The sequence below is a fragment of the Lissotriton helveticus genome, chromosome 3_2 (assembly GCF_964261635.1).
Source record: "Lissotriton helveticus chromosome 3_2, aLisHel1.1, whole genome shotgun sequence".
In the NCBI taxonomy this organism is placed as follows: Eukaryota; Metazoa; Chordata; class Amphibia; order Caudata; family Salamandridae; genus Lissotriton; species Lissotriton helveticus.
The window spans coordinates 235744699-235888877 of record NC_136062.1 but is presented as its reverse complement, the minus strand read 5'-3'; the positions used below and the strand labels follow the sequence as shown (position 1 = coordinate 235888877).

Below are 144179 nucleotides of genomic sequence, written 5' to 3'. Positions count from 1 at the left end.
CTCCATACTTCCAAGAGACTTCTCCGTGTGGGTCGGACTCCTCCCATGCATTTCATTGGCCTTTGCGTGTGGCTTTCAAAAAGGAAAGCACGCAAATGGCCAAAGGTGGGGGTATGTCTAATTTTTTCTGTGAACGTTCACTCCCATGGCCTATGAGTCTCAGAAGTGAGCGAAGCGAGCAGCGGCGCATAGTGTGCCAGCTGCATTCCATTCTGGATCAGGTCACTAATTAACCCAGCGCAGTCGCTTTCACTTTCGTGACTGCGCTGATTTTCAGTTCCAGAAACAAGAGGGGGAAACAGCACAACTGTTCGTCTGCTTTTAACCTAGCTTCAAAAACAGTGTTTATTTTCATCATCGTTGTCACTTTACGGCAAACCTGTGATTAGATGTCAATGTCCAGCGATACAAAGGCTGTGGAAGACCAGGGTGGGCTTTGTGTGAATTGCAGACCCCTCCAGTACTGCCCAGGTTTACATTCCTGCTTCTGAAGTTTTGCCTCGGTGTCGCCCATCCCTTCTTTGACTGCATGTTCTAAAGTACCCTGCAGGCCTTAGAAGTGATGCTAAGACCTGGATGCAGCTGAGTTACTGTTCTGTTTAATACAATTTCTGCTCTTCGTAGTACCCCCCACCACACACACACCCTCCCTTGGCTATTGCCTGCATACAGCCTCCAGTCTTCGGGAGAAGGGCTACCTTTAGCTATTTCCTTGTCAGGAGGATGTCCGGTGCAGGGGTGTTCGTAGTGCTTTTCTTCTGAGGACATGTTCAATCTAGGGCTTGGTATTTATTTTTTTTACTTCTGGCCTTCAGACAGCTTTTAATGTTTTGCTACCCTCAAGGTTTTTTTCTAAAGAATAAAAAGTACCTAATATGCATACATCGAGACCCTTGTTGAAGCCATCCTCATCCGCCTGTCTGATCAGCTGCCATTCACAGTAGGCCTCCGCGCACCACATTATACAGTTATTCCTTGGGTCAGGACCCTCTGTCAGTTTTCTGTGATATGCATCAACACTAAAAAAACAACACTTAACCATCACTCCCGAGGGCCAGTGAAGACCTACTGGCTTTGTCAACAAGTAAGTGAGGTTTGTAAACTGCACCTGAGGGAGTCTGAACTTTCAGCGTGAGCTGGGAGCTGCCAGTAAATACCAGCCTGAGAGGCCTCCTGTGACCCGGCTCACCAGGCCGGTATGCGTGTCCAGACTCCAGGGACGTACTCTGTTTCTTTTTGGCGGTTTCCATTTGCAACGAGTGTTAAAGGCCTGTTGATCTGCCTGCCCGTGGCATCCTGTGGGTGCCAAGAACACTCAGTTCCCTCTGTCGACCTCTCTCTGTGGCTGCACTTGGCCCCGGCCTGTCCTTCGGTTGCGCAACATGCACCTTATATTTCTGCCCAGGCTCCAGTGTTTTAGAAAGACTGACCTCAAACATCTCAACCGGCCCTCCAGTTTGATATGAAAAGAAGCCCATTGTTGGGGTGAAATAAGCGCCCCCTACCTCTGAGCCCTCATCACTGCCCCTGTGAGGCAGGCCTAGTCAGTCCCGGCTGCCACCTCGCACTAGTGCAGGATCTCCCTTGTCATTGGATGGAGGGGCTTGACAGCCCGCCCCCCTGAGACCCACTGCCCAGTTACTGGTCATTAACACAGCCCAGTTGATTAATGCCCTTCTTTTAGCATGTATGTGACAGCTGCAGGACACTTGGAATAGCGTTCCCCCTCCTCGTTTTATCCTTCCAGTCTGGGGTGGATAAAAGGAGTTTGCAGAGTTTTAGGAGGAAGTGATATAGCTGGAATAAACGTTGTAATCCTACAGTCTCTGCTGTATGCACTGGGTGATATTGAGCTAGTTGCATTACTTTGTAGTGTTTGTTTGGTCACTTTAAAAATGGTTGTGTGCAGGCTGACAACCGCAGAGATCAGAAAGGTTCTCAGCACTACCTCCTCAGATGCATCATTTGGGTTATCTTCCTTCCCAATTGTAATCTGTTCATGTCATGAGCCACAGCTGGCACTCTGTGTGATCTTTGGCACGCATAGTGCTTAGAAGAGGATACCTTAGTAAATGAACATATGCACATACTCTACGTTATCAGGGAAGTAAACCATTCCGTTCTCCCGCTTGAAGGTCATCATTATTAGGAATCCAGAATCCTGCCCTTGTTTAATAGTTGTTCCCTCAACAGAGACATGCTCTTGACACAGTGCTGCGCTTGCGGATATTCATTCCCTCTCGCCTCCAAGAGAATGCACAATCTGTCTGTTGGGAAACATTTACTGGCCTCTCCAAGAACCTACAGCTCCTAGAGCCTGCCAAATAATCACCATTGGGTGGCTCTCCTGTCACTCTCACTTGCCTGTCAGTCTTGTGCTTCTCTCACCCATGGAGCACAGCTTCTTTACCATCTTTTGATTGGCTGTCTTCTAAGCTTCTATTACTTGCTTTACAAGAACATCTTTTTTCTTTTGGGTTAAGGACTCTACTTGAGTGCTTGTGTTTCCAGATCTCTTTCTCGTGTACTTCTCTCCCTTCCAATGTGTATTGCTCTGTCACCTTTGTGATTCGCCCTGTTCCCACCTGTGTTGCTCTCTGCCTTGTGTGCTCCCTCCGTTGCACTCTCCCACCTGCTCCACTTTGTTCTTTCTCTCTCTGTCATCTGCTTCCCCTTCCGGTGACCGTGTTGCTTCCTGCCCCGACTCCTTGTTGCCCTTCCCTCATTCTCTTAAAAAAAAAATCATTTGCATTTTATTCCAGTTTTAGGTATCTATCAAACATTAATTGGTAACTACAAAGAAAAGAAGCATCTGCAGCAGAGATGCTGTGTCAGCATGGCTGAAAACATTGACAAAGCAAATAAGTACCAAAGGTGAGACCTATTGGCTTTGCCAATGCTTGTTATAAATGGGGGCGATCTCTGCATTCTTTAACGAGGGAGGGATAGGGGTGCCTTTGAGGATTGAGCCCAATGGCCAGAACGCAAGCAGCAGGCCGGGGCCACGAGGACGGCTCCATAGCTGGTGTGGAGGTGCGACCGCCGCTCATGAGAGGACTAGGCTGGCCCCCCTGTACGCGCAGGAACTGATCGGTGGCGGAGGAGGAGGCAGTGCATCGATGACGGTTGGGGATGGCAGAAGAGACCCTGCCGGAGGGTGCGAGTGTCTGGCCTTGGGGAGCCTTGGGGGCTGAAGACTGCCATATTGCCCCTGGTGAGCGCTCGGCCTGCACAGTCTACTCAGGGCCATAGAGGGCCCCTGGAGTGGGAGCCTTTACATCTCTGGCTAGCGATGCAGCCCCCTCTGTACTCTGACCTGTCGCCCTGAGCCCCTTTTGCCCCCTGGAGCTGCCGCGGGGTGGGCGGAGAGACTGTGGGCCCCCTGAAGATTTGGCCACCATCTTGGGAACAGTACTTGGTAAGCTCGTGGACACGAGGCGGTGCTGTGGGTCTTGTGCGATAGGTCCCCCTGGGTAAAGTTTTAGGTCCCAAGACACTGCGATGATTACTTTGAGGCCCACTTGTCCCCGTGAATTTGGAGTGGGGCGAGTCCTGCGCCTGACTTGGACGCCATCCTGAGCTCCTGGGGACTGCACATATGCTTTTGCCGGAGCACCGTGGGCCTTGAGGGAGCACTGAGGGCCTGGCAGGAGGCACCGGGCACGGGCATTGCTACAATCTTTTGAATAGCCATGACTGCCTGCATGCTTGGGCCAGTTGATACGCAGGGCCGGACTGGGACCCGAAATCGGCCCTGGCAAAGTGCTCAGCCGGCCCCCCCTCTACCCTGGGGGTGAGACCGCACTCTTTGCCAGGGCCGGTTTTCGGCCGATTTTGTTACAGGGCCGTTTTTGCAGCTATGCTGCAAAAAACGGCCCTGTAACAAAACCGGCCCCCACCCATGCGGCCGACCGGGGGATTGCCCGGTGCCTGCAACGGCCAGTCCGGGCCTGTTGATACGAGGCCTGCAAACACACGAGTAGCCTGCTGCGTGGGGATGGTGCCCTCCTTCGGGTCCTGCTGTGAGTGTGCCTGCCACGTGGAGGCGCAGCGTGGGGTGGAATGGACCGAGATAGCCGCCGCTTTTGATTACTTCACTTGCCCCTACCCACTTGAACACTAAATCTGGGCCCTGTAGTCTTGCAAAGGTGGTGCGGTACGTGCTTGCTCTAGATAGTGTGGATCGCATCGCCGATAGGCACCACGAGCTAGTGGGGGAATCGTACGATTGGCATTCCAGCCGCTGCTGATTTCCCTGGAGGCCCCTGCATCTGCTGCGTAGCAAGTTTCCTTGAAAACCAGACACTCCTGTGAGTAATACTACGGACCCTCACTACCCTTAGCAACTGGCATTCTGCAGGATGCCTACGGATTCGCAATGACACGCTCCAAAGGGGGCAAGGATGCCTCGGTGGCGGCCCCCAGAGACAATCCTGTAGCAGCAATGTGGGGCAAGGCGGGCTCGTCTGCCCCCGCTGAGGTGGCTCCACCGGTCGAAGGGGACTCGCCACCGGTAACACAAGCGTTTATGGCCTCATTCATGTCCGAACTAAAAACTGAAATAGGCTCCCTGCGCACTGAGGTGCACTCTTGTATTCGGGAACTAAGGAAGGAGGTTACAGACTTGGGCGAACGAGGGGATGGGTTGGAGAAGACATTCGATGCCCGTTACGGAGGACCAGGAGCAACCCTGGCAATGCCTGTCCACCCTGGAAGAGCAACATATAGAACTGCAACTGAAGCAGGAAGACCTGGAGAACCGAGTCGCCGGAACAACGTCCGCATCCGGGGGGTTCCACTCGGAGCGGAAGGGAAAGACATTATGACTTACGTAGCATAGCTCCTCCACGAGGTCTGGGGGACGAAGACGCTTCCCCGGCCGCAGTAGACCGGGCCCATCGGGTCTCCGTGCCCGCGGGAGGACCAGGCGTCCTCCCTGACATTTTAACCAGGGTCCACTTCTTCACAGGAAAGGAGGCTATACTCAAGGCTAAACAGGACCTCACCTATGATGGGAAAAAGATCCAGATTTTTCAGGACCTAGCACCTAACACCTTAAAAAAGAGCGCACCTTTAAGTCTGTGACGGACAAGCTGCAAAGCATGGACATTTCACATGAGTGGGGCATCCATTGACCCTCATTTTCCAGTTGGAGTCCAAACGCAGAGTGATGCGGTCATACAGAGAAGCGGCTCAACTACTCCGGCTTCCCTCCTCACCACCTGCCAGTCCCATTCGTCTCCACCCCCCTGCACGGGTGCCTGCCAAACCGTCCTGGTCTACTGTGCGTAGTCGCCGACGCTCGCCACCCCTTGATGAGCAATCGTCATCGCAGGCCAAGCAGGACATCATCGAACACATAAGGTCCTTAGAGGGGGATAAATCAGAGGCAGGCTCGCGCTCACCAACCCCCTGATAGACAGCTCACACATCTGCGGTGGACCGCAAGACTTGCCTCTGGGAGCGTGACCTTTCCCTGCCGGGATTGATGCCTGCTCTAGCGAACTGGACAATACCCCAGCTCCCTGATTGCAGTTTAGATGGTGCCAGAGCACCTCCCTTGGACGAATCCGAGAGCGGCTGAAGACCTACCCCCATCTGTTCTTGAGAGAGTGACATCTCTGGGATCACCCAAACCTTGTGGTGAAGGCTGTCCCGCGACTGGAACAGAACAATGTGGCCCGGTTGGCCATTGTTGGTTATTTACTTTTCATTCCTGTACTTTCCTACTTATCTAACTCTTCTTCTCTTCTTTTTCTTGTATACTAGGTGTGGCAGGCAGGAGACCCCACAGCTGCGGTGCGCCCCTCTTCACAGGACAGGCATGCTCTTGCGCCTCCTTTCCCTTAGCCCGACCTACTTCCTATGGTGGCATGATGGACTAACTTGGGATCAAACACACTTATGGCTCTCCCTTGCCCTTTAAAGGTCATATCCCTTAATGTTAAAGGGCTTAATTATCCCAACAAGCGGCGGCAGACGTGGCGTTACCTTCTCCAACACAACCCAGACATTTTCCTTCTCTAAGAAACCTACCTTTTAAAGATAGACATCCCGTGCATAGCACACCCTGAATATCCCCTTCAATTCTGGGCCACGGCAACCACCAAAACGGCTGGAGTGGCAATTCTGTGCAGAAATGGCATCAGGCAGGGGGAGCTTAAGATCTTTCGCAGCCCAGATAGACGTTTCATTAGAGCAGGGGTGGAGATTGGGAAACGCCTATTCACGCAGTGTAATGTTTATGCACCTAACCAGATGCAGGACTCTTACCTCCGGACCCTTTTGCAGGATCACGTGCCACAGGGCGACCCCTCATTGATCCTGGGGGGAGATTTTAAGCTAGTATGGGACCCTAGGGTGGACCGTAGTGAAGCTTCTTCGAATGGGACGGGGGTCATGTTTTCCACTCTCCAGAGACATATAGCAGATCTTGGCTTGATGGATTCATGGCGGTACCACTCTCCTGAGGCAGGGTATTTCTCGTACTACTCACACGTTCACCGCTCGTACTCGCGTATCGATTACCTGTTTATCTCTCATGCCGTGATACGGGACATGCTGGCAACATCTATGTCTGCCATATCGCTTTCTGACCATGCCCATGTTGCGCTTCTCCTGCAGGACCCGGCCGCTTGCCCCACCAGCTCCCCGCGGTGGCGCCTGCCGCCGAATGTCATGCGGGATGCAGCTGATGTGGACTGCAATTGACTCTCACTTCGCGAGTAATGATATACCCGAAACGCCCTTCCCTGTGGTGTGGGATGCCTTCAAAACTACAATCCGCTGCCATATCACATCTCTATCGATTGCGCGGGCAAGCGAGGCCCGACTCCTGGAGGATAACTTCTCCAAGGACATTAAAAAAATAGAGAGACAAGACCAGGAACGCCCCTCGCTTGCGTGTCAGCCACGGCTTGCAAACCTCCAGGGACAACTCCGCACCCTGTGTACCAATAAAGCTGAGAGATCCCTGCTAGCCCTAAACAGCATTACTTCGAAGGGGGAGACAAAGTGGGCAAATTGCTGGCGAAACGTCTGACAGCGTGTGCAGTGAAGGCCCATATAGCTAACATACAACTGCCGGATGAAGCAAAGGTCATCACGGAGAGGGCCAAATGCAAGGCATTTAGGGCCTATTATGCTGCCCTTTACGCGGCAGAAGCACCGTCTCAGGACCTCATCAATGACGCCCTGAACCAGTGTTTCTGGATCCCGTTACATCCCCACCACGCCAAACAGCTAGAAGGTGCTCTCATTGCGGAGGAGCTGGCGGCAGCATTAAAAGACCTCCCTCTTGGAAAGACACCGGGCCCGGATGGCCTACCACTGGCCTTCTACTGCATGTTTCTGGTGCAACTCCAGCCTCACCTCTTGCGACTGTACAACTCCTTCCTCGACACGGACGGGCCGACTCCCTCCATGGGTATGGCCGAAATAGCCCTTATACCCAAGCCGGCGAAGGACCCCACGTTATGTGCCTCCAACTGCCCCATAACTTTGTTGAATACTGACCTTAAAATCTACACCGAAATGATTGCTAAACGCCTAGATCCACAAATGCCTGGTCTTGTGGAGCCAGATCAAGTTGGCTTCATACGCAACCGACAGTGGGCGGATAATGTGCGTAGAATCGCACACCTGGTGGGGAAAGCACACCACTAGAACATACTGGTCTGCCTTCTGTCGCTTGATGCGGAGAAAGCGTTCGACCGGGTAAACTGGACCTTCCTCCAGTCGGTGTTGCAGAAAGTTGGACTGGGCCGGAATATGATTTCTATGATCATGGCCCCATATCTTTCCCCACAGGCTAGGGTGCAGGTCAATGGGCAGCTTACAGAACCCTTTTCATCCATAAGAGTACACGGCAGGGTTGCCCCCCGTCTCCTCTGCTGTTTGTCCTTGTAGTAGAGCCTCTAGCGGAGATGATCAGGCAGACGGCGGACATACATGGCATCTCTCTTCGAGGTCAACAGAACAAGGTAGCACTCTTCGCAGACGATCTTATCCTCACATTATTGCGACCACAAATCCATCCCGACATTTCACTCCCTACTACAGACCTTTAAGCGGGCCTCAGGCCTTAAAATTAATCATGGCAAATCCTGGGCCCTGAATCTTACAATCCCTGTGGAGGAGATACCAGTCTTGAAAACGCTTGCTCCATATCAATGGGCCACTGATTACATCAGGTACCTAGGACTTCAACTGACTCCCTCCATGGACACGTGGACCCAAGTAAATTGGCGGGAATGCAGGCGGACGGTGTTAGATGACTTGAGAGGGTGGAAATCTCTGACACTGTTCTGGTTGGGCAGACTTAATGCCATTAAAATGTCGGTACTACCCAAAATTCTGTATTTATGCCAATGCCTTCCCACCCCTAACCCGCAGCACCAGATACAGAGCCTTCATATGGGGCGGGCATAGACCACGATTCTCCCACAAGATCCTCATGCTACCGCGAGACAGAGGAGGGCTAGCATGCCCCAACCTCCTGGAATACTATTGGGCCTCTCATCTTTGCTTTGTCTCGGAGTGGACAACCACTGAAAGAGAAAAGAACTAGCTCCATATGGACAGGATAGTCACTGGGCGTACCATCTGGGATCTTACGTGGCTCCACCGTTCTGCACACTCTCGGAGCGCCTATATTGCTATGCCCACAATAACAAGGGGGGGTGAAGAGTGATCAGTGATCTATACGAGGGGGGAAAATTTAAGACATTTGCTCAGTGCAGAGAGGAATTCAACCTTATACTGGGAGCAGGACTATAATATGCGCAGCTGCAACACTGGGGGGGAACAACCTTTACAACGAAACCCTAACAATGCGGTACCATTACAACGCAGGTTTTAGAATGAAAGTCGTTACAACGACTTTCTCTGGAGGGCGCGCTCTAGGATAGGGAATAGTTTAATTTACTATCCAACACCTTCCCTACTATCCACGGGGACTGGAGTAGGAATAGTAAATTAAACTATTCACTATCCAGTGCCCCCCAACGCAAGTCGTTGTAACGACTTGCATTGAAAAACCTGCGTTGTAACGGTACGCGTGGTAATACCGCGCGTTGTATCGTCATACATCCAACACTAGGTGTCCTCGCCGGAGATGCAGCAGGCGGCCATCCGCCCTTTCTCCCCTTTGAGCGGCTGGTCCGTTCCTTCGACGACTAGAAGGGCCTTATCTCTCGGACATACCAGATCCTGCAGCAGTCCCCAGTACTGCCTACCCATCCATATCAACGCCAATGGCAACTGGCGTCCCCCATGGAAATCACACCCGCGTAGTGGAATCGCCTATGGCATGACATTCCTAGGGTCTATTGTAGTGTTTCGCAGAGGGAAAATGCATAGAAAATTATGGCACAATGGTATCACACGCCCGCATGACTGCATAAAATGTTCTCTGCCACATCCCCTTTGTGCTGGAGGTGCTCGACTGCATCTGGAGATGTTATTCACATTTGGTGGGTGTGCCCACTCCTGACCCTGCTCTGGAAGGAAGTCCTTAGTCATATTAAAAAGGTATTGGGCTTCCCCCAGCCTGAGTCCAATTGGATTATAGCACTTCACATGCTTGGGGCAGCTAAGCAACTTATAGCATTAGATTGGAAGAAAGCGGAGACCCCCCAATTGCCACTTGCTTTGTGCACTTATGGCATGTAATAACCATGGAACTATTCACAGCGTGACTGCAATCACGTGACCCTCGCTTCACCGCTGTTTGGCAACCCTTAGGCAAGTACCTTTGCAAAATAGAGCATGCACGCTACCTGCCCTCCAAGCTTAGAGCTCAACGGCTCTTTGAAGATGCCATACTCCCGCCTGCTACCACTAGACTACTCCCGCAGTCAGATCAACTTTGCACGTAACTTCCTTTGACAGTATTAGGACTCTCAATAACATGCACCGCTAAACCCTTCCCCCCGTCCGCCCGCATGGCCTTTCCTTTTTCTACTCTCTATCTGTCTTTCCTACTACTCCTTCTTTTTCCGATACTTTTCTGTCCACTCCTCACTGCCTCCGGTCAAAAGTGCAGGTGCTGGTGCTAGTGTAAACAAGAGCGGGCTCCTGCGCTACAGGAGCCCGGGAGTTCCTTTCTGCGCCTTGGCGCATGTGGCATGACGCAGCACCTCCAGGCGCAATGGTCATTGGGGTTGGAGTCCCTCGCTGCCTCCGATCAAAAGTGCTGGTGCTAGTGCAAACAAAAGCGGGCTCTAAATCATTTCCGAATGTATGTTTGGGGATTTTAGGTATTATTGCATTCTGACCATAAGCCCCTTACAAAAAGACTATCTACTGCTGGGCTACAAAATGCTTCTCTGGGACTTAGTAGATGTCTGTGAAATTACTAGATTACACCTATGATGTGGAGTACTGTCTAGGAGTCAATAACAGAGTGGCTTGGTTACCATTACCCCGGGGGAAAGATAAGAAATTCTTACAGGATGATGATGAAAAAGTTGCTTTACTATTCAATGATGGTCTGGAAGGAATTACGCTTCCTGAGTGGAAGGATCATATTAATATATTATAATATATTAACAGAGTTTGTTACCAAAGGTTGGCCCAAAAAGAGCAAACTCCAAATGGAAGAAAGAATGTACTGGGAAGTCAGGATTGAGTTGTATGTTGATGATAACTAACTTTTTAGATTCGGTAAGATGATCACACCCGTCACCTTAAAGAAAAGGTTATTAAAAGAGTGCCATGAGGGCCCCCTTGGAATATCCAAACCCAAACAAAGGGCAAAAAATAATTACTGGAGGCCAGGTCTTGACAAGCAAATTAAATTGTTAGTGAGAGAGTGTGTTGCGTGCAATGATTCTGATAAGTGCCTTAAAACCTTTAAACCTCCACCTAGTCCCAATGAAAGCCCGAGTATGTCATGGGAGAAAATAGGAGTGGATATAGCCAGTCCTGTTGAAGGAACGGTTGGTGAGTGTAAGTACATTTAGTACTGGTTGGCCATTTTTCTAAATGGCCCGAAATTAAAATTGTTAGCAATACAGATTATGCAAGTATCATGTCATTTTTAGACAAAATCTTCATGAGAGAAGTCCTTCCTAAATGTGTCATAATGGATAATGGCACACAATTCATGTCATAATCGTTTAAGGAAATCTTGCAAATGGAATTGGTTTAAGCATAATATGTCTGTTTATCATCCTGAGGGGAATTGCCTAGTTGAGCACTTCAACAGAGTGTTCAAAGGAAGCATTCAGTTGTCTATGATGAGTACATTTAACTGGGAAGTGAGATTTGCAAATCAATTTGGGTTTACAGAATCACTCCTAGCTTAATTACGGGCAACAGTCCTTTCATTATGATGAGTGGAAGGCAAGCTTTGAGTAAGACTTGAGTTGGATGCCTGTTTCCAAAGAAGCTGAGTTGTCCTCAGAGTTAGTGAGGAAGAAGATTGCAAAGTCTGCTCGATACCAACTGTGCCTTCTTTGGGGGATTCGCCGCTTCTTCACGGACCATGCCCTTAAAACCCTGGTCCAATCGCTGGTTCTCTCCAGACTCTGGACTACTGCAACTCTCTTCTTACTGGCCTCCCCAAATCCAACCTGTCCGCCCTTAAATCTGTTCTCCATTCAGCAACTCGTTTCATATATGGGGCCAAAAGAAGCAACCACATCACACCCATTTTATCCACCCTCCGTTGGCTTCCCATCGAGGCAAGATCTAGCTACAAGACTGCCTGTATCACCCACAAAGCCTTGCACTCCTCTCCTCGATACCTGGTGAACAAACTGAAACTCTCTGGAGGCTCTAGGCCATCACGTAATGCGGAAAATCTATTGCTTGAACATCCCACTTTCAAGAAGGAAAGGTCGATGGCCCAATTCTTTTCAGGCAACACGGTTATAATCTGGAACTCACTTCCGCCTCAGCTCCAGACCACCACCTCTTCACAGGCCTTCAAAACTGACCTCAAAGCTCTCCTCCTTCAAAGACACTTCCAAATTTAGTTCACGCCCTCTCTATTATCTGAAGGAAGTCCTTCCATTATAGGAAATTCTGTTCTACATGACAATAGAAGTGCCTTCCCAATGTGTTCTTGTGGTTTGAGTCTGCCACTTATTGCAGTATTATACTTCTACTTGTATTGTGTACTCTTTGTAACATTCACTCGTCACTTTCCCTCTTGTAATGTATCATTTGCTACCTCTTATATTTTGTTTGCTTTTGATAGATGCACAATTGCCACCCTTGCCTCATGTATTGTAACGTTTGTCCTTGTGTTTTGAGTATCTGCCATTTAGTGCAGTATTATACCTCTATTTGTACTTTGTAAGCTTTTGTAACTTACACACATGTCACTTTTTTTTCCTCTTGTAACGTATCGTTTGCTACAGCTTGTATTTTGTTTGCTCTTGATACATGAACAATTGTAACTATTGAATTATGTAACGTAACATTTGCTTTTGCAACATGCTCACTTGTAATTTGTCATCATGTTTCACTACTGTTCCTATTGTGAAGCGCTCTGACACCTTTGGGTAAATTCCGCACTATATAAAAATGCATAAAATAAAATTAAAATAAAATAAAATGGTGTGAAACAGGTGTTGTTCAAATGTCGTGACTGGCTCACAGTTTGCATGGAGAACAAAATCAGAAAAGGCAAGAGCAGATTCACCCGTCCTTTGTGTATTCGTGAAATATTTTGCAACTCAAACTAAGCGATGGGAAGTTCTGGCACAAGAGCAAATTAGCCAAATATGTGTCCAATGGAAGGTCACGAGACAACAAACATAATAGTGCGGCTGAAGGTAACAATGGTATTTGGTTAAACTATGTAAAAAAAAAAAAGATGACACGTAATAATTCAGAGGAAGAATGCATTCTATAGTTGTCAGTTGCTGATCAGGTGCTTGATCAGATGTTCGCTGTCACCCTTTTTTTAGGTCTCGCCTGTCAATGCGCATGCGCATTGAGCAGAGCGAGACTATGGGGGCTTAAACAGAGCTTACCGAGATCAGGCGATTCCCAGGCGATTTCTTGCTGTGCATGTGAAAGCGCGTGCACAATGCCACCAGCCGCTTGCCTCGCATTACGACATCAAAGGCGGCCACGTCTCAGGCCCCTGCTGCTTCACACCCTCATGCCGCTCTCCCCGCTCCGCCCCCTCCCCTGCCCGCCGTGTCGTATTTCTCCTCCCCCCTCCCCACAGCAATGCATTCCGTGTCCTTTATTTTCTATTCGGAAAATAGCGTATCGCGGTTTTCTTAACGGTATTAACATTTCTAGTAATTTAACTTGCTTTGCATTGGTGGTACTGAAAGCTCAGACAGGATACACGCGTGCTGCCCAACCTCCCACGCCGTAGGCATCGATCCGCTCATGTGATCCATTCTCGCCATGGCTGCGTCCGGCAGCGGTGCCGCTGCGGCTCTCGCGCTACTTTTATTTGCGCTGTCAGCTTCGCAAAGGTAAACGCGCCGAGATGATCCGTTATTTGGTCTGCCCTTCTCACGTACGGCTTTTAATTTCAACGCTATCGGTTTTGTCTTGTGTTCCACCTCACCCCGTTACAAAATACAAATCTAAAATTACTAATTTGCCACGTGGCCGTCTTTGCTGTATTCCGTATGTTCTCTGTGACGGTTGCGCTCCGGAAATAACACAAAATAACTGAAATTGCTTTAAATTCTACCGCTCATGCTTCAGACGTACGAGGCAGGTTCCGCCCCTGCTGCTTCACACCCTCATGCCGCTCTCCCCGCTCCGCCCCTCCCCTGCCCGCCGTGTCGTATTTCTCCTCCCCCCTCCCCACAGCAATGCCCTCCGCCGCCCGTACTTTCAAGGCCGTCTAAGTGTGTAAATTCCGTGTCCTTTATTTTCTATTCGGGAAATAGCTTATCGCGGTTTTCTTAACGGTATTAACATTTCTAGTAATTTAACTTGCTTTGCATTGGTGGTACTAAAAGCTCAGACAGGATACACGCGTGCTGCCCAACCTCCCACGCCGCAGGCATCGATCCGCTCATGTGATCCATTCTCGCCATGGCTGCGTCAGGCAGTGGTGCCGCTGCGGCTCTCGCGCTACTTTTATTTGCGCTATGTTTGAAAAGTAACGATGCACCACATCCACCACACCCACCACCACCACATCCACCACACCCACCACCACTACATCCACCACCACATCCACCACCACATCCACCACCACCACATCCACCACCACCACATCCACCACCACATCCACATCCACCACCACATCCACCACCACCACATCCACCGCATCCACCACCACATCCACCATCACCACATCCATCACCACATCCACCACCACATCCACCACCACATTCACCACCACATTCACCACCACATCCACCACCACATTCACCACCACATCCACAGCATCCACCACCACCACATCCACCACCACATCCACCACCACACCCACCACCACCACATCCATCACACCCACCACCACAACATCCACCACCACCCCATCCACCACCACCACCGCATCCACCACCACCACCACATCCACCACCACCACCACATCCACCATCACCTACACATCCACCGCCGCATCCATCACCACATCCACCGCCGCATCCACCACCGAATCCACCACCACATCCACCAACACATCCACCACCACCAAATCCACCACCACATCCACCGCATCCACCACCACCACATCCACCGCATCCACCACCACCACATCCACCACCACATCCACCACCACATCCACCACCACATCCATCACCACATCCACCACCACACCCACCACCACATCCACCACCACACCCACCACCACCACATCCATCACACCCAGCACCATTACATCCACCACCACCACTACATCCACCACCACCAACACATCCACCACACCCACCACCACCACATCCACCATCACCTCCACATCCACCGCCGCATCCACCACCGCATCCACCACCGCATCCACCACCACATCCACCAACACATCCACCACACCCAGCACCACCATATCCACCACCACATCCACCGCATCCACCACCACCACCGCATCCACCACCACCACCACATCCACCACCACATCCATCACCACCACATCCACCACCACATCCACCACCACATGCACCATCACCACCACATCCACCACCACATCCACCACCACATCCACCATCACTGCCACATCCACCGCCACATCCACCACCACCACATCCACCACCACCACATCCACCGCATCCACCACCGCATCCACCACCACATCCACCACCACATCCACCAACACATCCACCACACCCACCACCACCACATCCACCATCACCTCCACATCCACCACCACATCCACCATCACCGCCACATCCACCACCGCCACATCATCCATCACCACATCCATCACCACATCCATCACCACATCCACCACCACATCCACCACCACATCCATCACATCCACCGCCACATCCACCGCCACATACACCGCCACATACACCACATCCACCACACCCACCACCACCACACCCACCACCACTACATCCACCACCGCATCCACCACCACCACTGCATTCACCATCACATCCACCATGACATCCACCGCCACATCCACCACATCCACCACCATCGCATCCACCACCACATCCACCACCACATCCACCTGACAAAGGTATTAATTTTGCTATTTTCAAAACCAACACAAAAAAAGTAAAACTTTCCTAATGCGAGACCTATTGCATTTTCAATGCTTGTTTTTTAAGCTGCTCCTGCAGACCAGTGCACAGCACTTGCATCACGCTCTCTCTGCCTGTCTTAGCGCTTTCTCCCTGCGTCTGACAGGTAAGGAAAAAAAGTCCATTTGCGTGCATTAGCGTCACAATGTCATGTCCTCTCGCGGTTCAATCAGCGAGAGGACATGACATCGTGACGCTAAACCGCATACAGGTGTTTCTGCTGCTAACTGCAAGGCAGGGCCGGTGTGGAAAAGAGGAAGAAAGACAAAAAAATCCCCGAGACCTACCGGAGTCGCTAAGAAATGCAGATATAAAGGCAGAAGAGCAACTTACGCAGTACCAAGATATTTAATGTTCTGATGAGAACGCCATGATTTTAAGTAGTGTGGAATATACGTACAGGAAAAGAGTATAACTACAGAATTAAGTTTGATGATTGCAATTACGATACAACTACATTCCTTACAGTGAAGCACCGTAGTTGAATTATATCCACGAAGAGGACCTAGAAAGTAATCCTGAGGGTCCTATACTTCATGAAAAATTGTGATTCACAAGCAATGAAAAAAGAAGACATCTGGTTTTAATAAAGTTCAGTCCTGAGGAAGGTGTTTATACGACTTAAACCCAAGCACCGAAAGGCATCGACAAAAGGACTTCATGTGATTTTAATTTTCAATCGAAATTATTGTTTAAACTGTATTAACTTTTCTGTTGTATGTCAAATTTGTGTAAAATACGCAACCAACGACTCATAGATCAAGGGTTGGAACATCACTGATCTGAGCCATTGAATGCATATTATTTTATTGTATATTGTATAATTTTAACCAAGACATTTGCCAATAATAAACTTGCGTAAAATGATGAACCTATAGAGTTTCTTGCACTAAATATTTTGTCATGTCATACATAAAATTGTTTGTGAATATCTGCTATGTGCCAAATGGTCATTAGTTAACTGAAGAACACAGAAAGGAACCCCCCTCTTTTTTGATTGTTCATACCCAGTCCTTTCTGGTTTATCTGGGAAACTCTCTTCTTTTAAAGGTATACAGCCCAAATACTGCACCATGAGCTGAGACAGAGGGGGGCAAATGCTTGCATCCAGGGAGTACATTTTCCAAGGACTCTTACTGATAACTGTTGGGCTTTCGTCAACTTACAGAAACAACGCCTTCATCTACCAACCTTTTTTACAATGTAATACAATGCAACAATGGACATGAAGATGTTTTTAATTTCGTCTGTATCAATTTACTGAACATACATTGAGTATTTCAGTGAATTCAGGTACTTTTATACAATCCTTCAATAACATGAATATTGTATTTAATACACGTTATAACACACTCCTTTCAAAACCAAATCGTGCCTAATCAATAAGAACTCAGAACAACTCAACCTGGATGCAGTTAATCTACACATAATCCTTTTAAATATGTTTCTTGCGTAGGTGTTATTAAGTGTCCAACAGCCCAATGTCAGGGGCTCAATCTCTTGTCATAATTACACCTAAACGCTTCAACACTATGCCAACATGTTTCGATCTCCCTTAGGGACTTAATTCAGTGACATCTTCATCTGGGCCATGCCTTTAAAATCATAACATGTATGGACAATCACAATATCCATTACTGGGTAGTTCTGTGTGAAAACTAAAAAATAAAATAACTGTTTTAGAAATTAAGACGATATCCTAAAAATGAACCCTTCATTTCACCCTTATAAGTGCACACTCAAACATACCTGATTAGGAGGAATAGCATTCCTCTCAAACATGTATTTTTGGAAGCAACAGTACAGAAAAAGGACACATGAAAAATGGAGAGGAGTTCATTATGTCAGGCACATTACATTCAAAGTTCACCATCTGTTAATCCCATCACTGTACCTCAAAGTATTTTCATGGTAATTTAAGGTCTATATCCATTAATCTTCAAGGTCTATTTCCATTATTCTTCTTTTCCCCCTAGAATTTGTAAAGTCGCATACAAGAAACCCTCTCTGAACCAGGAATCTCTCCCTTGATCCGGCATCCTCTTCAAAGTGACTGGTTCCTTGGACACGCGGTTGCCAGTGGAGTCTCACTTCAGTTTTGGTATCTTCCGTGACCGGGTGATTATTTCCTCATAGTATGTGAACCGCGCTTTCAATGATTCAATGCACACTCAGAAATTATGTTAACATTGGACGATCCTCACTGCAAGCATCGTGAGATATGTAGTTACAGTCATAAGGAGCTCTTAATTAATACAGTGTGCAGACTTTGATCTCATAATATGCTTAGTTGAAAAAATGTTCATGCCTTATTACTACAGCCTTAAATGTGTCTGTTTTAAGTCATATGACATTCAAATAACAGTGTTTATTGGCTGCAACATTCACATAACAGCGTTCAATGGATACAACAATTTGACAAATGTCGGAATCCTAGATCATTGGCGCATTTCCAATGGATATGGCTTACACCATAATGGACTTTGTCAGAATGATCAACCTATTAATTATTTTATTGGTGATCAAAACCAAATGACCCCATCATAGGCATAATTTGCATTACAACACTTTTTCAGATGTTCTAAACCTCAGAAATTCATTCGGACTCTTTCAACAGTTCGCAACTTCAAAATGAAGTGAGCCTCAGCCTGTGACAGTGCTATTTCCATGTTGCTATGCATAGGAACAACTTGTTTCAAAGCTCCCCATTTGATGCCATTCTCTGTATGCTCTTTATTTTGATGGAGATCTGTAGAGTTATTCTGAGATCCACTCAGCAGCTATGGTGGTGGGTCGCTTCATTTATGGACGGTAAACAGCGTTTACCACTAATCATTTTCCCCGCAGGGCATCACACCGCAGTCGTTACAACGACCGCGTTGTGATTCCGCATCCAACACCTTCCCTAGTGTCCGCACTGACTGGAGTTGGAATAGTAAATTATACTATTCCAACTTCCAGCACCCCCCCTCTGCAAGTCGTTGTTCCGACTTGCGGAGTGAAGGTATGCGGAATCACAACGCGGTCGTTGTAACGACCGCGTTGTGATGCCCTGCGGGGAAAATGAATGCGGGAAAGGAACATATATTCTTTATGGACAGCTCTGCAAGCACAACCACGGCAGTCCCACTGTGGCCATTTCACAGCACGCTGTGGTATGATGACTCTCTTTAGTTGTTTCAGCAAGGAGGCAAGTCTTTTCATGTTTGAATAATTTATTAAGCAGATACCATTATGATATTCAATTGGCTTTGCGCTCAAATGTCTCTTCGTATACAACGGGGTGATCTCTACTTCATAGTACATCAGATTACACCTTGACTTGCACTGGATTATCACAAGTCACTGCTTTTCAAAACCTGGTTCTATCTGCCTTTAGCATGGTCACTCCGTATGATGTTTGACATTAATTTGCGTAGTAGCGCTGTACCTCTGTTTTCAGCCTTTTCATTTGATTATCGTCCAACATTGTGTAGATTTTCAAAGATGCTTTCTTTATCCTCAAAAGCTTTACACAGGCTGGCGTTGCACTGAGACTCCACAGGTACCAGCATCGATTCTGCACTTCGACTGTGGCACACGTGGCACGCACAAGCAGTTTGCTCTTGGAGAGCACTGTTGATCTGCGGGTTATTTATCCCCTACTCGTCGCAGTTGTAGCATCCTACCCAGCCTGGGCACTCGCCAATGACTACACCACACATGGAGAGTAGTTATACACATCTTTATTCTTCAGTGTGTAAACAAAAACTCAATGTTCTAAACCTTTATTTACTTCATTCCCCTGTGACACTTACATCACAGGTCTATAGAATCCATCAGGAACCAAAAGAATTCTGCCGTTCTTTATTTACATTACACTAGACGTTCTGAGAGGGATGGAACAGCAGACCCAATTTTTGCAAATGTTTGGATAACAAAGGAGCCAGCAAGCAGCTCTACATAGTTAATGTGCATTGTGGGCTCCTTCTGAGGCCGTACGCTGCCATTTGAAAATTGTCCAAATATTGCACCCCTTTCTGACAAACTAGCATCAGATTCGAATAGTAAAGCTGGGGCAGAATTGAAGATTGACCTTTTATTCCATGCTTGCAGTTGGTCTAACCACAAATTGGCTTCTTCTTTTGTTACCTGATTTAAAGAATTAAGTCTAAATAACTCAAGCCGTTCCTCAAGTGGCAAATGTTTAGTCTTTGTAGAGCTCTATAATTGAGCAGGCCTAGAAAAACCACTTGAAATGATGAGGCTGATAGACCCACTATAAGAGCCAAATACATGAGTACTTGTAAAACAAAATGGTTGAACTACGGTGATTTATAACTGGTCTGAACTTCTTGTTTTCCTTTTTTACAAGAAAATATTGCATAAGAATTTTAAAGAATCTAAAGTCATATTTGGTATTTGTCCTTTATCTTTTAAAAACTCTATTTTCTGAGAAATAAGAATGGTATCTATGTGAGAAAAATTAATTCTGTGTGGGAACAAAGTCTGTACCAGAGCTTGATAAAGCTCTCATTTGATAACCTTAGATTATTTTTAGAACCCACTAATCTGTAATTAATTGATGCCATGTTGGGAAAAAATTTCCACTAATGTCTAATTAAAAGCACTTCTGATGGACCAGGAGCAGTGTTATTCCCCTAAGGATTGTTGCTCCTCAACTGGAACTGCCCAACTAATTTCTTTTTATACACTTTTTTTATTGGTTTTTCAAAACATACCAAAACTTACAGGGCGATTGCAAAGGCTACAGACATAAACATGAACACAAAAAGGAGCAGTATGATCCCGCAAGTACAGGCCATGTCATGGCCTACAAGACACCGAAATTAAGAAAACATTTAATTGCAAGTTACAATGTAGATAGTAAAGAACATTTGGCTTTACGATGTAAACGAGACAATAATTTAAAATCAAACCATGAAGGTTTATTAAAGGATGCAAAAAGCAAGTAAATGGTTACATGTCAATCAATTTTCATATAATAGCAGGATGTTCAGAAAAAAATGCATGAAATATGTAAGCAGAACCAATTTATCTCTTAGAAATAAATCATAGTTAAAAATAAAAGGGCAGACCGACGTGGTGTCGTCCTATATATCAAGAGACAGTGAGCCTACAACCCTCAAGAATGGGCGTCTTTTTTAATGCAAATTACAATAAAACCATACCTGAATACAACTGCATAAGGGCCCCATGTTTCTGAGCAATCAGGTTAAAGACAAAACACTACAGTTTCTGAAATCACATTATTCAGCACAATCCCCCGTATTCACGTAATGCAGTTCCCATCCCTAGTTCCCTCCAGTCAAGTCAATAGTTAGTACAAATAGAGCTACATAATATACAAGGACAAGTTCGCATGAAAATCCCACAGCAGGGCCCAGAGGCGAGGGCTTGAAACAATTCACTCTCAGTGAAACATTGTGTTATAGAGTCCTAAAAAAGAATCATCATTCTATGCCTGGTAAAGTAGCATTACATCTCAAACATTGTTTACAAAGTTGCCCATGTATAAATCATCTGTGTGCAAAGTGAGACAACATACTAAAAAGATGGCTGCAAGAAGCACCATTTTGAAATCGACGTCTACATTATCTAGTGTACAGTGTACAATCAGCTTCACATACATGTTACCTGTTATGGTATTAACACTATAAAAATCTTTCCCAGTGTAATGACTAATGGGACACCCTGTGTGTGCTTGCATTTGTAGTCACAGCACCAGGGAATGCTGGGAACGATAGTTTATTTTCTTTCATTCATTGTTTTTCTTATCTGGCTGCTATATTAAGAAATGCCAAGAAAGGAGGTAATAATAGCATACACTCCAACAGACCATATTTAGACAGGAGACTCCTGAGTTTTTTCAGCCAAACACATTTACTTTAGAAGTCTCCCACCTAATATCGCCTCTGCTTCAATGAACGTCTATGGGGAAAATACAGTCCCCTGATTCTATGTCAGGACCAATGGCTCAGATTATGCTGCACTTTTCTGTACTGTATAACGACAGCAGCCAATCAAAACAGTTAAACATATAAACTACATCCAACCAGGCCCAGTCAATCAGGACCAACCTGGTTCTTTATCTATCAGAGAGACCGAAATCCCTCCTATTTCGTTCCTGCTGCAGCCATCAGTTAAGTTGTAACTCTGTGGTCTGACCTTACTTCACAAGTGTACGCTTAAATAAGGTGTTATTTCAGCCACCCAGGTGGTATGTTTCACAGATTTATTTATGTCATGTGTTTCCCTCGTTTAGACCAGCGCGCAGGGAGAGATGTGCTCATATCTTGGCGACCGCACTCGCGATCCTCTTTCTATTTTTTTTCATCACAAGCGCAATGTTAGTGCTTGTGGTCATTTAAAAGTATCCCAGGGGGAGGTAGGAAGCACACTGGGCTCACGGCTGCATAGTACTTTTCCCCATGACCTCACTCAAAGGCTTTCGATAACGTGTCTAAGTCATTTATGGCAGATCATGGCTATAGTACACGCCACCTAGGGAATATCCTTCCAGAAGTTCATGGGACCAGGGTTGATGACGAGCCAGATACTTTGTTGGACCATTCTGACCTCTCTAATGATTCACAGGAGTTCTTGTTGCAGGTCCCAAGTCTTCGAATCTGTCCAGAGATCCTTCAGAGAATGCTACTGAATCTTAGGGACTGCAGTTCTTTGACCCAGATGAGGCTGTGTATCCCTGCTCTATGGAGTGGATGCCACTTGAGGCAGTGGCGGATTATATGCAGGCCCGTCTGCAAAAAAGTTATGACTAAGTTGTCTGCAACCGCTTGAGGGCGAAGTGTCCCTGACCTGCTGACACCCTAATGGGGGCCCAAAAAAGGTGACCTTCCTGAAAATATTCATGAAGAACAGGGTATTCACAGGTTTTGGTGCTCCTGCCATGACAAGATCTTGGATATGACAGGCCTGTTAGCAAAAATCCTTGAGATGTTCACGCTACGGAGTACGGTGAACCAGTCAACCTGATGTGCTGACCAGTTGGGCACAAAAAGCTGTCAGTCAGTTGGGGAATGCCAACTGCGCAGTTTCTACGCAAGTCTATTTGGATGCGGATTGACCCCAAACTGACAGAGCTGGCATCCCCAACGCCAATGGGCTGCTTTTCAGGAATCCTTGTGCGAAGAACCTCAGGAAATTTGTTAACACTTCCATGGTCCTAAAAAGGCCCAGGGCTGAATGATATAAGGGTCGATTGTCTCGCCGAACTTTCTTTCACAGCTTCTAGTGAAGAATGGGCAATAAAAGAGGGGGCTATAGTACTGCTCTGGCACAGGTACCTTTTTCTCCTCAAGTGTCAGATACGGAAGAGGTCATCTCAGCAAAGACGGCTGCCAAGCGGGAGCCCAGTACGGAACAAATATTTTGTTCCCAATTGGTGTAGCATAACATAAGCTTGGGTGGTGGAAGCAGCTCGGAGTTGCAAAATCTAGTTCAATGGGTTCTGGCCTGAAAAGTGTCTTTTTCCCTTCCAGAGATGAGTTTTATAGATTCAGAAATTCAGGAGCTGCTACGCAAAGCAGCAATTTGCCCTCCATTTCTTCATCCCAGGGTTTTTTGCAGCACCGTATTCCTTGTGAAAAAACGAGGGAGAGGTTGTAGGTTGGTACTGAATTTAAAGGAGTTCAATGGTTGGGTGCTTTACTGACAATTCAATACAGTGGGCATCCGTCTACTTCAAGACTTGTCGCAAGAAAATGATTGGATGGTTCGTCTGGATCTCAAAGATGTCTATCTACACATCAGAGAAGTGTGGCTCAATGGTTAGAGCGGCAGACCCTGGTGCAGAGCTCTAGCCCGGGACCAGTGTGCAGTTCCCGCCTCGGCGGGTCTTGGGCTCAATTTCCTCGGACCTGATAATTCTCGCCTTGGTGCCTATTCTAATCATGGGTCCCAATCTGGAACTCTGGGCAATAGCTTGCTTAATCTCCACTATGGCCCCCACAACGCTAGGATGCCTGGCTTCACCTTGGGGGTACCCAGGAGTGGGCACTTCACAAGGAAAAGCCTGGAAGTGTTCCACAGCGGTATTCGTACAAGCGTCGAGATACCCCAGCTGGGGTCGATTCGTGCGCTAAACAAGTACACTACATTTACATTTACATTTACATCCTAATTTATGCCTCTGGCAGGTGGTTCCTTCAATTCCAATGGAGAGATCACTGGTTTGAGTAAACACTGCTTCCTTTCGGTCTGTCTTCCGCCTCTTGGTGCTTCACCAAGCTAATGAAACCAGCCGTAGAGACCCTTGGGTCCAGGGGCGACCAAGTGATAGTTTATCTAGACAATTTGCTCCTGATGGCCCACGATAAGTGCTCTTGATGATCTATCTGAATTGGACAGTTCACTTCTTGGAAGAGTTGAGCTTTGTAGTGAATAAGAGCAAATCTGTATTGATTCCGTCTCAGAATATAGAATCTTTGGGTTCAGTGATGGCTCGATTATTGTTACCAGCCCAGAGGATGAGGTGTCATATGGCTTATACTTTCTCAGTATAAACTGTGCATTTATTGGACAACACAAACATCAGTTTCTTTAGTTGCAGTCTGAATCCTAAAGCCCTCTTTAGGATTATGCTTTTCCTCTATTCATGATGACCCCGGGTTAGTGGCCCAGGTGAGGAGACAGAAAGCAGATCTGATACTGATAACTCCTCTTTGGAGGACTCAACCGTGGTTCCCTTCTCTTCTGGATTTGTCGTGCAAGCCTCTGGTTCATATGCCACAGTTTCTGGAACTTTTGTCAGATGGGAAGGGGTCCCTACTTCCTCTGGGGTTAGTGGGCACTCTACAACTCATGGTTTTGAAAGTTTCAGAAGATGCTGGCAAGTGCCCGGCCTTTTGGAACAAGCTAGTTTTTTTTTCAGGCAGTCCTTGTCCACAGGCATCCATAAACGCTATTGTTCAGCCTGAAGGCGATGATTACGCTGTTGTGGTGACTCCACATAGAGCCTGTGGGGCAGATTTTCCCTATGTAGTGAATTTCGAATTTCCTATCATCCTTAGCAGTGGAGAGGTTGTCCTATAGATCATTCAACAATTTCCGCTCTGCCATTTCTGTGGGTTATTCCCATGTGGGCAGCAGACCAGTGGCAGGACACCCTTTTCTATGGAAACTCCTCAGGTGTATTCGTTTCTCCAGTCCCCTTCAACCCTGCTGATCCTGTCTTTGGAATATTGATGTCATGTTGCTTTTTTTGCAAAACTGGCCGGATAATCCTGATCTTTCCAGAAAGGAATTGTCTGTGAAGATTACTATGCTTTTATGTATGGTTTCCTGCTGGAGTGTCTCTAATGTGCGGGCTTTCGACAGGTAGAATGTTTTCTCCTGATGGGGTTTCGTTTCAATTTTCTAAGAGTACAAAGACCTTTTCTAGGGGTATTTCTTATACATGCTTTCCAAATAATCTCAAGTTGTGTGTAGTTTGGTATTTGAAGGTTTATGAGGACTACACCAGGGAACCTAGGAACTCTCCCTCAGGTCAACATTGGATTGCTTTGCAAAAGCCTTTTTTCACCCAGTCACATAAGCTACCCTGGGGCGATCAGTGAAATAGATTATGGCTGAGGTGGGCATTGATGTGACTAGATTTGGTGCACATTTGGTAAGGGCTGCCATGGTGTCAACAACTTTTGAGTTTGGTTCTCATCTGGAGGATAATATGAGGGCAGAATACTGGTCCTCTGATTCAATGTTTTAAACATAGTGTTACAAACCTATTTCTAATGTGGCGTCTGTCGTAGTAATCAGCTTTAAACAGGTATAATTTGAGCCTCCGGTCCTGACACAGAATAAAATGTTTTCTTCCTAACACGTCAAGAATTTTGAATTCTGTCAAGGACATGGAGGTGAGGAAGTTTTGAGCTTGCTCATGTGTAGCATTTTCATCATTTTAGCATGTCAATGTGTGACATTTCAGTGTGGCACTGTTAGAGATGCCTTTTCTGAAGTAGCACACAGCAGCAATGTCAATTGAATGTAATAAAGTAAACCAATAAGTAATTGTCGACAGATATTGTGTAGCTTGGACATGTCTGTGCCATAACTAAGGTGCAGGAAGGACACTGATATGCCTCCCACGCACAGTCCTGAAAAACTATATACAGCAAACATTCATGGCCAACACAAGCTCTTTGATAAACGTAGGGCCAGGCCCATTGTATGAGCAGTTGTTATTCTCAATGCTCTTCCCAACACTGATATCCTTTTGTATCAATTACAAGAGCCAAAGGTAAATACAAAAATGAAACTGGGACTTGATGTCCTGATGAAGGGCTGGAGAATGATCCTGCTACAAAGTTGTCATCATTTGTCATTTGTTGTTCTATACCAAACAAGTAACCTTATGCTGAGGTGGAGATGCTTTGAGGTAGGTGTTCATGGCGCAAATAGGGCCGCATCTGTGTGGGAGTTGTTGTTTTTTCTGCCTATTAAACGCATAGCAAATTGAGCTTATGCTAACCTAGATTGTGTTTACACTGTCCTTCTTGCACCGACGTCCCAACATATCTCGCAATGGCTCCTGCTGCCCTTTTGTTCTAAATAAAGCATTGCTAGGGTCCACATTAATAAACACAGAGTGTTCCCAGAGAATTTCTCTCACCGTACCTAACCTAGGATATTTCAAGCATCTCAGGCTATTGCTATACAATGTATCAATTGAATTGCTTGAATAGACTGGGAGAATGTTGGCAAACCCAATATATTACTACATGAGAGAATCTTCTAATGTATTTCGTTGTAAACTGTTTCTTCTTGCTTGTTCCCTATTGGTGCATATCCTGAGAATCATGTACTCATATAAGATGTATGAATGTCTTTGTCTAAAGTCCTATAAAAGGACATGCAGATTTCTATGTAGAAAATACCTATTTCCCCTCTTTTAGAAGGCACATCTATGCTGGATTTTCCTGACAAATGTACTGAATTCTCTGTACTTCTGATTTATATGCTCTGCTGCTCAATTTACTTAAGGGTTGTTATATGTAATCTGCCATTAGCTCTTATATAAAGCTTTGAAATGACACCCCTTGTCTGTCATTCTTACAAAAATGTTACAGTACCCAATTTGAACTGAAACTAATCGAAATGGTGACAGCTGCAGTTGGGAGCACCAAAGTCCATATCGGGACGACTCTGCACCCAGTCCTAGCCATTGGCGTGCCTCATGAGTGGATTTTAGGAGAAGTTTGCTTGCCAAAAGCGGTTTAAGCCTGGTAACAAACGCCGCACCAAAGTCAAAATGAAACCTTTTATCTTTAATTATTTTTACTGGGAAGTGTAGTACTTATAACTCTGTGGGAAATATTAACTTTGCAAATCGTGCTGTAAAACCAAACACCTCACTAGTTACCATAGCCTCAGCACACTGCTGCTAGTACTGGCGCAATGAGAACCAATGCAGGTTGCAGCAAGCTATGACACAGTGTGCACTCTCTCTGCCATATTATTTAAAATTGTACATCCACCGCAGCCCTGCCAAGTGAATTGCGTGACAAAAACACCCCTTGCGGGAATGCAGACAAAGTACTAAACAGCATTATTTTAACACAAGATCTGTGGCACTTGGCAGGGCTGGATGAACATTGTGGACTTGTTAGATAATGTTTGTCATGCTTGCGATTGTTTCTTCCTTGTAGCGTTCTCCCCAGCCCAGGAGCATGCAAATGAATATGCCACACATGGAGCTCTGTAACAGACATCTTTATCCCTCAGCATAGGAACACACACTACTCCCTCGTTATGTCATAACCGTTAATAACCACACCTTATCACCTCCCAGAAAGTTACATAATCTCCCTGCTGAGTACGCCCAGAACCACAAGCGTACTAGCACACAGTCTCATGACACTACATCTCCTCCTTTGTTAAATAAAAAGTACAAACAACAGTCACATTACATTTCCTCAATAAATCATCCAGGCGCTCTCACTAGTCGGTCAGATTGAGTGGTATGAGACGGTTGATATACACTCTCATTGTGCACCCATGGCACACGTTTTGGTGCTTGATCTGGACTATTAGGCAGGGTCACCTCATTCACAATTGCAGGAGCTGACAAACATTGAGGTAGGTGCTTAAAGTGTGACGAGTCCTGTGTGATGGATGTTTCAGAACGATGTGCAGTCACAATGTGTCCTTTGCACGTCGCAGCCCTCAGAGTATCGAACGCAAACAGAGTGTCTATTTCCCGCTTTTGTTTCTGCTTGACCAGGACCCAATCACCTTCATCAAAGACTGTTTCCTGAGCTCACCAACGCCAATCGGCATATGTTTCCATCTTGCATTTTTGAAAAGTGTCTGTGATACGAAAGTTTATCAACATTCAAGGATCTACTGTCCACTGTGGCAGTTTGGTTCTGATGGCTCTCCCGAATAGAAAGGTGGCAGGACTCTCACCAGTTGTGGAGTTGAACAATAAGTGTGCAGGGCTTGACCAGGGCCTGGTTTAACTTGATCCCCTCCATCAATGCTTGTTGCAATTACCCTTTTGAGGGTACCCATGAATCGTTCCACACCATTGGCTTGTGGTCACAGCAGTGTACTCTTTTGATGCTTGACATTTAGTTCGACTAGAAACTCCTTGAATTCTTTGCTATTGAAAGGTGGACCATTGTCAGATTTAAGAATGGTGGGGATACCCCACGCTATGTCATCCAGCCGCTCTATGACCTTGTCATGGGTTGCTGATGATAACTCCTCTACTAAAGGAAAGTGTGTATACTGATCAATGACTACCATTAGATGATATCTTTTTCCTAAGGGCCCGAAAACAATCAACTGCATCTCTTTCCCAAGCATGTGCAGGAAGGTCAGGCCGTGTCAATGGATGCTGTGTCCCTTTGGAGGAAAGGCAGTTGCAAAGATGGCACTCCTTTAGCTCCCGCTCCACCTGCTCATATATGCGCAGGAACCACATTAGGTCTCTTAGGGCTCTTTTGGTGGCTACCATGCTATGATGCCCTTCATGGGTTAGTGCAATGACTTGCTGTCTTAGGCTCTCAGGTAGGATGATTCTCAAGCCTCTTAATACAATACCTTCCCATGTAATGGACAGTTCATCCTGCACATTTTTGAATTTTTGAAATTCAACATTGTCTGCAAAAGGTTGAACATTCTTCCACGACTGAGTTGAAACTATGTCTTTGAGGACAAGCATGGGCTGATCGGCATTAGTAGCAGCAATAATCTGTTCAATGAATAGGGCATCTGGCATGCAGGACCTCATAATCAACTAAATGCACTCTTCAGCCATTCTGGATGTTGAACTGTGACGAAGTAGCGGTACCTGTGAAAAGTAATCAGCAGGGTTCTGATATTTATCCAGGTTGTGTACAATTGCATAGTCGTACTCTTGCAATCGCAATGCTCACCTCTTAATGTGAAGGTGCATCTTGGCTTTCAAGTTTCCAAAAATAGTGAACAGGGCTTGGTGGGCCATTTTCCATATAGAACAACATGAAAATGCTTGCAGGCACACACTACAGCCAGACTCTCCATCTCGGGCTGAGAATAGGCATGTTCTTTGTCAGGCAGGCTTCGAGGCCTTTCATGAGGTATGTCACCATGGGAACCCATCTATATTCAAACTTTTTATAGTCCGCCCTGAAGACTTCCATCGTAATTATTCTCCATAGTTGAGAGTGCCATGGTGCCAGCTCAGGCGACTCTTTCTTTTACTTTCTTTTACAGTTTGCCGCAGGAGCCTTTTTGGCTGCCCCCATACATGCCCACATGATTGCCTTATCTGCCCTGGTTTGGTGTTCTAGAGTGTGGTCCTAAGAGGGTCGCCTCTATGGGGTTCGGTAGGGGGTATCCCAGAAACTCTTTCATCTGTGCCAGAATCTCCTCTCAGAATGGTCTAATGGAGGGGCAATCACACCAGATGTCGCGGAAGTCTCCCAGTAAGCCACATCCCCTCCAGCACAGGTCCGTGGTGTGGTGAAAGATCTTTTTGAGTTTAGTGGGGTATAGATACCAATCAAATAATGTCTTATAATGAGCCTCCCATAGGTCTACAAAGTGATTGTGCTTAGCGATATCTGCCCACAAGTGTTTCCATTCCTCCTTTGTCACCTCTTTCCCCAGGGTCTGCTCCCAAAAGTGAGTGTATCGCGGACTTGGTGTAATCTTTGTGGAGACCAGGAGGCCATATAAATATGAAATAACCCCTCTAGGGGTGCCTGCCTTCCTCACAAAGTATTCTAGTGGGGTCCTCTCCTGGGTGGCTGTATCCCTTACTAGTGGATGGAGTGCCCAGTGTTTCAGCTGAAGGTAGTGGAAGAGTTCCGTTGGTAAGACATTAAAATCTCGCCGGCAATTTTCTAAAGTAAGAATGTCAAAATTGTGGAACAGGTCTGAAAGCATCAAGCACACCCCCTCCCTCCAAGCATCGAACAGGCCTGCCTTCAGCGATGGTGGGAACTCTGGGTAAAGTTTATGGGGGTGCACGGAGATGGGAAAGAGGTCCATCCCTGGCCACGAGACAGCTCGTCCCAGATCCTGAGTGGGGTTCTAGTGGGGGTACTTAAGTAGGCATTGAGGGGTCTGTCTTTTTTGGGCTTCCAGAGAACGTCCAAAATGTCCTACCAACTATTGCCCAATCCATATGGAGCCAGTGCTTGTCTGAGTCCCTCATGGACCATTCCGATATCACTCTCAGTTGCGCCGCCTTATAGTAAACCCCAAAGTCCGGTAGTGGCGCCAACCCCCACCCTCCCCCCCACAGCCCCCACCCCCCAGACCTTGGCTTCCTCAGTACTAGGAAGGGAAGACGGGCTCTCCCTCCCTGCCAAATATACTGTATGATAATGGAGAGCCCCCTTGGTAGAAAGTCTTTTTCCAATTCTATAGGGAGAGCTTGAAACAGGTATAGCAGTTTAGGAATTACGGTAATTTTGACTGCATTTATCCTCCCCAGCCATGAAATAAACAGCGGTTTCCACCTTTTCAGCTCCTGTTGTACCTGGGAAAGTAAAGGTGGAAAATTCGCCTTGAACAGGCCTTCTATGTGAGGGGTGATCTGGATCCCAAAATAAGTAAGTGTATGTTTGGCCCATGCAAATGGGGACTCACCCTGAACCAGTACCCTCTCCCCCTCTGTCAGAGTCAAATTTAGCATGGAATATTTGGTCAAGTTAACCCTGAAACCTGCGGCCACCTCGAATTTCTTCAGTTCCCCCTGGAGAGCTCGTAATGAGGATCTGGGGGATGTGAGCGTCAGGAGGACGTTGTCGGCGAACAGCAAGACTTTATGGTCATCTCCCCCAAAATGAATCCCCTGGATCTCCGCTGTTGCCCTGAGCCAAGCCACCACCAGCTCAATGCCCAGAGCAAACAGTAGTCGGGAAAGGGAGCAACCCTGGTGTGCGCCAAGGCCCAGTTTAAAGGGGCTTCAGCTCACCCCATTCGCCTGGACTCTAGAACACGCATTCTCTTAGTTGGCTCTGATCATTTTAATAAATCTTTCCCCAAATCAAAAACGTTCCAGCGTGAGATAGAGAAAATGCCAATCGACCCTGTCAAAGGCTTTCTCTGCATTAAGCCCTGTCGTGTGTTTGCCGCCCTTTCATAATCTGGATTGATCTGGGTGGATAATGTTAGGCATTAAGAGCCAGATGTAGGTGGCTAAATACCGGTCGGTAACGCTGAAATTCGGTAAATTTCAGCATTACCGACCGGTATTTAGCCATGTGCGATCTAGGTGACTCTAAACCTACATGCAAAATAAGGAATCGCTAAATAGCGATTCCTTATTTTGCTCTTGCATTTAAGGAATCGGAAATACTGATTCCTTAAATGCAATGTAGGTAGCACTAAAAACAGTGCACCACAGCCTTAAGGAATCGCTATTTACCACCAACTCCAAGTTTGTCTGTAAATAGCGATTTCCTTACAAAAAGCACTTTTTTGCTTTTTTTGATGTGCCATGTGGCCCACATCCATGCCCTGAGGGCATGTATGTGTGCCACATGGGCACACATGCACATTTCAGGGGTGCAACAGGGTGTCCTTTGGACACCCTGGCACCCTTGAAATACCTCCCGGTATTAACGATTCTGTAATACCGAATCGCTAATAGTGAATCTCTTCCCATTCATTCCTATGGGCCTCCTAGCCCATAGGAATGAATGGCTAGATATTTCTTAATAACGAATCGGAATTACCGATTCGTTATCAAGGAATGTTAAGGAATCACTAATATTTGGTATCACCATAATCAGTGCCTCCGCCAGAGACAGAGTCACTCCCTGTCTGTTTGCTATGTCATTAATTAAAGTCATAATGTGCGGGGTCAGTTCGGATGCGTATGTCTTATAGAAGTGAGTAGTTAGTCCATCAGTTCCTGGTGACTTATGGGGCTTTAAGGCCATGATGGCTTGTCTCACCTCCTCTTCCGTTTTTGGTTCATCTAGCCGTTCTCTCCAGGCAACCGAAATCTGGGGGAGAGCTAGAGGGGCCAAGTATTCTGACTGGGCTTTCATGTCTGGCAGGGTAGCTCTATATAGGTCTTGGTATAAGTCGCCAAAAACCTCTGCCTGAGTCTGATTGTCGTGTACTAACTCCCCGTCGCCCTTGTTGATGCCACCGATATATTCTCATTCCAGTTTTTCCTGGAGCTGTCGCACCAGGTGGGTGCCCACCTTGTTGCCCTGGGCAAATGCATTGAGCTGCAGAAGAGTGAATTCAGATCTGTTGGCCTATATTGCACCTTGCTTCCCTTTTAGAGCACTCAATTGGCGCTTCAAGACCCGTGTGGGAGTCTTTTTTAAATCTCTCTCCGTCTGGGTGAGGGATGCCTCTAGCTCTACCCTTTCCTTTGCCCTCTGCTTGTTCAGGGCAGACATCATTGCAATGCTTTTGCCCCTCAGGACTGCTTTGAAGGGGTCGTAATTGATTCGGGTAGAAGTCTCCTTGAGTCGTTTATCAAAAAATAGTCCTTGATTGCCACCCTGAGCTCGTCCCTGAGCATCCATCCCGTGTCAATGAAACTGGAAAGTACCATATCGGAGGGCCCTGGCATCACCCCCCCCCCCTCATTCCCCTCCTGTGTAGGCACACCGTGACAGTGCTTTGGTCTGACAGAGAAATGGGAAGAATGTTGGGTCCCCTGAGGGCATCCCGTAACGCCTCCCGGGCACAGGAAAATATAGTCCAACCGGGAGTAGGTCTGGTGGACGTGTGAGAAATATGTATAGTCTTTTTGTGGTCGGGTGAAGAGCTCTTCACGCGTCCTCGAATCCCAAGTCCTGGAATGTGTGCTTCAGAGTGTTAGGGAAACAACTGCCTGCCGCTCTATGGGGGTGGGTACTGTCATCTGCTGGGTGCCAGGTCAGGTTGAAGTCCCCCATCAAAATTAAGTGGCCCTCTGCGAAGCCCCCCACCATATCTAGTAGTGTACGTACAAATGCTGCTTGGCCAGGGTTTGGGACATAGGCCGAGATAAAGGTGGCCTTACTCCCTCTGAGTTTCCCTTTTACCATGACCACTCATCCCTCCCTGTCCGTCTTTATCCCCTCTGGTTGGTGCAGTTATGGGACATTAATGCCACCCCGTTGTGTTTTGTTTCGGTAGATGAACAATATACTATACCAGCGAGTAACTTTTATGCCTGATTCTCGTTTCTTCCGTCCATTTAATATTTGTCTCTTGAAGAGCCACAACCTCAAATTGGTAGTCTACTAAATATATCCAGATCTTCAGTCGTTCTTCAGAGAGTTCAGCCCTTTCCATGAGGCAATCGTAATCATAGCTGTGTGTTACCCCTTGCACCTGCCCGTTGTGTCCCCAGTCGAGCCCCTGTCTCCCGTTCTCCCTGCATGTGTTGATCGTAAGGCTTCCCCTGTCTCTTCTCACTCCTTATGGTGCAGCAAGGAATACTCTCCTGTAGTTTCCCAACCCCACTTCTACACCACCCCTCATAAAAAAACACCCCAATTTGAACAGATAACCAACAGTTTAGAAATGATTAAACCTGGAACGTGGGATCTCCAGGGACCCCGCTGTGACATCATTCCAGGCTTCGGGCGATCGGCTGTGGCCTCGGCCTTATCCCCTTGCCCCGCTGACATTATACAATGTATAACGTTGCTTTTCTTATATATAGATCAGTGGTAACTCAGCACATGCTGCGTGTCCGTGTCGAAGTGGATAGTCATCTCGCCTCCATCTCAGGTGGCCGTCACAGTTCTCACCTGCCGCTGGATGTCTCACACCTCTGAGCTCCCTTCAACTCAGGACCTTGACCTTAAGGCCACCTTGTGGCAGAAGTGTTCCCACTCCCCCCGTGGGTCAGGTCTTGGTTTGGTAGCCTCTGGAGACCTCCCTCCATGATGACCTTCTTGGTCGAGTCTCCCCATGTCAGAGCGAATATTCTTCCTCGGGATCTGGACGTGGAGATAAATGGACCCACCTCTCAATACCACCAACTCTGATTCAAAGTAACAGAGTATTGGAGTGATCAAGCGGGGGGAAGGGAAATTAGGAAGGGAACAGCTGGGAAGGAGATCTGAAAAGAAAGGAGGTTAAAACACCTGCAATAATACAGTACAAACAATAAAAGTTTTTACGCAGAACCTGGTGCGTAGCACTCAGATACTTCTTATTCACAGCTCAATTCTTTGACTTGACTTGCGAGTTAACTCCACTCACTTAGTTCAGTTATAAGTGATGTATTTCACTTCTGATCTTTAAACATATAAGTGGTCTATTGCTGTCTAGAATCTCGGGAGTTCTTATCACTCACCGCACACACATGACCACGATCCTTATGGTAGGATTAACCGTATTTTGAACAGATAATGCTCAATGCGCAATCTTTCAAATATTCAAAGATAAAATCATTTTCAGCAATATAAAATGTCACCTTTAACTTAAAATTGCACTTGAAGAAGCGCAATGTCCCAATCACCTTAATATATTCAAATTCTTAGGCTGTCTTGCGTTAAAGATACTAGCTTACCCCCCTCAGAGTACAACCTACTCTGAATATATGTTCAAGATCCTGTTTCTGAGGGATACTGCGGGAGCCGGCACCAAAATGTAGAATTCCTGCGGGAGGGGCCGCGACATTGTGTGGAAGAAGAAGCGGCTGCTGGAGGCTCGAGTATCCGATGGAACCCAACAATCAGGTTCCACGCATAACAATGATGGCCAAAGGAACTCACCTCAAACACCAGCAGTTATTCCCCGAAATGCGGAACCGGAAAAACCAGGTCCTTCTGTGCGAGCTGCCTAAGAATAGTGAGCACAGAGGGAAGGGTGTGGCAGCTGAAGAGGGCGCTGTCACGCACACCACGCATTCCCCAAGGAGCATGGGACTTGCAGTCCTAAACAAAGAACCAAATGCCCTTTAAAAAAATGCAAGTACATTGAGGCAATAGAAAGAGCTGCAAGAGCTTTTAACATATAAAAGAGGCATGTACAGAGCAAATGTTATATATAAAATAGGTGTGTACAGAGCATATGTTTATACACCATGATTGCATCTAGCCCACCACCGTGCCACAGAGGCAGATTCATGCGCCCTGCCACAGAGTACTTTAGCGCAGGACAACATAGGTATGCGCCGCTGGTGCGCCACAAAGGTGGAACCGGAATGGAGTGGGTCAGGCCCTAGACCGCGTACCGCCCTAGATCTGACAGTATTAAGACCTCACGAGATTCTAGACAGCAATAGTCCACTTATATGTTTAAAAATCAGAAGTGAAATACATCACTTACAACGGAACTAAGTGAGTGGAGTTAACTCGCATGTCAAGTGAAAGAATTGAGCTGTGAATAAGATATATCTGAGTGCTACGCATCAGGTTCTGCGTAAAACCTCTTTATTGTTTGTACTGTATTATTGCCGGTGTTTTAACCTTCTTTCTTTTCAGATTTTCTTCCCAGCTGTTCCCTTCCTAATTTCTCTTCCCCCCGCTTGATCACTCCAATACTCTGTTTCTTTGACTCAGAGTTGGTGGTATCGAGAGGTGGGTCCATCTATCTCCACGTCCAGATCCCGAGGAAGAACATTCGCTTTGACAGAATAGTGAGCCCACGGCTTTAATTTCCTCCCGGTCTGTACAAGTGGATACAATGGCCACCTTAGATGACCTCATGAAGGTTATAACCCAAATGCAAAGGGATTTAGCAGAAGCTAAACACGCTACTGCAGCGCTTTCTGATAAGGTCGACCAAAGGCAGCAACAGGGTGTTATCAGTTCTTTCCATTAAAACCACTACGCCTAAAACAGAGCCACATGCCTCCACCAACATTGCAGTGACTATTCCTACATAAATCCTGTTGGCTCCTCCAGAGCAGTTTTCTGGAGACCCTTCCAAAGTACAAATATTTTTGACACAGGTGGAATTACATTTCACCTGCAGACCAACTTCATTCCCAGATCCACAGTCCAAGATAGCCTTCTTGATATCATATCTAGCTGGAGATGCAGCTACTCGGGCTGTTCCTTTGGTAAGACAAGACAGCCCTCTATTGTATAACTGGCATCTGTTCTCACCGCTGCACTTGATGCGACCTTCTCCGGCATTGGTAGGTCCACTATCTCTAACCCTTCCCTGAGCTCAGTGACGTGATGTTGTTTGTTCTGGTATTCGAAGGCCAGCCCAAATGGGTAAGTCCATTGGTATCTCACCTGTTCACCTCGTAGTTTTTCCGTGAGTGCCCTGAAGGTTTGACGTCGTTGTAGGTTCGACTGCGCTAGATCTTGAAAAAGTGTACAGCAAAAACCTTGGAAGGAGATTGCATCTTTCTTTCTGGCCTCCTTTAGTATGGTTTCCTTTACTTTGAACGAGTGGAGCTTCATTAATATGTCTCTAGTGCGCCTTCTCTCCCCGGGGGTGGCTGGTCCAACCCTATGCGCTTGTTCTATTTTAACCTTCATTTGCTTGGGACCAAGGATCTCCTTGTACAGCCCCTCTAAGGAAACCTCCAGATCGGGCTCCTCCGCCCCCTCCTCCAGGTCCCTAATACGAATATTGTCTCTCCTTGACCTGTTTTCCAGGTCCTCGTTCTTCAGTAGGGCCAGTTGAAGCTGGGTGCCTGAAGCTGTACCTTATCGTGGGCGTCTGTCACCCTTTTATCCAATTCTTGTGTTTGGGCCTCTGTCTCCAACAGCCGTGTCCCTACAGAATCCACATCTTGCTGAAGGGAGGTCATCTTTTCTACTAGATCTGATTTCAGTTGGTCCATGGAGGCCTGAGGATCGCCCTTTACCTCATTGGGCAATTCCATCTTGAAGTCCATCAGGGACGCTAACAGGTCTTCCTTGGTCAGCGCCATTCCGGATTCGAAACTCTCCTGGTCGTCCCTGCCTGTTTTTTTGTTTGACACCTTGGTTACGGCTTTTTTGGGTGGCATAGATGTGATCACTGCCCACTGCCAGGGAGTCCCAGGTCCCCCAGATCTCCAGTGGACCCTTCTTCGTGTTCTGGGGATCAGTCGCGCTTGTATAGAGGTTACCCTAGTGTGTGCCTTGACCCTTCTTAGTGCCTGAAATGGTAGTTTTCCTCGAGGATGAAGTGGCTCATGGTGGCCATCTTAGGGTCAGGCAAGGGCTGTGTGCTCCCGTGTCTCGTTGTACTGGGCCTTCGTCAAGTCCTCCTGAGACCTTTTACTGTGCCTCAGTAAAGCCCTCCCTTATCCCCAGGAACTTTAGGGGTGCCTCCTGTGTTTTCTCCCGTGTAGGGGGCTTCGACCGCCATTTTGGGGTCAGACGGGCTGGAATGGGTGCTGTTCCTCCCTCCCTGCGGCTGTTTTCTTGGTCCCCTCTCACTCAGGTGGCGAGGTATCAACGCTGGTAAGACCCGGGGAGCCCCCAGAAACCTACTGATCCCCTCGGGGAACCTTCGTCACTCGGCCGGTGAGCCCTCCGGTACCCGCATCTCCCGCAGCACTTCTCTGTGTTCTCGCTCACCGGGCTGCCTTAATCATCGCTACTGACCTCAACCGGGACCTCTTCACCGCTCCTATACGTCCCGGTGCTCCTGGTCAATATCGGGGGACCCGGGGGACCGGCGCCATCTTGGATCGTGTTGTGCGGTTTACCAACCGGTGATTTTCACTGGAACGCGCGGTCATCGGAGGTCCTCCGGCAATCCTCCTCTTCTCCAGGTCGGAGCGACCTAAATCCTGCAAACAGCAGCGTTCTTGCTGCGCAGGGAACGCGGGATGTCAGCAGGCTGGCGACGGAGCTTGAACGGCTCACGTCCATTCGGCCATCTTGCTTGCCAACGTCCCCTGTTTTATTATTTTGAAGCTTTGATCACATTTAGCAGACCATTGGAAAGGCACATTTCATTTTGGCAAGTCTCTTAATAGGGCACTCACAGTAGGCAAGTCACAAATGTACCTTGAACAATAACTGGCCATGCCAGGAAGGAGCGCAGTGTGGTGGCCTCTTGTGGGGGGCAAGTAGCTGACAGTGCTTTCACTTTTTCTGGGTCAGGAGTTATTACCCGATCACAGAAAACATACCCCAAGAATTTGAGTTTGGTCTAGTGAAACTCAAACTTTGCTGCATTGAGAGTAAGACCTAAATCAGCAAGTAACTAAACACTTGCGTAAAAGCCTTGTCATGCTCCTTTTGTGTTGCCCCAAATACCAGTATGTCATCACTGTGATTAAAAGCTTGCGTGACAGGATGAATTATTCACCATGTAACATATAACATCCTGAAATATTTCTACAGCTGACAACACTCCAAAACTCAACCTTTTGTATCTGAACAAACCAACGTGAGTCAAAAAAGTAGTGATGTACCTACAGTTCTCTTCAAAATCGAGTTGATGGTACCCCTTGTTCAGGTCTAGATGGGAGAAGACTTTCGCACAGTCCAGTTGCATGATCATGTCTGCCATGTGTGGATAAGGATGTCTTTCTCTCTCAATTGCTTTGTTGGCCCGCCGCATATCAACACAGATGCGCACAGCACATCCACTGTCCTTTTTTTGGCACTTTTGCTGAGACCCATGGCGTAGGATGTCATGCTTCAACAGCATTTCCAATTCTTTCTCAACAGCATGTAGGTGAAAAGTGACTCAGCTGTGCCGCTGGGCAACAGGGGGAATGTCCTCATTGATATTTAGTAGCACTTTCACTGTCTTGAGCCTGCCTGTTCCATGAAACAATGACGGAAACTGACTCACAATTTCAGATTGAGTATGGAGGTTGTCATTCAGAGATATCTATCCCATGTCCGCAGCAGTAGCAAATCTGAGTAGGCATGCGCTGGATGAAGTTCCTTGAAGAATGTGGATTGGTGCTAGCACTGATACTGCTTTATATCGCATTGTCACTGCAAATGACTCTTGACTCTGCAATGCTTAGAAGCAGCCCACGTTTATACCTTCATGTTTGACGGGCTGAACAATGACACAGGAGACAAACTGTTGAACTTCTCGAATGGCATGATGTTAATTGACAAACCACTGTCTATGATAAAGGTTATGGGGCAACCGTTAGTGTCTATTGTAATCTTGAGGTACAATCAAATTCAGTAGTTTCTTTTGGTGGTTTGCCTTTGTTTTTTTTTACTCCTTGTAAGCAGCCAACCCTACATGCACCTGTCGTTCCTCAATGATGTCATCTTCGCACATCCATCTTCTTCACTGGCACTTGATAGTGACGTTGAAGAGCCTTTGTAGTATGAACTTGACGATGATCAACTTTGCCTGGTTTCTACTTGTCGTAACTGATTTAGATTTTTGGCCTTGTTGGCGTGGCGAGAATGCTTCTGGAACCTTCAAGCACCCATTTTCTCTTCTTGCTGTGAAGCATTTGGTTTCTCTTTTGCTTTGCAGACCATTAGAAAGTGGTTTTCTTTCCCACAGCCTTTACATGTCTGTCCATGGCTGGAATTTAACCTTCATGAGGAAATGAAAACCTACATAGGAAACACAACTTTTACTTCTCTGTAGACTTTGACTTGTGTGCATCGACCTTGTGCTTGTGCCTGCTTTTCATGATCATCACTGATTCACCTTGAGTTATTTCAGCTTCCATACCAGCATCTAGGTGATCTGCACGTTTTCCTACTCTTGCAGCCATTACTATTTTCTCTATACTGAGTGTCTCTCTCAACATGTGCCATCTGAAAGAGTATGAAAGACAACTATCGATGACTTTAAGGCGCATGGCTTCTTCATCATTGAAGTCACTCTACTTGCAATGTTTGATAAGAATGTCAAGTCTCTGAAGAAACTCATCCATCGTTTTACCCATTTTCTGTCTCGTTTGATTAAAAATTTGCCTTTCATAGTCAACACTCAGCATCGGATTGAACTTGGTTCCCAATGCTACTTTGGTCTGATAGTACGACATTACATAAGTCTGCAAGATTTTCTTCAACACTTCTCTCACTCCGTTACCAGCAGGGCACTCAAAATACTTAATGATTTTCTTATCAACTTCTTATAGACCATCTATGAAGTCACTGCACGTCTCCATGCAGTACACTTGGCGACAATTTTCTACTTCTTGCCGTTGTTGAATGGCAGTGGTAGTTTTAGAAACGCAGCAGCATCATACTTTGCGCTCCCTTCTGCTGTCATTGAAAAATTTCACTATTCTTATGGCTTTTGTTGCCCTGGATGCCACTTGCTGCTGTAGCCGTGCCTGGCTCATCATACCCGATATGAGATAGTGTGGCACTTCCCTCACTCATGCTGGTAAGTACATTTCTACTTTTGTACCGGGTTATCAATTCCTTTAGCATTTGCTTTACATCGGGGATGGCTCTGTGTTATGGTGCAGCGCAATATCTCGTCTTTCAGCCTTACCAGCAGATTCTGGTGGGAATTTCAAATGTGCTCCTCTGTAGGGCCTTCAACTTCTTCAACAGCTGTGTCTGCGCTAGAGCGGGGCCTCGACTCCACATACACCAACTTCAAACTGCTTTGCATTGACTTGGCAAAGCTAAGGAGTTAGGCCCATAAGGACATGCTCCTTAGTTGTGCCGACGCGTTTCAAATCCAGGAAAACCAGTTCCTGGATTCTCATCAGGGCTTTGTCACTTTCTGTATAAGATGTAAAACAAAAAACAATAAAGCTTTATTCAAAACTATGCACTTCTACTCTCTCTATCAATTGCACTACTTAAGCGTTGAGCTCTATTTATGTACCTGAGTAATTTGCGCGAAGGAGCCTTCTTGGTCTTACTGGTAGGCTCTTATCGCAATATCTCGTCCGTATTTTTAGAAAAAAGGTTAACTTTTTTCCATTGTGGTGTTTGGTCCCTACGGGGGAAGGATATGAATATATATGTCAAGCTTGCTGTTGTCCCGCGTTCTGTTAAACTTGCTCAATCCCTACTAGTTCATACCTTAATTTGTCTTGTCAAGGTCGCTGATTTTTCAAGTGCGACACCATTCTTTATATCTTGTAGGATTCTGCCAAGATAAACATTCGTAATAGACTCACTAAGCTCCCTTTTTCAGATTTCAAACGTTTCTGAAACGATCTCCCAACCCATGTCACGTACCTCACTAGGTGCCTGCACGGCTGAGCGTATTTCCTTTTTCTTCTTTTCAGTTCTATGTTAGTTCATTATCGGCGCATTCAATGTGAATTAAGCTGGTGAAAGAAAAATACATTTGTATTCCTCTCCAACCAAATTGTAGCAGAATTGATATAATGTAATAGACAACATGTGTTAGCGTACCTGCTCACGGTCATCAGCCGATTCCCGATGCAGTGCACGCTTCGTTTATGTTCCCAAGTATTTCCTAAACCGCAACAACATTTATTTTAGTTTCTATGGTAGATAACCCCGAGCTCAGGTTTATTTAATAAAATGGAAAGGGGCAGCAGGGGGGAGGGAAAATAATCGAAGTGAGAGACAGTACCTCTTCTTTAGACAGCCAGCACGGTCCAATTTTACACGACCACTGCAGCTGCCATCTTAACAAAGGTGATTTTAACTCTTCCTACTGCAGTGGAGGATTCTGGAATACGTAGTGTATTTTTTTTTTAAATCAGAATCTTATCTGAACTTGCCTGCTCATATTAGTTTATACTGCGACCACTCATTAACTCTTAGATATTTAGAGCAATCATTACCAAACAGAGAGGTTTGTTTAAAGAAAAAGGAATGTGCTGTTGTCTGTCATTAGCTCGTCTACAGGACAATCATTGGGATTCCTGGTGTACATTAACAATTGTATGGAATTTGCCACCCGCCAATATTTTCCATCAACAAGTGCGGAGGCTCGGGACATTCCTTTCTACTACAATCTTGATATTTCTGACAAGTTGTTTAGCCCAGTCTGCGTACTATTAAATTTCAGGATTAGATAGGCTTCTTTTTGGAGCAACATTCTATCTATGTCTGCGGGACGCTTTGTTGAATTTATAGTAAATAGAATTGACCATTTAAAGTTATTTTCTCCATGTGAGTTCTCAACTAAATGTTCCACCATCAGAGCTGTCAGCACTTTCTTTTTAATGCGGGACCTGTATTGAGTAATTCTCATGTTAATTTGCTGGTTGGTCTTTCCTATATAGATCTTCATACAGGGACATATTATCACGTAAACCACATTTTTTGTTTTACAGTTTGAAAAAATCACGTATTTCCATTTTGTGCCTAAGTGGTTGAACTCATTCCCCTCAATGGTGTTGGGGCAAGCCACGCAATTTCCACACTTATGGTGGCCCTCCACTGGTTTAAGGTTCTATTGGGATAGTAGGTCACTTTTTACTTTTGGTATTGTAACATCTGCTTGGACAACTAAGAGTGGTACGGAATCCAAGGAAGAAATTAAAATAGGACATCACAAGGATACTGAGCAAGCAAGAACAAGGAGAAGATGAGAAGAAAATACAGGAAGTATTACTCATCCTCCACCATTTTCAAATTGTGTATGTAATAAAATATAAGCATAACGTTGCGAGTACATAACAGCAAAGTCCATAAACGTAACATTGCGTTATCAAAGTTCACAATGTAATACGATATAAGCATAAAGAAGGGTATGAATAACAGCAGAGTCTAAGAGTGGACTAAAAATAAACTGTACCCCAACAGGGCATAGATAATGTAGAAGATGGGAATGATACTGATAAGAGAAGAACCCTCCAGTGAGGGAAACTGCGGGCAGAAATGGGACTAACACCCCATAAGACACACCCTAGGAAAGGGTAATAATGTACCACTACAGCGTGAAGATGGGACTGACACCCATGACCTACCATAAGACTAAAAGGTGGGCAAAACTAGTGTAAATGGGACTGTGACCCATAGGACGTTGCCCTGTGTGAGGGTATAAACCATAAATAGCCCATGTGGGCAAATGTGCTATAAGAGAATGGGGCTGGAACTCATTCCAAATCCTCATGTAAGGGAGAATGAAATGTACTGTTAACAACAGAAAAGTATAATGAAGCCATTCCCAGAAGTAGGAGGGGTGGTGCCCTTGATGGCGCGTGATTACTAGTCCAGTAAATCATACTCACCTGGGCCCATAAACATTCACACTTCGAACCGGTAATCCAGCTTAATTTCCTGCCTATCAGAATTTTATTTCACCTTAGAACTTACACCTGTACCATGACTTACCAAATCCTTGTCACTTATGCTTTAAGTGCTAAACCTAAGGATCAGGGAGTTCGAATAATAGGTAGTGATTTGACATTTACCTTCATGGAAATACCCACAGACTCAGGAGAAGTTTTAAACACTTTATCTATGCAATATTTTATGAGTCAAAGCCACAATAGTGTGATCAGAAACTTTGCAAGTAAGAAAATAACTATTAAAACATAAATCTTGCAGGATTTTAAGAAAATGCCTTTAAACATTGGTACCTGGGAAGGGTGAGAAAGGGAAACAGTACAAGGACATACCACATGGGTTATATTTACCTAGAATGGTGCGAAGACCAACACTGGCCACGGGCTGGAACAAAAGAAAGGCTCCCGATTAATCAGGCGCCAACAGGACAGGACAGGTGCAGAACAGGACAGGTAGCCTCCGCTAAGTGCAACGCCAGCGTCACATCCCTCTCTACCGCTACTCTCGGCCCCTGCTTCTCCCTCAGAAAACTCCCAATTCTTCTGTCAAAGTGCTCGACCAGCACTCTGCTCCCGCATCTCCTTCAGCATACGTTGGGTCAGTGACAGGTCTGTGACAAGTCGGACAAACTAACTGACTAAGCCTACCTTAGTTATACCATTTCAGTGTGTGTGTACTACCCCTTAATGTTGCAAATTCTATCTGTTACCTTCATTTGATTGGTCAGAAAGACGAGGAGAGGTCATCACACCATACTAAGATGAGATCATTTCAATTCAATATAGTTGATCAATGTTCTCGCCCATAATTTACTTTCCCATGATTTTATTCCACCCAGCAATATTATTTCATTTTAATAAACAATGTTTAACAAATTTGCAGGTTGTCTTCCTTTTCCCACGTCATGGGGTGAGTTTCCTAGGTGCATCGCGGGTAAGACAGTCTTTGGCAAGGTTTCAATGCCACTGCTCGAGGTCTTTCAGTGCTCCTAGCACATGCGCAGAGGGCTTTCAGTATGGCGATTCAAGTCACCCTTCAGGCCCAAATAGGAGCTATTAAAAGTCAGAGAGACACATTTGAATACAAAAATAAATTAATTCTCTGTATACCACTTATTTCTACTCTAACCCCATCACTTTAATTTTATTATAACATTAATAGTTAAGCAGAACACACACATTTTAGTTTGAGCAGGAGCATGTGCATTAGTATGTAACGCATGAAGCGGCCATTTTGACACTAGTGCGCAGCAGCAAGAAATTCCCACCAAAAGCATAGATACGTTACACCACGTAGATGTGGCAGACGCATGCGCAGAAAGGTTCCCGCATTTTTCGGCGGCCATATTAGGACACTCGGGTTACTGTTAGTACAAACACATACGCAAGCTTCCACTACATAATAGAAATGTTGTGTTGTGCGGTTTTAGTACTCACAAAACATGTTGGTTAATTCGCTACATGTTATTTTGATAGGATTGAATACAAGCCCGTTTCTGTACTTATGAAACCTTGCTCCATCACCCTAAGACAAGAAATGAGAAGTAATATTCCTGTGAAGCAGCCCCACCAGGAGCCGCCTGCCTGCTGCTAAGCCCATTCTCAGCTGTCAGACTTCACCTCACAGGCACCCAACATTCCAATCGCATCATCACTCCAACACTCCATGCAGCACACAGCACAAACACACTGGCCGAGCAGGTGGTGACAATGGCAGAACATTAACATGAGCAGGATACTACACGTTTGTTTCACATCCCTTTCTAGCGGCAGTTAAAGCGTTCCTCTCCTTAGGCTGCGAGCCATATTTATGTTTTCCGTTGCTGCCTTCCTTTCTCCTCAGTGTTGTATTTCTTTGCCCATTTCTCTGTGGCCCGCTCCTTCGTTCAGCTCCCCGGCCGGTTGTACTGCCTTACCGAGCTTCCTTCTTCTTCTGCCAAAGCTGGTAGGGTAATTCTCGGCTTTCAGCCTGCACCCTAGACACACCCTTTTACAAACCTCTGCCCTCTCTTCAGCTGCAGAATAGTTAACATCTTGGCTCCCTGGTGATTGATTTTCCCTTTTTAATCAGGGTTATATTTTTCAATATTTCTGTCACCTTTGTCCCTGTTATTCTGTTTAAATATGTGTGAAGACGCGGATTCTCAGACAATAAAGGAAAACATGAAGTCCTTTGTTGAAGATTCTGTCCAACAAGAAGTTTCTGTCTCCATGTTGGATGTTTCCAAGTGTTTTGGAAGCCTCTATTGCCAAAATGTTGCAAAGCCCTACTGATGTTCCTTACAAAAAAGAAAATAAACGTGCTGCTCTTCGCAGGAGCACTCAAAAGGTGTTTCTAGTAAAGCTGGTCCGCCCACCGAGGTTTCCTTTACGGGGCTTACTTCTTCTCCCCTCCATATCATTAGTTACAGGACACTGATGATGATGAATGATGATGATGATGACTACAATGACGTCTTGGGGGACGCTGGGGTTACTAATGATGTTTTTCCCAATGTTTTTGTTATACAATTGAGATTTTCCTATCCTTTTTGTCAGAAAGGCTAGATTTTATTAAAGACACGGAGGCGAGTATTCTCCCACTACTGTTTTTCTAACCCACCTTGGTACTTTTCTCTACAGTTCCAATGCCTTCAACCAGTTCCTCTTCATCATCCTGTCACGGTGATTCTCCTACTTCGGACCGCTCCTGGCGGATGGCCTTGGTCGCTTCAGGATTTCAGAGCATGTTTCCTGTTTTCATTTTTAGATGTCTTCAAAGTTTTGATGACTGTTTTTCTGACTTTGACTTGTGCTCTACTTTTGTTCTCTAGTCCTTATCTGGAATGACTCTCGCAAGGAAAGAGAGCTGGTTGCTCTCAGTGAAGATGTTTACTGTACTCGATGTCCTATTGGTCAATCCATTATGATGTATTGTTTGTAGTTCTTCCCCAGGGGTTTCTGGGTAATGTATTGCATTACCTCTTGGCTGCTGTTTATTAAATGCAAGAAAAGTTCAGCATAATACTTGCCTCCATGTCTTTAATAAAATCTACAAATAATCAGAGAGAGTGACAGAGGGCCATTTAAGGTCCAGCACATGCGCCCACACGAATGTAAATATACACACAGGTGTGCATTCCTATATTAGGGAAGGTTCGGGGGAACCTGAGGGATCAAGTGCCAGATGTAGGTAAATCTCATTTACCGATTCATAAATACCGAATTTTACCGATTCGGTATTTATGAATCTGTAAATGAGATGTAGGTAAAAATTCAGTATTTTTTACCGAATCGGTAAGATTCGGTATTTACCGATTCGGTAAATACCGAATCGGTATTTGCTATTGAATCCTATGGGCCTTGAAGCCCATAGGATTCAATAGCAAATACCGATTCGGTATTTACCGAATCGGTAAAAATACCGAATTGCTAAGGGGGACAGGGTGTCACTTTGACACCCTGTTGCACCCCTGTAACTGGCGTTTGCGCCATGTGGCACACAGACATGCCCTTAAGGCATGTCTGTGTGCCACATGGCACAGGTGTACATGCACAGATGTGCATGTACACAAGAATTCGTAATTTACCATGCAATTGTATTGCATGGTAAATACCGAATTCTAAAGGCCCTGTAGCACTGTCAGAAGTACTACCTACAGCACAAAATACATTTTCGGTATTTTTACCGAATGGTAAATTTACTGAATCGGTAAAATTTACAGATTCGGTAAATTTACCGATTCTGTAGTTTTACCGATTCGGTAAAATTACCGAAAATGTACGTTTTTCTAGCCCCTACATCTCCATAGCACTTAACCGGTCAGAAACGGCCGAAAATCGGTATTTTCGGCCGTTTCCGACCGGTAAAGGGCTACCTACATCTGGCCCCTAGTCAAGGGATCTGATCCTTCAGGAGCAAGAGCCCTCAAACACCCCAAGGGGTGCCATGCTTCATCATATTGATTACAACCAATAGGGGAAGCCCTGTAACCCATACCTGGGGCTTATAAACAATATAAATGCTACAATGGGTCAGATTCTTAGTTAAATAAAAACATTAGTAATTTTGGTGATTCATTTCAATAATCAAAAGAATGTTGAGAAAGTACGATTCAAAGATTTTTCTTTAGTGAGAAGTATTTTGTACAAATACACAACTATACAAAAGTGCTTCTGAAAGTACACAAACATATGTAATGACAAAGACAAACTTTAGTGTAAACATAAATAATAACAGTGGCAAAAATAAGAAAAATTATATACAGTAACAGGTTTGTAGAATCACAAAAACAAAACACTATCAATGCTTCCTCTGAGTTTTTCGCCAGTGAAGGCGTCGGTGCCTTTTCAACCATAGTCATTTAGCAGGTATCATCAGGACAAAAACATATAAGGAGCAACTGTCAATATTTCAAGCGAACTGGAGGAAAAACTCAGGCCTCAATAGTCGCTTGAGTGACTATTACGCCTTCGTGTTATAATGCTTCATCATAGGGTAGCTCTTCGTTGGGCCGGCGCTGTAATGCCCAACGGGCCCTGCAGGCCCGTTGGGCATTACAGATGAAGGCCAGAGTGGACCATTATTTCCACTCTGGCCTTCATCTGTTTTTAACGTGACCGAGATTTCCACACATGAAACATTTGCCTTATGAATACCTCGAGTCATTTTTAATCCACCACCCTACTCACTTACAAACACCCTCACATAATACACCACACTTCACTATGACAGCTCAAAAGCACACTGGCAAAGAGCCCCCTTCTGCGTGCCCATTGGGCATTGCAGCGCCGGCCCAGAGAGAAGCTGCCCTATGATGAAACATGACAACCCTTGGGGTTTGGGAGGGTTCTGGCTCCTGAATGATCAGATCCCCTGACTTGATCCGTGAGGTTCCCCAAACCTTCCGTAATATAGAAACTGCACACCTCTATGTATATTTAATCAAATCTAGCCTTTCTGAAACCAAATCTAGGAAAGTCTCAATTATACTCCCCTGTAGGCATTCACTGCAAAATCAAATCAACCAATGTCCCATCTCCCTGAGCACATAAGAGCATCTAAAGAGGACACGCTAATTTTGTCAATTTCTATTTTACCATCTGCTCAGTGGTGTACAGTATAGTTTATAGCTTTGACAGATTTGCCATGACCCTTTTAGAGACACTCCAGCCCAGTTTTGTCATCCCACTTAGAGACAGTCCTGCCTAATACCATGCATCAGGTGTTAGACTAACGCATTTCAGTGTGGTGGTCCGCATCACCGCACTGAAATGCGAAGTCACGCATAATAGTGCCTCATCAGCAGCGCTAAGTATTCATGCACCTTACCGACTATTGAAATTAAAGCTCGTTTGTTCGTCTGGATTGGCAGCACACAGTGCATGCTGCTTCCGCCAGGCCGGGGGCAAGTCTGCCGCTATAAGCTGCTACAAAGTAACAGAAATGTATCCGACACGCGCCGCAGCATGATTAATGACATCACCTTCCTTCATGAGGCTGCAGCGCGACTAGTGAGCAGGCAGCTAGAGTTAAATACAGGTGGCTGACAGAGGTCCTTCTCATGGGGTTAAAATTGCTCCTCTGGTAAGATGAATTTTGCCTGCTTAGTGGAGTTAGTGCTATAGTACGCTTGTGTGATTTGCAAAGCGCAGCATTTAGGTAGTGGAACGTGCAGCGTATTGCTTTCACCACAGAAATGTTATCAGGGGCAAGGGCGGCGGATTCACACACTTCCCGCACTTACTCTGCACGGGAGGGTGGGTGTCCGGACAATGGGATCAAGGAGACGCTTGCTGCTCGTCTCGAGCTCCACTCTGCAGAGGCACTGGCTACCTTCCTAACAAAATGCATTAATTATCTGGTCTGATTTTATAGAAGGCTCTATTTGTTATACCAAAGAAGCGCTTTAAACTAGAGCCAAACCTACTTCATGTAGATACCCTCCAGGCCGCATCAGTTCCCACATGGACACACTTATGGTTGGAAAGGAGCTGTGCCGGGTGGGCCCAGGCTGTGGAGGATGTCCAATTTCCTGTTCGCCAGCCAGGCCACAAGGCACCCAGGAATTCATTTTTGTTCAGCTGCGTGCCCTGCTGTGTGGCCCAGAGTTAAAGGAGGAAGTTGGTGTTCAAGACCGATCACCTGCTCGCATCATCCTAACCGCGCCATGTGCTGTTGCTGTGCCCTTCTGCTCAGGCAGTGCCTAACTTGTGCCCGGACTCACCTTACAGGATGAATCTCATAGTGGGAGCAGGTGACACAGGCTGAGGCAGTGAAGCACGGCTCGTTCTGAATCTCTGAAGAAGAGACAGACTAACGAAGTCCGCGGTGCCACGCCAGCAGCTCCTATAAGTGGATAATTCTATCAAGAGACTTAGTAAGTCACATATTAATAAAATAATTTACTGCTGCTGACATTTAAAATGTTTGTTACGAGAATGGGGAAGGGGCTCCAGCACAGCATAGCGCCGTGCAAAAAGTACACACTAAAGTTGTCTGTGTGGTAAATGTTGGGCTATCCAAGGTCGGAGTTTTGTCTAATTAAACTAGCTGTTTTGCTGATGTATTAGTGCAAAGGGTTTAATATCCTTGCTTGACAGTATGTAGCAACAGGCTTTATTTTTGCAGCACCAAGAGACTTGGTAAGTCACAGATTTGCCGGGTGATTAATGCTCCCGCTGGAGAGTGGTCACAGTGTTCTCTACTGGCAGTTTTCACTCTCACCATGAAGTAGTGCCGAGGGTGAATATGCCTGCTATGAAGAAAGTCTACCAGCATATTACAGAACCGTGTTGCATATTGCGTATTGGATTGCTCAGTGAATTGCTGCTTTTATCACAGAAATCCCTTTGTTACTCGTGGTTGAGCCGTACCTGGAGCTGAGGTTGGGGTAGAGCGTGCTGATTATTTAGAAATTAAATAATAGCTTTAAAAGCACCTGCTGCAGAGTTCGACTTTCTTGTTGCACTAATGAGTGTGATTTCTGATATTTGCCTGTTTCCATGGACTTCATTGCATGATTTTGGTTGCAAGAAAATGTTTAAGTATCACACATTTAGTGGCTGAATGTCTCTCATAAATCCACTGAATGTATGAAAATGTCACACATAAGCAATCCGAAACACTTGCAGCTATGCTCAAATGAGTGTAATTTCTGACATTTATATGTTTCGCGTTGTCTTCATTGCTTGATTTTCTTGCGAGAAAGCAGACTTGCCAAGTATCACGCATTAGGCGTGATACTAACGCATTTTAGTTCGGTGGTCCGCATCCCCGCACTAAAATTTAACGTCACGCATTTGCGGCGCCTCCTTACCACCACTGTCGGTGCAGAGGAAAAGACAAGCGGGCCGAAATCGCCATCCATAATTATATTGGTGTCTCGTCGATCCTGGGCACTGGAGTTCACGACGTTGAAATGGGTCGCACAGTCATGGCAGAGGCAGGTTCAGTCAGTGATCATTACAATAGGATCTGACTGCCTTGGTGTGTGCTACAGAACTCGTCGCGGCCGCGCTGACACAGGTGTGTGAATTTATAGTATTTCTGGGAATGTTTCTTTGGAGTCAGCCTGATTTTGTAACTCTCAGCTGGTGCCCGTTAATGTTGGTTAAATGACAACAGCTGAGCTGATATATCCGCGCTGGCCGCCCGGTCATACTCAGTCATGCGTGGAATCTTTAATTGGATTCCTGCAAGGCGCCTCACACCAGGGAGCTGTGCATTTAAGTACGCAGTGTGCGCGCTCCATCGCTGGTATGTCAAATAGGCGCAAATAACAATAATATTTGTTTTCGTTTTGTGCCTGGCGGTTCAGCCGAGCCCTGCCTCTGTTTGCTCTAACCTCCACTGGCTGTAACACGTAGTTTTGCAGCCGGCGCGAAAATATAACTAATACAGGACCTAGCAGTGCCTGTTATATATTTCATTTAGAACGTCACTCACTGGAGCCTGACTGAGACCCTGTTGCAGCTCCACTCGCCCTGGCTGCACTGAGCAGCGCCGCTTAGTTCTGAACATGAGCCAGATCTCATTGATCATTACATCTTATTTACTATTGTCTCATGTAAATTGAACTATACGTACGAGTCAGTCCCATCCGGTTTTTTGTTTAATTGTGGTCAGGTGACGTTCAACTTTCGAATCAACAGTACGTTATATTTAATTACAGCGTCCCTGCTCTACCAGAGCCTGCAGCTCACTGCTCTCAGGACACTGCCCCAGACCTCTACTCAGTTGACACAATGAGTGCAGTCCATACATTATTATTATTTATTAGCATTAAAGGACTAAAATATTATTACTGCCTGACTAACCCTGTAGCACACTGACTGAATAAATTAATTACAATTAGCACCTGAGATCCTTACTGGTGCCTCTCAGCCTGCTTGGTCAGGTCTTACATGTGATAGACCTGGAGAGACTATTTGTCAATTGTGAGTGACTTTTCATTTTTGGTGGTTTACAGCATTTTCAAGATCTTCTAAGAGTTTTTCGTTGCTCACATGGGTGTAATTTCTGATTGATAAATTTACCTGGTCTCTATTGCTTGATTTTGCTCACGAGAAAGTTTCACTCATATTCGTTGAAATGTCACTCATAATTACACAGAAATTATGAAAGTGTCACACATAGCAATCTGAAACCTTGGCAGCTATGAGAAAGTGTCACTCATTATTTGTGGAAATGTCACTCATTGTTACACTGAAATTATGAAAATGTCACACATTGCAATCTCAAACCTTGGCAGCTATGTAACTGATAAACAACAAAATCGAGGGATAGGAATGTATGGATTAATATTTACGATTGACGACTGCTCTGGGCACGATCCACAATAATTTCTTTTCAACGTGCCGTAAAGAAGAAGACGCCTTTAAAAAGAACATTTGACTTCCTTTAACACAGACCGTGCGATCGCTGACGTATGTTTCCACATACTAAAAACATTTACCTGTGTCCTGCGGAAAATTACATAAGGATCAGTAGAAATCCGATTCCAACTACTTACAGATATACACAATTTTAAAATGGCCGGTAGATTTTCCGAATTTCAGCGGGATTTTGCCTTTGTCGTCCTTTTTTTGTTTCTCCCGTAATACTGGCTTCTCGTAGATCAGCTGACTCGACGTCAGTGCCCAGCCTGACGCCAGGCGATCACGTGAGAGGAGTAAGAGCCTGTGGCCCGATAGAGACTGGTGAATGAAGATATCAAGTTACAAGGATTGAAGCTTTTGCATCTAACTGACAGGACTGGTGGCAGCTGCAAAGGATAATGGTGAGTATGACACGGTGTAGTATCCGCAGTCAGTAGATATAAAAGCAACCGACATGCGTTATGTATGCTATCGCGCGTGCCTTGCTTGTTAATTTGTTCAGTATCCGTCAGTAGTTCTAACATCATGCATGTTTTCCGTACATTGGCCCCTTTGTGGTTTTCGCTGTTGCTTATGTAAGTATGCTTTCTACTTGTGTGTTCTTACAGTGTTCACCAACGACTCTTTGATTAGTGTGTATGCAGTGCTTTAAATGGAAAAAAACAAGTGCAGGTACTCATCAAATTGAATTAGGGGTGTGGCTAGTGGGCGGGGCTAGGGGTGAGATATGATAAAATGGCACTCCTTCCATCTGATGTGTATTCATTTTGTATTTGCATTGTCCTTGATGGTAATCTCAAATTCCCCATATGTCCCTCTGCACATGTGACATAACACATGCTTAGTAATTAATAGGCAATTTGCTGAACTTACTGTAACTTCAGCTGAACTTGAAGCCGGAGAACAGGGTTTGAGTGTCAACAGTGATGCTCAACATCCATGAATATCCCTGTGCCTCGCAACAAAATGAATGTGTCTCATCTGTACAACTGATGCTCATGTGAAGTGCTCTAATACCTTGGAGTCTAGTTTGCACTGTATTAAACCCTTCCCCCCCCACCCTCCAACCAAAAAACAATTCTAATTCACATGCCCGATAGGGCACACTGATTCTGTTAATTTATATGCAATGGTAAATCCTTTTTTATTTAAATTAATTTTTGGATGCTTCAGCTCACCACATATAGGAGGCATGTTTTCTTTTTTTGTGGCATATTGGTGCAGTCATCTTTTTTGAATTAACAATTGCACTAGCGTTACCAAGACCACACCTAATGGCTTTGCCACTACTTGTTTATCTAGTGCAGCTTCTTGATACCACACTGTTCTTGTCAGGAAAGTGGAATTATGCGATCCCTTTTCTCATAAATTATGGATCTGCTGCATTTGCCACATCATCTAATGCATAATCTTCATATTTTAACAAAAAAAATAGTTTCTACCTCAAACAGTTCAAAAGTTACTAAAATTGTACCAACACGTGCTGCTGCGCACTGGAATGCCCTTTCCAACAGTTGACGTCTCACCTTCCTGTTGCTTATTGTGTTTAAACTGAAGGGCAACCTATGCCGAGACAGTGTTAACAAGTATACAAAGTAATAAAGTAATACAATCAGGAACTATTCTGCATTATGCAGCATAAATTGCCTTTTCTTGCTGCTTAATTTAATCAACTCTAATGCATAATTACAGTGGCTGTGATTATTATTATTATTCATTTGCATTGGGCTTAAATACTCAAATTCACGTGTGCGCTCTCACTGGCCCGAGCACACATACAAAGCAGTACGCACACTTTCTTTAAAACACCTTCTTAGTCTATCCAGATTCTTTATCTTCCCCTTACACATAGACGCACACACAAGCCGTTAAACACCCACAAGCAGTCACACACTCACACAAAAGGCTCACGCAGGGTAAAGGACATTTTTACCTCTTTGCCTCCCGTTGTTCCTTAATTGCCGCTCTCAGTGGGTCGCCTGGATTTCAGGGTGTGCACAATTCACACCATAGTGTAAATGTGATGGACAGAGCAGTGTTTGAATGATATGGACACTGCTCTGTCAAGCTCAGCGTGAAGGTGACACTCTCGACACCTGCACATGAAAGACATAACACAACTGAGCTGCATTTGAAAGGCTCCGGTTCCTCATGGGCTCAGCACAAGGCTACAGGGGCACTTTGGCTGTCTGCGTATCATCATAGAGGCAGGCGCCACCCTGCCTCCGCACAATTAGCAATGAACAATATATATATGACAATAGTACCGGTACTCTCCTTGGCGTGGAGAGAAGTGCCAGTACTTGAAGGGATAAAATTAATAATTGCTGGTACTCAGTACCGGTGAGTACCGGCCCATTTAAAGCACTGTGTGTATGAATATATGTTAGTGGTGTATGGAAGGCAGAGAGATGAGAGACTGTGTGCATCCTCACAAGGTAACGAGAGGACGGCCCTAGAGTCATACAAAATGACTGCAGAAATAATAGTTTCCGTTGTGATTCACCAGTTAGAAGGTTGCACTGGATACCTTTAAACTATGGGTAGAGGGCGTGGCGTAAAGACCAGAGCTGCCGACCTTGGGACTGGAGAACCAGGTTCCTGTCTCGGCGTGGGGTCAACATCCTGTGATTTTGCTCAAATCACTTACTCTCCCGTGCCTCACAAAAATGAATGCGAAAAAAAACCTCTTTGAACATTAGCCACGTGAAAACAAGTCTACGGAATGAAACAATACCAGTCAAAAGCGATAGCCCCTTCCCCTCCCAATATTAAATTCCAAAATGTCACTGAATTATTTTTACTGTCCATTTATGTGGAGACACTTAAATTCCAGAAGTCATTCTTGTTTCCCATACGTTTCTCGTTGGTGAATGATGTTACGTGTATGGTATACCGGGCTAATTGTCATATATCCGCAGTGTGAAGTTCTTCAATGTGTAAACGTATGTTGATGTAGCCACAAGAGAAGTGACTCCGTGTGTTCATAACAATATTTGAGAATACATAGATGTTTAAAATTGCTGATAGCTTCACCTTGCTGTCATGTGTACAGTAAGCACCTACTCGGATATTTGGTCACAGTTGCATAATCGGGTCAGGTGAGTGGAGGTGGGATCTGTAAAATAGCACCCTGTGTCTAAGCCTGTTTTCTCAGTTGCATCTGTAGCTGAACGAACCTCTTCTCTACAGTCGTACTAGTGAAAGACCCACTAATGAATAAAAAACGTAATATCCAAAATCTTACTAACACAATACTGGATCCTGCTACCTTTCATTCTGACTCCGCAACCAATCTATGACCCCCTACTCACTAATTAATACTTCATCACTCACTTATTAATACTACATCACTCACTTTTGAAATCCAGCCAAAAATTATCCAATCTCAACCTGAAATAAACTTGATTAATTTTAAAATTTCCATTATCCTTGAAGTGTGCCCGACAGACCCTATCATAAAGCTAGAGTTTCAACAGAGTTATCTGGAGTGATAGAATAATTCTAGATTTAGCTTTGGTGTAGAACCTATTCTATTTGTATTAGAATAAGGAATGAGAGACGGGAACAAAGCTACAACTCGCAACGCATGTTATTCCTTTATAAAGATAGCGTCCATTGCTGTGCATCCATTCATCCATTTGTTTCAAAGAAAACATCAGTTCAAACATATTACACTTATGTTTTATGCAAGCAGGTGCACTTTTATACTAGAACAAGAGTCACAGGTTTCTCCCAAAAGGACTTGACGCAGCACTCGTTGACCTTTTTATTAGGCCTTGAAAAGAATGCATTTTCATTCTTATCAGAGAATGGGCAAACCAACAGAATCATTCAGTAACTCAGGCAGAGTGTTTTTATCACCGTACACCTCTTCCTTTGTCCTTAGATTGTTACTTCTTTGTCTTAGGCCCGTTGTCTCTTCCCTTATCCTCACTTTCTCACCTCCCTTACCCTCCACTTCTTTTCGATCTCCTTTCTCTCCTCTCCTAATGTATTGCTGATTGTTTGATGTAATGCGTAATTGTTGATCTTTTTCTGTTATACTGTTAAACCACCTTGTTGCACTTCTTTTCGTCCCTCCTGTCTTCTCCTCCCGCTTCCTCCCTCTATTTATGTCTCTCCTTCTCGACTCTCTCAATGTATTGAGACTGAACTTTTTTTGTCTGATGCCCGATGGAGCTACCTGGTTTAGTTATAGGGGAGATGGGCCGTGGATTCCCTCCTTGGTCATCACCTACCCAGTCGGTCTTTAGACGGACTTCTTTTCGTCTCTCCGTATTGTCTCTTCCCTTATCCTCCCTTTCTCACCTCCCCTGCCCCATCCACTACTTTTCTCGCTCCTTTCTCTCCTCTCCTTATTGTATTGCCTATTTTTTTTAGATTTATTGTGTAATTGTAGACCTTTTTCAGTTACATCGTTGATTTTCTGTTATATTGTTGATCCTCATGTAAAGCGCTCGGATACCTCCGGGTCTAGCCAGCGCTACATAAAACTCTTTAAATAAATAAATACATACTTCCCCACTTCTGCATGAAGTTGGAGGCTGCTGCAGAGTCCCTTAAATGGAATTGCCTACCTTTGTGTGAAACTCTCAGGATAGCCATGCACAGAATTTAAGCCTTGGCACCTAAGCTTAAAAGCAGTCTCCTGATAGGCTCTCATTCGTTCCTCCTCCTTCGCTGATTTCTAAAAATATCCATTCAGAATGAAGCAAAAGCTTTTTGTTACTCCATGCTCTAATCAGGATCTTTCTCTGTCGATGCCTCATCACTCAAGCGGGCCATGATTGTCATGTCTCTGCTTTCTTTCCTTGGCCCCTTAAGCTCCGATCTAATTCAATGATAGCGTATGACCTGTTTAGGCACCTCCTGTGATGATTTATGCATTTTTGTTGGTTTCTGTTTAAACATCCCAACTCCTGTTTCCTTTTGTTTAACTATGTGTGTCAGAGATCCTCATCTTGGCTTAGCTGTAGGTTAATGACCACAGGGCGAGATATCTGTGGTGTAAGAAGGTTTCTCGACGTAGTTCCTGGTGACTCCTTCTAAACACTCATTGTGATATCAAGTAACTGTATGGTGTACCTGATGCTATGTTAAGATGTTCGGGAAAGTATAGAGTTCTTCAACCCGGATGGTCTCCTTAAAAAAAAAAAAGAGATCACTCCCTTTTAAAAAAAAAAAAAATGGTGTAAATTAGGTTTGTGCTTTAGGAAGATACTTTGTACAGTGTATCTGTTTGTTAGGGTCTCTCCATTTTCCTCTATTACTCACTTGCTTGCACTCTCTCTTACAATTCGCATGCCTCTCCCCAATGTTAACTGCACCTTCATTAGGACTGTTAGCAATAGTTCATTTGGCAAAAAAACCTTCTGACTTCTTAGCTCTGTTCTTGGATATATGTGAACTTATATAGCGCAACCTACCCACTAAGTAACCGTATTCATATATAAGCCAAACCTTTAAATATGCACGTTTAGGCATGCATTCATCATTGTTTTGTTACCTAAAAGCAGGGAATGTTTGCATCAATACATGGCCTATATGTAAAGAACAATGCATGCATTTATTAACATTTTTTATAAAGAACAAAATAACAAGTATAACCTGACCTGCAATAATAAAGTACAGTTATGTTTATTAACATATCACTTTAAGAAGCTATGTACTCTTGTGTTGTGCCAAAGATACCTTTGGGAAAGTAGATTTGTGATTGTAATGCTTTCAGTGGTCTGAAAACAGCCTCCTGAATGCTTTAACATTATTGCAAACAGAAATGTGAAAAGAGCATTTGAATGTCATCATAATTATTGTAAATCATCACATTTATCTTCTCAAATGTAAATGAATAGTGGAGCTAAGAAATGGCTTACATTTTTATTGCAGAACTAACAGGACGGTACTTTGGTAACTGCAGTTTTCACTGTCAAATTGGGCTGCTTCTATTAGTAGGCTGAACCAAGCAGACAGCCCAAAAAGCTATCTGGTTGCAAAATACTTATTGTGGGCTTACCAATAACTTACAGTGGTTTAGAGCCTGCTTATTGCTCTTATTGGTTGACTTTACTGTCACTCGTATTTCATTACTTTTATATATTCAACAGCTTTCCTTGTCAATTTTGTGTTTTTCCCGTTCGCTGGTGTATATCTTCTTCTTTTTTTTTATTTTTTATTTCTGTAGTTTTTTATTGTATAAAAAAAATATATATTTACATGGAGCATGGTATATACATGGTTGGAGGAAAAGGGAAAAAGAAAGGAAAAAAAAGAAAAAAGGAAAGAAAAGAAAAACGCCCGGGGGGGGGGGGGGGGGGGGGGTTAGCTATCTGTTTCCAGTCTCATTCGGTTAGTTCGATTACTAGTCATCAAAGTTCTGCTTGTCGTTGTCATCTGCCGTCCCTTCGTGTTGCTTGGCTTGCATCTTTGTCCCACGCCCCGGAGGATAGAGAGGATAGGGACAGATCGAAGAGGAAAAAGAAAGGAGCGTTGTAGGTTATTTTCCTTTTGTATGCACATGGGACCAAACTACAGGAAGATGGTGATGGCCCTATACAAAGACCCCAAAGCTCGGGTGGTAGTAAACGGAGGCACATCAGACATACTTAACCTAGGTCGGGGTACGAGACCAGGATGCCCATTATCACCAGCCCTATTCCTACTAGCCATATAACCACTCCTAACCATGATCGGAACCAAAGAAGACATAGCAGGAATACCTATAGGGGGAGAAACCTTTAAGTTAGCGGCATACGCGGATGATGTACTAATAGTCACAGAAGACCCAGAGAGATCCATCAAAGCACTGACTGACACGATAGAACAATATGCCCAGGTCTCGGGGTACAAACTCAACAAGGACAAATCCGAATGCAAACCACTGAACGTCCACACAACAAAAACGGTATTAGGAACGTCCGGACTAACATAGCAACAGAAGCCCATAAAATATTTGGGCCTCCTCTTTGAGAGAGACCTAAGAGCAACACTGGAACACAATGAGCAAGCAACCCTCCAGAAAATTAAGGACAGAGTAGAAGGGTGGTCCCCCAAATTCACAACATGGTGGGGCAGAGTGGAGGCGATTAAAATGATGCTCACACCGATGGTTAACTACATGCTGAGCATGCTTCCACTAATAAGCACAGAAGACTTCCACAAGAGACTGGACAAAATGCTGAACAATTTCTTGTGGAGGGGGAAAAAACCCTGAATAAGCATACACAAGCTCAGACTCTCAAAAGATCTGGGTGGTCTTAACTTAACCAACTTCAGGTGTATATCTTCTTTTTAACATCCTCTTAAGTAGTTAACAATGCCCATCCACTGATCCCTTTTAGGGAACTACTTTTTTCATTTTGGTCTATTACTCTATGAGAGTACATACGCGCCACTGTTTTTTAAATTTTATTTTTTATTTTACCAATCCAAGTGGCGTCCGCCATCTGTTATCTGTAAATAAACAAGCATTTGCAATGCAATAGGTCTCGCATTAGGAAAGTTTGAGCTATTGGTATTGTAAATGACACATTTTTTATTTATGTTTTGTTTTTGAAAATAGCGAAATTAATAGCTGTCATTTACAATGCCAATAGTTATAACTTTCGCAAATGTGACACGTATAGCATTTGTAATGCAACATGTGTTGTATTTACGTGACTTACATGTATTGATATTACAAATAACAATTGCTTTTAATTTTTTTTAATAATTAATACTTAAATAAAAGTTATTGTCATTTATAATGGCAATCGCTTAAAGTTTTGTAAATAACTTTTGTGAAGATTATGTTCAGTGTATTTTATTGTGCCGAAAATCCAAGAACAGAAGTGAAATATTAACATGTTTTTGTTACATTTGTAATAAAGCTTGAAACATTGAGAGAACATATTTGAACCAGTTGTTGAATGGTTGCACAGATTGATGCTGTGGGGGCGCTGAGTGATGTTGTGATGGCGAACAAGTGATGCTGTGGCGTTCAGTTATGCTGTGGTAGCGCATAGTGATGCTGTGGTGCTCCTGAGTGATGCTGTGGTGGTGCGGAGTGATGCTGTATGCTATGCTATGTTTATTTTTGCTATCCTATGTTTTGTTTTGTTATGCTATGCTGTGTTTTGTTATGCTATGCTATGCTTTGTTATGCTATGCTCTGTTTTGCTATGCTATGCTTTATTATGCTATGCTATGTTATGCTATGCTGTTTTGTTGTGTTTTATTATGCTATACTATGTTTTGTTATGCTATGCTATGTTTTGTTGTGTTTGGTATGCTATGTTTTGCTATGCTATTATATGTTTTGTTTTGCTATACTATGTTTTGTTGTGTTTTGTTAAGCTATGCTATGTATTGTTGTGTTTTGATATGTTTTGTTATGCTATGTTTTGTTATGTTATGCTATGTTTTGTTATGCTGTTTTGTTTTGCCTTCCTATTCTTTGTTTTGTTATGCTATGCTATGTTTAGTTTTGCTATCCTATGCTATGTTTTGTTATGCTATGCTATGTTTTGTTATGCTATGTTTTGTTATGCTGTTTTGTTATGCTATGTTTTGTTATGCTGTTTTGTTATGCTATGTTTTGTTCCACTATGTTTTGTTGTGTTTTGTTATGCTATGCTATGTTTTGTTATGCTATGCTATGTTTTGTTATGCTATGTTTTGATATGCTATGCTAAGCTTGGTTTTGTTATGCAATGCTATTTTGTGTTTTGTTATGCTACGCTATGTTTTGCTATGCTTTGCAATGCTATATTTTGTTATGTATGCTATGTTTTGTTGTGTTTTGTTATGCTATGCTATGTTTTGTTGTGTTTTTCTATGTTTTGTTATGCTATGCTTTGTTTTATGTTATGTTATGCTATGTTTTGTTATGTTATGCTATGTTTTGTTATGTTATGCTATGTTTTGTTATGTTATGCTATGTTTTGTTATGTTATGCTATGTTTTGTTATGCTATGTTTTGTTCTGCTATGTTTTGTTGTGTTTTGTTATGCTATGTTTTGTTATTCTATGCTGTGTTTTGTTTTGCTATGCTTTGATATGTTATGCTATGCTTTGTTTTGTTATGCAGTTTTGTTGTGCTATGCTATGTTTTGTTGTGTTTTGTTATGCTATGCTTTGTTGTGTTTTGCTATGCTATGTTTTGTTATGCTATCCTATGCTTTGTTTTGTTATGATATGCTATGTTTTGCTATCCTATGCTTTTTTGTTATTAATATTATTTGTTATGCTATGCTATGCTATGCTGTGTTTTGTTATGCTATGTTTGTTATGCTATGCTGGTGAGGGTGTGTGTGTGTGTGTGTGGGTGAGGGGGTGTGTGGGTGAGGGGGTGTGTGGGTGAGGGGGGGGTGAGGGTGAGGGGGTGTGAGGGTGAGGGGTGTGAGGGTGAGGGTGTGTGAGGGGGTGTGAGGGTGAGGGGAGTGAGGGTGAGTGAGGGTGTGTGAGGTTGAGGGGGTGTGAGGGTGAGAGGGTGGGTGAGGGGTTTGAGGGTGAGGGGGTATGAGGGTGAGGTGGTGTGAGGGTGTGGGGGGTGAGGGTGAGGGGGGGTGAGGGGGTGGGTGAGGGTGAGGGTTGCGAGGGTGAGGGTTGCGAGGGTGTGAGGGGGTGTGATGTGTGAGGGGGTGTGTGAGGTTGAGAGAGGGTGAGGGGGTATGAGGGTGTGTGTGAGGGTGAGGGTGTGTGTGAGGGTGAGAGGGTGTGTGAGGGTGAGTGAGGGTGAGTGAGGGTGTGTAAGGGTGAGGGTGTGTGAGGGTAAGGGTGAGGGGGTGTGAGGGTGTGTGTGAGGGTGTAAGGGTGAGGGGGTGTGGGTGTGTGAGGAGGCGTGGGTGTGTGAGGGTGAGGCGGGGTGTGAGGGGGTGTGAGGGTGAGGGGGTGTGTGGGTGAGGGGAGGGTGTGAGGGTGAGGGTGTGTGAGGATGAGGGTGTGTGAGGGTGTGTGTGAGGGTGTATGGAGGTGTGAGGGGTGAGAGAGGGTGTGTGAGGGTGAAGAGGTGTGAGGGGTGAGGGTCCGAAGTAGTGTGAGAGGGTGTGTGAGGGTGAGGGTGTGTGGGGTTGTGGATGTGTGAGGGTGTGGGGGTGTGAGAGTGAGGGGGTATGAGGGGAGGAGGTGTGTAAGGGTGAGGGGGTGTGATGGTGAGAGGGTGAGTGAGGGTTGTGGCGGTGAGGGTGGGTGAGGGTGTGTGATGGTGAGAGGGTGGGTGAGGGTCAGGGTGAGAGGGTGGGTGAGAGGGTGTGTGAGGGTGAAAGGGTGTGTTGGGGAAACCTGCATGTGGTCACACTCCGGAAGGAAAAACAATATTCCAAGAGGAAATGAAGCCACTGGGATCGATATGGAATCTGTGGCTAAAACGAAGTTAAAAGGCCTCGGGCAGTGAGTCTGGCTCCCAACACTGAGGAAAATCGAGGAACACCTGGGGTCTTGGTTTTTAGGAAAGCTACCCTGCTGGAAGAGAGGGGGTTTTGTTTGTAGGGATAATTGATGCAGTGTGTGTTCACTACGTTAAGGAACATATTGCTGATTTCTAACATGTTGCAGTTGAAATTGATATTGTGTCGTGCTGAGGAATGAAAAAAAAAATAAGAAATGTGAACCAAACAGCAATCGGAAACTCCAGATGCAAAGGTAGCTCTGCTGGTTAAGGTTAAACATAGTGCCAGAAGTAAGTGCAGTACAGAGTTATTTAAAAACATCGGTGGCTTTTCTGACCAAAAGGTCTATTTTTTTAATTATTTCAGTTTCGAAACATGTGACTGTAGTATTTTATTAGCAGGAGTAAGCTGACACATCAGTGACGGCGGAAGGCATTTCCTTCTTGGAATTAATGTCCCAATGCTCTATCCGAAGACATCAGGTTGCCGGGATTAATGTCTCGAGTGTTTCCACATCAAAAGCACTTTTAAAGCTGTGCACCTCGACGCTGCGCACTTCGAATGGCTGGCTGCTGGGAAGGTTTAAGAGTTGGGCTTCTGCTGAGAGTTCGCCCAAACCTCGCTCAGTTGATTGCAGACCTCGGGGGCTCGGGGTTCCGTACCTCACGAATGTTTGACTGGCTGACTTTCTCGCTTCGCCACCTGGATTTCTGAAGGCCTCTCGGTCTCTGCTGGGGATGTGCCCCGGCTAGGACCCGGCTGCTCTCCCCTATCACCCCTCTGACAGATGAGTCGGGGCTGTGACTGGCAGGTCGAAACGGGGAAAGACATTCAGCTGGAGTAGGCTCTGGAACTGCTGTGAAACAAAACGCTCTAAAACGCGGCGTGAAAAAGGAGCAGGAAAGAGCCAGGGCGGGCGGACGGGACGGGAATCCGCGATTAAAAAAACAAGCGCCTCATTTCGCCTTTTCATTTTAAATAACGTCCACGCCCATTTATTTCTTTGACGACCTGCCTCTATAGACAGTGGCGCTGCTGCCATTATGTTAAAGCACCGAATGGGGTGCTTGTAAAACCAGCAACACAGAACAGAAACAGAAAGCAGCCCGGGCTGAGTGAGAGGGCGGGGGCTGCCCGCGCATGCGCGCTCCGAACCCCGGCACCAAAGCGGAGTGTGGCATCTGAAGTCCCGGGTCCCAGGAGGGGGCCCGGGTGAAGACCAGCGCTGCGGAGGAGACACGGAACACGCCGAAAGAGCCCGGTGGGTGGTTGGGGGGGTAGGTGGGGTGTACGCGCGTGTGTCTGTGTGTGTTCGAGTGTGTCTGTGCGTGTGTCTGTCTGTGTGCGCGTGGGTCTGTTTAAGGGGGGGTGCGTGTGTGTATGCAGTGTGTGTGTGTGTGTCTGTGTATGCGTGTGGCTGTGTATGTGCGCATGCGTGAGTGTGGCTGTGTGAGTGTGTTTGCGCACGGGAATATGAGGCACGAGATGGGCACGGCGCCATGCGCGCCCACGGGGTGAAATCTGCGCTCGTGCCACTCTCGTGTCTACATTCCCAGATACGGGCAGCAATAGGTCTCGAGCAGACTCTGCTCGACCTAAAAAGAAAGGCAAGCTGATGCAGCCGTGTCATTCTCTAAGTGCATGGGTATGTGATCACGCATTCTATCCGAGAGAATGACAGAGCACTGGGGCAAACATTATTGCACTTTTTGTAGGTTTTTTTTGTTGTTTGTTTTGGTTCGTGCCAATTGTACACGTCATTGCTTTGCTTTTGCCTGTGTTTGCTTTGAAGAGATAACCCCAGACAAATGTCTGGTTGTACCAGTTTACGGGAATGATTAAGGACACCCCTTGAACAGGCTTTGAATTGCAGCAGTGGGCACAAGCAACCATCATTTGTTCTGGTTTTGCCTTCAAAAGTAAAATATAGGCTTGATAAACCGTTTTGTTTTTCTGAAACCAAAACTACAGATGCTTTCTTAATTTGCATTTTGAGAAAAAGATGTAACCTACACTGAATTTTAAAGACAGTAATTTAAAACTATTTTTTTGTACCTATTACTAGGCAATCCATTAATACTTAATTTATTCGGCACATAAAAAGCCATAAAGGTACATAAAACAAGCAAACAAACATAGCACACAAATAACAGCACCTCCCCCCACACACACACTTTACCATAAACACTGTTGTTCCCTAGAACTTACAGCAGCTTTTAAAGAAGGCACATGGCTAGTTAATGCTGACCTTAAATTCAAAGCCAATAAAAAACCCACATCCCCGTTAATTGCCCACTATTATAAGACACCCTCTCAGAGGCAATCAGCAGGTAGGAAAATAATCATACATTTATAACGGTTCGGGAAACGATATTCGTTGCTTCCCCTTAATGCAGACTCCCCATCAACAATATAAGTGGACAGAATAAGGTCAGTGTGTAGAGACTAATATTCCTGTAAAATGTGTTACTAAAGTTCAGTCCATCCATCCAGACATTTTTGTGAACCATGATTTATAAGGAATATCTGATACCAGTTAAAAGATATAATAGCAGAAATTGTGTAATTTTGTAAATATTAATGATTCTGTAGTAGGGGACTATAATGAATTTTTCTCAGAATACGCTTAGTTTCACTTCTGTTCACTCTAGTTTTACAAATGTGTCGATTCCACAGCAAAGGATTTTGAAGATACTTTTGAAGTTAGCACATGCCCTTAATTGAGAGTGTAAACATGAAGGCAGTTAATCTCAGCTCATGTAAGTCTGACACTAGTCAAGCTACGACGCCAAAGCTAGTAGCAGGTTCTTGAGTTTATAAATGCTTTCCTGCCACTCGTGTGCACACCCAAACCCTCATTGCTGCACTTCAGACTTTACCAGATCACATTAAGTCTTAACGCGTCTCATGATACGCTTTTTTTTTAATGTTTTTCCTTCCTTCTACTAGAGGTTCCGGTTCTGTGGCGATTTGGACTGTCCTGACTGGGTCCTGGCAGAGATCAGCACTTTGGCCAAAATAGTTAAGAAACCACTTAAATTTTCAATTGAACAACTACAATGTAAATAAACATGTAATTAGTTTTGAGATAATCAGTGACACCGAGGTTTTGTGATGGAAGTGTAATGTACCTGGAGATTCATGGGTAACTTGTCCATTGTCCATTGTATGTTGTAAACGTTACATATCTTAAGTAAAGATAAATGTTAAATAGCATACTTGTAGAAGCTTGGGTGGGCAACAGTTGTTTTGAGATAGGGATTGTCAGAGACCGCAATTCCTCAGTTTGAACCGCAGTGACAAGATTGTTTACAGCACTGGTTTAATTTCCAACAGCTTAGCATTCTGACAGCAGCAATGGGAGGGGTTCATAGTCACGCATACGTAGTCTTACCCCATGATTATTAACATGGCAGAAAAATTGAGGTTCCTTGTTTCAGTGGTCAAGGCGACTTCAGACTGAGTATTCCAGGGCAGCAGACACAAGGGGGCACCGGTCCATTGTCTAGTGGCTGGTTACTTGTGCAGCAGTAGTATCTTACGAAATGCTAGTTTCTCCAAGCTCTAAGATCGGTTGTACCTGGAGCAGCCAGTGGTTTTATGGAAATGCCGGTGTGCTGCTGCGGAACGGGCAGAATCCTTGCCAGTGTAAAACTCCTGCCGACTTTGACTGCTCACACTCTGTCCACGTCTCGCGGCCCCCACTTCGCGGGTGCCGCTCGAGAATACCGGCTAACCAAGGACTTCCCATACCAGCGAAAGGAGCCTAACAGTGACGCGCTAACCCCTGCGGGACTGCGAGGACCAGCGGGCGTTGCGGCTGGAGACTCGCCACAGCTGGTCCTCTTCCCGCCCCCCTCCTGCATGGATAAATCTGCGGAGGGCTTGGGTGCTGCGTGTGCTGCGTGTGCTGCTGCGGAACGGGCAGAATCCTTGCCAGTGTAAAACTCCTGCCGACTTTGACTGCTCACACTCTGCCCACGTCTCGCGGCCCCCGCTTCGCTGGCGCCGCTCGAGAATACCGGCTAACCAAGGACTTCCCATACCAGCGAGAGGAGCCTAACAGTGACGCGCTAACCCCTGCGGGACTGCGAGGACCAGAGGGCGTTGCGGCTGGAGACTCGCCACAGCTGGTCCTCTTCCCGCCCACCTCCTGTCTTAAACAGCCTGCGCTGGTCGCGCAAGCGGGACGCGCGCGGGGCAAAGCGCGGAGCTAAGCCCGGGCAAAGGGCGGGCCGTTTGAGGCCGTTCGAGGACCGGAGAGACCGGGATCGGGAGTCTCATGATCCTACCCATGACCCGCACACCGTCTGCCCCACCCCTAGCCTCCAGCAAGGACCTGACTGCCCCTTGCATTATCATGAATACCTCAGAATTACAGAGGGGGGCTAGGGAAGGAGCAATACAAAAAAAGAAGAAAGGGGGGCAAACCAAAGGCGGCAGCAAGTTAAAACCATCTGAGTCCAAACTTGCTAGCGATGCTGGAATCCTGGGGGACAATACTCCGGGACAACCACCCAAGAATGTTAGGAATATCCAAAAAACATCCTTTCGATCTATAGAACAATCCCTTCCACAAGGTGATATTTCTATAGACTCTGCAAATGAGCACATAACCCTTGCAGATGTAGGTTCACTTATTAGGTCACTCTTAAGCCCTCTGGAAGCCCGACTCATAAAGATCGAAGCAAGGTTGGTCAATATTGAGAAATCTACAGTCCAGCTTGCAGACAGTCTAAAGTCGGAATCCAAGGGTATTAAAAGAGGGTTAAATAGTATGCCCAAAAAAAGCCTAGAGCACACAATCCCGACGAAGAAAAATGATCCCCCAACCTCGCAAAATATAAAATCGATTCCCAAACAAGACAACACAAGTTTCCGACATTATAAGCAAAACCACACCACCTACACAAATTCAAACTCCGAATCCCACGACCTTAAACACAATTAGTAAACCCACATATAAGCCTGATCCCCCAGATAGAGTTAAGAATGTTACGCGGCTCTTAGACAACAACCAGACTAACACTCGGAAATTCAAACCCGTAAACTTACCACCGGAAGCATCCCCCTATACAGTGATTCTGGCGGGAGCTCCTGAACTATCTCTCAATTCTATTGAGACGTCAGCCTCGCTCAAAAATAAAGTCATCAACTGGCTGTCTATATACAGACCCCTACCACAAGGAACAACCAGCGATGTATCCATGGTGAGACGCGTCGCTTGGGTGGGCAACCTGAGAAAGACAATTAGCGGTGATTGCATTGTGGTTAGCTTTAGGGATCCGAGGACAGCCTCGTATATCTGCAGCTGGGTCCCGGACGACCAAGGGAACTTAATCCAGGCTCTTCCCCTTTCGTTCTTCTACCCGTCAAGCATCTATCTGGCAGAAGATCCTAGATGGGGTCATCATCAGGAGCTATTGGGAGAGTGGGAAAGCAACAGTGTAGAGAGAAGGGAGCCATACTATCGTAGGAATATGCACCCTGAATACCCACCGTTACATGATGATGGGGAGGGGTGGGAGTATGTCACCAGAAGGAAAGGAGGATGGGGTGGCAGACCAAGAGGAGTCCCTGGTCCACATAGATTGCATCACCCAGCCTATTTTCTAACCTCAAATAGGTATAGTACCCTGGAAATGGTCGACTGACTGACTGATTCCAATACAAAGGCAGTGGACCACCTTGCTGCAGTTCATCCTGCAGAAGATTGACCCACCACCGGAGGCCAATTGGGGCCACAAATGGAATCTAAAATCACCACTGATACTCTAAATTATTCCCAAGAATGTGTTAGCAGTATACATGTAATTAGGGACAATACTACCAACTCAGAGTCCGAACAAGGAGAACTCCTACAAACCTCAATGGTAAATACTACCCTCGTCCCTATAGAGAACACTCTGTCTAAAATAGAGCAACCACCCTTAAGACCTGCTACGCTTAGTTTAATTTCATGGAACATAGCAGGTATCGGCAACAAAATTGAATGTCCCGATTGGTTGTCGTTTATCAGCTCAAAGGGAATCTGTCTCCTTCAGGAAACCTGGGCACGAGAGGAGTTCACATGCCCAGGTTTCGAAGTTTTTTCTAAAAAGGCAAAGTGGGGGGGTAAGGGACGCCCGTCAGGAGGGTTGGCAACTTTGATCGCCTCCCACCTGGGCTGTAAGGCTAGTTGTTTAGCTGTAGACTCTCAGGATATTCTACCAGTCCTCCTAGAATGGCCAAATCTGGTTAAGTTACTGATCATAAATGTCTATTCGAGACCCGTGCCCTTATCTGGGGAATCGAAAACAATTGAGGATCTCTCAACCCTTCTGAGTGATATTCCAAGGGTTCTTCCTCTGTTGGTAGCAGGAGACCTCAACTCCCACTATGAGCCACTTCCCGGATTGTTGGAAGGACCATCCCTAGAAGAGGACGCTAGTTGCCTGATACCAGACACGGTGGCTCCTCCACCAAGAGCCTGGACACCCATTGCATTACAAATTACAGCCTTGACCCTTAACTACGGTCTACGCGCATGCAACGGGCGTACAAAATCAGACAACCCCTGTAGATGTACATTCAACAAATCAGGTAGCGAATCCAGACTAGACTATATTCTAGCCCAAATAACAAACTGGACACGAATAATTGATTTCAGGGTACAACCCAGAGAGGATAGCGACCATAACGCACTTATACTTGAATACGCTATCCCTGGTATAGATGACATGGGAACGGATAATGAAAATGGGACCACTGGGCTACTCCTAGAGAACAGGAGGAGAGTGAGGTGGGGGAAGTTGGCAACTAATGATGCAAAAATATCCAGGCTCTATGCCAGAATCACTCCAGTCCTTGAAAGGGCATTTGGTCTCTCCGATAAACTAGCGGACAGAAGGAATGTAGAACTACTGGGCAAAACCCATAAAGACCTAATAAATACTTTACAGTCAGACCTATTCTCAGAACCACCATCAAAAAGCAGTACGCTAAATAAAAAATCCTGGTACAACACCGTATGCCGGGAATCTAAACTGGAACTTTTATCTGTAATTAAGGCTCATGGATCCCGTGAGATAATACAAGACAAAAGACGGGCATATAGGACTTTGCTGGCAAATGCCAAAGCCGAATGGGACCAAAAGCATTGGGAAGACCTATCTGAGGCACTAGCCAATAAAGATTCTCGTAAATTTTGGCGAGTGGTTAACCACGGGTCAGAGGATCTTCCCCCTGCCATTGAATCTAATATTGCTCCTGCCCTATGGCAGGAACACTATCAATCCCTATACTCAACTGAGGATATGCCTCATACCAACTCTAACAGTATTGACATGATAGGTCAAGTGGGCGAACCATTCGTGTTAAAAGAAGTTCGCGCCGCAATTGCGGGGCTGGCAGGAGGTAAAGCACCGGGACTGGACGGGGTCCCTGGAGATCTGTACAAACAGGAACCAGAGATATGGGCACCATATCTATTGCTGATATTCAATGCGGTCCTTGGGGGCATGGAGGTCCCAGATACTTGGCTGGGCGCAGAGGTGGTCCCTATATTCAAAAAGGGATCGCCTCTGCTCCCAGCCAACTATCGCCCCATAAGCCTCATTGATGTCTCGCAAAAGCTCTTTGGCAGACTAATCCAGAATCGCTTACAGAATTGGCTGGAGGAAACGGACACCCTCAGCCCATACCAGGCTGGATTCAGGAGGGGTGGCTCCACATTAGACCAAGTGTTCAGATTAAATCTCATATACTGGAGACGGGCACTTATCGAGGGCGGTACCTTATATACGGTATTTGTGGACCTGCGTGCCGCCTTTGACTTAGTGCCAAGAGCAAAATTGTGGGAGGTAATGATTGAACTGGGCGTCCCAAAAGATATCCTTGCGATTTTGTTTAAACTACATCACAACAATTTCGCAAGGGTCAGATGCGGGAGAAGCGGGAAGCTGACTGAAAGATTCCCCGTTCGCAGAGGGGTGAGGCAGGGCTGTGTGCTTGCACCGACCCTGTTCTGCCTCTTTGTGAACGGGGTAATCTCACACCTGACTGGGATTGCCAACACCGACGCCCCAAAATTGAACGGCAGCAGGGTGCCAGCCATTATGTTTGCGGACGACACCCTGCTGCTATCTAAATCCCCCATGGGCATACAGAGGGTGATTGATGGCTTCCAGGACTTTTGCACAGAAAGGGGCCTCGAAATAAACCCCCAAAAAACTAAATTCATGATCATGAATCCTAAGTCCCAAAAGCGCTCCAATCCCTTACTTGGTTCTGTGAGGCTGGAAAGGGTATACACTATTGAGTATTTGGGGCTAACGCTAAATGAAAACTTAACATGGGGGGCCCACCGGATAAAAGCCAATATGAGGCTAGTTCAGAGGGCGGGGGCTATCATGAGAATCGCTTCAAAATCAACTTTTCGCCCTCTGTCCCCGGCCATCCAAATTTATAAAATGCAGGCTCGGGGTGGTGCTACGTATGGGGGAGAGATGTGGGGTCACACGTCATCTTCCAATCTACAGGTGACGGAAATTAAATTTATAAGACAACTTACAGCTTTACCAATAAGTACCCCACTCATGCCGTTGAGATTGGATCTGGCTCTGAGGCACATTACAGAAGAACTAGGGCTAAAGCCCCTAACATTTTGGCGCCGCATATGGAGCAGCCAGGATCTCACTTCCTATCGATCTGAGTTGCAGGAATTTCTAACCCTACCCAACGCCGCCAAGATACCTTGGCTAAATTACATAAAGACAACATGCGAGACCCTCGGATTAACAGAACTGTGGCTAGATCCACAAAGCACAAGCACCAGAATCTCAAGGAAAGCACTCTCCAGAGTTTATTATGAAAAAATGCTCACCCGAGTCCTGGCAACTGCCCTAGAGGGCTCCTTGACGCATGCCTTTATGATAATTAAAGACTTATACAACTTTGAAAGCGTGTTGGATGGCATGGCTCCTGCTCTAACAAGGAAACTTTTTTTACAATGGAGGTATGGGACTCTTCCACTAAAGACCTTCACTAAAGCGTGGGTGGGACAGTTGCCGAATGAGTTGTGTCCAGCTTGTGCTACAACTAGAGAAAGCGAAGTCCATGTTATCTTCTTCTGCCCAGCCTACCGTAAAAGCAGACGATATTGGTTGACCCCATTACTGAGAAACCTAGGATTCAGAACTTTCCTTCCTGCATTTAGAGTTTTAAAAACAGACCTATCCCCGTCAACGGTGTTTGCCCTGGCTAAATTCTTAACAGCAATGTGGTATGGCAGAACCCGATATATAAAGATGGCAGAGGACCACTGAGAACTTGTTGTTTTGATACACTGTAATTTCTGTTTTAATAGTCTTTTATATTTTTAACGATGATGAACTGTTGTACATCTTTTATGATCAAATGATCGAAATAAAGACTTGAAATTTGAAATGCCAGTGGTAATTCATATAAGCTTGCTGTGTTGTTACTGGGCAGTAATTCATGGTTCTGTAGGAGGTTGATTTCTTTAAGCTCGACAAGCGAGGTTATTCTTGTCCTTCTTGGGATTATATGCTTGGAGTCCAGAGGACTACATAGATCAGTTGGCAGAGGGCTGCATGTAGTTATGATAGGAGGAGCAAACCTGAAATGAGCATTGGCTGCAACCTAGGATGATGAATGCTTACTAGACATTGTACAGAAGAGATAAGGTAACCATTGGAACACATTATACTTAGAAGAGATAAAGATTTGTGGTGTGGCAGAGGTGAGGTGCCACTTCAGAGTCTTGTAATCCAGAGATAGGTTACTTGCCAGTGACCTGGTTGTGTATTCGATGAATACTGAGTTATTTACACTGTGTCACCTGTTTTGAGGAAGCTGCTTTATGTTGTGGTTCTGTGACTCCTGTTTCACATCACTGATCCCTTTCTACCCCCTGCAGTCTTCAGTGAAGCTGAAGCTGATCTGCGCCCAGGTGCTGAAGGACCTTCTCGGGGACGGCATTGACGTGAGTACGCATCTGATTTCCAGGGTGTTAAGGAATCTGACAACATGTCCTGAGACCAAATGGGCAAATTACAGATCTGGGAATGTTGTGTGAATCTGCAAATGGGACCTGGGCTTCCACTGAATACTGGAGAAAGATGGTAGGCGGTAATGCCCTAGAGGCTATTGTGACCCCTTTCCTCTGGAACCCCTTAAACCCACTACTGCAGTGTTCTTCAAACCTTTTGATGCCTCGCCATCCCCCCCTCCCTTGGGGAAAAAAAACATTGCTCCCCCCCAAAAGTTTTCACAATAATTTGATTAAACTGGCAATGTTTAAATATGTCTAGACTTACTTAAATGTAAGTTTTATACTGTTTTAAAAATGCAGTCAAATACATGATTTCCAAACATACTATTCTGGTCAGGCAGGCCTTACTAACGTGTAAAAGTATCCACATTATGATTATTATAAATGGGAGTGTGGGGGGCTTGAAGAATATTTGGAGTCCCTTTCCTTTTGACACCTTCTCCCAGCCAGGATATAAATCACAAAAAATGTTAATGATGGCCCATTACAGCGCGTCTTAGTGCTGCTCACTTTTTACACTGCTGAAAACACAGGTCTTTTATCAGCATAATGCTTCTTTTGCCAGAGTGTGGTGCCTCCTTCTGGGATCACTTGAGCACCCCCCCCCCCCACCACCCCCAAGAGGCCCCTGCACTACAGTTTCAGCACCCATTTGCACCACAGTTTTCTAAGATGGCGGTGTGATTCTGTATCCCACAAAAGCTAGCTGAAAACATTTAGTTTCCTTTCACACTATATTTGTCAGACATCAAACAATTCCCCAATCCCACAAACAACTGTGAGGGCTTCTGCTCCGATAGCACCATTTGGTGTTCACAATACTGATAGGATCAAAGAGTGATCAATGCTCAGTCACTTGAGTTAAGCCACCAGAGCAGGAAATGCTGTTGGTACCAAGCAATTAACCAGCTCAACTCTGCCCACGTACGTACATAGTGAGAATGTTCTGCCTGTCCTAGTATTTCATGTCCTTGGCCTATATTGAGTAATGGTGCTAACTGGAGTAGCCAAGAATTCTGCATGTTAGTAACTGCCTCTTTCTCCTGCAGTATGAAAAGATTCTGAAGCTGACAACAGATGCCCGGTTCGGTAAGTCACCGTTCTCGCCTGCTTCTCCAGATATGACCTGCTTGTGAGGCGTCAATAGCATGTTTCTCCCAGTTATACTGTTTAGCAGTCTGCATCATATCACGATTTAGAATGAATGTATGGGCACTGGCATGCAGTGCCAAGGATGGCGTTGAGGGGGGAAGAGTTGTTGAGATGGTGGAGAGCTCTGGTAGAGAGGATGGTGCAGTGAAAATTGTTTCTTTTATTTTTTTGTTGAATGTGTGCCAGTGTCCATATGCATAGTAGGATTTGCAGGAAGATGTCAGGTCAGTTATATAATGCACAGGGTGGGGTGCAAATGGTCATCAATTGCTGTTTATAATTCTAAAGATATTAACTGCTCTTTACGAGTGTAGTTGCATGTTTAAAACAGTTTTTTGGTACTACTTCCAAAATTTTAGAAAAACACTGCCTCAATATTGCCATTAATGGCAGCCATTTCTGCCGTAGTTAAGAGTCTGAGGAAACTGGGGAGTCTTGCTGGTCATTTGTGCAGAAAGAATTTGCACATCCCAGACAATTTTCCCTTAAGCAACATTCCCGACAGGTTCAAAATGGCCGCATTCATTTTGCAAAACCAGTGCTGCAGGTTATGATTGAAGGGCTTCAACATAGCTATATTTGAGAACCTAGCACTAGTAAGTATGGTGTGCTGCAGATAATAATTGGGGTACACCTAGCATTTGTTCATAGTTGGACAGCTGTTAGAAATTCATATGAAATGACAGAGCATTATAAGAGATGTCCTGTGGGACTGTAGATCGTTCTTACGGTTCGAGTTCGACAATTGCATTCCCCCAATAACAGGGAGAATAGCAGACAGTTATTATCATGCATGAGCAAAGCAGTGTATTGTATCCTAGCAACAGTGTATCTGGGGGAGGCATGCTGAGGGTGATTGAGCTTCACTGCCTGGACTGTCTTCTGGGTTTTAACGCTGAACCATTCAGTATGTGGCAAAATCAGAATCTATGTGCATTTCTAAAAAGGTGTTGTCTAGTATTGAAGTAATGGGATGCAGCAAATGAGAGGTGAGGGGCAGACCAGTGCAGTAAGAGTTTTGGAATGGTAAAGGCTGCTGAAAAGGGAGGCACGGGGCGCTCTGTGTGGGTGGGAAAGTGATAGTGGCAGCTCATGAGATGCAACAGACCTGATTGAAGAAGCATTGTGTGACTTCTAAATGGGATCCTACTACTAGAACTATGGAATAGTTAGTCGGTCCGTAGGTAAGGTTAGGTGTATCTTACTTATGCTGTTTATGGGGTTCCATTAATAGACTGACACAAGCGCTGCAGGTCTAAATCTAGGTGAATTTTCAGGACTGCGTAAAGGGCATTAGTACTGCATTCTTGAGATAGACTACCTGTCATGATGTACCCACATTGACATTGCTTGGTCCCAGTTTTGCATTTGTGGAGAATGCTGCGATTCTGAATAAAGGTATATACCTATCGCACAAGTTACTACTTGTGTAACGATATATATGTAAGAGACATTAGTTAGTGATAGATTCCTTACCTTAGAATATCCCCAGGCGTCAGACTGGATCCGCAAATTTTTCGCGTAGCAGTACCCTTGCGCGTCGGTAGGCGTCGTCTGCGGCTCCGTCGTCGGTGTCGTGGGCGCCGTGATGACGTCGTCGGAGTACTTAGACGCCGCCCTCGCGTGCTGACGTCCGTTCTTAGACACAGCTTTTCCGCGCCAGAAGCGCTGAGCCATGTTAAAAACCAACACTGGTGTCATTGAAACTAGGGCCCTGAAAGGGGATAACCCTAACCCTAGATATCGGTTCGCAGAACGGGGAGGATGGGTGGGTCGGTAAGGAATCTATCACTAACTAATGTCTCTTACAGATATATCGTTACACAAGTAGTAACTTGTGCATCTGAAAGAGACACGTTAGTGATAGATTCCTTACCTTAGAATAGATACCCCAGCAATACCAACCCCGGTGGTGGGTCTGCGAACCAATAATCACACCAGAAAGTCCTGGAGGACAGAACGGCCAAAGAAGCCATCCCTCCGGACTTGGCTGTCGAGGCAGTAGTGTTTTGCAAACGTGTGCAGCGAGACCCACGTAGCTGCCTGACAGATGTCTTGTAAGGGCACTCCCCAGCCCAGGGCAGTTGTAGTCGCCGTGGCTCGGGTGGAATGAGCCCGCAATCTAACAGGGGGCTCCTTTTTAGCCAAGGAGTAACATGCCTGGATACACAAGATGATCCACCGGGAGATGGTCCTCTTGTGCACCGCTTTCCCCTTCTTAGCGCCCACGTAACCAAAAAAGAGTTGGTCATCCACCCGGAACTGGCGTGTGCGATCCAAATAGAATGAGAGCGCACGTTTTGGGTCCAGACGGTGGAGCCGTTCTTCCTCTTTAGAGGGATGCGGTGACGGGAAGAAGGTTGGCAAGGTGATAGACTGCCCGATGTGGAAGGCTTTGACAACCTTGGGCAGGAAAGATGGCGTAGTACGCAACACAACCTTGTCCGGATGGACAGAAAGGAAAGGAGGAGTACAAGGAAGGGCCTGGAGCTCACTCACTCTCCTGGCAGAGGTGATGGCAACCAGGAAAGCAGTCTGCAAAGTAAGAAGGCGGAGAGGACAGTTGTGAAGTGGCTCAAAGGGAGCTCACATCAGAAACTTAAGAACAAGGTTCAAGTCCCACTGAGGCATCACAAACGGAACAGGAGGGAACGTGTGTGTGATGCCTTTAAGAAAACGATTTACAATAGGGGACTTGAACAAAGAAGGTTGATCAGGCAGCCTTAGAAAGGCTGAAAGGGCAGAAAGGTAGCGCTTGATAGTGCCCAGAGCAGAGCCCTGCTGGGCAAGAGAAAGAAGGAAGAGAAGAACCTCAGAGAGAGGGGCAGCAAGAGGATCCACAGCCTTTTCTGTGCAACATGCCACAAATCTGTTCCACCTGCAGGTGTATACCGACTTCGTGAAGAGACGCCTGGCTGCCAGAATGACGTTACAGACTTCAGGAGGCAAGTCAAATGGCCTCAACTGTCGCCGCTCAATCTCCAAGCATGGAGGTGGAGGCTGGACAGGTTCGGGTGGAGGACCGTCCCCTGCTGCTGCGACAGAAGGTCCTCCTGAAGAGGCAGACGAACCGGGGGAACGACTGACATACTGAGTAGCTCTGGATACCAGTACCTTCGTGCCCAGTCCGGAGCCACAAGGATGACTTGTGCCCGGTCGCGCTTGATCTTCTTCAGCACTCTGGGCAGAAGTGGTAGAGGCGGAAAGGCGTACAATAGACCGCAACTCCACTCGCGACGAAAAGCGTCTCCGAGCGAGTGCCGCCTTGGAAATTCCAACGCGCAGAACTGATGACATTGCGCATTCTCTTCGGTGGCAAATAGATCTAACCAAGGCTCTCCCCATCGCTGAAAGAGGCCTTGCGCCACGTCCGAGTTCAGACGCCATTCGTGATCCATCATGCACCGACGGCTGAGCTCGTCCGCCCTGGCGTTCAGAGAACCTGCCAGGTGTTGAGCCACCAGGGTCACGCCCTGGCGTTCCAGCCACTGCCAGAGGCGCAGAGCTTTCTGGCAAAGGGTCCACGACCCCACCCCGCCCTGTTTGTTGCAGTACCACATGGCGGTGGTGTTGTCCGTGAACACCTGCACTACACTCCCCCGGACAGAGGGGAGGAATGCTTTCAGTGCTAGACGAATCGCCCGCAACTCCAAAAGGTTGATGTGGAGCCGGGCCTCCGCCGGAGACCAGAGGCCTCTGATCTCCGCCTCTCCCATGTGGCCTCCCCAGCCCTGGAGGGACGCATCCGTCACAACTACGTGCTCCGGTTGGGGAAGGGAGAGGGATCTGCCGCTGACCCAATCGCGGTCCGTGAGCCACCACTGCAGTTGTCTTGCAGTGCCCTCCGAGATCAGGACGTGGTCGGACATGTTGCCCTGATGCTGGGCCCACTGAAACTTCAGGTCCCACTGCAGAGCCCGCATCCGCCACCTGGCGTGATGCACTAGTAGGATGCTGGAAGCCATCAGCCCCAGCGTCAACCAGACCGAGACCCGGGATAAAGGGTGGAATCAGAGCCTGAATATCCCGGACCCGCTGTTCGGGAGGATAAACCCGAGTCCAGAACCGCTCCGATGAAGAGGAGCTTCTGAGAGGGGCACAGGTGTGACTTCGGCACATTGAGGGAGAACCCCAGCTGGTGCAGGAGGTCTGCCGTTGTCTGGAGGTGGCTGACGACTGTTTGGGGCGAGCCCGCCTTCAACAACCAGTCGTCGAGGTAGGGGAAGACTGAAACCCCTAACCTGCGCAGATGAGCTGCGACCACCGCCATCACCGTTGTGAACACCCGTGGGGCGCTGGTAAGGCCGAAGGGGAGCACGGTATACTGAAAGTGCTCGTGGCCTACCATGAACCGCAAGTAGCGCCGGTGGGCCGGCAGGACGGGGATGTGGAAATAAGCGTCCTGCAAGTCCAACGCTACCATCCAGTCTCCTGGGTCCAGGGCAGCTAAGACCTGAGCCAGTGTCAGCATTTTGAACTTCTCCTTCTGGAGGAAGCCGTTGACGTTCCTTAGGCCCAAGATAGGGCGTAGGCCCCCTTTGCCCTTCTTGGGTACCAGAAAGTAGTGGGAGTAGCAACCACACCCTACTTCTGGCCCAGGAACACGCTCGATGACCCCCTTGGCCAAGAGGGCCGTAACTTCCTCCTGCAGAAGCCGCAAATGATCCCCCGATACTCGGTGGTACTGCGGTGGCATGGCTGGAGGGGTCGCTTCGAAGGGGAGGGAGTAGCCCCTTCGGACGATTTGCAGCACCCACCTGTCCGACGTGACAGTGCGCCAGTGGAGGAGGTGATGGCGAACACTGCCCCCCACTGGCGTTACATGGGCCTGAAAGCGCGGACTATGAGGGTTTTGAGGCGGATGCTGCGGGGGAAGGTGTGGACTGACCTCGCCGTTGTCCCCGACCGCCACTACGGCGGTTCCCACGGCCGCCACCGCGTTGGGTATTACCCTGCGGAGCGTGGCTGGCAGCACGTGTGGGTACACCCCTTCCGTGGCCACGAAAGGAGTGAAAGGCAACAGATTGCTGGCGCGGGGCCGAGAGGCCCAAAGACTTGGCCGTAGCCCTGGAGTCCTTAAAGCGCTCAAGCGCATGGTCTGCCTTGTCGCCAAAAAGGCGACGGCCATCAAACGGCATGTCCATGAGTGTATTCTGGACATCAGCCGAGAAGTTGGCGGACCTCAACCAGGCGTGGCGACGAATCGCCACCGTCGTTGCCATCGCTCTGCCCAGAGAGTCAGTGGTATCCAGTCCATACCGGATCGAATAACGTGCCGCATCTCGGCCTTCCACAAGGGCTTGGCCGAGTTTAGCCCGTACCTCCAACGGGCATTCTGGCAGCACGTCCGTGACCGTGTCCCACAGAGAATGGGTGTAACGGCCCAAGAGGCACGCGGTGTTTGAAGACCGCAGTCCCAGACTCAGGGAGGAGAATACCTTCTTGCCATATTGCTCGTACCTCAGCCCCAGAAGCCGCAGCGTCAACCAGACCGAGACCCAGGATAAAGGGTGGAATCAGAGCCTGAATATCCCGGACCCGCTGTTCGGGAGGATAAACCCGAGTCCAGAACCGCTCCGATGAAGAGGAGCTTCTGAGAGGGGCACAGGTGTGACTTCGGCACATTGAGGGAGAACCCCAGCTGGTGCAGGAGGTCTGCCGTTGTCTGGAGGTGGCTGACGACTGTTTGGGGCGAGCCCGCCTTCAACAACCAGTCGTCGAGGTAGGGGAAGACTGAAACCCCTAACCTGCGCAGATGAGCTGCGACCACCGCCATCACCGTTGTGAACACCCGTGGGGCGCTGGTAAGGCCGAAGGGGAGCACGGTATACTGAAAGTGCTTGTGGCCTACCATGAACCGCAAGTAGCGCCGGTGGGCCGGCAGGACGGGGATGTGGAAATAAGCGTCCTGCAAGTCCAACGCTACCATCCAGTCTCCTGGGTCCAGGGCAGCTAAGACCTGAGCCAGTGTCAGCATTTTGAACTTCTCCTTCCGGAGGAAGCCGTTGACGTTCCTTAGGTCCAAGATAGGGCGTAGGCCCCCTTTGCCCTTCTTGGGTACCAGAAAGTAGTGGGAGTAGCAACCACACCCTACTTCTGGCCCAGGAACGCGCTCGATGACCCCCTTGGCCAAGAGGGCCGTAACTTCCTCCTGCAGAAGCCGCAAATGATCCCCCGATACTCGGTGGTACTGCGGTGGCATGGCTGGAGGGGTCGCTTCGAAGGGGAGGGAGTAGCCCCTTCGGACGATTTGCAGCACCCACCTGTCCGACGTGACAGTGCGCCAGTGGAGGAGGTGATGGCGAACACTGCCCCCCACTGGCGTTACATGGGCCTGAAAGCACGGACTATGAGGGTTTTGAGGCGGATGCTGCGGGGGAAGGTGTGGACTGACCTCGCCGTTGTCCCCGACCGCCACTACGGCGGTTCCCACGGCCGCCACCACGTTGGGTATTACCCTGCGGAGCGTGGCTGGCAGCACGTGTGGGTACACCCCTTCCGTGGCCACGAAAGGAGTGAAAGGCAACAGATTGCTGGCGCGGGGCCGAGAGGCCCAAAGACTTGGCCGTAGCCCTGGAGTCCTTAAAGCGCTCAAGCGCATGGTCTGCCTTGTCGCCAAAAAGGCGACGGCCATCAAACGGCATGTCCATGAGTGTATTCTGGACATCAGCCGAGAAGTTGGCGGACCTCAACCAGGCGTGGCGACGAATCGCCACCGTCGTTGCCATCGCTCTGCCCAGAGAGTCAGTGGTATCCAGTCCATACCGGATCGAATAACGTGCCGCATCTCGGCCTTCCACAAGGGCTTGGCCGAGTTTAGCCCGTACCTCCAACGGGCATTCTGGCAGCACGTCCGCGACCGTGTCCCACAGAGAATGGGTGTAACGGCCCAAGAGGCACGCGGTGTTTGAAGACCGCAGTCCCAGACTCAGGGAGGAGAATACCTTCTTGCCATATTGCTCGTACCTCTTGGATTCCCTGTCCGGCGGTGCCGACGGGAAGGCGGTCTGGGAATTGAAGACCTGGATCACCAGGCCCTCAGGGATGGGGTGGGTGGACAGGAAACAAGGGTCGCCCGGGGCCGGGCGGTGGCGTCTGGCCACGTTCCTATCTACAGGCGAACCTGTAGCGGCTTGGACCAAGTGCCCAAAAGAAAGTCGGTTAAGGCCTCGTTAAACGGCAGCAGAGGCTCGGCTGAGCATGACTGCGGCTTAAGGACCTCAGTGAGGAGGTTAGTCCTCATGGCCGCGACGGGGAGCTCAAGTCCCAAGGCCTTTGCCGCCCTCATTAACACCACACTATAGGTTGCCCCCTCCTCCGTAGTCACGGTAGGAGGTGAGACAAAGACAGTGTCCGGCGAACTGTCCAGACCACTGGCATCCCCAAGGTCACCTGTCTAGTCCTCCTGAGACTGGCACACACGTGTCCGAGGGTCTCAGACCCCTCCCAATACTCCTCATCACCCATCTCCTGGTACTCAGGGTTAGAAAATGATGGGGCCGGTTCATGGAAAGTAAACTCTCCGAACGGCGTCTGAAGCGGCGCCCAGCGGCGCCGCTCCGGCGCCCTGAACCGGGTCGAGGGAGGCATCGGGGACGGCGCCGGGGGTGACACCTGCTGGGTCGACGCTGGGGAGGTCGTTAAATCCACCGGCGGCGACCCGGATCCGGAACCGGATCCAGCGGGGCCCTGCGGCGCCGGCGACTCGACGGCGTCGGGACCAAAGCCCCCGACCCACTAGGCCCCCCAGACGAGTCCGCTGGGCCCGAAGGCGCCACGGAGCCCGTCGGAGGAGAGAGGGACCTCATGGCCATGAGGAACCGCTCGATCTCCTCCGGCGCCGCGTTAGGCCCAGGGACCGGAGGGTATGAGGCTGGACGCGGCGCCTGCGTCACCAGAACCCCCGGCCGCGTCGTGCGGGAGTCGGAAGAGCGATGACGTCTCTTCGACTTCTTGTGCTTACCTGACGACTTCGACCCGGAGGAGTGATGTCGACTCCCGGTGCTCCGATGGCTCCTCTCCCACCACCGGTCCCTCGACCTCCGTCCGGACCGGGACCGTTCTCGGCACGGGGCCGACTGCCGGAGTTCGAGCCGCTTACGGGACCGCTCCCGCCTAGCCTTCGAAGTCAGGGCCCGACAGTCTGAGCAGGTCTTGTCGTCGTGATCGACGCCGAGGCAGTGGAAACACCGACGGTGAGGGTCGGTGACCGACATTAGTCGGTCGCAATCCTCACAGGGCTTGAAACCTGGCATCCCTACCGGCACCGTTCGGAGTCAAAGACTTCGAAAAAGGATGATCAAAAGATCAAAAAAGTTTAGTGAAAAAGTGACTAAGGTACCACTTTTTCCGGATCTGCGCTGCTGGCGCGGAAAAAAGAAGAACTGACGTCAGCACGCGGAGGCGACGTCTAAGTACTCCGACGACGTCATCACGGCGCCCACGACGCCGATGACGGACGCGGAGCCGCAGACGACGCCTACCGACGCGCAAGGGTACTGCTACGTGAAAAATTTCCGGATCCAGTCTGACGCCTGGGGATATTCTAAGGTAAGGAATCTATCACTAACGTGTCTCTTTCAGATGTAACATGTCTACGGGCATTTATTTCACATATGTTTTGTTTAGGTGGACAGTTTTAACTCCTCCTGCACTTGGTTTACTATTTAATGACTATCTGCACCGCTGCATGCTACATGAATACGCACAGCAGGTGTTTATCCTTAATTAGGTCATAACTGGAGTGCACTAATTTTCCTGTTAGGATGTTTCTGGGTGCTGCACAAACTACTGAGAACTGTGAATATCGGGGGGCAGAGAGGGGGGGGGAGATGTTAATGTTCCTTCTCAACATTCTGGTTCTCTAACTTTCTCATTCTGCCTTGATAACCATCCTCCACTTTATTCCTAATCATAGAGTCTGGAGATGTGAAGGCTACGGTTGCTGTCCTGAGTTTCATCTTGTCCAGCGCAGCGAAGCACAATGTGGACAGCGAGTCTCTTTCCAGTGAGCTGCAGCAGTTAGGGTTGCCAAAAGGTAACAGAGCCTGATTAGGTGCAGGGGAGAAAGTTATGTTATGTTAGGTGCTTATTAAACATACTCTACTAACTGAATCATATGAAGGTGCCACACATGTATGGTGTCACTGAAAGTAGAGTGGAGGCGATGAACAAGGGCAATCTACTTGTAGACTTATTGCAATACAAGTAAATCTGTATAGTTGTGACAACACGTTTTAACTCATAGGTTACACCAATAACATTGTTGACTTGGGGTCTCTGCTCATACAAAGACCACCTCTGTTCAGACTCTGAACTTAATTTGACTAGAAAAAAGGAGGATTTTGTGGAAGGGGCTGCCAAATGCTATGAGGCAATGGGTACAGAACAACTTTTAACTTGTAGAATGGAAAATGAGAGAGTAATGGCTGGTGGTCTGGAGCTGCAGAACCAATCTGTCTTGTGTTCATTTGCTAGGCTAGTAGCAATCTCTGACCCTATTAAAGAAATTGCAGAGCACCTATTTACAGTAGCATCCTCAAGCTCTATCTGGCCTTTAAAGATGAACCAGTGTCTCATAATTGGACTATATAACTGTTAGACCCTGTTCATGGAGCCAAAGGGCAGACTGGGGCTACTGGGCTCCAACAGTGGTGGATGAGGTCATTTGCCAATGTTGTTGTTAGAAAGGCGACCCCGGGGGAGGCAGGAGATGTCTGACTGGCCACCCCTAGGTCCACCCCTCCGTCGAGAAGTAGCCGAGCGGTATCGAGAGGCCTCCTGGGTGAGGGTCCTCTCCTAGGATCGTACAGCAGAGTAACCACAACACTACAAACGGACACTACACAAGAGGTTAAGTCCTTAAGCTTTATCAATAATAAAGGTTGTTTGATATGTACAGACAGATCGAGGGATCTGTAGAGTCTCGTAAAAGGGACAGGGTAGCGGGATAGTCTCAATCTGGGTGCAGGAAGGGATACCCTGCGCACAGCTCTCAATCCTTGAGCCGGGGGTTCCGAGAGGTCGAGCCACGGCAGCGCCAGCAGGACTCGAGGTGGTTTCGTCGAAGACGGGCCACGGCAGCGCCAGCAGGCTCTCAAGATGGTTCGGCAAAGATGGGCCATGGCAGCGCCAGCAGGCTCTCAAGAGGGTTCGGCAAGGATGGGCCGCGGCAGCGCCAGCAGGCTCTCAAGATGGTTCAGCAAGGTGGGCCGCGGTAGCGCCAGCAGGCTCTCAAGATGGTTGAGCAAGGTGGGCCGCGGCAGCGCCAGCAGGCTCTCAAGATGGTTCAGCAAGGGTGGGCCGCGGCAGCGCCAGCAGGCTCTCAGGGTCGCTTCGGGTCACGGGAAGGATGACTTCTTCTGGTGTCGGCTGTGACAGCGTCAGCAGAGCTTTCCAATCCAGGATACAACTCCCGTCCTACTCCGGGGCTGGCCCAGATATAGGGCTGGAGTCCTTTGATGTCCGGACCCTCGCGCCTGGGGGCCAGAGGGGCCGGGATGATGGTGTCCAGACACCCCGCAGGGGGGTGGAGCCAGCGCCCAGGGAGGCCGGAGGGCGATCGATACCAGGCGTCCGGGGACGGCTGGAGACCATCGAAAATCCACTTCCTTCGGGATCTGTCGAGTGGCCACTCGACCACCTGGGTGGATCTTGGTGCCTCGATGTCGGGGCTTCGCTGGGGCCTGGGTCGGGGCCGAGGCCACGTGTTCGTGATGTGGTGGGCCCAAGATGGCTTCGGGCGCGGCCTCGTGCTCAGGCGTGATGGGCTCAAGATGGAGCCAGGCCGGTAGTGTTGGTCCGGGATGATAACCGGACCGGCGGTGTTGGGGTGTGTAGGGTCGGGCAAAACGGGCCGCCCGAGGCTCGGTGGAGGGCCGATGTCGTTCGGGGCCCGCCATGCGGGAGGGGTAGGACCACGCCATGAGGCCGGGTCCAACACGCGTCCCCCCCAGCTGAAGGCAGGGGAGAGTCACCCATCTTCTTGGGGATTCTCCTCGCCGAGGCGGAAGAATCGAGACAGGCCTTCAGCAATGGCGTGGTCGTTGCCGGGGCGATGCTCCACAGTGAAGTCCATCCCCTGCAGGGAGATGGACCATCGCAACAGTTTCGGATTTTCTCCCCGCATCTGCATCAACCACCGCAGGGGCCGGTGGTCGGTCTGGACCCGGAAGTGGGTGCCGAAGAGGTAGGGCCGGAGCTTCTTTAGGGCCCACACGACGGCGAAGGCTTCCCTCTCGATAGTGCTCCATCGCTGTTCTCTAGCCAGCAGGCGCCGACTGATGAAGGCCACGGGAAGGTCATCTCCCTCAGGGTTTACTTGTGATAGGACCGCCGTGCTCCGAGGCGTCGGTTTGGACCACAAACTCTCGGCTGTAGTCGGGGGGCTTGGAGCACAGGGGCGGTGCACATGGCAGTCTTTAGTGTCTCGAAGGCTGTTTGGCACTCGGGGGTCCAGTGCACCTTCTGTGGTAGTTTTTTGGATGTTAGTTCAGTGAGAGGCCCCACAATGCTCCCATAGTCTTTTATGAAGCGCCGATAATATCCTGTGAGCTCCAGGAAGGCTCGGACAGCGGTCTGGGTGACCGGGGGCTCCCAGGCCCGGATGGCGTCAATCTTTGGCTGGAGGGGAGCCACTTGGCCGCTCCCTACTTGGTGCCCTAGATAAGTCACGGACCCTTGGCCTATCTGGCACTTGCTGGTCTTTATTGTTAGTCCGGCCCGTCGGAGGGCCGTCAGGACCTCCCAGAGGTGGGTCAGGTGCTCATCCCAGCGGAGGCTGTACACCGCAATGTCGTCTAGATAGGCGGCGCTGAACTCCTCTAGTCCGGCCAGCACCCGATTCACGAGTCTCTGGAAGGTGGCCGGGGCGTTTTTCATGCCGAAGGGCATCACTTTGAAATTATAGTGGCCATCAGGGGTCGAGAAGGCCGATCGTTCTTGTGCTCCAGGGGTGAGGCCGATCTGCCAATATCCAGCCGTGAGGTCGAAGATGCTGAGATACTTTTCGGCCCCCAGGCGATCGATCAGTTCATCCGCCCGGGGGATGGGATGTGCGTCGGTCCTGGTGACTGCATTCAGCCCTCGGTAGTCAACACAGAACCGGAGCTCCGGGAGTGTGCCGGGGGCGGCGGCTTTAGGGACCAGGACAACGGGACTGGCCCAGGGACTGTCGGAGGGTTCGACTACCCCCAGAGCTAGCAACTTGGCCACTTCGGATTGAATGCAGGCCCGAACTCGGTCGGGCACTCGGAAAGCTCGGTGTCTTACAGGCGGGCTGTCTCCGGTGTCCACATCGTGGACACACCACCGGGTGACTCCAGGAGTGAGGGAAAATAGATCCGCAAATTGCCCCAGCAGCTTCTGGCAGTATTGGTGCTGTTCTGGGGTCAGGGTAGAGGAGAGCGTGACCCCTTCGATGGAGCCGTCTTTCTCGGAGGTGCTCATGAGATCTGGTAGAGGCTCGGAGTCGTCTTCAGCTCCGTCATCTGTCGCTAGCAGCAGGCTTAGTTCAGTGCGGGCAAAGTGCGGCTTGAGTCGGTTAGCGTGCAGAACCCGGAGGGGGTTCCTGGGGGACTCCATGTCCACCAGATAGGTGACGGGGCTCTTGCGCTCCACCACTTTGAAGGGCCCCGTCCATTTGTCCTGGAGGGCACAAAGTTTAACCGGGGACATGACCCAGACTTGCTGGCCCGGCTCGAACTCGATGGACGAGGCGTTCTGGTCATACCAGCTGGCCTCCAGGTTGGTCTCTGCAAGTTCCCGGAACTTCCGAGTCTGGTTGCGGAGTGTCAGGAGGTACCGGTAGACATCCGGTGGAGCATCTCGGACTGTAGTCTCCCAGCCTTCCTTGACCAGGCTGAGGGGGCCTCGGACCGGGTGCCCATATAACAGTTCAAAGGGGCTGAACCCCAGGGATTTCTGGGGTACCTCGCGATATGCAAACAGGAGGCAGGGCAGCAGGACATCCCATTTGCGTCGTAGCGGCTCCTCTAGGCCCTTGATCATTCCCTTCAGTGTTCGGTTAAACCGCTCCACAAGTCCATTTCCTTGGGGGTGATACGGAGTGGTGAACTTATAGGTGACCCCGCACTGTTGCCACAGGGACCGCATATATTTAGATATAAAGTTGGTGCCCCGATCACTCACGACTTCTCGGGGGAAGCCGACTCGGGAGAAGATCCCCATTAGGGCTCGGCCTACTACTGGGGCCGTGACTGTTCGGAGGGGGATGGCCTCAGGATAGCGGGTGGCATGGTCCACTAGAACGAGGATGAAGCGGTGCCCTTGAGAGGTGCGGGGGTCCAGGGGCCCCACAATGTCTATCCCCACTCGCTCGAAGGGGGTGGTGACCCCGGGAAAAGGCTGGAGCGGGGCTTTGACTTTCCCCCCGCTCTTCCCGCTGGCTTGACAAGTCGGGCAGGTTCGGCAGTGATTGTTCACATTGTTGCGCATTTTCGGCCAGTAGAAATGGGTCACCAGGCGGCTTTAAGTTTTGTCCTGCCCCAGGTGCCCGGCGAGGGGCACGTCATGTGCCAAGTTCAGGAGGAAGTCTCTGAATCGGAGGGGAACGACCAGCACCCGGCTGGCCCCTAGTTCGGCAATCTTCTGTTCGCTGTAGAGAAGGTCGTGGTCCCAATAGACCCAGTGGGACCCCGAGGGGTCTCCAGCGGCTTGAGTGGCGGCTTGTTGTCGGATTCCCTCGAGGGAGGGACAGGATTTCTGTTCCTGCCGGAATTGTTCGCGGGTGGGGCCACCTTTTTGGCGCCATTGAGCTAGTTCTGGAAGGTGGCCGAGCTCGGTGAGGTCTTCATGGCTGGGCCCCTGGGTTCTGGGTTCAGGGTCGGCGTCCTCGGGGACGGCGGGCGGTGGAGGTGCGGGCCACTCCGGCTCCTCGGTCGGGGCATCCTCCGTTGGGGCGGAGGCTCGGGCGGACATGGAGCGGGTGGTCGCACAGACCCACTCAGGAAGGCCTAGCATCCCCAGATGCTCTCTCCGCTCGACGCCGGCCCAGGGGGAACTTTCCAGGTCGTTCCCAAGGAGGCAGTCCACAGGGGCATCGTCCCGGACGGTCACCTTCAGCATGCCCGACACCCCTCCCCATTCGAAGGGGATGCGGGCCATCTGGCACAAACTCTCAGAGTTGTCCGCAGACCGTACTGGGCACAGGACGTTGGGAAGAATTTGTTCTGGGGTCACCAAGTGGCAGCGGACCGCCGTCACGCTGGCTCCAGTGTCACGGAGGGCTTCGGTCCGGCGTCCATTGATGGTGACCCATTGGCGGTATTTCTGTGTGTTGCCTGGGATCGGGTCTCGGGGGATCATGTCTCGATCACCCAGGCAGGCTAAGATCATAGCGGCAGGCTCCCACTCGGCCTGTTCGGGGTCGTTGTCTTCTTCCTCGCCTCCTTCTGTACCCAGGACGGCGGCCACGATCTGGCGGTTCGGGGGTCCGGTGGTGCCGGGTCGCTAGTTCATCGGGCAGAGGGGGTCATTCGCATGATGACCCTGTCGCTGGCATCTGTGGCACGTAACATTCGGGCGGGGCCCCGGCCTTGCTGGGGGAACCCCCCTTCGGCCCAGGGATGGCGAAGTGGAGGTAGTGGAGGACCCCGTGGGGGTGTCTCGGCCCCTGCTGTGGCCTCCTCCGCCGCCTCGTGGTCGGTGGTTCCCCGGGGATCCCCGGCCGTAGTCTCCCACCGGGCTCCGGGGGACTCGGGTGCTCACCCATCTATCAGCCTCGACAGCGAGTTTTCGTGGCTCGTCAGTTTGCTGTCGAGGAGGTGCTGCCGGAGTTCGATAAAGCAGTTGTTGGAAAGGTGTTCCCATATAATGAGGTTGACCAACTGCTGGTAGGTGGTGACCTGACTGCCTTTGATCCACCCCTCGAAGGCTCTGCTATAAAAGTTCACGTATTCCACCCATGTGGTACCGGGGATTTTTTTACAGTCTCGGAATCGCTGCCGGTACATTTCGGGGGTGAGTCCGAAGCGAGTGAGGAGAGCGGTTTTCATGTGTTCATAGGAGGTCATCTCGGTGTCGGGAAGTTCTAGCAGGGCGTCCCTCCCTTCGTTGACGAACTTCCCCCACAGGCCGGCGCCCCAGTCCTTGAGGGGTACTCGATGGGCGGTCATGGCGACCTCGTAGGCTTTGAACAACTGTTGGATGTCGTCGTTCTTTTATTCTTTGACGACATCCTTGGATATGTGCACCTTCGTGTCCACCGGCGGGGGCGAGGTCTTGCCTCCGGAGGTGCTGGTCTCGTTTGTCTTGGCCTTGATTTCTAGTTCTTTTAAGCCACGCTCATGCTCGAGCATGAGTCTCTTTTCCTCGAGGTCTCTTTGTCTTCGTTTCTCCTCCAGGTCTCCTTCTAGCCGCAGTTGCTCGAGGGCTATTTTCTTTTCCGCCAGCTGCAGTTCCCCGTCCAACCGGAGTAGGGCGAGCTCTAATTCGTGGAGCCGGTTCCTCTCTCGTTCTCGGGTGTCTTCGTGGGAGAGGCCCGTGTCTAGGTTTGCGGGTCTTTCCCCTGCTGGGGTCGTGTCGGTCTCCGGGCGTCCGTTCGGGCCTGGGGTGGCGTGGCACCGGCGTCCACCCATGCTTGTAGGGCCGATTTAAAGTCTTCCTTGGTGCTTAGGCCCGTGGTAGCGATGCCCAGGTCTTTGCAGAATTGTTTTAATTCCTTGTGACTGTAATCTTCCATTTTCTCTTTCTGGAATTCCGTAGTCGGTCTTGTTTCTTGTGTAGTCATGGTCGTAGTGTGTTTTTCTCGGTAGTGAGCGAATCACTCTCTGTACGATCTGCGTCAGCTCGGATCCCGTCGCTTGCCACCACTGTTAGAAAGGCGACCCCGGGGGAGGCAGGAGATGTCTGACTGGCCACCCCTAGGTCCACCCCTCCGTCGAGAAGTAGCCGAGCGGTATCGAGAGGCCTCCTGGGTGAGGGTCCTCTCCTAGGATCGTACAGCAGAGTAACCACAACACTACAAACGGACACTACACAAGAGGTTAAGTCCTTAAGCTTTATCAATAATAAAGGTTGTTTGATATGTACAGACAGATCGAGGGATCTGTAGAGTCTCGTAAAAGGGACAGGGTAGTGGGATAGTCTCAATCTGGGTGCAGGAAGGGATACCCTGCGCACAGCTTTCAATCCTTGAGCCGGGGGTTCCGAGAGGTCGAGCCGCGGCAGCGCCAGCAGGACTCGAGGTGGTTTTGTCGAAGACGGGCCGCGGCAGCGCCAGCAGGCTCTCAAGATGGTTCGGCAAAGATGGGCCGCGGCAGCGCCAGCAGGCTCTCAAGAGGGTTCGGCAAGGATGGGCCGCGGCAGCGCCAGCAGGCTCTCAAGATGGTTCAGCAAGGTGGGCCGCGGTAGCGCCAGCAGGCTCTCAAGATGGTTCAGCAAGGTGGGCCGCGGCAGCGCCAGCAGGCTCTCAAGATGGTTCAGCAAGGGTGAGCCGCGGCAGCGCCAGCAGGCTCTCAGGGTAGCTTCGGGTTACGGGAAGGATGAGTTCTTCTGGTGTCGGCTGTGACAGCGTCAGCAGAGCTTTCCAATCCAGGATACAACTCCCGTCCTACTCCGGGGCTGGCCCAGATATAGGGCTGGAGTCCTTTGATGTCCGGACCCTCGCGCCTGGGGGCCAGAGGGGCCGGGATGATGGTGTCCAGACACCCCGCAGGGGGGTGGAGCCAGCACCCGGGGAGGCCGGAGGGCGATCGATACCAGGTGTCCGGGGACGGCTGGAGACCATCGAAAATCCCCTTCCTTCGGGATCTGTCGAGTGGCCACTCGACCACCTGGGTGGATCTTGGTGCCTCGATGTCGGGGCTTCGCTGGGGCCTGGGTCGGGGCCGAGGCCACGTGTTCGTGACGTGGTGGGCCCAAGATGGCGTCGGGCGCGGCCTCGTGCTCAGGCGTGATGGGCTCAAGATGGAGCCAGGCCGGTAGTGTTGGTCCGGGATGATAACCGGACCGGCGGTGTTGGGGTGTGTAGGGTCGGGCAAAATGGGCCGCCCGAGGCTCGGTGGAGGGCCGATGTCGTCCGGGGCCCGCCATGCGGGAGGGGTAGGACCACGCCATGAGGCCGGGTCCAACAGTTGTCTTGTGGTCTGTCTTGCTATGGCTATGCACACTGGACCAAGCATACCCTTTCTGCACCTGAATCTCAGGATAGAGAGGACGAGCAGTTAAAGGCTTCCGAAGGAAGTAATGTAGGGGGCAAGAGCTCAGAAGTCCACAGTAAATCAGATACCATAATGCATTGTCCAGCCCACTGCTCATTAGTAGAAATAACACAGCATAACGTAACACTACACAATTCAATGGAGTGCTGCCACTTGGTTTAGATTCTAACTACAATTCCCAGGTAGGAGTTTACAATCTCACTGATTTCCATCTCACCAGTCAAGGAGCTTTTCTTGTGTCTATGTGACATAGGCTTAGATTAGGCACTTGTGCAATTGTTTGTTTGCAATTCACTATGGCCCATATGCATGAAATTTGACATTTGTGGTTTCTAAATAGCGAAGCCGAAGAAATTGCTATTTGGGAATCGTAAATTGGAATGAACATAGCTTGCAATTTCCTAATAGTGATTCCTACGGAGTCCCAGTTGCTATTAGGAAATTTATATTTAGGAAATCGCTAAATTGTGATTTCCTAATAGAAAATCGTACAACTTAAACATATGGGCATAACTCTTTTTTTTTTTTTACCATAAACAAATTTATTTATTTTTGACAGTAAAACAAAAACCAGTGAATCAGCACAGTACATTATAGATGACCATTCCCAATTGGTTGGATGGGTGATCCCATAACGCAAGACCCCACTAGATTTTGCGGAGTGTAAACATTTAGCAGACACTCCAGATTTAATCCATACTACCCAACTATTTGCCCCACACCCTATGGTATTTCTTCGGGCATCCCCGTGCTTTGTACATAGGTTTTTCCTGTGTCGCACACCAGTCGACCCCCTCCCGCCACTTCTTGAGGCTAGGTAGAATTGGACATTTCCAGGTGGCGGCTATGTCCCGCTTTGCTACAACCATAGCTGTGTTGAAGAACAGCTTCTTGTTTCTGGATCCGTCCAGCCCCTCTGTGAGCCCCAGGAGCGAGTGCCGCTGGTCGTGGGGAATGTCCCACCCCAAAACATCTGTGAGTTCCTCCTCAATGCCACCCCCCCCCCCCCTCCCCCTGAACCGAGCCAGTTGGGGACATGCCCAAACCATATGAAAGAAATCCGCCGAGTCTTGGCCGCAGCGTGTGCAGGAGGCAGTGGGGTTAAAGCCCGCCCTATGAAGGCGTACCACAGTTAAATAGGCAGCGTGCAAGTAGTATAGTTGAATCAGGCAGAGCTTAGCTGATGCAGTGACCATCTTGGGTGCCAGGAGCGCATCCCGCCAGTCCTCCTCCTCCAGTGGACCCACCCAATCCTCCGACTGGCTTCTGAGCTGGTCTAGTGAGGTTGGGGTATTTTTAATTAGCGCAGGATAAATGCGGGAGATACCCCCCTCCCAAAATTGCCCAACATAATTAGAAAATTGTGACAGGTGTAGGGAGTACCTGGATTGAAGGTCCTGGAAGAAGCGCATGTGGCTGCTAGCCCACACATCCCCGAGTTGTGAGATCCCTATAAGGTCCAAGATTGGAATCCCTTCAGTCCACTAACTTCCTGAAGCTTAGTACAGTGCCAGAGAGGAGTTTGTTGACTTAGCTTATGTGTCCAGTGGGTGTGACGCAGTGATGCCCGCCAGGCCAGAAGTGCGGTAGATGTCACGTCTGGCAAGGTGGGAGATATGGTTCCCCCGTACATCAGAGATTGAATTTGTGGCAGACCCAGCTTGCTCAGTTCGAGCCTGTAGACCGTATCCGACCATCCCCTGTTGAACCAGTCGTGTATGGTGAGGAGGCGGGTCGCCAAGTAATATAAATATAAATGTGTCATCCCCATGCCCCCGTCGAAGGAAGGAGGAACCCGGCAAAGGGTCAGAGCCAAACGGGACCTCCCACCCCTCCAAAGTAATTTGGTGGCCGTACTATCTAGTTCCCGGAAGCAAGCCCGCGGAAAGCGGAAGGGGGTGTTTTGGAGGACCGAGAGGAATCTGGGGAGAATCATCATTTTAAACAGGGCAACCCTCAGTCTTTTTAAGTGGGGAGAGAAGCAGTTATATACGACATTACAGTAGGAGGGACAAAGTGTACTTACTGTTCTGTCTAATGCAAAAAGAACAGATGATCGACGGAATGCTGAACCAATCAAACATTCACCCCCAGTCCCAGATCTGGGTTAAATACATCTTTTTTTGCCCGCCACACCATTCCAGTTTAGAACCAGTCATATGCAAATCAGTCTAGAGCCTGCTCCCCACAGGAACAGTCCAGCCCGAACTGCCAGGCCAGGGCCTCCCTGGACCAGAAACAAGCATTCTGGGATCCTTTTCGGGGTATCACTCCTCATTAGCCAAGCTAGCTTGAAAGTGGTGGTGTAGCAAGCACTTGTCTGCCTGGATTAAATGCCACCACACACTCTCACTTGAAATAGTGAAGTGAAAATTACACACTAAATAAGGCTACAAAGATTGAACATCTGAATGACATTTCCATGATTATTGCAGACCCAGGGACCCCTTTTCATGACCAGTTGGGTGAGATATTGTAATTGCATTTAGATAGTGATTACTATCCCTGATGAGAAGTTGAAGAGTTTTTTCGGCGAGTAGCACGCTACTCCGGAACCCAAAAAGGATTAGTGGTGAAGTATCATAGGGAAATATGAAATTAATTTGAGCAGTAGACATGTTAGTCTGTTATTTGGATTGAAAGGGATAGAAGAGGGAAGGGGTTGCATTTATATAGCGCTTGATACCCCTGATGAGGTGTTGAAGTGTGAGATCTATACACCAGGCTGTCATCTGGTGTATAGATCCGGGGAAGAGGTGTGGCGCCGCGGCCAGGGCGACTGACTCCGGAATCTGGGGATCACGGTTCGATCCCCGGCACCGGCGGCAGATTAGCCCAGCACCATGTGACTCTGGGCAATAGCTTGCTTAATCTTCCCGACGGCGCCCAGCGCCTAGAGACCCTAACGGGTGATTGTGCGCTTTACAAATGTGCATATTATTATATTATATTATCTGCTTTCCTGAAGCACTGATCGGGCACAGACAAAAGGACAGGCTCTACCTTGAAACTTCCTTTCCGTGAACAACAGAAACTGCAGTCCCTCCCCCTCACCCTTAACATTTACAGAATAGCAGTGCTTTGGAAGAACTAATCAGCAGCTCTTTTCTAATAAAGTCTTCATTGACTTTCTAAAGGCAGCTCTGTCTCCACTGTCACTCACTGCACTGTCTGGATCCCCCTCTAACAACAGGAATGTAGCCAATACATTTCCACGTTGTGGGGAAGCTGTAGCTCCCTCCTTCTTGTGTCCTGCTTAATTAGGGACCATTCACAATTAATCCAACAAGTCCCAGTACTCACTCACAGAATCCTACTTCCATGCATGTACTACAAACTGACTGCTTATACATTCACACTGAAAGCACCGCAAGGATCTGGGGATCACATAATCATGGACCTTTACATGAAAGGGGCCATTAGAGTCTCCTTTCCCTGAACACAGAAAAATGTTTTGGTCACAATACACTGCCCCACCATTTCAAATGATTCGCCAGTTGCGTGAACAGTAGTCCTCCAGCCATTATGAGAGCCTGCTTTATGCACCCCTCCAGGTCACAATAACAACTTCTTAACCACACCTAACGAAGGACAGGCCCAGGCTTCTGTGCACTCACTAGATTAGTATGATGCATGGGCTAAAATAAAAAGTCAGGATGACATTTCCACATACAGTTGGGCACTCAGGGCATGGTACACACCCGCTTATCAAGCAGTAGACTTTCAATCCCTGCAATTACAGTTTGGGTTATCCCCTAGCAAATACCCCCCCAACCTCTCCAAAAACCATTAAAAAAACGAAAACACCAATTACTTAAAGCACATCCAGAAATACTTATTTTAGTATCACCAAGGGAACAAGAACTAATGACCTTTATATTCCACACAAAAAAAGAGGCCAATTGAGAAATACTCTACACTCCATGTTAAGCATTACAGGCACCAGAAAAACACCTAAAGGACTTCGATTAACGGGATCTCCCTTACCCCTATGCAATGCAAATACTACCATATCCATTTACAATAATGGGATTATAATAATTCAGTCTTTGAATGAAAATCTAACCTTAATTGAAAAAAACTTCCACATCCTAAAAAAGGGGATCTACAGCAAGCCCAATCTCCCCACCCAAAATCTTCATAACGTGCTTGATGTAACACCCTCATCATCCTTAGAGTAAAGGGACACTCCCAACTCATTCAACTCCACTTTGGTTCCAGGGGATTGCCGACCCACCAACGAGGCCACCACCCCCCTTCCAGAACCATCCGCCCAATCTATGACTGAGATCGCTACTAGGAATATTGCAGCCAACTCCCCCGCTTACCCCCTCAACAACAAATCTAGCTTAGACCATGACTGCTTGACACTTCATCCCCCCCACTCACCCCCGCTTACTTCACCAGATCGCACCAATGAGGGCTCTACCATCACGTCTACACTGACTTCCAATACAAGAATCAATAATTTGGCATTTCATCTCCCCCAATCAACCCCTCTTACTTCCCCAGATCGCACCAATGAGGGCTCTACCATCACGTCCTCACTGACCACCCATACAGGAAACAATAATGTCCAGAAACCCACAGCCGCACACCAAATCAACCTTAGATCAGCTAGATCCAGTAACATTGCCACTACCTCCAGTACTAAGCTACCTATCATCTCATTCAATTAGCCTCTCACATATACACAACATGAAGACATAGCTAACAATGACTCATGCTCTCAACTAGGCACCCTTGACGGCAACACACCATTTTCAGATCTCGCGACGCAACCCACCGCTACCCTTAAACCAGAGTATTGGGTAATGAGTTTCAATGAAATCGATCGTTTCCTAAAGCACCTTAAAGAGGATATACAGAGACTTACTTCAATCACAGTCAATTTTTGTCCCTCTGGCAACGCATAAAGCCCCAAGATAACCAGAAAGGACACCTATACAGACATCACCCCAACCCAGTCCACTCACACAGCCAACCTGGGATCGCAAACTACACTTTCCCCCAATGAGGATTCCAGAACAAAGAGATCAAAGCAAGAACTATCAAACAATGAGATCCATGAACTCCTCATATATTATTATTACCAGTGGCCCGGTGGCAGTGGGCTGATTGGTCGGTTGCTGGGTTAGCTGCTGCATTTCCACTCCCTCGCCCCGCTGATTGCGAGCGGTGGCGCATTCCTGGCAAAATTGTATTTTAAAATTGTTTTTAACATACCTTCAAACTTGTGCAGGTACTTAATTCTTTTAGGGCATTTAGGGGTGAGCTGCTGGCTGGGGTGACCGGGTCCCTCGCGGGCTCCCAGCGGCAGCGGGTGCCATCTTGGCCTGGGCTTCGCTTCCCACTACAGCCCTGCCCCTCCCCCGCCGCTCCGCCCCTACTTAGCAGCGCGTCTTCCTGCTTGCCTCGTGTCTGACCAGTGGCCCGGTGGCAGTGGGCTGATTGGTCGGTTGCTGGGTTAGCTGCTGCATTTCCACTCCCTCGCCCCGCTGATTGCGAGCGGTGGCGCATTCCTGGCAAAATTGTATTTTAAAATTGTTTTTAACATACCTTCAAACTTGTGCAGGTACTTAATTCTTTTTGGGCATTTAGGGGTGAGCTGCTGGCTGGGGTGACCGGGTCCCTCGCGGGCTCCCAGCGGCAGCGGGCGCCATCTTGGCCTGGGCTTCGCTTCCCACTACAGCCCTGCCCCTCCCCCGCCGATCCGCCCCTACTTATACGGACAGTATGAGGCAGCGCAGCGGACGAGCGCAGCGGGCGCGACGGATGCGCGCCGGAGTTGCGCCTGAATTAAGCCCGTCTGCGCCCGTCCGCGGCAGGCCGGGGCAAGGGGCACGGGACGCTGCTGGTTATACCTCCTATACCCCGTCTCAATTATGCCTCCTTTGGTCCCCCGGCTGTATAAATCCAGCCACTACTCTCGCCTTGCAACATCTAGGCCTATACTGTCCTCCTCCACTTCACCCCCCTAGTCGTGTTTTAGTCCCTGTCTCGTCCGCCTTCACATCCCCCTCTGCCTCTCTCTCACTCCCAGCCCCCCCTGTTCAATTGCCCTCTACTTCGGCCACCCTCTTGAACACCAGGTCTGCCGTAAATCACCAGTACGAGCTATTCGACTATCTTGATACCAACAAACCAGATCTCTTGTTCTTAACTGAGACCTGGTTCAAGACCGACTCCCTGCCCAATGTGCTTGCCGCCTTACCACCTACTTATTCCGCCATTCGTGCGGACCGCCCTGACGGCAAGCGGGGAGGCGGAGTGGCGCTAATAGCTCGCTCTGATGCTACTTTTCAAATTCTCCCTTCCCCTCTTATCACTGATGTGGATCTGCTGGTAGCCCGTTCCACCTCCCATCAAGTTCCCTTCACTTTTGTTCTTATATACCGTCCTCCTCAGCCTACCCCCTCATTCCTTCCCGAGATTCAGACCCTTTTGGCCACATTGGCAGTAAATCACTCCTCTGTGCTGGTATTGGGGGACCTCAACTTCTGGCCTAACGACCCGGCCGAAAGCCCCCAATCCAAGGAATTTACCTGCCTTATGGAAAATTTGAATTTTGTACCGCTCATTCACAGCCCCACCCACCAGCATGGCCATACACTTGATCAAATCTGGACATTAAATGTCCCATCCACCCCTCCTACCATTCTCCCCTGTCCTTGGTCAGACCATTTTACCATAGCTTTCTCCCTTGCTCTATCTCTCCCGGTCAAACCCCCCCTTCCCAAAAATACCTGGGTTCGAAAATGGGGTAAGGTCAACATGCCCTCTTTCTGTTCGGCCCTGGCCACGTCCAGCCCGGACCTTACTGACATGACAGCCGGCCTTCAACTGGCCGTAATTAACAACTGGCTCACGAGGGCAGGAGACGAATTCGCCCCCTTTAGGCGTCTCTCAGTAAAACGGGCCCATGCAGCCAACCGTTGGTTTACTCCCGACTTGAAGGAGAAAAAACTTGCTGCAAGAAGGGCAGAAAGAGCTTGGCGCAGAATTTACGATCCTGCCTTAAAAACAACTTACCTGGCCACCCTGCACACTTATAAAAAGAGCATCCTGGAAGCCAAGGCTGAATACTACACCCACAGGATATTTATTTATTTATTATTTATTTTTGAATTTTATAGAGCGCACGGCTACCCCCGAGGGGGTGTCCCGGCGCTAACAACTAATGAGCCCTGAGAAGGAGGAGAGAATCAAGAAGAGAACAGCCAAGTCTTTAGTTTGCGGCGAAAGATGGATTCAGTGGGGACAAATCTTAGCTCCAAGGGGAGGTTGTTCCACAGTCTAGCTGCTGCTACTCCAAAAGCTCTACCGCCTACTCTAGAAAGGCGGAAGCGTGGGACAACCAAGAGACGTAAACTATTGGATCGTAAGGATCTCACAGAGTGTGATAGAACAAGACGTTTTTTCAGATAGCCTGGGCCAAGATTGTTCAAGGCTCGAAAAGCAAGAATCAGTATCTTAAAGTGGATCCGTTTAGTAATAGGGAGCCAATGCAGTTGTTTACGATAGGGTGCTACAGATTGTCGAAACGGAATATTGCCAATCAATCTGGCAGCGGCATTCTGCACGATTTGCAGACGTTCAATCTGGTATAGAGGGGCATCTGCGTAGAGACTGTTCGCATAGTCTAAGTGAGACGTGATCAGTGACTGAACCACCGTTCTACGAGCATTCAATGGGAGGTAAGGCAAAATCTTTTTAATCATACCCAATTTCGCAAAACAGGCAGATGTAGTCTTAGTAATGTGAGGAGCACAAGAAAGGGTATTATCAAACAGGAAGCCCAGATTGCGAACTGTAATAGCTGGTATCGGGGGGGGTCAAGGACCACTGGCCACCACAGGCTGGATGGAATAGGAGTTTTCTGATTAAAAAACATAACCTCCGTTTTATCAGTATTAAGCCTAAGGTGGTTGGTGGTCATCCAATTGCAGATGTTACTGGTTGCAGAGTCACAATCTAAGGAAATCTTCGCTACGGTCCATGAGCTCGCCTCATCCACCAGAGCCACATCAACGATCCCTCCGTCTCAATCCCTCTGTGACTCGCTCAATGAGTTTTTCATAGATAAAGTTGAAAAAATCAAACATAACATTCCCCAACCCTCCCCAACCTTCATGGACCCCTCCCCTCCCCCTTCCTCTGCTACATTGACCAACTTCCCACTTCTTACTATCGATACCCTTGGTCCCCTGCTCCAACGGGTCAAATCTGGCTCACCTCAGGACTTCGCCCCTGCCAATATACTCAGGGAGATTTACTTAGCTTGTCCTACCCCTCCCCTGACCCTTCTCAATGATTCCCTTACCCATGGCCATGTCCCCACATCACATAAATCAGCGGTTGTCATCCCAATCTTAAAAAAATTGGACGCTGACCCTTCCTCTGCCTCTAATTACCGCCCCATTTCCCTCCTTCCTTACCTTGCCAAGGTACTTGAAACCCACATCACCTCCACACTGAGCACCCATATTGAGACAAACCACTGCCTCTCCCCCTGTCAAGCTGGTTTCCGCCCCCTGCACTCTACCGAAAAAGTGGTCATCTCAGTGATGGACAAGTTGCGTGAAGGAATTGACATCAACCTTCCGCAAGCCCTGATTCTCCTTGACCTTTCCGCCGCTTTTGACACGGTGAATCATACCATTCTTCTCAACCGTGTCAGAGCGGCGGGGGTAGAGGGCTTAGCCTTTCGCTGGCTGGAGTCCTTTCTTGCTGGGAGAACACAGGGTGTCCATCTGGCTGGCTTTGCGGCGGCCTCGCGCAAGGTAGAGTGCGGGGTTCCCCAGGGTTCATCTCTTTCCCCTCTTTTGTTCAACCTGTATATCTTTCCCCTTATTTTTATGTTACAGCAACTGGAGGTCACCGTATTCAATTATGCGGATGACCTCCAGTTAATTTTCAATCTATCTCACTCTCCTTCATCTGCTCTGAATGTCCAAACCACAATGACCCTCATCCAAGACTGGATGAACTGCAGCCACCTCAAACTCAACCCGGACAAGACCGAATTGGTCCTGACCGGAGGTGGCTGCAGTCCCTGGTCTCCCTCTTTCTGGCCCTCTTCCCTTGGTGTCCCTCCACTCCCGGTTCCTAAAGTGAAGACCCTGGGTATCTTTCTAAATCCCCAGCTTACAGTTCTCCCGCAAGTCAATTCTGTGGTCTCTTCATCTTTCTTTTCCCTCAGAGTAATCAGGAAAGTTTCCCGTTTTTTCTCCCCTCCAGCTTTAAAAATCATTTTGATGGCCATGGTACTGTCCCGTATAGACTATGGCAACATAGTCTATAACGGGGCCCCTGCATACATGGTTCATCGTCTACAGCTTGTGCAGAATCAGGCGGCCCGTCTGATCCATGGCCTTCCCAGATATCATCGGGTTACCCCTTTACTTAAGACCTTGCACTGGCTCCCTATAAGGGAGCGGGCCCTGTTTAAACTCGGCTGCCTTACCTATCAAGCCAGAGCAGGTACTGCTCCCAAGTTTATTTGTTCACTCATCAAACCATACTGCCCAGGCAGAGAACTCCGCTCGGCCCATCTAGCCCTCCTTACCATCCCTCGCTTTAAAAAGCAGAGGGCGGGCGGAGTGAGATTCGCTGTCCTGGCTCCAACGTTCTGGAACTCCCTCCCGATTGCTCTGCGCACCTCACTTTCCTACCCCCTTTTTCGGAAATCTCTTAAAACTTTTTTGTTCACCCAAGCTTACCCCTAAAACTCCTTTCTGCTGCCCCCACTGATCATCACTAGCGCCATGAAACCGTTGGGTATGCGAGCGCTGTACAAATGTTTTTAAATTCAAAATTCAAAAATTATAAGTCTGGATTAAATATGAGCAAGGCTGTTCATAATCCAATCCAATCCATCCAAGCGAACCCTTTCAGAGAACCAACTCACAATCACAGAGGAATAAACAAGAACAACCTTAAACAAATCATTTGATCACAAATGGCATCTTATCACAATTACAAACAACTAAAGTGCATGCTCCTCAACTGCAGATCAGCAAATAAACACACAGCAGATATCTACGACCTCATTCTCACACATAAGTTCGATATAGTTATCCTCACGTAAACATGGTTAAACATCTCATCCCATCTTATCATAGATATACTAGTCCCACCTAGTCACAATATCATACGACTAGACAGAACAGGTAAAATCGGTGGTGGAATAACATGCATCTACCACAATACTTTATCATTACGTCAATTGGAAACAATAGATGTAGTAGCATATGAATATCTTAGCATCAATATATCCTGCAACAACAAAGTTATTTGTAATCTACATGCCTTCTGTCACACTCCGGGTGATAACCCGGAGTTCATCGAACAAATTATGGAAATCTTAACAATAAATATTAATCATCAAGGAGTCCAGATGTTCCTGGGTGATTTAATTCTGCACTGGAATTACCTAAATGACCCCTCAGTGAATAGCTTAAAATCCTTCCTATTAAACCATGAGATGCCCCAAATCTGCGACAGTCCCACACACAATAAGGGAGAGACTTTTGACCTTATAATCTCTAAATCAGACACGATCTCTTTAGTCTGTTACAGCATGCTATTGGTCAGACCATTATCGCATCACCTTCCTCATCAACTTAAAGGAGATCCTTAGGAATGGCCAACTGAAGAAAATCAAACAGTGGAAAAGGAATCTTAGTAATATAAACCACAATGATCTAACCACTCTATGCAACAACTCCTTGATCCCACAGACCAATATGGAGGATGTCAACGACGTCACTGACTACTACAAAAATTCGATAAGAGATGTCATGGACTCTATTCTCCCCTACAACAGAAAAACATCTCCACTAAAAACTGAAAGCCATGGTTTAACGACAACTTGAACACTGAAAGATGCAACCTAAGAACGGCAGAAAGAGCTTGGAAAGACTCTCCATCAATTAAATCACTAAAATGCTTAAGATCAATAAGGAACACATACAATCGAAGAATAAGACCGGCAAAAGATAATTTTATCAGAACCCAACTCAACCAGGCCAAAAATAGGCAGAAAAAACTATTCAAAATTGTCAAACAGCAATCATTTAACACATCAAACCCCAAAGACTCCGGACCCAGTACCCTACCAAACTGCGAAGTACTATCCACCTTCTTCAAGGATAAAACAACAAAGATAGAGAACGAACTTCAACTAGCGAAGGAACTGCTACCGGCCCTCCCAGACAACCTATCTCACAACTCCCAATCTAAGGAAGGGATGGAACCACCCTGCCTCACCTCCAAAAATAATGCCACTTGGAACGCCTTCTCCCCAATCAGGGTACAGGAAATCTACAATATTCTCTCATCTTTAAACCCATCTAACCACTTCTCGGACCCTCTACCTACCAGCATATTCAAAGCGATCAAAACCTGTATCCTTCCACTATGGTCAAAGATTGTAAACGCCTCTCTACGCTAAGGCACTCTCCCAGACTGCCTAAAAATCGGTCAAGTAACACCCATTATAAAAAAACCTATGGAAGACTGCTCTGACCCTAACAACTTCCGGCCCATCTCCAACATCCCTACACTGGCAAAGCTCTTAGAACAATGTGTATAGAAACAACTCTGCATTCACATAGAAAAGTTTCAACTACTCTATCAATTCCAATCAGGCTTCCGTCAAGATCACAGCACAGAATCAGCCCTTACCCATATTGTAGATGACATACTAAAAATGCTGGACAAGAACGTATCATGCCTTTTAATATTGCTTGATTTATCTGCTGCCTTTGACACCGTCAAACACAACACCCTACTAAAACTAATGGAACAACGAATGGGCTTATCAGGGGCCGTATTACAATGGTTCGCTTCTTTCCTCCAAAACAGATCCTTATGAGTCAAAATGAATCAATCTCTATCTAAGCCACAAGCGATAACTCTTGATGTTTCTCAAGGATCCGCTCTCTCTCCATTCTCTTTAACTTATTCCTGGAACCACTAACAAACATCCTAAAATCAGCTAACATCCACTACCATATGTACGCTGATGACACCCAGCTACAGCTCAAAATTGCCTCTCCAGATGACATTATGTCCCTCAATTCTATCCTACAAAATACACACCTCTGCCTCACGGTTAACCAACTGGAACTCAACGCTGCTAAAACTGAATTTCTTCTCATCTCTCCACCAAATAACAACATCAAGATTGATCTGTGGCTGAATCATCTTACAGCCCTCAAATGCTCACCCCACATCATAGACTCTGCCAGATCCTTAGGTATTACATTAGACAAACACCTAAATATGCAGAGTCACATTAGTGCTGTCACCAAAGGAGCAAACTAATTCTGCAGAAACTGAAACCATACCTACCTCATGAAGTTCTAAAACCAGCGGTACAAGCCCTAGTATTACTCAGATTGGATTACGTTAGTGTCACACAATGTGGCCTACCTAAATACAAACTAGCACCACTAAGAGCCTCTCTCAATGCAGAGGCAAGACTTGTCATCGGAACTAAAAGAAATGCACACCTCACCAGCCCTAAAAACCTTAAATTGGCTACCAGATGAAGCAAGAATCCAACTGAAAATTGCTTGCGTGATGCACAAAGCGCTACACTTCAACACCCCCAGTTACCTGGCACAAAAGCTAGAAAAATCAGGCGGCCGCAGATCCTCACGAAGTGCGCTCACCTTGTTGCTGAAACCCCAACGAACCCACAAATAAAAACTGGGGCTAGAGCAGTCTTGGCGATCTTGGATATGGAACTCTTTACCGCTGGTCCTTCGCCTAATTTCCTCCACCCACGCCTTCAAAAGAGACGCCAAGTCATATCTAATAACTAAGTTCTTACCCTAAATCAACATATCAATGACATTGAATAGATTCTGAAAGCAAACTCTTATGTAGACTATCCTGCCTTGTACGTGCTTTATTCTACTCCAACCACTGTTAGCCTATTCTTAATTGTAGATTTTTTTTTGTCTCACACCCATATGTTTGTATGTTGATCACACCAAGTGCTAATCGTGTTATCTCCATGTAATGCGCTCCGATACCCTAGAGGGTCACGTTTGCGCTATACAAAACTTTTAAAATAAATAGTGATCTTTCTGATGTCCACCTTGACATTGTTTTGCAGAACATGCTACTGGGTTGTGCCGATCCTATGAAGATAAACAGAGCCCCCTACAGGACAGACTGCGAGACTGTAGTTTACGACGTAAGTCAAAATCTCTGCTGGGAAGATGGGTGGGGTAGTCTGATCCAGGGGAATAAACTGCTTAACTTCACCATCCAATTCGAGTTTTCGGAGGCTCCACACTTTTAAACACTAGTACTATACGGTACCACCATTCCAGTACTTTGTAACTACAAGATAACCTCCAAGGAATGGGTTATAAGTATGTGGACCCAGTTTATGTGAGCCGAATCCTGCACATTAATCTCTGTTTCATGCAGATGAAAGCACATAGCAGGTAGAAAATGGGGAGGGGGGTTGAGGATGGGGATATGGAGGGTAACGGACCAGGGAAAAAGTGGGATAGCAAGAGGGAGTTCTTTTCCTTCCCCTCCCTCCACTTGTAACTAATTGGGCCCTATGGCTGCCTCTGTTTTCGATCTTTCTGGTCATGCTCTGTCCGTATTTCTCCCTTGCCTTTTTACTCTTGCTTTCATTCATGTGCCTCGAATCCTATTCACTTTTTCATTAATTTGCTCTCACAAGCTATACCTGTCCTTGTTTATGGTGGTCTTGTTGTATCCCCACTTGCTGTTGTGCCACATGCTGCTTTGCCCACAATTAGGTATTTTTCATTTCCTCTGTTACAGTAACCATCACTGCCTCACTTGGCCAAGCTGAGTCACAATTCTGCAGGTTCTTAATCTTCACAGTTTCAGAGAACAGGAAACTAATTATTCCAACATCTATGGTTGTGAAGTGGGAACTTTTCTTTTTCTTTTAATAAAACAAAAACAATTTGGGTGATTTCAGCACAGTCCGATCAAAATCTCTTCAAGGGTTTTGCATTATAAATGCATGTAGGCATTAGCCTTGTGTTAAAGGGGATGCTGTGGGCTAACATCCTGGTTTTAGTTAATCCACTATCTGTCTATCCTTGTAGAAGCCACAAAAAAGTGATTTTTCAATGAATCTAAGAAACATAGGGGTGGGTAGCAACCAGTAAATGTATCAGTTCACTGAGAAAGAAGGAACCGTATTCCCTAATGCAAAATAGGATAGCACAATCAGACTGTTTTTCTTTTTTCTATCTTCTCTAGAATTCCTCTTTTTTTCCAGAGACAAGATCTAAAAACTCCCCCTTAAAGCTGTATTATTTTATAAAACAGATTCCTTTCTGTATTTCTCACAAGGGTTAATTGGAGCCTTCCAGTCTACAGAGTTCCACATCTATAATTACCAAAATTACGTTTGTGATAAGGGGTTGGAGGGACACTTTTCCTAAATACTGATAACTCAATGAGACGTGGAGGCAGCCTGCTACTAAAGTGAAGTTAGTAGACCGAGTAGTTAAAGACTCACTTCCTGACTTTCATTACTTATTTTGGAGGCTTTATAATCCTGTGAGCTTATCTCCTGAAGATTTGTGCACCATGGACTTTATAGTATGCCCCTCAACAAAACGTCATCCCTTTTTCTCACTGATTTAAGTCTCTCCTGTTTATGCGTCCACTTATGTTTTTGAATTCCACTGCTTCCCCCTTCTATCTCCTCATCCAGACATTAACAATCTGGTATACATCAAGTTTTCTTCTGTCAATTTGTCTTTTGATTTCTTTGTCTCTTTCGCCGTCACACTTATCTAATTTCTTCTTCTTGTCTCTTACCTTCTGTTGTTTTCTGTTTTTTCCAAACTCTGTGCCCTGTCTCGACCTCATTTCTATTAGATCCCACCCTTATTCATTTTTTTTGTTGTATTGTCTTTTCTCACACCCTGTTCTATGACTCCCCTCCCCCCGCACCCATCATCTGTTTCTCATAGCATCATCCTTAGTATCTTTAATCTCTTAAATCCCTCAATTTTCTCTTTCTCTTGTACCCTCAGTCCCTCCCCCGTCTGTCACTGATATTCTTTTCAATCATGGTCTCCTTCGTCTGCTCCATAGTGTCCCGCTTGGACTCCGCGTCGTGGCGAGTGGATTATACACTGAGCTCAAGTGTGTTAGCACAAGTGAATGAGCCATTGATCCACCTAAAGTTCAACCTGCGAGATGGTGAAGGGAGTCTGCAGCCAGTGGATATGACCGTCTCTGCAGAGAAGTTCAGGGTTCTTTTAACAGGTGGGTGGATGCAACTGAAGGCATTCTCACATATATATGCAGCAGTAGAAAAATCAAAGAGAATCACATAGCCTGCATTATACTTTTGGCTACAACATCCTGTTTCACAAATCCATGATAATTTAACACATTTTGACTTATTTTGTGCTTTATACATTTCCAAACTAAAAATATATTCATAAATGCCTCCTGCTCGCTCTGAAAGATAAGAAACGTATTTTCAGCTAAAGACACTTGTCCCGCTCAGAAGTAACTCGAGAAAGATAAAGGTAGATGAGCCATGGGTCATTGGCGGAACAACATTACATTTGCAACAGAAGTGCTCCCACCATACCAATGTAAGCACCTTTAGTGAAAATATCCTAACCAGTGGGCATCTCTCTCTATAATATTGAATGTGTTTAGCAGATCGCAGAAGTGGTGTCTTCACTGTCCTGGTTTGTCTGTAAACCAACCACCAGATTTTAAATAATGTTCTTAATCTGTATAGTCTTGAGAGCATTCATCAGTATAGTCTCAAGAGTATTCATCAGTATACTGTAAAATAAATCAATGAGCACACCAGATTTCTCTCCCCCCTCCTATAGGTTATAGGCTCCAGATTTCTCCCCTCAACGGCCTATCGGGTGGTGGTTTTTAGAGAGAGAATGGTAACCTGGCTGGAAATAGCGCAATCATCTTCATACCATGGAGTATTCCTGTTGCTGCATTGTACCTCACATACCCAAATCTGCATAGAATTCAGGTTATCATCACAGTAATGGTTATTAAAAGCTAGCTATGTAGCGTACTGCTTGAAAGTAAGGCAGGCTTACCCTAAAAAGTCACATCTGGTCATTAATAAGTAAGCTAGCAAACAATTGGTACAAATTTTTACCACATGCTGTGGAGGCACTGGAAGCACAATCCATATCATGATCCATGTGGCTGGTCCGACCACTACGCCATCGCCTTCCTACTACCTGGCACCCACAAGACAAAGGCACCGCAACCGGTAATTCCCAAACGCTGAGTCAGAGACACCAAGAACCTGGACCACAGGGAACTAGAGACTCACTGCAAAACCGACCTCCCCTCCCCCTCTCATATTACTATGGTCAGTGACCTCAATGATCACTACTCTGCGACTTTGTCGAACATTCTGGATGACCTAGCCCCACTAAAACTAAAAAGAACCCAAGTCAAAGACAGAAACCCCTGGTTCACTGTTCCCCTCAACAACGAGAGGAGATTCCTCCGGCAATCTGAAAGAATCTGGAGCCCGCACCCCTCTGCCACTCATCTAAAACATGTCCGCCAGGCTAGAAATGCCTACAATAAAAACATCCTCAACTCAAAAAAATTATTCTTCAGCTCTGAATTGGGGAACGCCAAGAACAGACGCGGCAAGCTCTTCAAACTGGTTAAATACCAATCCAATAAGCTGGCCAAAACACAGAAAGAAACACCCAAGTCTCTAATATCATCTGAGGATTCTTCTTCTTTTTTTGCTGACTTAGGGAACGATCTTAGTTCTGCCACATACTCTCAACCCCTCCCTGACTAGCCTCCTCCTTCCGCGCTGCCCTCACTGGTTTCACCTAAAAATCTAGCACACTGGACCGACTTTAATCTCTATGATGAAGACTCTGTCTCTAAAATCCTCCCTACCCTAACAACCATTTCAATGACCCGCTCCCCTCAAACTGCCTACCTGCCGTCGCCCAATCCATTGTTCCTAGCTGGACTGCAATAATCAACACTTTGCTCCGCGAGGGCTCGATTCCCGACTCTCTGAAAGCCGGCCAAGTCCTCCACATTTTGTAAAAGCCGTTGCTGGATTCAGCATCCCCTGACAACTTCAGACCTATCTCAACATCCCTCTTTTAGCCAAAGTGTTGGAGAATTGTGTGCAACAGCAGCTAAGTCAACACATCAGCAACTTCCACCTACTCAATGACTTCCAATCCGGATTCTGACCTGGAAATAGCACTGAAACTACCATGCTCCACATTGTTGATGCCCTCAGAGCCCTTGACCAAGGCAAAACCTGTTTACTTATCCTCTTAGATCTATCCTCGGACTTCGACACGGTCAACCATGAAAAACTACTCGAACGGCTCAAACTCAGGATGGGATTGGACGGCTCTGGTCTAGAATGGTTTAGGCTTCCTCCAAAACCGATCACAGAGATTCCTAATTAATGGCAACCTCTCTGCTCCCTCTCCGGTCAAGGTTGGAGTCCCTCAAGGATCAACCCTGTTCCCCATCCTCTTTAACCTTTACCTGGAACCGCTTGCCGATGTTCTACGCACGGCGAATATCTCCTACCATATGTTTGCTGACGACAATCAGATCTACATCAATACCTCATCTCTCGAGGAGATTCTCTTCCTGAATGAGGCCTTGAAGTCGACTGTCCATTGGTTCAACTCCAATCAACTCAAACTTAACGCAAAGAAAACAGAATTTATCCTAATCTCCCCTACAAACACCAACCCTGAGATTCAGACATGGATTAAGACTATCACAGCCTTAAACTGCCCACTGACCATCGTGGACTCTGCTAAATCCCTGGGAATCACCCTGAACTTGCGGGACCACATCAATTCGATGGCTAAATCAGCCAGGTTCCACTTGAACTACCTAAGGAAATTGAAACCCTTCCTCAACGCTCCCGACCTAAAAATGGCAGTCTAAGCACTAGTCATCTCTAGACTGGAATATGGCTGTTCCACCCTCTCGGGTCTACCCAAGATCTCCCTAACTCCCTCAAAAGCCTGCCTCAATGCGGCTGCCAGACTACTTACTAACACAAGGAAATTTGACCAAATTTCTTCACACCTGAAAGCTCTGAACTGGCTTACTCTCGAGGCCAGAATACAGCTTAAAATGACATGCATCACACGCAAGGCTCTTTACGCAAACTCCCCTGCATATCTTGCACAGAAACTTGTGATATCAGGAGGAATCAGTCTGCCAGAAACCTCTTGCTCCAACCTGCACGTTTCCAGAAAAAAAAACGTACAATCTGTATTTCTCCGGGGCCGCCCCAAGAATATGGAACTCTCTCCCATCCGCCATTAGAAGGATACTTCTCTGACACTTCAAAAATTATGCCAAAACCTTCCTAATGGGTAAATTCATAGTTTAAATTCTGCCTCCATCCACAACAGAGCCCCTGATTACCTACCAACTACTGCCTCCCTTCGTTTCACCTAGTCAACCCACCAAGAAACCTGGAGCATTGTTCTTGATTAATTGTAAATGTAAACTGTACATATATGCCCGTACTCCTTATGTATCCAGCACCTCCGCCCCCTCCCATTTGTTATAAACTCTGTAACTGGTAACCTTTGTACAACTTTATGATTCCTGTAAAGGCTCTGATACCCTAACATGTCAAGTTTGCGCTCTATAAAACACAAAAATAAATAAATAAATATGGGCATGTGAATTACCCCCCTTCGGGCAGCTATGCTACTGACAAAACAAACAAAGATGATAACTGCAGAACGCGATGCACAAACGGTGAGAAAAATGGGCCATAACAGTGGGGCCATAACGCTCTACGACTCCAAGGCCCTGCTGTCTTATCTCTCCTTGCCCCTAAACTTGACAGTGAAGCACCAGTTAATGGGTTTGCGCTTTGGTCTGGTTCCGTTTAAGGCATATTGGTATGGGCGGAGGGGACCTCGAGGAGAAGGACAGTCAATGTTGCCGTAGCACCAATGGAGAGGAATCATTGACCCATGTTCTCTGAATCTGTAGTACCTTGAACCCGCTAGGAAAATTCTAGGTCCGACCAATTGGGCACATTCTAAACATCCAGACCTGCCAAGGAGCGGCAGAGGCATGCTGGAGGGGACTCTGCACAATTAGCCGCTTGCTTCATGAAATTTATGAAAGCCATAGCAGCACTGTTGGAGACCGGTGATTTAACAAAAGACATAGACTGATACATTTAAGACATTGCTTAATTTTAATAGCCTAGCGACATATTTTACTGATAAAGCATTTATGAAGAATATTGTATATTGTAATATCTTTTGGCAGATCTCGACTGAGATTCTTTGAAATATTTATGGTTAAAACTCTATTTTTATATACGGATCTTTTTCTATAACACATTTTCTATGTATGTAATGATTGCAATAATTTTAAGCAATTGTGCAGTAAATAAATTCATCTAATCTAAATACTGAATTTGCTTTTTAAGTATCCCAGGAATAGAGAAGATATGCCTATTCTAGCCATTGTTTTTGTACATAACTGTCTTGTAGTGCATCCTGGCATGGGAGTGTCGGGATTAAGGCAGAAGAGTGATATAAGTTCTTTACACAGTGTGTTTTAATATATTAAACCACCCTTCCATAGGAGTAATGAGTGTAAAGTTAGTAAATGAGTGTAAAACCGTTGTGGGCAGACCTGGACTAACCATAGAGTCGGAGCAACAGACAGTGCAGTCTATGGTGTCACAGCACAAGACATATTTATTTATTCCCTGATGGACACCATCATTCATTATTGCCTTAGGTGTGGGATTGATCTTTGGCCAGGATACCATCTCGCGTTTTACTCATTTCTTTTCTGTTTCAGAGTTGAAGCAGGCCCAGGAGATGATGAACTCCCTGAACTGAAGAAAACATCCAACACACACACACACACACACACACCACAGCGTAGCCATGTTTGCTGGCTCAGAATGTGTGCAGCATCTTCAAGAAGCAAAGCAGAGCTATCATCTGGGACCAGCCTTGTCTGCTGTACATCCTCAGCCATTTCACAGTGCCATATGTTAGTCAAAACTCTGCAGCCGGAACTCAGTTAGGAGGAAGGAATTGCTAATTTGTGGAATTAATTTGCCTCACTACCTGTCAGACCTTCTTACATTCCTCCACGTTTGAGTATCTACATTGGGAGGCTCTTCACCCCTGCAGCGAGATCAACACGTGCTACAGCGTGCAAATGGCTTCTTGACAGGGTCCCATTTGCATCCTTGGGTGTTTCATTCCTATAAGTAGAGCCCGATCGATCTGCTTTGGTAAGGCCAGCATAAGGAGGCATAACTGTCTTCTGGTGTACAACTGACGAGTGTCAGTGGACACTGAGGTGCACAGCTGTTGTGTTATAGACCTGGCAGTTCACACTGCCATCTCCAGTGTCTTCCTACCCATGACTGATAGATGCTCTGATTCTTGCAACCATCCGAACAGAGTATTTTACAAACTCATGTGCTGATGAACTCTCAAACTCGTAACAGGTTCAGCTTTTGGAACGCATTTTAATACGAGGACAGTAGCAACCACTTGAAATTCAATTAATAAAATGTAAACCTTATTGACAGACTCTCCTGTTGATCTGTGAGTTACTGAATTGACTAATCTGGCATTAATTTTGCTCATTCTAGCAATAGTAACTCATGTAAATTAGCACTTGGGTCAGAAGTTAGCCCATTATCACGTTTTCAAAGCCTTGATCTTGTCTACCCTGTCTGCCAACATCCTTTTAGAAATTATCCGCAGTGCCATGGATTACAGAAGTCTTCAGAGACGTTAACATTGAGTGACTTGCAATTATGCTGTCATGAGAAATAGTGATTCCTTCCTGTAACACACAGTATGGGTTAGAATTAAGTCCGGAAAGGAAAATGCTACTTACCAGTATGCATCTGTTCTTGGCATGTAGAGCTGCAGATTGCTACACTTAGCATTAGATCGCCACCTGGTGTTGGGCTCGGATGATTGCACGTTGTTGTCGTCTTGGAAGAAGTCTTTGTAGTCACGAGATAGGTGACTTCTCCCTTGGACGATAGTGCGCATGGGCATCGGCTCCATCCTTAGATTGTTTTTCGCCATGATGGGAAATGATGGAGTTAGTAGAAGTAAAGAAAAAGGATGTCCATGCGTGTGCATCTAGGTAAGATAAAACTGGAACAGATTCAGGTCCCGGGGAAGCGGGAGGGCGTGTAGCAATCAGCAGCTCTACATGCCAAGAACAGATGCATACTGGTAAGTAGCATTTTCCGTTCGAGGCATATGAGCTGCAGATACTACACTTAGCATCGATTGTGCAGCAGTGTCTCCCCTAGCGGTGGTCACCAGTATTCGTTGCAGTAGTTTGAAAGAAAGTTTTTAGAACAGCTTGGCCTACTGCAGCTTGCTGCTTGGCTTGCACATCAACACAGTAGTGTTTAGTGAAGGTGTGTGTTGTAGACCATGTTGCTGCTTTACAGATGTCTTCTAGGGGATGTTCCCTAAGAAAGCCATAAAGGCTCCTAGTTTGCGTGTGGAGTGTGCTCTAGGAGGAACTGTTAATGTACGTTTTGCTTTTTGATAGCATATTTGGATACATTTTACAATCCACCTTGCAATTCCAGCTTTAGAGATGGGGTTGCCTTTATGTGGTGTAGAGAAAGATACAAACAATTGCTTTGTTTTATGAAAAGATTTGGTCCTATCTATATAATAGAGAAGAGCTCTTTTGACGTCTAGTGTGTGCAGAGCCCTTCCTGCCACAGAGTCAGGGTTTTGGAAAAACACGGGTAACTCTACAGATTGGCGTAAATGAAAAGGAGTAATGACTTTTGGAAGGAATTTTGGATTAGTTCTTAAAACCACTTTGTTACGATGTAGTTGTAAAAATGGTTCTTGTATTGTGAAAGCTTGTATCTCACTTACTCTTCTGAGAGAGGTAATAACAATAAGGAAAGCTGTTTTCCACGTGAGGAATTGCAGTTCACATTTATGTAAAGGCTCAAAAGGGGGTCCCATGAGTCTTGTAAGAACAACGTTTAGGTTCCACACTGGAGAAGGTGGCAACCTGGGTGGGATGATTCTTTTCAATCCTTCCATAAATGCTTTAATTGCAGGTACTCGGAAAAGAGACAGATGTTGTCTATTTTGTAAATATGCTGCAATTTCTGCAAGGTGCAGGCGTATGGATGAATATGCCAAGTTACATCTTTGTAAATGTATAAGGTAGCAAATGATATTCTGGATGGAAGCATCCAGGGGATCATTTTGGTTATTGTTGCAATAAATGGCAAATCTCTTCCATTTAGCAGCATAACAAGCTCTGGTAGTAGGTCCCCTGGCCTCTTTAATGATGTTCATACAGTCTGGTGGTAAGTTAAGATAACCAAACTCTAAGACTTCAGGAGCCAGATCGCCAAATTCAGTTGATTTGGGTCTGGATGTCGGATGTCTCTATGGTTCTGCGTTAGCAGGGATGGAGTAAGTCATAACTTTTTGTGTGGAACTAGAGAGAGTTCTAGCAGCGTGGTGAACCACGGTTGGCATGCCCATGTGGGAGCTACCAGGATTAATTTGAGAGACTGTTGTCTGAGCTTGCGTATTACTAATGGTATTAGTGGTATTGGCGGAAAAGCGTAGGCAAATCTGCCTGACCAGTTCATCCATATCGCATTGCCCTTGGACAGCGGGTGTGGAAACCTGGCGGCGAAGGTTGGGCATTTTGCGTTTTTGTGTGTGGCGAACAGATGTATGTCTGGATGACCCCACTTGTGGAAGAATGATTGAAGAACTTGTGGATGTAGTTCCCATTCGTGAATATGTTGTGTCTGCCGACTCAACAGATCTGCTATCTGATTGTGAACTCCTGGAAGGTGCTCTGCCAACAGACATATGTTTGTGGAATGGCCCATCTCCAAATGTTCTGTGCGAGCTGGGACAGTTGTAGAGAGTGTGTCCCCCCCTCCCCCCCCTGTTTTTGTATATAATACATGGCTGTCATGTTGTCCGTCCGGATTAAGACTGCTTTGTTTTGTACTTGTACTTGGAATGTTTTGAGTGCTAAGAATATTGCTTTCAGCTCTAGATGGTTGATATGGAACAATTTTTGTTGACTGTTCCATTGTCCTTGAGTTGTATGATGTAGGAGATGGGCTCCCCATCCTGTGATAGATGCGTCTGCTGTGAGCACTAGTTGTGGAACAGGTTGGAGGAACGGCCGCCCTTTTGTCAAGTTTTTTGTGTTCCACCACTGCAGAGAGCGATGTGTGCGGCTGTTTACCAACACCAGGTCTGTTAGTTGACCTTGAGCCTGGTTCCACTGTTGTGCTAGACATTCCTGTAACGGACGCATCTGCAGTCTTGCATATGGTACAATAAAGATGCAAGATGCCATCATACCTATTAGTCTCATGAACACTCTGGCTTGCAGATATTGTTGGTGTTGAAAGGCTGTAACTAAGGCTTGAATGCTCTGTATCCTTGCTGGACTGGGATACGCTAGAGCGGTAGACGTGTTTATTGTAGCCACTAGATACTGATGTATATGAGAGGGTTGCATGTGTGACTTGGTGTAGTTGATTGTGAACCCTAAGTCGTGCAATGTTTGAATTGTCTGATGTGTGTGTTGGGCACACTGATTGAATGACTTGGCTTTTATGAGCCAATCGTCTAGATAAGGGAAGACATGTATTTGTTGTCTCCTGAGATGTGATGCTACTACTGCTAGGCACTTTATGAATACCCGTGGTGCTATTGTCACTCCAAAGGGAAGGACTTTGAACTGGTAATATTGTCCTTCCAGTACAAACCTTAGATACTTTCTGTGAGCAGGATGTATAGGAATGTGGAAGTAGGCGTCCTTTAGGTCTAGTGTTGTAAGGAAATCGCCTTGTTGCAGCAGTGGGAGCACTTGTTGTAAGGTGATCATGTGAAAATGATCTCATTGTATGTAATGATTGAGGGGCCTGAGATCGAGAATTGGTCTTAGTATCCCGTCCTTTTTGGGAATTAGAAAATACAGCGAGTAAACCCCTGTTCCTTGTTCTTGTAAAGGAACTATTTGTATTGCGTCCTTTTGTAGAAGTGACAGAACTTCTTGTTTGAGCAGAGTAAGGTGTTCTGTAGACATTGGACGCTGCCTGTGTGGTATGTGTGGAGGGGTTGCTGTAAGTTCTAGGTAGTAGCCATACTGGATAATCTGTCTTACCCACTTGTCTGTTGTGATGGAGTTCCAGACATGCAGGAATTGCGTTAATCTGCCCCCCACAGGAGAGGAATGCTGTTGGGGGAGCAGAGGGAAGTCACTGTTTTGTGGTGGGAGAGGTATGATTATTGTTGTTACCCCGACCTCTTCCTTTGTTGTTATTCCCTCTTTATCCTCCTCTAAAATATCCCTTGTTAGAGGATGTTTGTGTGTTAGATTTGAAGGATGTTGTGTTGTCTGCACCAGTTTGTTTGGAGCCTCCTCTGTAGAAGGAGCGACGAAAATAACTTTTAGCCTGTGTGGACTGTAAAGCCCCCATGGATTTGGCAGTATCTGTATCCTTCTTCATCTTTTCAAGTGCTGTCTACTTCTGGTCCAAACAATTGGTTTTGATTAAATGGTTGATTTAAAATGGTAGTTTGCACTTCCTGTTTAAATCCTGAAATGCGTAGCCACGCATGTCTCCTAAGTACGACACTAGTATTTACAGCTCTAGATGCAGTGTCTGCTACATCTAGTGCGCACTTGATTGAGGCATTAGAAATTAGCTTGCCTTCTTGTATAAGGTCGTGTGCCTGTGTTTTATATTGGTCAGGTAGATGTTCTAGTAGTTTCTCTAACTGATCATAATGAGCCCTATCATATCGTGAAAGGAGGGCTTGTGTGTTAGCTATGCGCCATATGTTGGTAGCTTGCGCAGCTATTCTTTTGCCTGAAGCATCTATTACCTTGGATTCTTTATCAGGTAGGGGTGCCTCACCTGAAGTTTGTGAGTTTGCCCTTTTCCTAGCATTTGACACAACTAGTGAATCTAATGGTAGTTGTCCTTTAATGTAGGCTGGATCTGCAGGTGCAGGCCTATATTTTTTCTCAATTCTAGGGTTTAGGATCCTAGTACGTACAGGGTCTTTAAATATCTCGGGAGCATGTTTGATGACCCCTTTAATCAGGGAAGAATTTGAACAGACCTTTGTGATTGTTCGAATGTGTCTAACAGAAAATCTTCCTCTGCCTCATCAGAATGCATAGTGACCCCATGGTAAAAGGCAGCTCTGTTCAACAGGTGACCAAAACCAATGTTATCTTCTGGGGGAGAAGGTTTTGATTGGTATGATTGTGGGCCATGAATATCTGGCACATCCTGTGGGTTTGGGTACTGCCAGTCTGTATTATCTATAGGGTATGGGAAAGGCTCATCTGTGTCTATCCCTCTCCCTAAACTATACTCATCCTCATTTTGAGGTGAGTGTGAAGATAAAGGAGGAGAATGTGGAGGTGATCTCTGTGGTGAATTGTTAAGAGGAACAGGGGATAAAGGAGAAGGAAGTATAGGAGAAGAAGGGTGCATAGGAGATGTGGCAGAGTCCTTCTTCTTAGCAGGAACTACAGGTGTGGATGTTGCATCTGCCTTCCTCTTCTTGTGTGGTGTAGTGGATACATGACCTGTCTTTGGGCCAATGTAGATCTTCTTTTGCAAAGGATCTGGTTGAAAAAGGTCTTCTCCTTGTGGAACCTTTGTCGGTGCCGATTTTTTCGGTTCCGGACGGGGTTGCTGTCTGCCTTAGGAGGTGTTGCAAAGTCCTTTGGCGTAGTTTTCGGCACCGAAGGTGTAGTTTTCGGTGTCGTAGGCTGTTTCGAGGACTTGGACGTGTCGGAATCAGGCCTTGTCGGTTTTGGCACCGAAGACGATGGTTTCGGAGTGGAAGCTGGTCTCGCCGGTTTCGAGGTGTCGGAAGCTGGCTTCATACCTTTGTCTTTAGAAGTCGACGGTTTCGGAGCCGAGTCTTGTTTCGGTGCCGAAGGAATTTGTGGGATCGGCACGTGCGGCTTGCTCGGTACCGAGCTACCGAAAGGCTTAATGACTTTCTTCGGAGCCGGGCTCGATGGCGGGGCTGTTGAAGGGGTCTTTCGGTCGCGACTGGGCCCCGGAGGCGGAGTGTTGACCTTTGCCTTCGATCTGGGTGCTGTGTGTGGTGCAGGGGCAGTAGTACTCACGCGCTGACCTGATGGTATGGAGTCATCTGAGTCGTCTGCCTCTGATACGATTTGGAGATAATCGGAATCTTCTTCGGGAACGAGCGGAACTTCCTCGTCGAAGATATCCACCGGTTCTGGAGCTGATCTCTGCATGTCGTTTCGACGGGCCCTCCGATCTCGGATGGTTTTCTTGGACCGAAAGGACGCGCAGGCTGTACAGCTGGATTCGTCGTGTTCTGGCGATAAGCACAGGTTGCAGACCTCGTGGTGGTCACTGTGTGGAAACTTTGCTCCACACCCGGGGCATCTCTTAAATGGCGTCCTTTCCGTGAGGTGTAGGCCTCACGGCGTGGATAGGCCCAAAGGCCCGTGTTGACGACCGGAATCGAGCTGATGGAGTCGAAACAATGTTAGTCGATATCGAAAGTAGTTTGATAAGTTTTTAATACGTTTTCTGCGCTTCGAAGTGCTTGAACAGTCTATTTCTAGCCGGAGCGGAAAACTTTCATCCGAACCCAGTGGCGGAAAAAAACAATCTAAGGATGGAGCAGATGCCCATGCGCACTATCGTCCAAGGGAGGAGTCGCCTATCTCGTGACTACAAAGATTTCTTCCAAGACGACAACAACATGCAATCATCGGAGCCCCACAGCAGGTGGCGATCTAATGCTAAGTGTAGTATCTGCAGCTCATATACCTCGAACAGAGACTTTTCATATATGTGGTGCTCTAATCCATACTGAAGTGATCATTTACATTTACTAAAACTTGCTAGAGTTAAAGACCTGGCTAGCATTTAAATTTGAGGAACTTATATTTTTATTTCGAAGAAAGGCTCCTTGATCTCCCAGTAGATGGTACTGATAAATCAGTGTCCTAATACCCTGAGTTATCATCCCTCTTGCTCCCAAGGGAATGATGTAGTCAGTGGTGGCAGCACATTCTTTATAGTTTAGAATTGCATCTATAGCTCTCTTGAGATACTAAAGAGCATCATTGTCCCATCCTGACCTGATAATAGCTACTATTAAATTGAATAACCGTTGTTGTCTGTATTTTCCGTGGTATACCCGTCTGTCTCAAAGTAATTTAACTTGTATTTACAATATGTCATTACCGGGATTGCCTTTTTCTGTAAGCGCCCAGTTGACCTATGCATAAAATGAGTTGAGCTTCTCATCATGGGGTACGATAGCAGTTTACCAATATTCAATCATATGTTGGGTCTAACTAAGGATTGCATTACATTATTTAGAGTCGTCTAAGGACTGATAAATCCCCAAATTAAGTTCTCCTAGATAATTCTTGATGCCCCCCACTGAGCGACAGTTGGATACACCAATAAGGTGTTGACAGTCAATCAAGAGATCCTGGCTGTTTCATCCTGTAGTAGTCGGTAGATCCACTGTCCTGAACTTTTATTCACTGACAAGATTTCCTTATAACCCAAGCAATCAAATAATGAATCAATCTATCAATCAATTAACCAGGGAATTGTAACCACGCTAATCACCCGTGAGGGTCTCGAAGCGCTTGGGGGGGTGAGGGGGGTTGCAGATCTGTTTAGCCGAAGAGCCAGGCCTTGAGGGTCTTCCTGAAGGTGTTCAGGGAGGGGGCGTGTCTGATGTCTGCCGGTAGCTCGTTCCAGGTCTTGGCTGCAACGTTAGAGTAGGATCTTCCGCCTGCTCTGGCTCTGTGGGTGCATGGGGTTTCAGACAGTGCGAGGTTGAATGATGGGAGGTTTCTTTTGGGTACGTGGAAGTTTATTCTGTCGTTGAGGTATTTGGGTCCGTTGTTGTGTAGGTATTTGTAGGCGTGAGTGAGGATTTTGAAGGTGACTCTTTTCTCCACGGGGAGCGAGGGCAGTTGTCTTAGGTGTTGGCTGATGTGTTCGTGTCGTGGCTATCTGTAAGACACCTAAACCTAACAAGCTGCACAAGCAACAGCCACGATAACCTGTGGTGGAGAGAATAAATGGGATTTCAATGTCTTCTTTAATCTGGAGGCTGCCCCAGTGCAGTGAGCACTCATTCCAGAACTGTTTTCCCTATCCCCTAAATAGTTTTTACAATCAGTGATTTCCTTTTGAATCCTTTGTGCACAAATGTAAAAGTTCTATTACGAACTTACCACAAGACCTTTCCTTGCTAATTCTATGTAACATTCTCATGTAAAAAATGTACCAGTGCCCTGAACTGGAGCCTGGCTCCAGTTCCTAAGCCATTGAAGATGCCTCATGGTGGAGGGGATAAGAGCACCTGTGGTCATGCTGCCACAACCCAAACAATAATAATAATAATATTAAAGCCATTTCTAAAGCGCCTGGCTGCACTAAAAATAGTGTGTCCCCGCGCTGAGATTCTACTAACATCTCATGAAACCAGGAAGCGAGGGGGAGCGGAAAGAGGGAAAAAGGAATGAAGGGAAATTAGGTGTCTGGGTACAGATGAGTTTTGAGTTTGGCTCGGAATCTTGTTTCTGAAGGTTCCATCCGAAGATCCAGAGGAAGTTCATTCCAGTGCTTAGGGGCCAGAAGTCTGAAAGAACGGCCACCCATCTTGGCTCTGCGAGTGCGAGGGAGCTTGAAAAGCATCGCTCCGGCCGATCTCAAGTTTTTGGTGGGGCGGTGAATTGTGAGGAGTTTTTGCAAATAGCCTGGGCCTTTGCCCTGGGAGATGCGGTGCGTGAAGCATAATGCTTTGAATTTGATGCGGTCTTTGACCGGGAGCCAGTGAAGCTTCGCTAGGGCATTCTTCCCAGATGCTCTGCGAGGCAAATTGAGTACTAGGCGGGCAGCGGCGTTTTGTACGCACTGCAGTTGGTGTAAGCATTTCTTACTAAGACCTAGGAGCAGGACATTGCCGTAGTCAAGATGGGGTGTGACTAGGGCATGGACAAGTGTTTTTCTGGCCTTGATGGGGAGGAGGTCAAGGACTTTGCGGAGGGTTTTTAATGTACTGAAGCATCTTCCCGTGACTTTATTGACCTGAGATCTGAAAGAGAGATCGGAGTCAAGCATTACTCCAAGATTTCTGACAGAGTCCACGGGGGAGGGAAGGTTGCCCAGTTCCGCCGGCCACCATGTGTGCGACCAGGCAGAGGGGGATTTGCAGACGACTAAAAGTTCAGTTTTTTCGCCGTTAAGGCGCAGACAGTTGTTGTTCATCCATAATGCTACTGATGACAGGCATTTGGAAAAGTTTGTGGCATCTTCCGTATGGTCGAGTGACAGCTTGATCATCAGTTGGGTGTCGTCGGCATAGGTCACTATATCCACCCCAAAAGCTTCAACTATATGAGCCAGGGGTTCCATATAAAGGTTGAACAGGGTTGGGCTCAGGCTTGAGCCCTGTGGGACCCCATGTCTCAGCTTCCGGAGGGAGGATGTGAAGGGGGGACAGTGCATCTGGAAGCTTCTGTTGGTCAGGAAAGAATTTAACCAGGCAAGAGCCGGTCCCTCCAGTCCCATGTCAGAGAGGCGAGACAACAACGTTGTGTGCAGCACGGTGTCAAAAGCTGCACTGAGATCTAATAAAACCTACGCTGCTGTCTGTCCTTCGTCCACCATCTGTCTCAGGCACTCAGTGGAATAGAGGACGGCTGACTCAGTAGAGTAGCCGGCTCTAAACCCGGATTGAGTAGGGTGCAAGAGGGAGTTCTCTTTCAGGTATTTCATGAGCTGCCTGTTGACCACTTTTTCCTTATTTTGGCACAGAAGGGAAGGAGGGAAATGGGTGGAAGGTTTTGAAGTTGGGAGATATGAACAGCCTGGTTTTCAACCTTTTATTATCAACTGATCATTGCTTCAGTGTACCAATAAGGAAATAGTTATAGTTGTCAATTTGAACTGCAGTTCAAGCAATTGCAATCGTTCTCCCCAGCTAGTAACTGAGCGTAGGCAATATTCTATAACACCCACCATTCTCTATCAAAGTACTAACCTGTTCATCCAAAATGAGATGTTAATTTAGTCAAAAAAGGAATCTAAGAGATTTTAGTTTCTTAAAGACGATGGGGCTATCCAGTCCTTCGTAACCTCCACTGTTGTTATTCTCTTAGATGTGCCTTTCAATATCAACAATGATGAAAAAGAACAGTTGAGTTTGCGTGGATTTGGATCTTCCGCCCGACCTCCGTTTCATCTGCTAGCTGTTTATATAGCTGCATGTGGACGGTGAAAAGTATTGGAGTAAGGGGAAATCCCTGAGCGACCTACAATTCACCAAAGAGCTGGGTGCCATGGAATCACCTGTATCTTTATAATCATGAGAAGAGATCTGAATCGACTAATAGAATTGTCATCCACGTCAGCTTCTTGTAGCCTGTCTAGCAAGATTCCTTAGTGAACTGTAATTCCCTGGTGAAAACCGTGTCAAATTCAGTGGAGAGGTCTAGCAAAATCAAAACCGCAACTGAACTAGTGTCACCGACCAGAGCAACTCTACACTTGCATCAAGAAGCACAGTCTGGACCATTGAAACGCCTGGATTCTTACTGACTTTCCACTAAATGATCAATTTAATTTCTATCCTCCTGTGAGGAGCATGTTACTGCATTCTCATTAATCTTGGCAAGTAACAGCGCACCTGCTATAGGATGGCTCAATCAAGAGGATCAACAGAAGGCTTTTTTTAGGAGTGGAGAAATCCAAGCCTGTTTAAGGCAGTTGGGGAGATTATCAATAAAGCAGGCGTTAAGACATTTTGCAATGATCAGTGAAAAAGGCTGAACAAGATTCTTTAACAAAATGGAAGGACAGGATTTGCAGGCACGTTAGGTGATGTCCATACTCCTGATAATATTTTCGCTCTCTTCAAGTAGGCTGGTTTAAATGAGAATGCCAGCATTGGTGAGGCTTTCAAAGCCCAGCAGTGGAGACTTAGGATGCTCAGTTGTGATATTTGTTTGGGTGCTTTTTTCTGTGTGTGGATATGAGTCCTTATCTCATAAAGTATGCTTTCCTATGTACAGAAGATGTACAGGCATCTATTCAAGGAAATTGGAGTGGGGGTACAGGAATTAACCGAGCTCACTTCTTTCAAATAAAAAAAGAAAATCTGTGGAATAATTTCTGCTTCTGGTAACCTGGAGACATAGTATTATTTAGTCTCCTCTTTGGCAAGCCCAGAGCCATTAATGGCCAAAAATGGCCCCTGGTTGCAGAAAGCACCATTTAGAATTTAGGTCCTGGGACTGCTCCGTATGCTCCCTTTGGAGGAACATCTTATTTTCTTTTTGTCTAGCAGCGTTTTAAAAAAAAACAGCAGCCAGTTAATGTCACTGCACACACTTGTACAACCTTGCTAGCTTTTACTCCGACTCTGGAGCTGTGTTGGATACATTTAAGCAATGTTCCACTATTTCTGGATGTAGGTGTTTAAAATTGCACCAGCAGTAGGCAGTCACAGATTTGGGCAATCAACATGAAGGTGGTTATGTCGGTCCACAAACCAATTGGCAAAATATTTTATTAGAAGGGTAGCAGATATTCACACTCTGTCAAACATGTAGCCCTTATTGTGAGTACCTGAGCTAATCCATTGGTAAGTCCTAATGCTTCTACGTGCTCAACAAGAACAGCAGCTTGTGGTTATCATCTTGATTGGCCCACAGTATAAGGTTATTTGTTAAAACCGATAAGCGAATTGTATAACTCTGTAAAATTCTAGTTTAAATAGGTATATCTTTGCCAAGGGTTGCACATGGTGCCACCACAGTCCAGGTAGGTTCATGGCTAGAAGTATACATTAAAGCTGTCACCATGCTAAACATAGTATTGATGTAAGAAGAAGTTCATATCGACATTAGAATGTTCTTTAAACAACATTTGAGTGATTTTTTTAAAACATTTTTATTGGCATTTGTAGTGTACAAAAAACACAGTGTATTAGGATACCGTCGAATTATTTGCATTCTTTGTATTTCACAGCATTATACCTTGTTAATTATACAACAAATGGACATGTATTCTGCAATTATTAAGGTGTAGTATCAAACAATTCCTACGAAGAACTGGGATGCAGAACTGGGGGGGAGTATTCATGGGAATCTGGGTACTAATGGTAAGTGGGGTATCGGGCGATAAGTGTCTCGCTAGGTAGTGTATCTAACTGTCTCTGGGAGTGGGGGTAAATCAGGTCGGTCTTGGTCCAGTGTCTGGCCTTCAAGTTTCAAGTTAAGAAACGCGAGCGACGCTACCTGTATGCTGCAGGAGGAGTTCTAGTGTGCGTGTTTGCGATTTTAGGCTTATGGGTGTGTGTCCGTCGGGCTGCACGGGTGACCATCTGGGTCGTTGTGGGAAGGTGGTTGTTTGAATTTGTGTAGCAGCATGGCCCACTCCTTGGAAATGGGGTGTTTGCGTGTCCTCTTCACCTCCTCCTCCCTTAGTGTTTCCTCCTCTGCCGTTGCCCATTTGTGTACTGCTCCTGTCCATGCCGCGATAGGTGGGCCTGTGGGGGATCGCCAGTGCATAGCTATACTCCTTTTGTCTAACAAAATTGCTAGAGAGACAAATTGGGTTGGCACTTTATGTTGCTTTAATTTCCGGAAAACACCTAGCGCACAGGCCTCCCATGTGTCCAGTAGCGTAAGCCCTGTAAGATCTCTGAGTGATTTGTGAACATTGTGCCAATATGGTTGCAACGTGGGGCAGCTCCAAAACATGTGACGAAAATCGGCTGCCTGGGTGTCAGGGTAAAATCTTTGGAGACGTGCTGGTGTTAAGTATGCCCTATGTAGAATTGTATGTTTTTGAACTGTGCATTTCTAGACACCTTCTTGGGATATTCAAGGGCCATCTCCCATTCTTTCTCATGCAGTGGGCACCCTAATTCTTCCTCCCAGGTGGTTCGTAGGGCTTCCAGGGGTCTGTTAGCAAGTTCTCGAATGGCTTTATAAAGCCACGTGGTCAAGTGTCGCCCCACTCCCATATGTAAGATTGTGTGGATGACCGGGTGAGTGGTAGGCTTTCCCGTTGATAGGTAGTGGTGCAATCAATAGCTTTCGAGGAGTTGGCGGTGAAGTAGGAACTGGCCAGGGGGGAGATGGAAGTCGTCCATAAGCCGTTGGAACGGTGTGAGTTGTCCGTCCTCAAATAGGAACTCCATTTCAGTGAGGCCGCAGGCCGTACATATGTGGAGCATGTTGGGGGTCTAGTAGTGTTCATGTTTGGGCCAGCCGACCAGCGGCAGCAAAGGAGAGTACGAAGGTTTCCCCAGCGACATACAGTATATCCTTTGCATGCATTTGCGTACCACTGCCACATGTATGGGATATGTGTGCCTCGTTTTAGTGCCTGGCAGTTATAGGCGGCATAGTTCTGGGGTTGGTACTTGGCCGGTTGTGGTGTATGTTTCCTCTATATGTCTGCCTGCTGTCCAGTAGGACAGCCACTGTAATTGTGCTGCCAGGAAATAGGATTGGAATGACGGAGCGCCCAGTCCTCCTTGTGTGGTGGGCAGTTGTAACTTCCTTAGTGCTATCTTACGTCTTCCTGTTCCCCATATTAGCGAACTAAGGAGAGAGTCTAAGTCTCGGAAGAACGCTTTGGGCGGTATTATCTGAAGATTCGTGAAGTAGTACAGCAACCGTGGGTGGGACTATTATCATTTTGGCTATAGCCAGACGGCTGATCGGGGCCAGCGGGAGGTTCTTCCAGAATCCCACTGCTGATCTGATGTCAGCCAGTGCTTTGCGGTGATTGCCTTCAAATAAGTCAGTCGGAGAGTGGTAGAGACGGATTCCGAGGTATCCAGGGGCCTCCGCACTCCAAGCCACTTTCTGGTCGCCCAACCAGATATCACGAGGGGGGAGATTCGGATGTAACGGGTAGAATACGAATTTGTCCCAGTTTACTCTTAGCCCGAAGGCTTCTGCAAGTTTAGTCAGTGCTGTCCAAATAGGTGTCAGGTCCCCCGGTAATGTCTCGTACAAAGAGGAGGAGATCGTCAGCGTACATGGAGACGCTGTGTATGGTATCCGCTATGGGGATGCCCCAGTGTTCTCCTTCTCGTCACAGCTGTATAGCTAGGGGGTTCTACTGCGAGGACAAAGAGGAGAGGCGAGAGCGGGCAGCCCTGCCTCGTACCTCTATGGACCGCGAATTCTGGCGATATATATCGCCGTATGCGGATACGCGAAGTGAGTTTGGTATATAGAAGTTGCGTATATGCTAAAAGGATGGGACAGATTCCTGCTCGTCGTAGGACCAAAAAAATGATACTGCCATGTGAGGGTATCGAAGGCCTTTTCGAGGTCTAGGATAAGGCAGGCTGCTCTGGGGAACATGTCACCCACCTGATCTTGGATATGGAATAGTCGGCATATATTTGTTTCTGCCTGGAACGAAACCGCACTGATCCGGGTGAACATGGGGTCGTAGGATTTGTGTGTATCTGTCCGCTAATATCTTCCCCAGGATCTTACAGTCAGCGGATAGAAGTGTGATGGTGTGCGGTAGGAGGCCATTTGTTGCGGGTCACGGTTTGGCTTCAGGAAAGTCACGATAACTGATTCCCGGAGGGATCTCGGTAACTCTCCCTTTTCTAACGCGGTTGTAAACATCGTCACCAGGCGAGGGACTAGTAGGGGGGAGAAGGTTGTGGTATTCTAGGGGGAACCCGCCTAGCCCCGGTGCTTTGTTGCGAGCGAGAGCGTGTAGGGCGTGAATAATGTCGGTAGATTGTATTGCAGTATCTAATGCTGTTCTGTCAGCCTTCGTGATGCTGGGAATCGTCAGTGAGTCTAGAAAATGATCTAGTATGTCCTGTCCGATAGGCGCTGGGCTATGATAAACCTCTGAATAGTATTGATGGAAGGCCGTGAGAATTTCGTCTTGGGATCGTACTAGATTACTGAGGGGTTTGAACACTACAGTTATGGGTTTTATTTCGGCATCTTGTTTGGCTAGCCATGCCAATAATGTACCCGTTTTATCTCGCTCCTTTTGCATCCGAGTTGCATACGCCCTGAAATTGTACTGACAGAAGGCGATGCAGGCAGCCATGTATTCTGTCTTGGCTTTGGCCACCTGTGCCGCCGCTTCGTCCGTGAGATCATTTCGTTTGGTGATGGTGGCTAGCTGTGCTTCGGTTTTTGTTACTGCCTGTTCTAACGTCCATTTTACCCCTATTATTTGCTTGATACATTCTCCCTGTGCCACTACTTTGAAAGTGTCCCACTCCATTAATGTTGAGGACGCTGTCACTATGTTATTAGTGAAGTAATCCTGTATGCTTTGTCCCTGTTCGTGTTTGAAAACTTGGTCCGTCAGGCAGTCCCGTGGTAGTCGCCAGGTGGGAACCGGAGGGTGTGGGGGTCTCCAGTTTAATCGCAGAATATGGGCACATGGTCAGAGATGATCCTACCCAGGTAGTCTGTGTGTTGAATTTTGGGTAATATTGCTGTGGAGCATAAAAATCTATCTAGTCGGACTCGTAGGTTATGTGGTAATGAGTGAAACAAGTACAGTCGAGTCTGAGGATGATGCATCCTCCATGCGCCTGTGAGCGCCCATTGTGTAACCCAGGCTTTGAACCGTTCTGTTTGTTTATGAGCTGAGGAGTGTGTGGGTGGAGGATGAGAGCGATAGAGGGAGAGGTTTAGTGTGCAGTTATATTCGCCCCCTAATATCCATGGTATGGAAGCGAATTGGGCCGAAACCCCTGTGGGGCGATCCCAGAACTTGTCCTGCTCCATGTTCGGAACGTAGATACTGCCCAAGAGCACTGATTGCCCATCTAGGAGTCCCTCTTTTAAGGCGTATCTACCCTCCTTGTCCACCACCCGTCTGAGTTCCTGAAATGGGGTCCCGGATCGTACCCAGATCAGTGCTCAGAGTGCGTAAGCGGAGTATGACGTGGCACATATGGTTCCGTGCCATTTGGACTGTAGTTTGCCTATCTTGGTAGTGGTGAGATGTGTCTCCTGTAAAAACACAATCCGAGCGTTTTGGCGCTTCGTATATGAGTATACAGTGTAGCGTTTGCTTGGGGTGTGGAGGCCTCTGGTGTTGAGTGTTAGAATGATGATGTCCGTGTTTTGTGTATTCATCGCCATGTGTTGCCAGCCGGAGCCTAGCGTCCCGCTGGTCCCTAATAGCGTGAAGAACACATGTGATACGCGATGTCGCCCATTCGCGCACTGCAGATACCCTATTGTGTGGAGTTCCATGAGGGGATGGGACTTTTCTGAACAGGGGTTGTAAACTGGGGTCGGGAAACAGTCCCAATACCAAGGACCTAGCGCTGGCTGTGACACGTCCAAACCGGCTCTCATAAGTCCTGAAAGTATATCAACATGTTGTGGGGGTGGCAGTGCGTGCGTGCGAGGCGATTCTTCAGTCGGGCATTTGTAAGATGATTGGGCGTAGTCTGGAGTGCGCTTAGTCTTGTCCGCACTGCGTGCGCTCAATGAGTGAGTCTTAGTTACGTAAGTCTGTGCAGAGTTATTTGCTGGATTATCTCATGCCGAGAGGGTGTTTGTTTGCCCATCCAGCAAGGCATCCGCTGTCTGGGGGGTGACTAAGGGAGGCGTGATTGAGTCTGTTCCAGATAATGTTGCATCGCTGCTGTCCTCTCCCTCCGACGAGAAGATGTACGGGGCTGATCTGTGTCCTCCGCGAGGGGGGGGATGTCTGTAGATCAGTCACTGCTCGCAGGACCTCCCTCTGTTCCTTTATGATTTGCTCCACATCCGGAGAGTCTTGGGTGTGCGTCCCAGTTGTCTTACTTGTTCCGCTGCGTTGCTGTTTTGGGTTGTGTCTCCTGGTGTGTGGTGGTTTGAAGCTTGGGCCACATGTGAGCTCTGCCCTGGATTGTTGTGTACAGTGTTGGTCTGCCCAATCGTGCGCCTATTCGGCGTTTGTGAAAAAGATGGTAGCGCCATTATGGATAATTTTGAGGCGGGCCGGAAAGAGCAGGGAATATTGTATAGTGTTCGCCCACAAGCAACGTTTGACATCCACGAACAAAAATCTTTGTTGCTGCACTGCTCCTGCGTAATCGGGGAATATCATTATCTGTTTGTTGTCGACATGCAAGGGGCCTGCTTGTCTGGCAGCTCGAAGTCCTGCATCCCGGTCTCTGAAGTGTAAGAATTTCGCCAGCCTTGGTCTGGGGGAGGATCCTGGTGGAGGTTTGCGGGCTGGGACCCTGTGGGCACGTTCTATGGAGAAGAATGCTAGCCTTTCAGCTGCGGGAGTGAAGGATTTCACCCATGTTTCTACGTACTCCAGTGGGTTCGAGCCTTCAATTCCCTCTGGGAGCCCATGCACACGGATGTTACAGCGCCTTGAACGCCCTTCTAAATTGTCCACCCGCTCCTCCATGGTGGTCAGACGGCGCATGACATCTTGGAGCACCGTTTGGTGTGCCTTGACGGTGGGTCAGCTAGTGTCTTCTCGCCGTCTTTCACTTTGTCGGCCAATTTACGATGGTCATGCCGAATGAGGCTGATATCCGTTGTCAAGGTGCCCAGTCGTTCCTCCATAGACACCCTGGAGAGTTCGATGGCTGCCAATACCTGATCCAGTTTGTCCGAAATTGACGGTCAGCTTGAGTCGCGGTAGTTTTGGCCCATGTCCGGGTGTTTGGCATGTTCTCCGGTGCAGTCTCGAGTACTATGGTATGCTGTGATGGTCTTGGCTTCCCCATTGCGGTGATTGGGGGGGGTCCCACTTGCAGTGAGCGTTGCCAGTAGTTGCGTAGTATGCAGTGCACTGTTGGTGTGGCTCGGTGCCTGGCTTGTTTGTCCCACGGGTAACTTGCGCTTACCAGGTGATGCGTGAGGGTTGTAGCAGGTCCGTAAGGGCCTTGTGGGAAGATTCTTGAGTGCCAGTCGTCCCCTGAATAGGCCCGCTTCCTTGCGGTTTTGGGAGAGGGAAAATACTGCCAGGAGGGGTGAGAACTGTGTGCGAAGTGCAGAAGAAGGTTCTTTGCGGGGGTCACGGGCACGCCCCAGCCCATGTTGAGCCAGTAGGTTGATACAGGTACGACGTGGATTACTTGGTTAATGAGCCGCCATGTTGAGGTAAGGCATCATCCATCCCAGGCGCCTCCAGTTCCGGCAATAATGAGAGGTGGATCGCCATAACGTTGCCTGCCGATTCAGGGGGAGTCGCCTCTGGCTCGTCGGTGCTGGTGGCTCGGGTGACTCAGTTGCTCAGCGTTAATTCCTCCGGCTGTCCCGGTCTCCGGACGCCATTTTGAAGTCAGGTGGCTCCGGCTGAGGATCGTCCCGTAAGTTACAGTAGGGTCGGGGGTGGCAATCAATTCCCCTCCTCCGAGTCGCTGGAATTGGGGATTCATGGGCTGGTACCTTCCAGTCCCACTGGGTTGCTGTGCGGGTCCGGGCATCTATTTGCACAGGGCTGCTGAGTCCAAAATGGTGGGCTGTCTCTGATTGCCACCAACTGTGCTCGTCTATGTGTGCTTACGTGAGGCGAGGGTCGAGAATCCTCAATGTTGGGCTGCACCCTCGCTGCCACCTTTGTCCATGGCTGGTTGGTTCGCGGCACCCGTCTTTGGTGTGTGGCTCCAGTTCGATCTCCTGCGGTCTGCCGTCAGGAGCGGGCGGGCGCCATCATGCCGTCAGGGTTCGGGGTCCTGATATTTCGGTGTTTCATCAGGAATATGCTTGGTTGTTGAAGAAGTAAGGCACCACAGGGCGTTGTGGACGTTTATACACCTGGATGCAGGCTCAGCGGTCCGTTATGACGCAGTAGAAAGGGCACTGTGCTGGCCCGATCGCGGAGCTTCAGCAGGACATGTCTGCCATCGCATCCCTCTTGGCCACGCCCCAACAACATTTGAGTGATATGGCTAATTGTCAATAGTCTGTCTTACAGATAGTTAAATGGAATGTATGCACAAGTCAGAGCTGATCTCCCATTAATTAAAGAGATTGATAAGTCAATGTCAGTCTCATTGGGGGCATTCAAAGTGTTGGCATCTGTGTGGCCAGAGACTAAAGTCGAGTGGGCCATTAAAATTGCTGATGTTACCATTATCGGAGGTCCTGTAGATTCTGGGCCAATAATGTACGAGTTTCTGTATTTGCATGTTGATTCCCTCATGTTTAACCTGGAGTTTCACACAGAAATTTCGGCTGCTGAAATATTGTGAAAAAACAAAACTTATAGATCTGAGGTGCCTGGTAACTCTCATTATGAGTTCCATCGGAATAACGGGCCACCCGTAATCCACTCCTGAATATCAGAGGCCACTGTTGGGTATTCCCGTTTCTGCACTGTTGAATCCAAGCTACAAATAACAAGGGGTTGGGACTGCGACCCTTATTCATGGCAAGTAGTTGTGAATGGCAGTGGTGAACCTTGACCCACTCGTGAAGTCCCTCGGTGGCACCGTACATAGTCCCCTCTTCAGATCCTCCTTGCAAGGATCCTCTTCATCACTTTAACAAAAGGCTCTCATATAGATAGATTAGAATGATATCACGAGCAGTAAATCCTGCTGGAACCCACAGCTTTCTTGTTATCTGAGGAAAACTCCACTAGGCGGCAACTGGATACACCAGTGGGTCCAATAAAGGTGAAGGTTTCTCCAGTCTTCTAAAGAGCATCTCACCTAGCAGGCTTTGTACTGCAGTGATATGGTTACTGATGTACTTCTAAGAGAAACCTATTAACTAAGGAGAATTTGTTATTGCATGGTGCACTTTTCTATGTGCACTGTACTGTGGCACCATGCTGGTTGTGACAGTTGGTAACTTTATAGATAAATAATATGATAGCCTGAGCATAGACCATCTAGTGAGTTGCTGACCTGACGTTCACTACATGTGGATGGGGGGTGGGTGGGGGGGATTTCCCTCCTTGTGCATGTAGTTCCTATGTCTGTGATGGAACAGCAGGTCTCCAGGACACAAAGGAGGCCGTATGGAGTCAATCTCTGCACTGGCAAATTCTTCTCGAGGTCACTGCTACCTCTTTTCATTAGGTCTATGCTTGATATCCTGAGCCAAGAAGAAGAATGGGGAAGAGTAGACCGGAAAGAGATGAGAAGGTGCTGCAAATATGCTGCTGCCTGGTCCATCCGCCTGGCAATTCCTATACATCCCCCATTGGTCACTGTCTGATGACTGGACAAGACCGAAGATGCTCAAAGAGACTGAGATGTAGCTCTCGGACTGTTGAAACCCCACAAAACAAGTTCATTATATATAAAAGCTGCTTTTTGGAGCGCATAATGAGTAACTGTTCTGAAAATGACGAGCTTATATGTTTGGGAAATAGTAGCACATTGGCCTAAAGATCCAAGTTGATATTTCATACCCGACAATTTATGATGATTTGGACTTATTGCTAAAGTTATAGGTTCATATCTATTTTCACAAATTGTTTTTTTTTTTTTGCATAGACATTATTCATAATTTCTGAAGGTATTTAATGACATATGCTGACCTTATAGCAATGTACAACGGCTGTCTGAGACTTGAGTCGTTAATATCAGTGTAATCTATTAGTGCTGACTGAGCAAGAGCCTGTGTGACCTGTCAAACTCCGGTGATAACTCTATTGTTTGAGGCAGGAAATTGTAAGTTTTGACTGTTTTCTCTTTTCAAGTTTTTTTAGAAAATGGGCAGGATGGTCATGGTAACAAAAGGAGAAAGGAAGTTACTTTATGACTTCCTACAAAAGGTAGTTTTGTGTGCCCCTTTTTATGGACAGAGAGGCATATGAGATATGAATGGAGAATGCACACAGGACATATCGCAGCAAGTGTATACCTCTGTCCCCTCATGTATGTGAAGAGGCTAATGTGTGTTGCACAAAAGAAGATGGCAAAACCAAAACTGAATTTACAAAAAATGACAATTGTCAGGCGTGCAAAAGCTATTGTGAAATAAAATTGTATTTGAAGGGCCAGTCTATGGTGATGGAGTGCCCAAACAGGGGTGGTGGAGGCAATGATGCTGTTGATGGGGCTGGACCAAGCCCTTGGTCAGAGTCAAGGCATTGGGTTTGCTGGCAAAAAACACTGATGACGTTGGTGAGACAGTAGATGTATGGGGCTGAACCATATGCTGAGAGAGCGGTCATGGAGATTAGTGTGATCACACAATTCCTTGAGATGTGCCTACCTCCAACTTAAAAATAGTAGTCCTGGATTAGGAGGAAGAACAATGAATAGGCTGCTGAGGAGTCTTTGTTGAAACTGGTGCCACCAAGCAGTTTGGCGATAAAATACATTGTGAAGAAACGGTTGTTCCACAAATTAAGAAAACACAGTGATGTGTGGCACGGTTGTTCCTGCTAGTTGAAGTACAGACGAATGTCACCCAGCATAAGCTCTGGTATAGAGACCTAGCAGTAGATCTGGTGACAGAGACGAACAAACACTAAGAACATCAGTTGACAAATGCAGGGAGGTGATGATAGGCAAAGTGATTAAACTAATCTGGGATGCTTGTGTTCCCGTTCATAAGAGACCTAGCTTGGCAGTTCTGGCTGGTTGCTCCCACTGGAGCAGGACCAAGACTGATTTGCATATGTCTGGCTCTTGTCTTAGGTGGCATGATGGGCAAAATAATGGAATGAGATTACCAGGAATGAGATTACCAGGGGCTGAGATGAATTCAACCATTCAAACATCACTATTTTTGCTTTCTTCATTGCAATGCCGTAAGTGCAATTGGTATGCTCAGATGTCGGTCAGGTGCTCACTGTGGCTTAGGACTCGATCTACACATTGCTGAAGAGGTGCAAATAGGCCGAAACCCATCTGGAGATGCTTGTGTTCCCATTCAGAGGGGTGCCCACCTGGCAGTTTGGGCTGTACTGCTCCCATTGGAACAGGACCAAGACTGATTTGCATACGGCTGTTTCCTGTCTAAGGTTGCATGGGGGGCAAAAGAATGATGGACTGGGATGCCACCCAGAGTAATTACCAGTGCCTGAGAATAAATCAACCTTTCCACCTATCACATTTTTCTTTTCTTCAGCGACATCTGTCATGGGCAGAGACAGAGGCACAAAACCCCAGCGTGTCAATACGTTGGAAAACTATGCTTTCTTAAAAACACCTGAGGGGACACTGGGCAGTAAAGTGTTGCTAGCTGTGAATACTCTAGACAAAATTCTAAAACATTAGACCTACTGAGACCTAGCTATCTGACCGATGCCCGATGGAGCTTCTTGATAGCTATAGGGGAGACGGGCTGTAGATTCCCTCCGCGGCTGTCACCTACCCAGTCGGTCATGAAGCAGACTTCCCTTCGTCTCTCCTACTGTCTTTTCCCTCTTATTCTCCCATCTCACTCACCTCTCTCAACGTTATTTGGTGCACCTTCCTTTCTCTTTAAATGTTATGCTTAAACTTGATGAAACGTGTAATTTTTATCATTCTTGAAACATTGTGTAACCTAATGTAAAGCGCTCTGATACCTATGGGTCTAGCCAGCGCTATATAAAACTAATTAAATAAATAAAAATAGATAAATATCTGAGGAAGTTACTCAAAACATGAACAAAGATTCTTGTCCCAGAGAGTGAAGGGCGCAGAGGGCGCTTTCACTGCTGCATTGTTTGCTTCCTGTTAATCTTTGGCAAATTCTGAGAGTCCAAGAATGGCTGATGAAGATGCTGGAGCCGAAGGGACTGTCTTATGTGTGAAATGTATCCTTAGGATCGTGTTTCCACCTCTGCCCTCTGACACCCCTCTCCTAAGCAATAGTGTCAAGAGGGCATCTTACAAGTGTTATTGGGTCAGGAATGTCACATCGATGGTTTAGTTGAGCAAGCACTCCTGCCTTAAATTACCCATATCAGGTTTCAAAAACCTTGTGCGGGTTTGTTGATTTGTTTGCCTTAGTGCACACAAGAATCATGCATGTGCAGTGATGATCATTGGCATGGATTAAGATCTAGAGTGGGGCTCTGGTCTAGAGGGGCACATCAAGTGCACCTATCTTTGTTGTGAGTGACTACTGTCTTCTCACCAGTACTGTCAGCAATTGATTATAGAAGTGGGAACTGGCCCATCTGCATGTTCCAGGACTCCTAACCATTTACCACAAGTGGCAAGAATGGTCCACTTTCTCAAATAGCAAAGTATTAATCTTCCCCCGCCTTCACACAAGCAATTCTTAAAAGGAGCGTTTGGCACTATCAAGAAAAAGGGCAGGGACTTTGATCTAAAGTATATGAAGTTGTTAATGCCTGGGCTCCAAGTCACAGTGAAGAAGAAAACACTGTAATTCTTGAGCTCCAAGCAGGTCTGAAACTGACTGGATGATTGGCAGGTAACTGGACCAAACAGGAGACCGGGCTTTCCAGCTTTCACTTCTCCATTACCAGCCCCTCCCCAACCCGCTCCACCTCCAACCATGACAAAAAGTCTAATCAGAGGGTACAGATAGCAGGCAGACCCCACTACTGGAAGAGGAAAGCCCCTCTTTAAAGACACAGTGGGCATTAAAAAGAGACAATTCACAAAATATGACATGCTAAATGGTATTAATGCTGGAGGAAATGACCAAAATTTGATCCTTGATTCTTATTTTGGGATGTCCTAGACTAGATTGGGCCGGCTAGGGAGAACTGAAGATTGAACAGTTTCTCCGTGGCTGAATTCTTATTACTGTTGACTGATGTGTTTTGTTGATGAATCAAGATGAGTGTTGAGAAGGGAATACAGCTCAGTGTAATTCATTCTTTGCTTGGAATATCTGGGTTGAATGAGCTGCCTTTTTGCAAATAATGAGTAGCCTGTGTCTAATTCATTCCTCTAGGTTTGTTCAGCACTTTTACATACCAAATTGAAAGAGCGGTGCTTAGTATCACCTAAGGAACTGTGACAAAATTGACAAGATTTCAAGTTCTGTTTCAGAATATTGGGTGACTGACAGGTACTCTATACACTGAGGTGGAGAGCTGTTGGGTACCTACAATAAAGATGTGTGTGGTTGAGGGGGCTTTATGAAGTAGAGTCAGTTGGGATTGTGAACACTGTGCCGTGGAAGTGTCCTGGATATTATAAGAAGTATACAAACAAGGTGATGGATGGAATGCTTGAATTAATCCCAGCCACTGGTAATTACTCTTGCCCGCATCCCAACCCATTGTTATTTTCCGCACCATTCCACCTCTGATGAGTTGAAACCAAGCTGTACCTGACAGAGGAGCCCCAATGAGGGTGAAATCGGTCTTGGGTTGTTTGTGTTCCGGTTCTGGGAGGACCCGGGCTGACAGTTTGGGCTGCACTGTTCCTATTGGAGCACAGTCTAGACTGATTTGCATATGGCTTGGTCCAAACTGAGGTGGCATGATGGGTTGGAATACTAACCCGAGCCACTGCCAGTGGTTAGACTTATTGCAAGAATTCCTCCCATCACCTTTTATGTGATGGATCTAGTCTACTTGAAATTGAACAAGAAGCTACAACATGACTTAGAAGGAGCTCAATGCATCTTTTGCCTTGAAATGTGAATGGTCCAAGATTCCAATAAAATGCTGCTGATCATCTAAGTACTCTAGAGGCACACATCACATGTAGTCCTCGAACAGGAAACTAACTTTTGGCATTTTTTTGTAGTACCCAGGTATGAGGGCCTGACGAAGATTTACTGGGGATTACAAATTGAACCCTTATAGATCAATAATTACTGGAGGAATCTGGTCTACTGCACCACATTTCATCACAACATTTCGGCCCCTTTCTGGGTGAAACTAAACCGATCCATTGACTTACTGCAGATCTCATAATTATGACCAAGTAACTCATGTTAAGAAAGCCATTGGAATTATAGGGTATCTCTCACATGGCCTTAGTGGGCAATGAATGTAAGTATTAGCATTTGACCCATGGTGCATCACCCATGGTTTCTAAGCTGGCAGTGTCCTACTTAGTAAGTCAACACTGGTCACACTGTGGAAATGTGCTTTTTTGAGGAGCACATGGGTGCAGGGGTCACACTTCTCTGTCCACGGGTCCTTAGACTAATAAAATAGAGATTGACACTGAAGCTGGAATTCAAAATAACAAGTTTATTCACTCATGAGTGAGACCACGTCCATACAACACCCTCAAGTGTTCCAGGAGGTAGTGGCTTGAATACACAGACCATGGTGCTTCTATACAGAGGTTTCTGTACTGGTAAGCATGTGGATACAAATAGAGGGTACAGGCCTACTCAGGAATAGTTACAGACAAACATGGGCGGATAGGAAATCACTTAGTCAGCAAAGTGGGAGGGGGAGCAGGAGTGCTTATGGCAGCACTAAGAGATTGACAGTTGAGCCTAAGACCAGGTGTTCTGGCAGCTACAAACTCTTTAGCATGCATATTGCTTTTAGCTGAGTCAGGAAGTCAACTAAAATAGACAGCACAGGCAGGGAAAAAGACGAGCAGCAGAGGATGGGAGTATTACAAAGCCAATAAAATGGATGCCACAACCAAGATGGTTTCAGCTTATGCTAACAGAAAATATTCCAGATTTCCACAGACAACCCTTTTAGCATATGCTGAAGACATTTTCTTATGCTTTTGAGGGAATACGGAAAACATTGTGCACATCTATCTGCATTAATTCATTAACTTCTTGGTTCGTTGCCAAGCGAGCATTTACATTTGTGACATTTCGTTTAGTCGGTATACATGAGGTACAAGTAGAAATACATATGGAACAGAGAATTGGGCCACATTGAATACATAGGCAACAAGTAAAAAGAATAACAAACATTATATATTGGGCTGACAATCGTTTCCAACCCCATACAGTAAACATGTTCCATAGCCATCTAGTCAAAGTCCATGTCCCTGAATCCTGGTGGATTTCAGCAACTATTTTGTGCATCTTGGAAATTGCATCAAAAACAAAAGGGGCGTGGTCAGGGATATAAACGCAGCAACTACTCCCGATGATGCGACATGCTTCACCACGGTCAGCCAGGGTGACATCAAGGACCATCCTATTTTGGAGCGTCACAATTCTCGCAATTTGTAGTTCTTCTGTGATATTTCCAAGCGCCATTGCTGTCTGATTGGTAACAGCTTCTACAACACGTGTCAAGGGTCGGATCTTTCTGCTATTTAACGCCCAGTTCTTCCGGTTTGTCACTCGAACTGCAGTACTGGTAGCCAGCAGCACCTGATCAGGGGCTGGCCATCTCGGTGCTAAGGAGCTGGTCCTCTGGAATGACTTTAGGACCACAAGGTCACCAGGCCCTAAACAATGGCCCTCACCCTGCGACCTGTCTGGAAGAGTCTCCCGAACCTGTTGATAAATAGAAGACAAACTGTCAGTCAACTGAGACAAATAGTCATTTATCAATACATAGGGTACATCATGTATAGGGCGTGGCTTAGGAATCCCACAAATATTCATTGGCCTTCCGAAAACCACCTCATACGGTGTGAAGCAAGCTCGTGTATGTGATATCGATCTCATGGATAGCAATGCTAAGGGCAATGCATCAGGCCATTTCAAAGATGTGAAGCCTGTATTTCAGTCAATTTTAGTTTCAGGGTAGAATTGTAATGTTCCACTAGTCCTGCTGATTGTGGGTGAAGAGCAGCATGAAACTTCCGCTTAATTCCCAATCCTTTCATGAGATACTCAACAACTTGCCCAATAAAATGGGGTCCGTTGTCATTACACAAAACTCGGCAAACGCCGAATCTGGGAAAACACTCCTTTAGGAGCACCTTTGCTGTAGTAACAGATGTATTATCTTTCGTAGCGTATGCCTCCACCCATTTACTAAAGGCACAAACCACTACCAAGACATACTTTAGGCTGTTACAATGCTCAAGCTGTATGTAGTCCATTTGTAGGACCTCAAAAGGTGCAGTAGGTATTGCAAACCCTCCTGTTGGAGTTCGTGTTCCCTTTCCAGGATTATACTGGAGACAGATCAGACAAGACTGGACTATTTTCTTGGCCGTACCGACAATCTCTGTATGATCCCAAACTTGCATATATTTGCTTTGCTATTGAGGATGCTCCAACATGTGCCATATGAATCATAGGGTGTAAATAGGCTGTGGGTAACTTCCATTTGGTCATTTCTTTATTCCTCCAACAGCCCTCATCATCCAATGCTCCCTCCTTGGACCATTGGTCTAATTCATCGACAGAGGCAGATTTTTGCATGTCCAGCACTTTTTGCCTGGCATCATACAACGTTCAGCCTGTGACTTAACTACATACATAGATGTGGTACTTCGCTGCATTGCGGTCTCCCGAGCTGTGTGATCCGCAAAGGCATTGCCTGCTCCTATGTTATTGGTCACTTTCTTGTGTGTGCTACATTTAACAATTGCCACTTTCTTAGGATAGGTCAAGGCAGTAAGGAGATTATGTACTAATTCCCCATGCACTATTTGTGTCCCATGTGAAGTGAGAAATCCTCTTTCTTTCCAAAGCTGCCAGAAGTTATATGCCACGCCGAATGCGTATTGGCTTGCAGTGTAAATGTTAACAAGCAAATCTGTACAACGCTCACATGCTCTTGTCAGTGCTATCAACTTGGCTGCTTGAGCTGACTTTTGTGGGATACGAGCTGTCTCAACTACTGTCTGAAGTGTTGTAATTGCATAAGCAGCAGATGTAGTGCCATCAGGCAACTTCAGGCAAGATCCAACGACCCAATATTCTCCATCAACACTAGAAAGAGGTGTATCTTGTAGGTAAACACGTGTGTTCTTCAGTAAGGGATATACAATCGTGTAGCTCTTGTGACTGAGACTGAGTAGCTGTAGTGGCAATAATATAGCAGGATTCACAGTCAAACCTCTTTTCAACCTGATATGAGGGGCCAAAAGTGTAAATTCATATCCTGTCAAGCGGGCACTAGTCAGATGTTGTGTCTTTGTTAACAAGACATCAACTGAATCAGGTACTAACACAAACAATCTATGTGACAAGACTATTCCCTCACTCTGACGTATGGACACAGCCGCTGCCGCTCAAAAACAACTAGGCAGTGCGCGGGCAACTGGATCAAGGACAGCTGAAAAATATGCACAAGGACGTTGTTTATCTCCGTGTGTCTGTGTTAAAACCGAGAGGACACAACCTTCCCTCTCATGTACATAAAGTTTGAAGTCTTAGTGAGTTCCTAATACTGGTGCCGAACAAAGAGCTTGACGTAGCTGTTGGAAGGCATTCAGTAGTCCATGGGAGAGGCATCGGAGTGTCTTTAGTCAAAAGCGCCAGCAAGGGTTAATAATGTACGAAAAGCTAGGGATCCACTGCCTACAGAAAGAAGTAAGGCCAATCAATGCACGAACATCCTTCTGAGTACGGGGCACAGGAGTATCAAAAATGGTCTGAATGTGGTCTGGTGTGAGTGCACATCCCTCCTTAGACAGAAGGTGACCTAAATAGGTAACTTGCTGTCTACAAAATTGCAATTTCTTCCGAGAGACTGTGTGATGATGAGATGCAAGAAATGATAACAAGGACAGTGTTCCTTTACGCTGTTCAGGGGTATCGGCAGCCAACAAGATATCATCAACATATTGAACAAGAGCCACCCCTTTCAGTACAGGAAAAGAATCAAGCTGCTTTTTCAATGCCTGGCTATAAATGCTAGGACTCTCTGTATACCCTTGTGGATCTCTACAGAATCTGTATGATCTATTATTCAAAGTGAAGCTGACCAAATAACAGCTGTCAGGATGAACTGGTATTGAGAAAAATGCATTCTTTAAATCAATTACACTAAATGTAGTGGCAGTAGGAGGAACCATAGTAAGAAGTGTTGTGATGTCAGAGACTACCGGGTATTGGGGCACCACAATTTTGTTAACCTCTCGTAAATCAATAATGAATCTGTACATTTTAGTATCAGTGTCTCTTTTCAAAATAGGAAGGATAGGGCTATTACAGGTATTATAAGGGACTTCTTCCACAACCCCCACCTTGATCAAATCCTGAACAATGTGCGTCAATGCTTCTTCACCTTCCCAAGATATTTTATATTGGGGCAGTCGAGGCGATGAAGCACCTTCCTTCACTTGAATATGTAGTGGTGGGATATTCATTTGTCCCACAACGGTATCTGATGTAGCCCATAAAGTAATAGGTAAGGATGCCAGAGGGATATACTCTTTAATGGGACAAGACCTCTCATCCATTGGATAGTTATCATTTAAAAAAACACACACACCTTCTGGGGAACAACGTATTGTAGCAGGAAAATATTTGAGCATATTGATACCCACAATATTATCCAGCATGGTAGGGGAAAGCAAAAATGGACATTCTGCAGTGAATTTATCAAGACTAATTGCAAGTGGCTGTGACAGTGGGCTAGATATAGGTGTCCCATCGAATCCTATTGATGTTATCATTGCACCAGACAGGGGAGCCCTAGGAACCAATTTGTTAGACAGAGCACTACGAGTAGCTCCTGTATCAACCATAAACCGATCAGTGGAGCCCGAAACATTTGCATCAACCATAAGGACCTTTCTGATCTACTGGGACCTCAACTGGTTCCTTATCACATTCTAGGCATTTCTATGCATAATCAGAATCCCCAAGACCATCAGCTGAATAATCTGACATTTGATATTGATTTCGTCTATCAAGAGTATTAGAATAATTTGGCCCATGTTCAACTGCCTCAAATCTGGAACAAATTCCTATTCCTCCTTTATTTCCTGAATTCCCTGGGCGTCCTCTCATACTTCCTCTACCCCGTTGATACTGCTGACCTCGCAAAAGGGGGCACTCAGAACGCCAATGTCCAATCTCTTTACAATAAGCGCACTGATCAGAAGACAACGTTGATCGAGAGAAAGGGGGTACACCAGGGGTATATAATGCACGTCCGCCTCTGCCATCACCCCTGAATTGTAGACCATATACTTGAGCCAACATAACTTTTGTTTTTAACTCCTTAACCCTCTTATCCTCTTTGCCTTTTGCTTCCATTCCTGACGCTCATAATACTGGGCCATTGTCAAAAGGGAGACTGGGAAAGATGTAGTCCATGAACTCTCCCTGGCCATTAGGCGACTAGCTATTTCATGCAACATGTTAGCGACAAATTTGTCGACAAACAGATGCTTACCCATGCCATCTGTCAATGACTGTCCACTGAAGTCATGAAATGTCTCTTCAAATCGTCTAAATAAAACAGAAACTAACTCATCCGCTTTCTGTTTACAAGAGGCTAACATTGTCCAATCTATTTTCTTAGGGGGTCTGAGAGTTTTTAACTTAGTCACGATAGCCTAATAGGATCTAATATCTCCTGTTGTGGTTTTTGCGCAGGTTCCCTAGCCACATCTGTTTCTTCTAAATGCACCCAAGTATCACCATATGCTACATTATCATCTATTTATCAAATTGTTCTCCACATATCAGGGGGCAAAATAAGTCCAAAAAACATAGGTCATAGTGCAGGAGGTAATGACACCTTCCACTTCTTCATAGATAGCTGCTGGATTTTTCTGCTGGTCAGGCAAATTAGCTTTAAGAGCCATAACGTCTGCTCTACTCCAACAAGTATAGACCCAAATATAGACAAAATATCCCATAGCATCATCTGAAGTTTTATCGTCATTTGTGCCCGCACCCTTTGGGGGAACATACAGAGGCGCAGCTTCACGCATCGGTTTTATAGTAACCACAGTATCACTAGGGTCATTGCCTGTCCCCAAAAATATTTCTTTTTGCACTGGGGTATGAACTGTTTGTGTGGTTTGAACTTTTCCAACTGATTTTTGCTCCCCTTTTAAACGTTGTGTATCATCTCTTAATTTAACTACTCGCCTAATTAGATCAAATATATTTGACAAAAGGAAAGTTTAATCACTTACTTGTTTATAATCAGAATTTATATCCTTGGGCTCTAAATTTTTAGAAACCTTTCTAAACCCAAGTATTACCTCCCAGGTAAACTTCTCTGCAAAATATAACTGCTCTATATTGTTATGTTATGTTATGTTAAGGCCGTACTTTTTGAGCGCACGGCTACCCCAAAGGGTGTCCCGGCGCTTTGGCAAAGAGACCTGAAACCTGAAAACACATATTCACTGCTGTACCATTGCTACAAGATCTGGAGAAGAAGTAGTCCCATGAGCTTCTTGGAAAGCAGTGGATCTGAAAGTGGCCTTTTCATCAACGGTCAAAGTAGAGCAAGTCTGCCGCCCATCTTGCTTATCTAAGTCTTTATCATCTTCAGAAAGATCATTCTCAGGGGCAGAAGGGAATTTATACGGGGGCGGAGGTCGATCTAATAAGATGGAATCATCCTGAGTTTTATTAACGCTGGGATAAATGGGGCGCCTAATATCCCTTTCCTCGTTTTATTTTATTGACTTCATCTCTTTATTTTTTTATTCCAACGCTTTTTGATATATTGTTTTACGCTGTTCTTTTTCTACTTTAGCTTCTTCTTTCCTCACTTTCTCTTCCACTTCTTTCTCCCACAGTCATACACAATCAAATATATCTTTTTGACTTTTTTTCTTGAATAAACACTGCTCTAAATATTGAATCTTTTTAAAGTTAAATGACCCATTCACAGGCCATCGTAAATCAGGATCATTTTTTAGGTTTTGACTAGCGATGCATGCGTACGAAGTACGCATGCGCTAGCAAAATCTAATGATATCCTCTAATCCTCTATGTGGGGTCGGGTATCTGCCCCCTCCTCCCATTGGCTAGCTCCATAAATGGAGGCTAGCCATTGGGAGCCGGATCTGTCCGTCAAAGGCCGGACCAGATTCGGGGGCGTTCCCGAGAATTTTTCCCTTTCTGCTCACGTCATGTAGACGTGTTCACTCGGTGGGCGGGGCGTTTTTTCGGGCTCGTCGAGGTTTGTTTAGGCCGGCCGAGGAAGTCCAGGTGAGTCTTCCCTTTCCTGTCCCCCCTCCCGCTGTTGGTTCGTTTCCCGCCCCCCGTCAGTGTGTGGCCGTTCCCGCCCCCCTCCCGCTCTCCCGTCAGTGTTTGGCCGTTCCCGCCCCCCTCCCGCTCTCCCGTGGCCGTTCCCGCCCCCCTCCCGCTCTCCCGTCACTGTGTGGCCGTTCCCGCTCTCCCGTGGCCGTTCCCGCCCCCTCCCGCTCTCCCGTCACTGTGTGGCCGTTCCCGCTCTCCCGTGGCCGTTCCCGCCCCCCTCCCGCTCTCCCGTGGCCGTTCCCGCCCCCTCCCGCTCTACCGCACACAGTCAGATCTGTGTGCGGTCATAGCGCCTCGGTGCCGCGAGCAAGTCAAATCCGTGTGCGGTCATAGCGCCGCGGTACTGTAAGCATGTCAGATCTGGTTGCTGTCATAGCGCCGCGGTACCAGGCGGGGAGATGTGTTGGGTTAATACAAGATCACAGGCTGCTAGAGGCAGATCGTAACCCAAGATCACACTGAGTGCAGTTAAAATAGAAATGAATACACACAGTGGAAGTCACAGACACCAAGATCACACACACTCACACAGCCAGGCGAAGATCACAGCCCAAGATCACACAGCGAGGCCGTTGCACAGAAACGAGTGTACAGAATGGAAATCACAGACACAAAGATAACACACAGCCAGACTCAGATCAAAGCCCAAGATGAGACAGAGTGGCAGCTGAATAGAAATGAGTGTACACAGTGGGAGTCACAGACACGCAAGATCGCAACCTGCCAGACCAAGCTCAAATGTAGTGTGTTAGCTGCACAGACACTAAGGCCACCCTCTGTGTCATCTTCACTGATGAATACTGTAAGCTGCAGAGAGCTCATACCAGAGTCCCGGCTGCACAGATTCCAAGAGACAGAGGTATAAAGACCAAGATCACACAGTGTTAGAGCAAAACTGACGAACATCACACATGGCGTCAGCTCCATAGAAAACACAATGACACTCAGACTGAGGGTCGCAAACGCCTAGATCACACTGTGTTAGAGCAAACTGACGAATACCACACATGGCGTCAGCTACATAGAAAACACAAGGACGCTCAGACAGAGGGTCACAAACGCCTAGATCGGCCACTGCCAGACGAAGACCACGCACAGATACCAAGATCACACATACTGTCAACAGGATAGGATCATAGCGTCAGCGGCACAGAACTGAAGGTCAGGCACAGTATCACGCGCATAGATAACACGAACAAACACCAAGATCACACAGTGACAGAGCACCCTGTTAAAGATTAGACATGGTGGCGGATTCACAGACACCAGACCAGG

At 47.0% G+C, this 144179-nt stretch overlaps 1 protein-coding gene across 2 annotated transcripts; it reads left to right on the top strand.

Annotated features, from left to right (window-relative positions):
• The first annotated feature begins 52330 nt into the window (after positions 1-52330).
• On the top strand, positions 52331-111443 carry COMMD4 (COMM domain containing 4). Of its 2 annotated transcripts, XM_078685102.1 has the most exons (8): positions 52331-52478; positions 65394-65465; positions 72364-72429; positions 73548-73587; positions 82568-82687; positions 103960-104040; positions 105945-106118; positions 110697-111443. In XM_078685102.1, the coding sequence occupies exons 1-8, from the start codon at positions 52476-52478 to the stop codon at positions 110735-110737; spliced, it is 597 nt and encodes a 198-aa protein (XP_078541228.1). In that variant the 5' UTR covers positions 52331-52475; the 3' UTR covers positions 110738-111443. The 2 variants fall into 2 exon arrangements, with proteins under 2 accessions (XP_078541228.1, XP_078541229.1); XM_078685103.1 differs by lacking the exon at positions 65394-65465 and having other exon boundaries at positions 52334-52478.
• Positions 111444-144179: the final 32736 nt, after the last annotated feature.

What these genes read in the sequence shown, in the direction of transcription:
- COMMD4 (XM_078685102.1), top strand. An exon ending in GCAGTTAGGGTTGCCAAAAG is followed by an intron (nt 82,688 to 103,959) that starts GTAACAGAGCCT and finishes ATTGTTTTGCAG; the next exon opens with AACATGCTACTGGGTTGTGC. An exon ending in GCGAGACTGTAGTTTACGAC is followed by an intron (nt 104,041 to 105,944) that starts GTAAGTCAAAAT and finishes TCTGCTCCATAG; the next exon opens with TGTCCCGCTTGGACTCCGCG.